Here is a 144,179-nt window from a genome sequence, read left to right as displayed (position 1 = left end):
CTTTTTCTTTTTTTCTTTTCTCTGAAGTATTAGAAGATGATAGCCCGGTATGAGATACCAAATACAACATAATATGAGATCATCACACTGATATGAATGGAAAGAAATTTAATTTGGCAGTTCCAAGTCACTTTCAAAATTATAAAACATTCTAAAGTAAAAGCAAATATGTATTTTCTGTAATCCCAATATTAATGCAGTTATCATATTTATAAACAAATGCACATATAGAGAATTATTACCTCTTTTTAACTTCCTTGGTTCTGGATACTGCTCACAGGTCAAGCATTTTGGATTTGGAGGTAAACCTCTCTTTGAATATTCATCTTTTCCTTCAGATTGCATTATTTTCAAATCTTTCTGCAAGATTTCTTATAATTTGTAATTTAATGATAATATAACAGTGTACTTAAGGAAATGCTAGTGTCCCTTGGGTATGGCTAGCTGGAGCCATCTCCTGTTCAGACAGTAAACAGGCTGTGCTAATCACCAGCGTTGTTAACTTAAACCTGCTATTTTATTTATTGCTCTGGAGTCGTTATCTTCTAAATTTGCTGTTGTAGATCCAAACCTTAGTGTGATCTTCTGCATAAGAAACCTAAAATTTAAGTGAGTGTATATGCTGATTAACAAACTTATTGCAAGGTTTGGTTTATACAGATCCTAAATAAATACGGTTTTAAAACACATTACCAATTTCCATTCTCTTCAAATTTAAAAAAAGGTGAGAGAGAATTTTAAAAATCTAATTTAGAAAAACCTTTCAAAATATCAGATTTCTCTACTAGTATTAAATTATCATGATTGAAATATTTAGTTTATTGGCGCAGTAAGATTTATAAGTCTTGTTTTCCTTGTGGGGGAAAGGTTATGGCCTGATGCAGACATTTAAGGTGAACACTGAATTCATTGTATCTGATAGCCAGTAGAAAATGTATCGTATTTAATTTACAGACAAGAGCTCTTGCTAAATTGTGCGATAAGACCTTTGTTACACATATGATCAGAGTGAAGAAATACATCGCAAATCTGAGGTAAGTAATTGTTTACTCAAAAAAGTGACAGAAAGAACAGGAATAGCTGTTGTCATGGAGTCCTGAAGCAGAATATGAACTTCAGGTTTTCACTTTGTAAATAAAAATAAGAAAATTCCTTCAGTCCAGAATTCTAGTCCTTTTGGGCTGCTTCACCAGCTAGCCTGGACAGCAAAGGTGTTTTCTTGTTTGCTTGTTGGTTTTTTCCTTGTAAGTGGTCATATTTCTTAGGTAGATAGGAAGTGCAAACTAGCAAGAAGTACAGAAAATATAGCAAATCACATATGTTCACAAAGGTGAGGGTAAAATAACTAGAGAGAAAGTAAGATGAGGTCATTCAGAAAGAAACCTCAGAACAGGTGACATATTTCCCATGATTACTCTCTAGAATTCAGACATAACAAAACAGAATCACAATTGTACTTTCTTTGGCTTACATACCAGTAAGTCCTGAAATAAGATTAAAGTTAACTTTATATAATGCTGTTTTAGGTGACTTAGGTGTATTTTAGGGATCCACTTTGTTATACACCAAATCAGTCTCTAAGCACAGGGAATGAAGATTTTTTTTTATGTTAGATTTGAATTTCTTATGTTTCCTAGATAACAAACAATACAGTGGGTATAATAGCTAGGCAAAATGTAAGCCTGATTGATCCAAAACTTTTTTAATCATAACATTTGTAGCAGAACTGTCACATCATCTGTACAAATACCATTCTGACTTGAGACTCACTAGAAAACAGCACTCTTAGACTGAATATAGCTGGGGACAACTAAAGTAATACATTACACAATAATCCTTCTCTTTATTTATTCATTTTCATGAATTGTAGTTATGAATGAATCTTGAAAGTGGATCAAGACAGCTGGAGTTCAGAATTTTAATTTGATAATTTTACATAGTTCTGGCTTACATCTCTTAATTCTAAAAGCTATTTCAAATTCACATTTCTATACCCTCCACTACCCCCACCCCCACCCTCACCCCCCTGCAACAGTGAGAGGTAAGCAATCATGACTTCACTAGCACTTACGGGCAGCACATGGTTGACATCTGAGGGGAAAAAAAGGCTGTTTAAGGACCAGCCAACAATGTACATCAGAAGTCTCCTATCACCAGTAACTGTTAGTTTTAATGCAGTCTTGTAGATTTGTTGCTAAACTTGACTGGTATTTGCAAAAGTTTGTCAAGATTGTTGGGTTCAAAGTGCTTTAGAAGTACAAAGAAAACCCTGCACATGCAAGATTTCTTGTCTTCTTGCTTGTGTAGCCAGATATATGTTGAAATAATCATTAAAATATATATATATATATATTTTATAATGAAGTCCATGCGAACCTAATGAGGTTCAACAAGTCAAAATGCGAGGTGCTGTACCTGCGCCGGGGCAGTCCCAGACATGAGCACAGACTGGGAGAAGAACTCACTGAGAGCAGCCCTGTGGAGAAGAATGTGGGGGTTCTGGCAGACAAAAGGCTTGACGTGAGCTGGCAGTGTGTGCTTGCAGCCCAGAAGGCCAACTGCATCCTAGGCTGCATCAACACAGAAGTGGTCAAGGGAGGCAAATGTTCCCCTCTACTCTGTCCTTGTGAGGCTCTACTTGGAGTGCTGCATCCAGTTCTGGGGTCCCCAGCACAAGAAGGGTATGAACCTGTTAGAATGGGTCCAGAGGATGGTCACAAAGATGATCCAGGGGCTGGAGTACTCTGGGGCTGTTCAGCCTAAAGAGAAGGCTCTGGGGTGACCTTTCAGTACTGAAAGCAGGCTTATAAAAAAGATGGAGAGCAACTTTTTGCTCAGTCAGATAATAACTGGACAAGGTGAATGGTTTTAAACTAAAAGAGGGGAGATTTATATTAGATGTTAGGTGGAAATTCTTCATACAGAGGATTGTGAGACACTGGAACAGGTTGCCCAGAGAGGTTGTGGACGGCCCATCCTTTGAGGTGTTCAAGACCAGGTTGGATGAGGCTCTGAACAACCTGATCTAGTGGGTGGCATCCCTGCCTATGGCAGAGAGGTCAGAACTAGATGACCTTTGACGTCCTTTCTAACCCAAGCCATTCTTTTGATTCTATGAAAATGAAGCTGTGATGGAAATCTGACATCTCCATAGAGCATCTACTGTTAGAAATAATATACTTATATGTTTAAAAACTTCACTGCTAGTAATAGACAAAAATAAATAAATAAGTTTGTGAGATCATGGGAAAAAATACTTTAAAGATTTCTCACTATAAATAATTTCAATTAAATTCTTGTGAAGTGTGCTACATCTGTTTCTCTCAATTGGGCATCAAAAGGAGATTTTGATATTAGGAGACCTGTAATTCAGAACAACCAACTGCATAAGTTGATGGCCTTACACATAAAAAGTGTATCTAAGTGTTTGATACAGTGTTCATTAGATGGACCTTCCTGAAATAGATGCCTTACTGCCTCCCTGGCATTGGCAAGAACAGGTGTCCCTGGAGGATCCTGTAGTAACTGTCCATACAACCACAGGAAACTAAATTTGCTACAGAGGATGTCTTTTGGGAAAATTTCTGTTCTGTGGAGTAGTTAAGGATTCTTCTGTTAATTTTTGGATGCCTGAAACATATTCCCATGACAGATACCCATCGAATTGTATCTCAACATATTGGTAGGATCTGTTGAGGTTATAACAAAACAGACAACCTTCATGGATCAGCCTTTGAGTACTTTCTTATTTACTTCTTGTTTTCCTGTCATCTCCATGCAGTGTATTTTTGCTCTGCTCTTTAGAGGTATTACTGATAATGATTTTCATTTCCTTCTTGAGGTGGCTGCAAAATACATGCATCTGTTTAAGGAAAGGACTACTTGGCTGAAATGAGACCTTTTCTGTTACTGTCCTTTTTGATGGACACCTGTGAATTTGTGAGAAATGACAAGTGGAGATGATGATAACTGAGGACTTTTGTAAACAAGATCCCATGTCTGAGTTAACTTTTATTTGGTGGCTATTCATGAAAGCATCCTAGGCTCCACCCTGCTAACCAGTCTGCCTGTGCTCAGTGAAGAGGGGAAGAAGAAAACAAATTAAAATAAATGATACTTAGTATTTGCACAGCATTTTTTCAAGAATATTACAAGGCATGCGTGGCAGCCATTTTGACTCTCTCACAAGGCCACCCCTTGCATCTGCTCATATATATATGTGCTAGAAAATAAAGTGCAGTTAAGAGATCACCAGTGCTTTACAGCTTTTCTGTTGTACTCATAGGTTTATGTGTTGTTAATCTGAAAACAAAGCTGTTATGCTTCAGATGCTATTATGGGGTTGATAAAGAAGCAATGTGATAGATAAAAATATACTCCAGGCATTGCAAATTGCCAAAGTAGTTGTATTTAGGCTCATTGGGTCATTTATCTTCAAACCACACAGCTGACTCGGCACTTGGGTGGGTTGAGAAGTAAGCAGTTTTGACATTTAGCAGCCCAAGGCTTCTTTTCTCCTTGAGAGACTTCCATGTCAGCTATGTTCGTTTTTTGTCTGCTGCGCTATTCTGAAGCAGATGGCAAAACCTCACCTCAGATGGGTGGTTGGGACCCTTGCTGCATTTAGCAAAGCTAACCAATTGAATTATAACTGATTGTGCCTGTGGGTATTGAGAAGCATATGATTTATGGTGTTTTAAATATAGTCTGTAGAAGGTACCAGAATGTAGCACTGAATATATTTTGAAAAATCTATGGAGAATAAATAATAATAATAAAAATACTCATGTAAAACCAAACAGAATAGTTTAGAATGAGATAAGTTCCCTTCTGTTCAAAACAGCTGCATCACAAGCATTTTGTCTACTGTAGATGTACTACTGCATATATTTAGTCTACTTGTTTAGTCTTCATTGTATCTTGAAATTATTACCATTTGTTATTTTAAATATAAGATTTGCACTGAATGTAGCTCTTTCCTGTAATACATGCAGTTTAGGAAATCCAGATTTCAAAGATGGGGTCTGGATAGATGCTGAAGTGATAAGCCTGAAATAGCAGAGAACATTCAGTGAGGTTATTGCATCAGCACCTCAGCAAGCACTTCTGTTCAGTTAGGCATAAAGCCTGAGGGTAAAGTAACGACCATTGTGGGATCAGCAGTTCTATTTTTAGACTGCTCTTTTCCAAACCTCTTCCTCTTGCAGCACAATATTTGGCAAATTGGAAATAATGCATCCTAAACAATCTGTGTAGTTAGAGCTCATGAGTATTCATACTGCAACATAACAGCAATATATATTCATCTTTTTAAAATGAACACCCCTTAAAATGAAGTTAAAGTGTGTTTATTCATAATGAATGTCTCCAGATAAATGCCTAGCAAAGGATATCTTATTTTCAGCTGTTTAGTAATACTGCTTAATTATGCCTCTGCTGAAACTGGAAAAGGTTTTAGAGAAAAGTGATTAGGAGAAGCTGAGTATTTGCTGCAAGCTACTATTGTGAATACAATACAAAAAGTTGCCAGCCCCTCAATAAACAGTGTTTAGTAACACACAAGTTCTAATCCAGAGTGTACCTTACAAAATGGCATTTTGAGTTGCATGTTCTATGTTTCCTTTGCTTCAATAGAAGGCAGACGAGGTCTACAACAATACAAGAATATAGTGAAAAATTTCCTGAAAATAGCGTAGAGGACAAGCGTAGCTATTTTTAGCTCACAGGCGATCAGTGAGTGTGTTGCAATACGTTTTCAGTTATTCTGAACACTTGGATGAAATATTCTTGTTAGGTATTGAGCCTCTCAGGAGGGGAGTGTGCTGTATGTGTTCATGTGGCATAGGGCAGGCATTACCAGAAGATAAAATCCAGTACTCACAATTTTTTATTCATGAGCATTCACTATGGTAAATTCACATGGTTTTAATCATGTATGTTATCTTCTTATTGTTTCTGCTTCCTGATGGGATAACAAAAGCTTCATAAATCTAAAACTTCAAAAAATGTTTTGGGAACACTCAGTTATTTAACAATATTTCGTGAAGTCTGTTATCAGTTCAGAATAATTTGTAAATATTTGCTCACATTAACATTTATTAGTAAACATGAAACCAAGTGTTAAGAAAACTGTATGATTTGCAGGTGTAAGCAGAGCAAACTGAATAAAATATTAACAGATTTTTGGCAATACTTTCCCTATTTCCTACATGTATTCTGCTTTGACAACCTGCTCAAATGTGTTCTGTTTCCCTTAGGGTAAAGAAAGCATGCTATTCACACTTTCTGAACACAAATGCATACCTTATGGGGGCACTTATATTTCTTTTCTTTTCTTGGAAAAGACAGAAAAATTCCCACTTTTTAAAATGAAGTCTCAAAAATGGCAATGTGCCACAAGTAGAGCAGAGGAGGAAGCATAAAGGAGGCTCTTCTTCTCCTGACAACCTCACCCAGAGTTCTCTGTCCTTCTCACTAGGCAAAAACTTCTTTCTGAACCCAGCCTAGCACTTAGATTGGCTCTGAACATGTGATGAATGTGCTACACCAAGTTATTTAATTTCTTTCTACCAGGAGGGGTATAGGTGTCTCCAATTAAAATTTCATCTGTAATTATGTCCCATCCTCAATGCTTTGCAACAGGAGCTAGCTTGAGCTGTATATACGGATCCAGAGTCCTCACAATAGTGATTGCAGTTCAATTTTTGATTTTAATCTTCCAGCAATATTAGAGAAAACTCAGACAGAAAGAATCCCAAAGAAAGTGCTGTACTATGGCATCTTACTAGCTGTGCTAAAGCCAAAATCATGGTATTTCTGCTGATGGAAACATTGTATAAACAGAAGTCAGATATTTACAGTGATCAAAGAAACACGTTTTGTGGTTGCATCTAACCAAACATTTTCTTTAAAAGGCAAACTGTTTGCCTGTTAGAGGATGTGAACAGAGACTGTTTAACTGAAACAGAACATGCTTGCCCGCATTTCTAGAGTTCTAAACAGCCCTTACTGTGAAGTGTGGAATGCCATTTTTGAGAACTGGAGTATTGAACTTTCTTTTTATTCCTCTAACTTGATGGTTTCAGAGGAACATAGCAAATGCCATTGTAAGGGATACTTTTACATTGAAAAAATAATGAGACAGCACCACATCAGTATTTTAGAGAAACACCACTGAAACCTGGAATATGTCTGAATTTTCACTGGGTAGGGACATACAAGAGTTCAAACGTCCTTGTGTAACATCCAACATTTTACAAGGAATCAGACAGAATTTAAGAAAGTGTCATAAGTGATAACTTGTGCAGGTGACAATTTAGGGGTGTTATGGGCCACTGGAGGACAGAAAACATGTTATGTTGTGCCAATTGTGTTTACTATATTGTGTATTATTCCTCAACAATGAAGTAACGCTATATTCATGGTATATAGTTTTTTTCATAAACACCAATACAATGAACTCTATGTGCACACACATTTATACAAAGCTAGTTGAACCACAGAATTTGCTTTACTCCTTCCATTTCATATGTTTTGTTGTTCCCAAGCCCTGATTAAAGTATAAACAACACTGTAGTCAAATAACTTTTTTTTTTATTTCCTCCAGAAAGTTAAATTTTCATTACTACTTGTTGACATTTCTGTATGGGGAGGTTTTTGTGTTTCACTCTATTCAGTAAAGCTGGATATAGTTCGAGCTTCCACAGACAGGAAAAAAAAAAGAAAAAAAAAAAAAAAAAAGAAGGCTCAGAGAACACAGGCTACATCTATGCCACCCTTGATAGGGTCTTTGTGGTGACAAATCCTCAATATTTTTGAGGTAGGTAGGTTTTCTCATCATTTTTCATGTTTTCTTCTGCAGGTGATGATATGTGGCCTCAGTATGGCATGGTCCCATAACCATCTGTACCTTGACCCACAATTATCTTACATCCTGCATACAACTTTGCTGTCTCTGGAGGAGAGTGCATATTACTGCCCTGCACCAAGACCATCTGTGTTACAGGTATCATGACTTATTCAAATCTGCTGTAATAAACATTTCTAGTTCTATGGAAGATTTTTCAAATAAGTGATTTTATTTCTACAGTCAGTTGGCTAAAGCCACACCATTTTAAGATGCCTCAGTGGGAACAAAGAACAATGCAATAAAACAGAGAAGACATTTGCTTTCAACAGTGCCTTTTCCAGTGATATAACAGGAGTTGTTCTAAAAGTGTAATGGACAATGACTGAAATCTCTCCTGTTGTTAGTTAAGGATCCACAGAGAAAAACAGCCAACCAAACCAAACCAAGCCAAAACAAAACAAACTAACACACTATTAATTTTATTAGGGAGATAAATATATCCAAACTAACAGGGCAATGGTCCTTATGAGCAGAATTTAACCACTGAAACTAAAACCGGCCTCATTTTACATTAATCAGACCAGAGCATTTAGGAAATCATTCCTGGTAACTGTTCTTTCCTATATATGTTATGCCAGAGTACAGTCCATGAGAAAGAAATAACACTTGCATTAATTGCTGGGGATTCTGCAGTCAGGTAGTGCATTATGCAATAGTTACAGTGCTAAGTGCTAAAGCATACCATTTCTTCTCACTTCTATAAATCATCTAGAGATTTTTATTTCTCCTTATGCTCCTAAAATACCTTTTCAGCTTTCAGTTAAACTATTTGTGTTCTGCACCTCTTTCTTTTGTGATACTTTCTTCTATGTTTTCTTTTTATGTATTTCACTTGTGTAGGTTCATGCTGTTTGCCACTCCTTTCTGTTCAGATATTTGGTTTGACAAAAAAAGATTTGCTGATTTCATTTAAAGGTCTTGACTGTCTTAAAGTCCTTTGGAGGATACTCTGACCAAGGTGTCAGAGTATCGCAACACTGAGTAATACAGATATTTGTATTATAATTGAAATACATGATTTTTTTTTTTGTTAATTTTAAAAATGTAAGGTACTGATGTTGTGATGACTATTTTCATAGCCCATTTTCATGATCTAGAGGGGTTTTTTTCTCTCTTTAAAGCTAGAAGCTAATGTTTCTGAAGTGTGTTTGACCATGCTCTCAATCCTGATGGTTAAAAACTATGCAAATATCCTTTCTATTTATTTTATTTTATTTTATTTTATTTTATTTTATTTTATTTTATTTTATTTTATTTTATTTTATTTTATTTTTAAACTACAGCTAAAATTGAATTTCATTGGTATTCTTCAACCAAACTTGTTCTGAGTCATAGGTAAGTCTGCCTTGTTTTCAAAATCCCTTTTTGAAAAACACCGTACCAGAAGACTCACAAATAGATGTGACCATTCTTAAGAACAGAAGTGTATTAGAATTATTCTTGTGAAGGCACAAATTCTGTCTTTTGAAAGCATTCCGGAGTTTGAGTCTGACTGGTATTTAAATAATGCAAAACATAAACTAAAAATCAAGATGCAGTGAAGAAACATCAGCATCATTTTGTGTTTGATATTTAAAAAGAAACCAGCTAGGTCATTCCAACACACAGCTTGTCTGGGACACAGCATTATTCACTGCAGGAGTCCAGAGATAGACTCCTCTTTGGTTTAGCTCACTCTTGTATTACTTAATTCTACCATATGGATAGAAATCATAGAAAACAAAGTTAAGAGGGGACATAAGACCTCCTCTTCCTGAGTGAGGCCATGTTTGTGTAATTCCTGCATAGAACCTTGACACTTTTTACCTCCCTCCTCCAATATAAGAAAGACAACAGCATCATCTCAGGAATCTGTTTCAGTAACTAGCTATTTATACAATGGAAAAGTATTCTTAGTGTCTAACTTAAATAGTCCTTGCTGCACTTTAATTCAGGGCTTGAGTGCTTTAGTAGCTCATTCCTCTTCTATTTACAGCTACCTTTTACTTTTGAAAATTGCTACCTTACTGAAAAAGCTGCAGCAGATAAGTAGAGGTATTGTAAGGGATTCTCCGCAAGTGTTCTCTACACACAGACATGATGACTAAGGAAGGCACAAAAAGGACAAGCAGAATACAAGGGGTGGTCCTGTGGTACACGTAACCAGTTTATATCTTTGAACCTTTTATTGATGGCAGTGGTATGTGCTAGTAGATGACACCTGCTCTCAGCTGGTGGTGGGTTTAGCTTAAGGGTTTGGACAAGTATTGCTAGGAGCTGGAAGATTTTACCTAGTATTCTGCTTGAAGGAATCGCTTGCTAAAATCAAGGTTCTTCTCTGTTCTTGAGTTATTGGTAGGGATTTGGGCAACACATTAAATAACTGCTAGAGTAAAAATTTAGGATTAGGGTTTGGCTTAGAATAGCAGGAAAGATGAACTGCATTTGCTGCTTGGTTTTCATAAGTTTGCACTCATACTAGTACTGCTGGTTATGCTAGGCAACAGGGAAACATTGTGCAACTTGTTTGGGCAAGAGAAAGAGTAAGATTTCTCTGTTAGGGATACAGTAGTGTTTGGCAAACAGGGAGGGCTGAACAATAGTGTAGATGATGGCTTTTTTGACTTGTCTTAAATGATCAATAATACTTGATCAATAATAATGTACTTGCATTTGCAGTATATTATTCTGGCAATGGAAGATCAGATGAAATCCTGTTATTGTGGGACTTTAACATGTATACAAGATTAGCATTCCAATGGTGGTGTGGCTGTTACTGAAATTACACTTAAGCAAAGGTGTAGAATTTGGTTAGGATTCTGAGATGTAGAAGTTCTGGGTTGTGGTCAATTCATTGCATTGGCCAGTACTATAAAGACTGATGTCTTCACTTCTGCTAGTAAATTTGTGCCTGAGCTCTTACCCTGAGTTGCATGGTGTTCCTGCATGCATAACAGGGGAGATACTAATAACCCTGCACTAGTAAATAGCTGTATTTGTAGGAATAGAGTCCTTTTGTGAATTCTTTCCCTCCCTATTCAGAACAGATCAAATTCCCTACCCAAAGGATAATAAAAGTTTAAAATGTACCGGTAAAAACACACTGTGATTCCTTATGTGGACCACAATTATCAAACCACTGGAGAAAGAAGACTTTTCCCAAAGAATTGCTCTGACTGTGATTCTTAATTGAAAAAAAAAAAAATAAAAATTTTTATTCGTACATGCCAAGAGTTAACTTTCTTAATAGCAGCCCATATGGTGCTGTATTTTGGATTTATGGTTAAAACGGTGTTGATAACACTACAGTGTTTGGGCAACTGCTGACCAGTGCTTGCAGAACATCAAGACCTGCTCTTTTTACCACCTGAAACTCTCTGCTCCCTCCCCACGCCCATCCAATAAGTAGGCTGGAGGTGGGCAAGAAGCTGGGAGGGGACACAGCTAGGACATCTGACCTGACTTGGCCAAAAAGATAATCTATAGCTCACATCACCATGAACAGCTATAAAACTGGAATAGAGGAAGCAAGGAGGGCATTGCATTCCAAGATAGACATTGCTCATGTCTAGGCATCAGTCTGCATGTGGGAGGTGGTGAGTGATTGACTGCATCACTTGTGTGTGTGTTTTTTTTTTTTTGTTGATGTTGTTTTTTGTTTGTTTGTTTGTTTGTTTGTTTTTAATTATATCCTTCACCTATAGAAGTGTCTCTTCATCAACCCACAAGTTTTCTCAATTTTGGTCTTCCTTTTCTCTCCCCAGTCCTGATGGGGAAAGGGGGAGTGAGAGCACAGCTGTGTGAGTGCTAGACTAACCCACCACACAATCATTAAGGGGAGTCTGATCAACTTAAGAGTAAATAATGACTCTTAATATTAAGCAACTGAAAATATTATCATTTCAGATTTACTTGGTAGACCTACAATGTGGCTTGCCTGTATTTCTTAAACCTCTTAATAAATGCACAGGTAACCTTTCTCTGGCATTAGCATCTTTTGCAAAATGTATATCCCAGCATGATCATTTCTATCAAAAAATATTTGGCAGTTGGATACTTCTTGCAGTCCAGGAAGCTAACCTATGAAGACAATAAAATGCAATTGGTTTTCATAGTAAAGTTTTGTTAGAGTATGGATTCCTATAAACTGTATATCAATTTTTCATATACATTTAATTTTATATGCATATTTTAGGCTGCATAAAAAGTTATATTAGATGAACTTTCAGTGGTCTGAAAACAAAAAGAAAGGAAGAAAGAAAGAAAAGTGTAGGTATTATATATGCATACAGCTCAGGGTCTCAGCTGGAAGTACTTTGAATTAGACTAATTAAAAAATGTTTCAATTACATTAGTAATGACAGTGAAACTGAAAAGGAGAAAGTGGGCAGCAACCTTAAGGATCAGAAATACTATTAATGCTTCATTCTTTTTCATTTCAGTATTGAGAGCTTTATCACTAAGCCTCCCTCTTTTCTCTTACCTCACCCCACTTAGGCTACATGATAAACAAAGAACAGGAATATTAGTGGCATCTACTTTATTTTTCCAGTGAAACCATTCTTTCTGTGACATCATTAATACAATATCTATATGCTTGTTTTCGTGTCTCCATATAAGGGAAAATCATAATAATGTGAGAATGATTTTTTAATAAACTCTATAAAATGAGTTATTAGTACATTAATGATTCCATCTTAACATTTAAGATTATTGCTCATTAAAGAATGAATGTTTCTGGATAGGTTTTACAATTGCTCAAGAATAGATAGATGGACTATATTATAAACTCACAATGAATCTTACAAAATTGTTCAGCAGTTGTATTCATACGATTGAAACTCTGAGCTCACTTTTTGAGTGGTAGTGAATACTCCATAAAATCTGCAAAATTGTCAATCTTGTAATTATGAACCTTTCATCATAGAAGCAAAACAAGGGGTAGCATTTAAAAATCTTTATTGCTGAAATGTGCAGGAAGAGTTCCAGTTCTAAAATCTTTTATTTTACCTTAAGCCTCCAGGAAAGGAAGTTTGCAAACTGTCCAAGACAGAATAACATCATCATGGATACAATAAGACATAATCAGGAAGTAAGAGGACATTACTGTTCCTGAAAGTACTATTATAGGCTAATGAAGAGCCTGTTGTATGATTTCAAGCTTGGAAGAAATAGTGTAAAATTGGCTTGCCCTGGTATTGAAATGACTATAATTATGAAAATATTATAGGTGTATTTTTCCCTCATCATTTGTCAAGCTGGTAACACATACCATTCCCTGAATTGTGTTTGAGTGGAAGATGTTCATATGCTATGACTCTGCTATCAGTGTCACAACTAAGCACCAGCTGCAGTTTTAAACATGTAGTCAGCATTGAGACATGTTTATGTGTCTCAGTCTTTTCACTTGCAAAGTTAGACTACTTAGATGAGCCTTTGTACTAATTATAAATTGATGTCCTGATGGCTATAAAAGACTTTCCTAATGCATAACAAGGTATCAACATGAATCACTGAGATACCAGTTATGGTAAGGTCAAGTCCATTCAAAACACAAATTAGCAGCAGATTAAATGTTGTCTTCTGTGTTAATGAACTGACATGTGACAACCACATACAATATCTTAGTTTCACCCTGAGTCACTGTTCCAGACACCTACCACACCTGATGTCAGTAAAATGGAGGCTAGGAACAATTCAGCTGAAAAGGAAGCTGAAGTGAGTTTTCTCTCTTTGAGGGTTGTAACTGCCATGACCCTCATCTTCTCAGCAGCTCAGTACACAGAAGTGTGGGTGGGTAACATGTATACAGAATGTATCAACACCCATTTGGCTACAGGTACAAAAATAGTTTTGGGAACACTGAAGGTAGCACCAAATGTCTGGCTTTCAATCTTCATGCATAACACCATCATCTCTGTTTAGAAAAGCTGCAGTGCTGTGAAAATCTCCTATGAATCTTTTTTCTCCGATGAAGAAAGACTGAAAGAGCTGGGGATGTTCAGCCTGAAGAAGAGAAGGCTCCAGGGAGAACACATTGAAGCCTTCCAGTACTTAAATGGGTCTTATAAAAATGATGGAGGAGGACTCCTTACTCAGGTAGATAACAATAGGACAAAGGGGAAAGGTCATAAACTAAAAGATAGATATAAATTACATATAGGAAGAAGTTCTTCACTGTAGAAGGGTAGTGAGGCACTGGAAGAGGTTGCCCAGAGAAACTGTGGATGCCCCATCCCTGGAGGTGTTCAAGGCCAGGCTGTATGGGGCCTTGGCCAACTTGATCTAGGGGGTGGCATCCCTATCTATGGCAGGGTTAGATGGTCTTTAAGGACCCTTCCAACCCAAGCCATTCTATGATTCTATGAAATACAACTACGTAGTATTTTTTTTCTATGTATCAAGAATCCCAGAAGTTGGCTTAGAGGCCAACTTGAGGAAATAATTTGAACCATTTAAGGAGAACATGCCAGCCCAGACAGAAAATGATCATCACAGACTTTACAAAATAAACCTTGAAATATTCAGTTGCTATGGTTTATGAATCTACATAAAAAATAAACTCATCAAATTATAACATATGCACTGTAGTCACCTACTGTGGAAAAGGAAAATGAAAGACAAGTTCATTACAACCTTCAAGTCAGCACTGATACAAAGGATTGTATAAGTAAAACGAAGCTCCTAAAAAAAAATAATAAAAAAAAAAAAATTAAAAAATCAAACAATATTATCAAACAATAAATTGGAAAAAAAAAAACAACAACAACAACAAACAACCAAACAAAAAAAGCCACAAACATTTGTTTGCTGTATTTCTCTTAATAGACATATTCTTTAATTTTCACATTTCTGTTATTACTTGGACATGTACTAAAGAATTAGGAAGAAACATAATATCCATAGTACTGCTGACTGTGCACTCCTCTAATTCACCCCTGCATGTAAAAAAGAGCAAAGCAACTCAAAAGCAAGTATTACCAAGACAATGAAACAGTACTCAAATGATAGCTATTCAAATGCTTGTGATGAGACCTATATGCATGATAATTTGATGACTATCCCTTCTAAAGAGCAAGTGAATTCTGTGTTTACAGAAGTGGAAGGCATTCTTTGAAAGTCTGACCCTGAATTTAAATACAGAGAAAGTAAGTAACCTGTGGGATTCTGTAGGCCTATTAGTCCTAAAACACCTGCTCTCTAATCTTATATTTCTAACCTTCTCCTGTGGAGAAATCACGATCCAGGCCAAGCTGTACTATTATGCATGCTGCATTCACAAGAAAGTCTGAAATAAGTTTAAAATGTGGATCACAGATTACAGAAGAGAGTGGAGAAGTGTAGCCAAAGTTGTGACATTTTCCTGGTTTCAGCTAGGATAGAGTTAATTTTCCTCCTACTAGCTGGTAGGGTGCTGCATTTGGGATTTAGAATGATAATAATGTTGATGCCACACTGATATTTAAATTGCTGCAGAACAGTGCTTACACTAAACCAAGGACTTTTTGGCTTCTCATGCTATCCTGCCAGTGGGCAGGCTGGGGGTGCAGCAGGAGCTGCAAGGGGAGAGACCCAGGACAGCTGACCCCAACTGGCCAAAGGGGTATTCCATACCATGTGGCATCATGCTGGAAAATTAATATGGGGTGGCTGGCCAGGATGGGGGGACTGGCTGCTCAGGGATAGCTGGCTGGGCAAAAGCAGTGGGTAGTGAACAATTGTATTGCACATCACTTGTTTTGTACACATTATTATTAGCAGTGCTGTTATTATTATTATAATTATTATTTTCCTTTCTTTTCTGTCCTAATAATCTGTCTTTATCTTAATCCACAGTCTTTCATTTTTTTCCTGATTCTCTTCCCCATCACACAGAGGGCAGGGAGAAGGTGAGTGAATGGCTATGTGGTGCTTAGCTACTGGCCAGCTTAAACCACAACAGACATGCTGATCATCACACAGGTTCAAAGTGATTGAATATAAAGTTTTCTGATATAAATGAGTGATTTTGAGCATTTTGCTGTGACTACATTTCTTGGAGTAGTTGTTTCAGAAATCCGTATCACCCATTTCCAGCCAACGTAGGTAATTTGGCCTTTTTTTCTGAGGCAGGTTCTTGGGTTCATGAATTACACGGAGAAGTTAACGTCTGCAATTATTCTTACAGAATTCTAGCAAAAAAAAAAAAAAAAGAAAAAAAATGCTGGGAAAGGTTTGTTTTGACATATGGAAAGTGCTTCATTATGTATCCATCATTAATCTTCTTGCAGTGTGTGAAATTTCTTGCTAAACTCAACGCAAGTATACATTCCAAACACATCTGTTACACTGACTAGACTTCTGTAGTAAAGGTCAAGTGCCCAAGATTTGTTGTTTGCTTTTAAATTTTAACAAATGTTTGTGTTTGGTTTTGTTTTTTAATTTTCTTCTTTTTCTTTTCTCCAGTTCCACAGACTTTTGTCACTTTTCTCATATAGGCAAATGGAAAAAATCAGGAAGTTCCCATATTTTTATTTCTCTATCTATCTATTTATTTATTTTAGAAATATGTCAAACCACTCAGGAAACCTGTGAGGCAAATAACACTCTAAAATTTAAATCTTGGCTTCATGAGTGTCAACTAGTGAAACTGATACAAAACCAAAAGAATGGGTATTGAAATATTTATTTGGAATAGCAGGTCTCTTGCTTTTATTTTATTATTATTATTATTATTATTATTATTTATAGATTTTTTTTCTGGATCACAGCATTGTAGATAAGTAATTCGTAGTTATAGTGTTCCTCTCAAAAATGCAATTGTTTTGCAAATGCTTATAACTATGCTGGATTCATTATGATAAAGTGTCAAACAAATCTCAGCAATAGTTCTCACAATTGAGATACATCTCTCACTCAAGTTTTTAGGGAAATATTCCTTTAGTCTTTCCTGAATCTTCATTGCTTAAAACCTTTGTCATTTTGAACCTTGCTCTTTAACCTGTCAGTTTGCTTTAAAGGGTTTATTCTTTGAGCTCTGCATTGGGTGAAAGTTTGCTTCTATCTAAGGAAATGTAAGACCAATTTTTTTAATAAATTTCACTTAACTTAATTGGAAAATGCTGTCATTTGGTTAACTTTAAATAATAATATAAAATTTACACAAGCAATCCAAAGGAATTAAGCACAAAATCAGTACATTAAAATGCTAGCTTATAGGCGTGTTCATAGCTGTCCTATTATTGTGGAAGTTAATGTAAATGTCCTGAATACAAAGACAGCCAACTTTCTATCTTTTGTATAATTTAGTATTAAAATAAATTCTGTTGGCCAAAATCAATTACCAAATAAACAATAAGCCATTTTAGATAAAAACAGAGGGAAAGTCTGAATTGCACAGCTCACATTTAGCAGGTCAACATTTAGTTTTCAGTCCCTAGTCAGCTTGTTCAAAATGTAGAGTATCATCATCTCCTCTCCTTTTCTCCTTTCATATCATCTCCATCATTCAGCACGGTGATACATATATTTACCTCTCCCTAAAACGAGCTTTTTTTTTTTTTCTTTTTTTAATCCCATGCTTCTCACATGACTGTCTTTCCATAATTCAGTTCATAGAGCTGCTTCACCAATCCTTAGAGTCCCCTCAATTTGGTCAAACAAAGTATTTATCAGAAAAATGAAATAGAAAATGGGAAAGGGCTTTCAAAATATTCTAGGACAGATGCCGTTTCGTGCTGCTTCAATAGAAGTGGTTATTCTCATTGACTAATTGTGATTCTGGTGAAACCAAAAATTAATTTCTGGTTCAAGATGCCATTTTTATATTTTATATATTTTTTTTTCTTTTTTTTTGCTATTTCTATTCATGATATTACATATCATTTTTTATTAAATAGTTGACAGAATTCCTTGATAGCTATTTCTTTTGCTACTTCTCTGAAATCATTCATCACAACATCAGAATAATATTAAACCCCATCCTCCATAGTTCATCTTGTTCTTGATACCAAAAAAAAAAAAAAAAAAATGGCAAAACTACAGGTGTTGATAGAAGGTTCTTGATTTCAATTTTTTTACTTATATATAGAAGGCCAAATTCCACTGAAGTTCATTAGTGAACCATTAATGGGAATGCTTAAGCAGATTAACAGAATGAAAAATTTTTCCTCATTGAATGTAAAGACTAATAACCTCTCGGATAGGAGAGATGTAATTATTTACCACCCTAATATGTACATTTGCAAAGAAAATCACATAAAATTGTTATTTTTGTGCTATGCTGAAGTCTTGGACTGCTCACAAATCCTGGCTTAGCAGAATGCCCTTTGCTATAGGCCCATAGCACCTGGCTGCAGATTGCAAGCTGGCAGCCTCCAAAATTCTGCTAGTCTCAATTAAAAACATTTGATGATACTGCATACTTCTGTATTAATTAAGTAGAGCCAGGCAGATATCTCAGGATAACTGTATTACATAAACCTAAAAAAAAAATGGACAAGTTTGCATGGCACTGTATACCAAAACCCAGATGTTTTTGGCAATTGACTAACAACAATGCTAGCCACACTCAAGAGCACAATATTAGCTGTAGACTGTAATTTAATGCAGAAGCTCAGTAATTTTCCAGAAACCTTCCACAAACCAGAAGATGAATTAGACATTTATTTACTTCTTTACAGGAGAGTTGTATTTATTTCAATAATACTTTTTTTTTTTTTTTTTCCCTGTAAGAAATAATGAAATCTGACCAAAGATGTAGACTTCTTTATGTGTGGAAAACACTGAGAAAGCAAAGAGAAAAATGAGAAGTCCAAAATAATTAATAAGAGCATAATGTAGTTAGACAATGAGGAATCTGGAGTAACAGAACCAGATTACTGCTATCCATATGTCTGATTCTCTTGCAGGTCTAGGTGATGCAGTGACATTTAATACGGAAGAAATATAACAAATTGTTCTACCTAAATATCTGGTTCCCTTCTCTGTAGCTTATTTGTCTCCATCAAGATGGATTTACAAATGGAAGCTGTGATGACAAAGGACAGTAGATTTTGATTTTAGAACATTTTATATTTGCTTTGTATAAGAAGCACCCAATTTGCTGGTAATTCAGTGAAGCTGTTCTTAAGATTTCTGTACCAAGATCAGGAAAGGATGTGGGCAATTATTCTTGATTTTCTCAAGATTTTCTTTATGACTTTCCTTAGTAAAGGCTGGGGAAATCCACTGGACTAGATTTTCTTTCTGCTTCAGGAGTGAACACGAAAGGATGACTCAACTTTTGCCTTAAAACCATTCCCAGCTCTGTTGAGAAAAAGCCAAAATGATCAGACTCTTTTGAATTGCTTGTCATATTGACTTAATTATTGCTTCCTGGGCCATGTTGTGGGCTGAATAATGGAGCTACACAGCTTTGATTTTCACCAGCTCAGCTGGTTCAATGTTTTCAGTGATTTTAGCACTATGATGAACAAGTTCCCTAGTAAATTGAAGTGTTGTTCTAGCTCTCCTAGGAATGTTCTTCTGCCCAGAATTATTACAGTATGTTGTGCAAAAGCTTTTTCCTTTCTTTTGCCATCTGGGAATTCCCAAATGCTGACTAAATTGTCAGCTGCTTATATACAGCAGGTGTAAAATCTTTCTATACCAATCTAACAGGAAAAAGAAGTTTAAGTAGAACCAAGAATTTCATGGTTTTCTATTTGTTTGTTTTTGTAAATATTGACTGGAAGGTTCAGCTCAGGCTCTGCTTTGGAAAAACAGAACAAATTTTGTGGGTTATATCCAGGCCACATATATGCTTCAGATATTTTGTATTGGTGTTTTTCTGTCCCTTTCGTGAGATGATTTGACCACTTTCCAACAAAACAGACAGTTTGGGCTGTACTTGCTAATATGATTTGCTCAGAAAGAGGTGTTTTTTCTTTGTCTCAGTACAACTGGTTAAACTATGTTTATATGTGATAAAGAGGGGAAGCAGAAAGGAGCTTTAATACCTTAAGTTACAAGTATGCATCCCCCTTCAAGGCCTGAAGAAATAATTTTAAATTAGAGGAGCTTTAGGGCTGCCCTAGGTTATGTTGCTGTGAGCAGCAAACTAAACTACAGCCACTGCAGCATAGCTTGCTTTCAGTGATCATGTACTTCTTCTGCAACAAGTGAATTTAGGCTGAATATAGACTCTGACTCAGTGTATTGTATGTTATAGGGCAGCTATGGGTAACTGCAGCACTTCAAGCCTTTTTCTGTTGAGTCTCTAATGTATAACTTTCATACTGAGTTACTGCAGTGTCTGTAGATTAGATTAGCTCACTCTGATGCATCTGATTCTATAGTCAAATACTTTGCCTTCATTTCATTGGTTTTAAAAATTAGAAACTCTATTGCTCTTAATTTCTGGACAATAATCAGCTTCAAAACAGACCCACCATGCTATAAAAATCTACTGAAGAATTGACTTCTGGGATGTGTTAATAAAGATGCAGAATTTAGCAGATGAAGACTCTGGCAGCGACCATGCTGACCTGTCCCTGACCAGCTTGTTCATCTGATCTTTACTTATGTTTTTTTATATATTTAGTAAATTCATTGTTTTCACTTTTGGCGTTATAATTCTCTCTTTGTCTCCTCCTCCCTCCTTTATTTTAAAGTTGAAACATCTGTTTTCATGTTTCCTGTCTTTTCAAATTGTCATCCGTGGCTTGAGTGTAATGGCAAACAGGTTACTGCCAAGAGGAAAACCCCCAAACCCTGGAATTTACACAGCTGTGCACTGCATTTATGAACAAATGACTTTGACGTTTGTAGTTTAGGCTAACTAAAGCTTTATAAATGGTATGTGAATCTTTTATAACTACAGCCTTACATTTCCACTTTGGAAATGAAATATTCATTGCAATGGATTACTTTCCTCCATATTAAATTCTCTAGAGTAGCCCTTCATGTTTTCAAGTTGTACTTAAATTATACTACTTTGAAATTAGTAATACTTTTATTTCCCGGTGGTAACTGTTTCTAGATATTCAATAACCTTAAGGGGAAATGATTATAGGAAAATTACATAAGCACATACCCCTGAGAGCTTAAAATGATTGGGATGATTAAAATGGGAAGAAAAGCTATATAAAAAACATGAAAAGAATAGCTAGTACTGATAAGGGTTTTCCACATAAATTACTTTAATTTAATCTTATCCAGAGATTTTTTAACACCTGTGATAATTAAGAGACTAAGCCTTTCATCATGAGTTTTGTGTTCATTTTTCTTCTGGTAAATTGTATGCAAGTGATGATAAGGCAAATAAAAGCTGACTACTACTATATTTGTCTCCATTGTTCCTCCCCCACTCCCCCCCCTTGCATGTATCACAATTTTCTAACTTAAATGAACAATGAGTTTTGATTCTCCTGCCACTTACATGTGTACATGTTAGCAGTAACTGAATAACAGTTAAAATTGTTGAAACTAGAAATTTTCACCTTTAAATTTTTTTTTTAAAAAAGCACTTCCATTTGTAGTGTTTACCTTATATTTCTGGTAATGTTCTGATAACTGAATCCAGTTTCCATTAAATTTACTGGAACAGTGACTTGTAAGGGATAATTACAAAGCATGTACTAAAAGGGAAGTTTATTCTTCTTAACTATTCTTCTTAACTACAAATATTCATTGCTGAACATGGTTAATAAACTCATCCAGGAATGGGGCAGAATCATACCATGTGATCTATGTGCTGAGTCATCTCAGATTTGATTATTCTGTGGATCTGAAGGGACCTTTGGTATACGAGCTTCTTGAATTTTATGTTGGCCTATTTTTCCAGCATGTCTAGGTCCCTTTGGATGACAACCTTTCCTTCCAGCATGTCAGCTGCTCTACCCAACTTGGTATCATCTTCATACTTGATCAGCAAGCAGCACTCTGTTACTTCCTTCACTTTATTGTTAGGGGTGCTGTTAAACAGGGCCATAGAATCACATAGAATCACAGAACCGAAGAACCATCTACAACTTCTCTGGGCAATCCTATGAATTTAAATTAGAAAAAATCTGTCAAAATATTGAAATGCAGGACCTCATTTGGTGCAAATTGATACATGCAAGCTGAAACATAAATTTAAAATATTTGTCAGACAATTGTCAGACAAATATTAGACATTAACAAGCCATTGGTTGCATTTTTCTCTCTTTATTAGTCTGTTTTGATTAGACACATACAGGTTTAACATATATGCACACTGAGCTCAAGCCCTCAGCAAATTAGACAATGGGTTATAATGGGTTATTAATCTCTGCTGTAACTGAATTGAGATACACATCACAGAGCAGTGTGACACTAATGGATTTATATTAACTGTAAATTTGATGCATGTGTTTTCCCTCACCTCATTTTACTATGATAGATATAATTTCTTGTAAGTGTTTTTATGGGTGCTACATATGAAAGACTTACTGTGCACAAAATACGTTTATGTACAAACACATGTATGTAATAATGTCACTTCAAATGTGAAAGGAACCCCCCTCTGGAGTCAAGGTATATTATAAAGCTCACTTCAGCTGTAGTTCAGTTTTATCTCAGATGAAGCTACTATGTATACAAGACTGAACAAAAATATATCTGATGGTTTTGGGTTGTGACCTTTGGAGAGATAATACTATCAATGCTTTCTGAAGTGCACTCTACTATAATTCAAGATTGATGGATTTAGATAGTATTTTATTAGATGGTATCTTATTCAGAGACTTGTTCCCCTGTTCAGGCTTTTGCATTCATCAATAAATCATTCTACTAGGAATTTTTCTTCTGGAGACTATAACTTCTTTCTTTTCTTCCCCCTTCTTAAAAAATCTTCCATCGTTTTATTTTCATTCCCCAAAGTGCAAAATCCTGTGTGTTTTAGCTTTGTTGACAGGTTTACTGAGTACAGGGATGTCTTTGCTGATCAAAGTAATACTGCAAGTTTTTGCACTATAACAATTATTTTGCAGTTATGGAAAGAATAGCACAACTTATGCTGTAGGTCCTGTATCAAATGTATAGGTTACCTATTGATAGTTTTGTGGTATCAAATAAAATAAAAATGAAGTCGAAGCTGACTTCTGTAGGCTGAATTTATTTATTTACTTATTGGTTTTCTCACCACTTGTGATTTTTTTTTCTTCTTAGTTATATTCCTGATTCTCTTTCAGAGACTATGGTGCCAACAAATGTTCCTTCCGACTTTTTAACCATGGGTAAGACTTCCCAAGAAAAGGACTCTGAAAACAGGCTGATGTGTTGCACAACCTGGTCAGTATGGCTTTGTTCACACCATGTAGAAAATCGTCCTAGCCAGGGTAGTGTTCAAAAAAGAGGATTTGAGGAAAGTACAGTCACCTTTTTTTCTCTCTTCCTCAGCAACAAAACATGTTGACTTTAAAGATCATTCAAAACCTATCCTTTTGCAAGTCTATTGTGGTGTGTGGAATTGCCCAGCTGGATTGATGTTGCAAGATATTTGGAAAGCAAGTTCAAACATTTACTTGAGAATTGGATTGCGGAAGGAATTTCTATTTTTTTTTTTCTTCTGTATTTCAGTAGTACTTGAACCAGTAATATATGACCATTATTTGGCCTCCAATTTATTTTGAACTCATTGAGGATTTGTGGTAACCCTCACAGTAATTTTTTATTGTGTTTTGCAAAAGCCTTACCTCTGCTTTACATAGTCATTATCAGGATAACAATAATTGCTCTGACAGTCCATAGAGTGAGAAGGAGCTAGTGAGGAAGTTCTAAAAAGTAGCTTTATTTCCCCGTCATTCAAGAGAGCTAACTGCTTCAGAATAAGCAAAGACTTACTGAATATATTTTATTAGCTTTCTGTGAACCATCACAGAGAACTGATTATTTCTCAGGCCAGTCTACAATAACCAATCCCCCTGGATGGTCTCCAGTATTATCTAGAAAAATTTCTTCCTCAGGCAAGATGTCCCAGTGTGATTTACAGCCCAATCTGGCTATCCAGACAGATATTCGGTCTCCTGAGTAATATGGAAAAAAACTTCTCTCCTTTATTCAGCTAAACTTCTTTTTGCAGAGGGAACTTTTTTAGGAGCACAATTAGACTCTGTCCAAAACTTTTTATGGTTTCCTCAACTGGAGATGCCAAAACACTCAGCATTGATCAAGCAGTCTTCCCACTAAGGCCAATGGGATCAAAGTGAGCCTCTGAAAGAGGAGTTCCTGAAAACACACATATCCTGTTAGACATCTAAGTGCTCTGGGCTATAAAAGCAGCTATTGTAGGCAGCTATAAATGTTTAGTATTTGCATTCTAATAGCATCCAAAATGTGTCCTGCTGTGTCCACACCTTCATGAAATCAGGGTTAAAGGAATTCATTTTGGCATTGTTTTAGTACTATCAGAATTTCCCATTGATTCCTTGATTCAAAACATTTACTTTTGCTACTACAGTAGAAAATTTACTTATGTATAAATAGGCTGTCTTGGGTTGACATTTTGTATTATGAATTTTAATTGTCTAATTTTTTGTTGTTGGTGGTGTTGTTTAATTATTTTATATTTCACAATGCAGTTAAAGCTCTATTGTTTGTGGATTGTAATGAATGAAGAACTGGAAATAAAATTCCTTCATTACTAGGATGAATAGAAACCATCTACCCCCACAATCATGTGGGACTAATATTGTGAATGTTTTTCTTCTTGCATTAAAGTAAACAGAGGAAAGGTCTACAAAAGTTTGTGGCCAGGCAAACAAAGAAGTGATTTACTATGTTAATTCATTCTGATTTCATTAATTTTTAATGTGCATTTTGTAGAACAATGGTCTATGCAAAATTCCAAACTAAAAACCTACTTTATGAGAAGGATGTTAATAAATGTACTTATTTAAGTAAGCCTGTTTTTAAATTAAAAATTGACCATGAGGAAATACTGTCTACTTCTCATTCTGTCACCTGGTAGAAAAATGAATTGTGCCATTGGTATTGAACTAGAAGAAATAGTATGGTATATCTAGAAAAAATAATCAAGTAATGGGAGGTAAGCGTTTGGAAATTTCACCAAAATAAACCGTGAAAAGATAGTTAAGATGATTTGAAGGCCAAGCAAATATCCAGAGAAGAATAGAGTATAAGCTTGAATGTAAAGGAGAACATGAAGGTGCTTTCACCTGAGCACAACACTATGCTATCACTTTACAATTTGACCACATCAAGACTGAGCATGTTGCACCCTATCAGAAGCAGCAGCAAATATCGCAGCTTCTCTTCCTGTGCACACTTCAGATGCTTTGATCTGAACTGTGTTTTGATCTGTATTAAGACACTGAGGAGAAAATTGCTGAGTACTCATTCTTGGTGTGCTTAACTTGTTTTCTGCTTTATGAAGTGTATATAGCTTGTAATTTACTTGGGTTTTATTTAAGGGTTTCCAAAAATAACATTGTGAAATACCAGTGCAGGATATTTCATTATATATATACGTATATTATTAAAGGCAAAACACCTTTTCATTATCATTATTAGGTGCCTGAAGCTCATGTATATTGAGACATTAAATTATAGAATGGAATAACTAGTTACTGACAAAAATAAACAAATGAACAAATAAATAAATAAATACAATTTTACTCTCTTTCTTCATATACTTTTCTCCTTTTAACAAAGCTAACCAGAATCTATTCTTACTGTCTCTGAACCTCTCCTTTTCTCATGCACTCTGCAGCTTTACTATTATTTCCAGGAGAGATTTTTATAGTGGGATGCATCTTTCCTCTTTCTCTAGATTTGTCACTCAACAGATCATCTGTATGGGTTCTTGTTCATGTGGAGCATTATCTGAAATATATATAGGGCTTTATATATAATATAAATAAATATAATATATAGAGAGCTTTTAAGTTAATTCTTTGTACTTCAGAAATAGGTATGCACAGCAACCTCTCCAGTTCGACAGTTGCTCATTAAAGACTCATATTCTAGAGCTCACTCCAAAGAAAAATCAAACCAAACCAAGCCAAGCCAAACCAAACTGAAACAAAACCAAACAATACAAAACAAAAACATTACACTGAAAATTGAAAACTGGAGTCTTCTCAAACAAATTGCACTGCACATGGAATTTACAAAGTCCAATAGTAAGTTCTGGTATTTTAACTCAACACTCCTCTGGTTTGTCTTTATTTTTAGTGAGGTCAGCAACTCATATTTGTAATCAGCAAAATGTTATATCCTCTATTGAATAGTAAAATGTTATCATCATTACCTTCAGATATCACAAAGAAGCAGTCTTCAGAATAAACAAGGTGCATTTAAAGTGTGAAATAACTAAGTGAAGATTAGTAGAGGTACACTAAAGAGAAGAGAAAAAGTATTTCTCATCATTTGAAATGAGTTGAAGAGTTAGATAAATATAAAAGGCTATTCTGGATGATCATAACAGATGAGCTGTGCCACTTTTGTCTGTGTTGAACTTTGTCTGAGTTAAAATGGAAGGAAGCTACCTGCATATAAACACAAGCAGTGTCCAAATAAAAAATAAAAATTAAAAATTAAAAAAAAAAAAAAAAAAAAGAGAGTAAGATCTTACAGCTGCTGGTTGGAGGGATTTAACTATTGTTTTTTGTATAAAGAAAAGGCTGGATGGATTCAAATATGAATTTTTGACCCTGACATTGATAGCTTTCTGAAAGTACATGTATAGTAATGCAGTTTTCTTCAAAGAATTAATTTCTGTGGACTTTGAAGAAACTAACCCCAACAGCTAATTTGATATTGAAATTGTATGTAACCTGTAAAATTGTAAAAAAAAAAAATATATATGCAAACAAAAAAGAAACATATGAACATTGCTAGTGGGGACTTGTACTTCTGTCAGTAAATCTTATCTAAATTGGTGCAGTTTTGAGTGATTCACAGACTCTACCAATGGGGTCAGCTATGTCCTGCTGGCTGGAACCAGCTGTGTCCTGCACAGGGCAGGCCCTGGCCCCTTCACGCAGAGAGCAGTCAGGAAGCTCTCCCTGCCACCACTACCAAAAACCTTTCAATTTATCCCCTAACACACATTAGCAACTTTATTACAGAGCATGAATTCAGTAGCTATGAAATCACACTTTTGGAAACCAATTTAATTGCTTGTAAAAAAAATGCATGACAATAGTTGCTTGCTTGACTTACATTTTCCTCATCAATAAAGCATAACTTAGGGGGCACGCCTTGCCAGAATATGAGTACTGCCTGGTTTGTTATCTAACAAGATATTATGCAGAGTACAAATCTTCAGCATTGGCCCTATAGTCTGCGAGGACCTCGACTAAAGTAGAAGAATTGGGTCTTAATGAAGCTGAAGACACAAGAAGCTCTGTGGAGCTAAAGGGCTGGCTCAGCTGGCACCTGCAGTGGGTGGCTTTTGTTCCCCTCTAGTATTAAGATGTCTAGCAATATTAAATCTGGTACTGATCCAAAGGTTGTAAAGTTCTATGCCTAAGCTATTGCTGAAACCTGAAGAGTGTTACTGACAGGAGAAACTGGTGCAACCAGTCTCATTAGAATGTTCATATACATATTTCTGAAAATTATCTGCATTTTTTGCAACAGTTATGCTGTCAAAACTGCACTGATACTGACTCATGAGCAGGCACTCATTAGTGCACTCCAGACACAAAGCATCTCCCATTGGCAAAACAAGTTACAGTGCAAAAGAGGTGGAGAGACAAAGTCTCTACAAGAATAATTAACAGCTGAAATGCTTAACAGGGTTAGATCTTTTAGACCACAATGATTCACTCCAAGCCTTGAGGATCCTCTGAGTCAAGGTAGCTAAGTCAAAGCAGACTGAGTAATGAGCACCACCACACAGGGAATTGGCTCAGTCACCTCTTACTCCTGAGCTCAAAAGCATGAAGTGGTGTAATGGTAAGCAGACTTTTGATATGGGTTCAGGCTAGTGTGTGCCACAGAGAGACACCTTTGCTGCTCTGTCCCACAGGTTAATGCAGAAAAGACTAAGACATAATTCTCTGGACAATTATCTTCAGAGTATCTAAATATAAAGAAGTTAATTAATTTCATAGAAATGATGAAAAGGAAACAGATTGTTTCTCCCTCTTTTTTTCTTTTCTTTTTTTTTTTTTTGTATTTTTTTTTATCTTTATTTTATTTTTTATTTTTTAACTTGAGTTTCATTCACAAGTCCCAAACACTCCATTCTCTGGAGGAGCTGAGGTATCATCATAGCAGCCAGTGCATGGAGCAGCAAAGTGATGCTGAAATGAGGTTTCCATGAGCTGAGGGAGAAGGGACCGACCTGTCTGCATGGCTGTGATGGAGAGCAGAGCAGATCTCTGCACGGTCTTCCCTTTTCCCAAAGATGCTTTATATTCTAACAGATAAAAAGAGACTGGAGCCAGCAAGAGACCTCCCTTTATCAAGCATTCCTGTGGTAGCACCAGAAAAACAATGTTGATGTGAAATTAAAGGATCAGTGCCTCTGAAAGATTCTTCCTTACAAACATTTATTAAAAATAAGGAGTAAAGAGATGAATTCCATCAAAATTAAGTAGCTGATATTGGATCTCTGTTTCAGAGTTTCATTGTTCTTCTGTGAAGCTTTAGATCAAGAAATTATCTACCTTAAAGAACAAAAGCAAAAACAAAAATTCTGACTCTATTTTGCAGAATCAATATATAATGCTAATCAATAGATAAAGATGTCCTGGTGATAAATGGGGAGAGGACGAGGAAGTGCTGATCTCTTCTGTCAGTGGACAGCGACAGGACCCAAGGGAACAGAACGGAATGGAGCTGTGACAAGGGATATTCAGGCTGGATGCTAGGAAAAGGTTCTTTACCCAGAGGGTGACCTGGCACTGGGACAGGGAAGTGGTCATATCACCAAGCCTTCCGGAATTCAAGAAGTTTTTGGACAATGCTCTCAGACATAGGGTCTGATTTTTGGGTGGTCCTATGTGGAGGCAGAAGGTGGACAGGATATTCTGGTCTGTTTTTTATGCAAGTCAAATTCTGCACAGACTTAATCAAAGCTTTTCATTGAAACCAATTATCAAAATAATGGAGAAAAAAATTGACAAAAATTAATCAGGAAGACCACAGAAGAAAAATTAAAGATATTGGTCTAAACCATTTGTTATAGTGAGGGAAAATCTGTCTTAATATTCAACTCTAGAAGGAACCTAGTTCCTGCTTTGGAACAGTGCTTTGGTGTCACAAGAATGTTGAAGGGCTCCTCTTACACAGGGTATGGCTGGTGAGGAGCTTTCATGACGTGGATGTTTCCATGCTTCAGCTACAAAAGAGTGCCCTCTTGTTGTACCTGGCAGTCTGGGATCTAGAGTAGAGAATTACTAGCACAACTGAAGGTATAAAAACATCTTAAATCAACCTTTGCAGTTTCTTTACCAGCTACTCAGTACTGAATTATACATAAGGAAAAAATATTTCACAATTTTACTGGAATAAATACTGAATTTATTCTGTGTGTTTACCCCCCATTTCAATGACTATTTCTAGTCATTCTATTAGTAAATGAATCTACAGATATAAACATAAGAATTGTTATAAAATCTGTATTTTAAGGAAATGTTTCAATAAGTTAAATTGAATAGAAGTGTATCACAAGGAACAAGATTTTAGGAGGCATTCTGAACCCATCTTGGATGGAAAATACAGCACTGGAGTTACGTGACTAGAATTGTAAGTACTGAATACTTACCATGAAGAGTTTGCAGCTGATTTACACGTGAAGAATTAGTTTCAGGAGCCACCCAGGCGATAAACTGAAGCAGCGAACAAATCAAAAAACAGTCTGGGCACACTGTGAACAATTTATGAAGAGAATATAGCATCCATTTTGTAAGTTGCTTGCTCTAAGGTATTTGCTATAATATGATGTTGAATCATTTAATATGCACATGGCAAAAGTAATGGCAGCTTTCAGGGACTGGAGAAACAGACATCAAAAAGACACTTGTGAAGACAGATTTTAACCTATACCTTTACTTTGCCACAGAAAAGAACAGATAGAAAATAAAAATAAGAATAACAATATCATGCAGTAGAAAACAGAATTTGGTACAGAGTTTCCCTTCCTGGTAGCTTGTTTTGCCTATGACATGTATTCTTGGGATGAGATAACTTTATCCCAATTTAGTGATGCTTTATAGTCACTTAATGCTTTTTCTGAGCATGAGCTTGATGGGTGCAAAGTAGTAAAGAATGAGATTCAAGACCTCTTCTCTGCTGTCAGGCATCAGACTTTACAAGAGGCACCAGACTCGGGAATGCCAGATGACTGTCTAAATAATTGACAACTACAAGGTGGTGAGGGCAAAAGTCATTCCCATCTAGACTATATTTAAAAATGCTACCTTGAGCAGACTTCATATTCTGGGAAACTTGTCTGAGATTCACTTTAAAAACCCTACTATTTATTTCCAAGTTCAGGCATCAGCTCCAGTACATTTCTAAGTGTGAAATTTACTGAGCCAGTTACTGCAAAAAAGCTATCTATAACAAGAGTTACATTGTACTGATGAAAACAAAATATTCTTTTTAATATTAAAGCAAAGTTAACTTAGAGACCATCCTCTGTCAGCTGGAAGTTTTAATTAGTTTCTTTTATTATCCAAGGTTGCACTTTGAGACATATCAAGACCTAGATGGTAGGCCTAATGTTAAATTCCAGTCAATGCATAGTCAGAAGGAAGAAGACTACTATCCAAAGGGTCTTATGGTTGTATGTCAAAACTCTAAGTGGGCACCAAGCTCAAGAGTGAAATTCCTCGCTGCATGAGTATGCCTTGTTTCTGCCAAAGTCAGTGCAAGTTGCATACCGACATTGCAAGGCAGAGAGTTTAACAAAGAAACAAAGATGTATCTCTGCAGTGAAATCTTTGTAGGACTGTGTTCTTTATGAGTATTTTTTGTTTTTATTATAAGCCTGCAAAGCTGCAGGATATTGAGAAAATGATGTGAAACTAGATATTGGATGAAGTCCTGGTTCCACTAAAGTCATCAGGAAAATTTCTATTGACTTCCCCAGGGTCAGCTTTCTTCTACAGAATGGTTCCTCATGTATCCTTTCTTGGTGACATCCAAATAAATTGTGCTTTGATAACAAATCAAAATATGTTGTGTTTTTGTTTGTTTGTTTGTTTTTCTTTAAGCTACCAGCTCTTTCAACTCAGTGTGGTGGCTGAAATACAAGCTGTGCTCTTCTCTGCATCTTCTATTATTACCTGTCATAAAGAATCCACAATTAGGGTTTAGCTGGCAATTTCATTGCTAATACACAAGGCAGATGAAAATCCAGATTGTTCTTCCTAAACTGTTTTAGCTGTATGTTGCCAATATAATACCTCTATTGTGTTGGAATAGTAAGCAAATAGGTAACTCCAATCCCACTGGCAGATTAGAAGACCAATGAAATCAGTGGGATGGGCTCCAACCTAGTAGAAAATGAATATACTCTATAATGTTGCTATCATTAATTTCTACAACCTTATAGAAGGTTTTACTGCAGCAGCTATTCTAGTGTACATGATCTCTGTGGGTTTTTTCAAGTGACTTCAGTTATAGTAGAACCAAACCTGTAATACTTGAGGCTAGCACCTGCAGACACATACAAGAAGTTGGTATTTTAAAATATTTGTTTCAAGCAAGTGGTACTTTGAAGAATCCAAAGTAGAAGAGAAATATTTATAGATATTAACATTTCTACAGTATCACAGTTATCTGTTGAGAGACTTCTCTTTCGTCAGCTGAAGAGTGACAAATAGTTAATGAGAGATGTAGAGTAGGGAACAACTAGGGAACAACTAGGGAACAACATTCTGAGTATAAAGAGAAACTATTTTTCTTTTGTAGATTGACTAGCACAGAAGGAAATGACCTGCACCTCACTTCTCAGGAGTTTAATCTAGGCAATTTCTTTATACATGGAAAACATTAGTCTTCAAGTAGTTTTCAATTAGTTTTCAATTAGAGGGTAGACACTATATGACCTACACCTTCACCCCTGTAGGTGGTGAAGAGTGGTATAACTCATGGAGGGTGTCAGAAATTTGAATGGTCTTCTTGTGAGAAATACTTCCAACTTGATTTTTATCCTGTTGGAACAAAGTCAAATTCAAATGTTTCCATTTGCTACATATTATCAACATCAAGTTAATAAGTATTGTTATACATAGAATAATTTAACATCAATCAAAAAAAAAAAAAAAAAAAAAGAGGGAATAATGCAAATATCACACTTTTAAAATTAAAAATGTTTTTGAAATCAAGTCATTTGCATGTGTTCTCTTAAAATTGTTTGACCCAATCTATTTATAGATATTGTTTGTTTGATATTGCTTTTTTTATATAATAATAATTGCAAATTATAATTCAAATAATTCTGAATTTCTCAAATAATTGCAAATTGTGATTCATGCTTATATGGCAACACAAAGGATTGAAGCCACAGACATCTATTAAAATACCCTGTGTCAGAGATTATTATGCTTTTACTTCATCCTGAGGCATTTTCCTGAGATTTTTTGAATCTGTTTAATTTGAAGAAATGTTGTTCTGAAGTTAAAATACACTGAATAGTGTTGTAGTTGGTTGTTTTGGAAACTGAAGAACAAGCAATAATGTAAACATTTTTTGTCAAGTTACTAATTGCTTTGTTTATTTACATTAAGAAAACTGTATGCCTACAGACGTTATAAATTCTAAAGATTATACAGCATTTGCTTTACCCAACAGCAAAGATTAAAAAAAAATAAAATTAAAATTTAAAAATAATACAATTTAAAAATGTAGTTAATGTGAGTATATTTTCACTTACTTTTGTAACTGAAAAGCAAAAGTAAAAAAGCTGAAACCAAAAAGTATTCAATTATTTCCATACAAGAACAGGCTCTTTTAGTAAATTGGAGCCCTTTATTCTGCTTGAAATGAGAGCGGAGGTCGGGGACATAGCCTGTTCTCAAGAGCCAGGATGGTCACCATGATCCATCTCACAAGGAAACCTTGCTTGGATTCAATAAACAGTTGGGAACCTTCATTTTAATGATGGTATTCTCTTGATGACAGGCTCTGGGCCGAAGCATCATCATATCTGTTTCATAAACACAGAATATTATGTTGTGAACTGGCACTACAGATAATCCTAATGATTCAGACCTGTAGGTATATTTACTGCCTTCTATGTGAACAAACTGCAGTAGAGTAGGCACAGCAATGACAGTTAACAAGAACTAGCCTCTGAGAAGGGCATGCTCTAAATTGGCAGGGGGGGGAGGGGGGGAAGGAGGGAGAATAAAAAGTGGGGCAGGGGAAGGAGGAAAACACAAGGATTATTTCTACTTTATAAACAGGAAATTGAATACAGAAATAATCATCTTGTGAGTGGGCTCACTTGGTTTCAATGTATATATACACACTTGAAGGGAGGGTGCAACGAAGATGAAGCCAGGCTCTTTGGAGCCAGGCTCTTTTCAGTGGTGCCATGTCAGTACAAGAAGCAATGGGCACAAACTGGAGTAAAAGAGGTTCCATCTAAACATCAGAAAGTACTTCTTTGCTGTGCAGGTAATGGAGCACTGAAACAGGTTGTCTAGAGGAGTCTGGAGATGTTATAAACTTAGTCCTGGGTAACCTGCTCTATGTGTCCATGCTTAAGCAGGGACATTGGACGAGGTGACCTCTAGAGGTTGGAAACTTGAACCATTCTGTGATTCTCTCTCATAAGCAAACCTGGAAACTTAACCTGCCACTTCTTGACCTCAATCCAATGGCACAGGAAGCCTCTTGCTCTGTGCCTCTGAACTTAAATTATTTGTGGAATAGTTTATTCGCTCATTTTAATGTTGTTTTCAGGGAAAAAATATCTTTTTCTTAATAGACTGAGTAACCTAATGAGATGCAAAAGTTCCATTTCATTTATATACTTAGATGTTTCTATGTTGCTCTGGAAATACAGGGTTTATACATGAGCTGTAGGTGTAGAATCAAAAGTTTTTCCACAAAAAATGGTCCTTTTCCTTTCTCTTATATCTGCTGATGTCAGTCTAATTTGAGATGTATATTCGTCATAAATAGTAATATACGGGAGTACAAAGTACATCTAGATGGGGCTTCATTTAGCTTTAAGTGTGATTATGAATTTGGCTTTGTAAATTCATGATGTATTTCACTAGACTTACAGATTTTACTCCAGTGAATGTTTGGTTTTTTTCCAAGTTCTGTTGCCTTGTTTTCTTCTTTATCAATTTTACATAGAAAGAACCATATACAAATAGCTTATCTGACTTTACATTCTAGGAAGATTTTAGAAAAGGCTTTGTTTCAATTCTAAGCAATTAAGAATATCTTTTGTTTGACATATATGTGGCTAAATGGGGCAATAACCTTCTTCCCTGTAAGTGGAAATATTCTTCTAAATTAGTAACTAGAATGATGAACATTAAATAGTTTAAAGCAATGCTAAAACAGATATAATATAAGAGACAGTCTCCTGTAAACAACAATGTGTTTTTTCTATATTCTTCAAATTCTGTATATTGTTTTGTAATCTATATCTACAGTGAAGATAAAAGTACTGAGAAACAGCTGAGGAATAAAAATGTGTATGTGATGTGGTAGGCAAAGTTAAAAGTCATAATTATTCTGTAGATAAAATAAGGATTTGGAAAGCTTTTATTCATATATATTCCCACAGATTAGCTTCTTGGGTGATATTCATTGGTTCAGCTCCACCAGATTTAAAGTAGATTAATATACTTAGTAACTAATTTTAAGTCTAAGTTGGTACATGACAGCAATATATTTGTTTGATCTACATTGAATTAGATTAGAACACACTATCTAGGAACTAATTAAAATACCCTCATTTCAGTGATGTGTTTTCTGTCCTTTACAATTTCCAAATAGCATAGAAGAATAAACAGAAATCTGTGTGTTTATCTCAAGAGTGTCATTGAAGGGAGATGAGGTACTATGACCAGTGTTAAATACTTTTAAGTGGCCTCTCTTTTATTCACTTTTTTTTTTTAAGTATCTTTTTTTAAAGTATCTATTTCTAAAATAGAATTTTTATAGTATTACATGAAAAATAGTATTTTTCATGTAAGCATCTGTGAAACCATTTGTATTGTATTTTAATTTAATTTAACATAAATTTAAAGTACCTTATTTAAAAAAAAAAAAAAAAAAAAAAAAAATGTACATTTAGCATTTTATTTTTAATAGGAAAATACTGATTTGTGGGTATTTACTTTAGATTAGCAATTCAATTTTCATACAATATACATTAGCAGTTATTTCTAATACACTTGTGTCTATTACAAAAAGCTCATATTGAATGTCCTGAAAGGGAAACAATCTGAAATGAGTGGCATGTCATAAAAAGAGTTTCCACATTTTTTTTTTTTTAATGGTAGAGTTGAAATAGTCAAAAAATTAAAAGCGCCGTCAATTACTTCTGGGGGTATTGTTTAAACTGAGAAAGTTTGGAATAACAGTGAGGGAAATTATGTTTCCCTTCCATGAAGGGAACCCATAAGAGTTTCCATCAGAAGCCGCAGCACTCACAGAAACACTTTAAAGAAGGCAAGGAACATTCTACGAAGTTTCTTAAATATCTTAACAATATTATTGTTTTAAGATACTTTTTTTTTCTCTCTACACAAAAAGTTCTGTAATCCCCAGCACAAGAGAAACATGCACCTGTTGGAGTGAGTTCAGAGGAGGGCCTAGAAGATCATCAGAAGGCTGGAGCACCTCTCCTATGAAGAGTGGTTGAGAGAGTTAGAGTTGTTCAACCTGGAGAAGAGAAGACTCTGGAGAGACCTTATAGTGGCCTTCTAGTACCCAAAGGGGGCCTACAAGAAAGCTGAGGAGAGACTTTTTCAGGGACTGTAGGGATAGGACAAAGTGTAATGGTTTTAAAATAGAAGAGGATAGATTTAGATTAGATATTAGGAAGAAATTCTTTACTCAGAGCATGGTAAGGCACTGGAACAAGTTGCCCACAGAAGCTGTGGATGCCCCATCCCTGGAAGTGTTTAAGGCCAAGCTGGATGCGGTTTTGAGAAACCAAGTCAACTGGGAGGTTTCCCTGCCCATGTCAGGGGGGTTGGAACTAGATGGTCTTTATACTCCTTTCCAACCTAAGCCATTCCATGATTCTGTGAAAAATTAAATATCTCAAAAATACCCATGCATTAACATATGTTTTTTAAAGTAGTTTGGTGTAATTATCACACTGAGATACAGCATACAACGTCAAAAAATTTTTTCAGGAACACATGGTGGGGAATGAACTCTGAATCAGAAACAAAAACACAATTCTGTGATTGCCTTTTCAAGACAGAAAGCACTAAATGAAAGTGAAAATAATATTGCAGTGTGACTGGTATTACAATGTTAATGTATTACAAAATCAGTCTTTACTATTAGAAAGTACTCAAGAAAGAAAATACTGCTACTTGGGAAAGTATGTGATTATTATTTTTTTTAATTTTATTTCTCAACTACAGTAATTGGTGCCAGATGGATGCAATTCTAAGATCATTATTTGTAATCCTTCCCGTGCCCTCAGTATTTTATCTTGAAACAATTGCAATTAAGATGTTTTTCAGCACTTCTTTTCTTGCTCATCCAGGTTAAAATGCTACTAAATTAATCTTTGTACAATTTTGCTAAGCAATATACCTCTTCCTTTGTTGGTGTGTAGCTATTTTTAACATTAATTAGAAAGAATCAGAAAGCTGATTAAGAATACAGTATGATTACACAGATCATTCACACTCACATGGAAACCGTGGTGCATCTTGTTGCATTCTTTGTGAGATGTGTGTGAACTGATTTGATTGAAACACTTGGGAGACAAATGCATGAAGGACCATCCAGCAGTCCAGAGGACTCAAGTTGTGTCTCTAATGATGAGTGTCTCAGATATCACAGAATCATAGAATCATGGAAGATACTGACCAGGAAGGGATATGCACACGACCACACAAAACCAAAACACATGTCTGAGAGTGTTGTCCAAATGCTTTTTGGATTCCAGTACTTGAGGTGAGGACACACCACTGCAGAGCAGAGCAGGACAATCTCTTCCCTTGACCGGTTAGCCATACCATGCCTAATGCAGCCCAGGGTATGGTTGGCCCTCCTGGCTGCCAGGGCATGCAGTTGACTCATATTCAACATGCCATGAACCAAAACCCACAGATCCCTTTCTGTGGGGATGCTTTACAGCTTCTTTCCCCAGTCTGTACATGTATCTAGGGTTGTCCTGTCCCAGGTACAGAATACAGAGCTTGCTCTTGTTAAATTTCATGAGGTTGGTCATTGCCTAGCCCTTTAACTTGTCAAAAACTCTCTGCAAGGCCTCTCTACCCTCAAGGGAGTCAACAGCACCTCCTAATTAAGTATCATCCTGTCGCGTTAAGGGGTGTAGCTGATTAACCGTTACGGGCCCGGTCAGATTCAGGGTACTGAACCAGTCGGACATTCACCAAAAACACATTAACCGTCTGGGGGTCCAGTCAGACATTCACCATCAACGCATTAACGGCCTGGGGGTCCGTTCAGACATTCACCAAAAACGCATTAACCATCTGGGGGTCCGTTCGGACATTCACCAAAAATGCATTAACCACCTGGGGGTCTGGTTAGATTCAGAACACTGAACTATCACGGATAACCACCCTCACCCTCGTTGCACTCAATGAGAGTTATCACAATGCAATCAAGTATGGTTTATTACAGCAACAGATAATCAGGTTCTTTTGGATTGCCGGTGATAGTGACTGTCTGCAAAAGCAAGCTAGTATGCATAAAATACACAGGTGTTATAGGTGTTATAGATGTTATAGATGTTACAGGTGTTTATAGGTGTTACAGATGTTACAGGTGTTACAGATGTTATAGATGTTACAGGTGTTACAGGTGCGCAGCCTAGAAATAAACGCGTTAAAAAGGATCAGAGACTCTATAGAGATTTATAAGCAAGTATTTAGATCTCACCGAAAGGCGTCCCAATGGGGGGGAAGAGAGGCTCAGCCCGTCGACTGATCCCAGGAGTCAGGAGGTCCTAAGGATGTTGTCCTCGGGATGGTATCTCCCCTGACGGTGGTATCTTCCCTAACATCCCCTTTCTCTTGGGCCAATTTATATTATTTTCTATCTTTTAGGTGGAGCTTGAGTGGCTCTAGTCAAGCATATCTTAGTTATGATTGGTGTAAAGTTTTCCCGTCTCCGTTTAAAGTAATAGGCTCCGAGGAATTCAGAGCGCATGCTCAGTGAGGGGTGGTCGCACCTTGGAGGCGGGTAGCTTTTGGGATGGAGTTGTGTTTTGGTATTATAATGATATTATAATGAGCAAAAAGTACACTAGGGTACAGCATTTGTCAAAACATGACAGGTCTTTGGCTTAGGGTGGCAAAAAGTGCAGCTTTGTGCACAAGAACAATCGAGGTCCCATCTGATTACAGAGCCTAGCTGTGGTGTCTCCACTCCACTCTATGCTCCGTGCTGTTCCTTAGAGCTAGCACACCAAGTTTCCCCAGCGCGATAGCATCAAAGGTTGGGAGCCTAGGGAACGCTCAGATAACGAAGTTATGCCCTACCCTGAAAGCCTCTTCAATGCTGTACCTTTTCCTAAAAATGTGAATGTTAGTTTTATTTTCCTAGTTACTTCAGGCATTTACACCACACATCCACCTTATTATATGCTTATTTTTTATGATCTGAAAGGCCAAAATTCTAATTCACAATATTACATTTATCACATTTATTTTTATAAAGCCCAGATGTGATCTTACTAGAAAAAAAAAAAAAAAAAAGTGTCTTTGGACTCCTTCCACTGCTAACATCAGACATGTTTGCATAAGCTTCCTAATCCAACAGTGATATAACTGGAAAACATTCCCAGCCAGACAGCAAATCTAGCTGTTGCTGGTAAAAAATCATCATTATAGAGAAATTATTGATGAAAAATGGTTTCAGTTTTATAGATGGAGGTAGAAAGAGTTCAGTTTAACAAGATACTCTTTGTTGTTTCAGCTGTAAAAGTTATTTGCGTATGCTGAACCATTAAGAACCATTATACAGTTATGCCCAATTCAACTTATATGTTGTTCAGTAGAAAGATTTCTTTCAACTAGACAAGGAATTGGATCAGATCTATAGCTCTTAAATAAAAACAGATGTTACAGAAACTAGCAATATGCTGGGTGTAGTCCAAAAAAAACTATGATTTCCAGGCATGCTTACAAATCACTCTTTCAACTCAGTGACCTCTGAGGTTACCGTTTTTTGACTCCTCTTTCACTTTCTCTGTACAGTGTTTCCTATAAAAATGATTATTACAGTTTGGCAGAAAAACTGGGTTGATGTAGGCACATAAGATTGAAGGAAAACTTCTTTGTTAACTGGTTATTCCTATTTTTGCCTAACATGGAAAGAATGGGAATTAGTTTAGTTCCTAAATACTTTCATTTTTAATTTGGACTTTATTTTATTTTTTCCTATACTCTACCTTGGACACAAAAATTTAATAACTGTTTTGCAAAAGCATAATGCAACAAAAGAAAATCCAGTTCCAAATCTCCTCAAGTAACAGCCCAGATCCCACATGCTGAATGACTTTATTTGACACAATGCATCTCATCAGTAGAAAAAATTTCTCAGTGGGAAATAGATTCTGATATAATTTAAAAAGTAGGCAAACGGGAAATAACCACTCTCCTAATTCATCTACAAAACCATCCTAACAGGCTTCAGGTTAAGGTTGTTAACAGGGCTCTTCCCAGCTGTTATCTCCTTCATGACTCATCCAAAGAATATGAGTAGGCAAAGGCTGGAGCCTGGACTTGGACTTTTTCTACAGCATATCAGATGTCAAAAATGGGAGCAGATATCAGGCCTGAGGTCTTCAAGTGCTACTTTCTGTGTTGGCAATAATCCTCATTACTGCAGCAGCATAAGTCCCTGTTGTGCATTTATTGTAGAGTCTTTCAGGGCACTTAACATGTGCAGGTTTGTTCTAGCCCTCATACTCCCATTTAGGCAAATATGAGCTTTGTGAATCTACATTATGGAGGCTGTTATTCTGATTTTGCAAAGCTTTTGAGTGCATATTTAGTTGTACATGTATTAGGCTTATCCTCATTCAGGAAAGTGTTATTCATAAGGTGAATTTTGAACACACAGTGCTGAATTGTATTAGGGCTGATATTAGTAAGACACGTTCTAACCTTTATTACTTGAATGCACTACAGGATTCTAAAAAATGATGGCAAATGTGTAGTGTACTGATATTCTAGTTAGACACTCCATGGCACTTTATCTTTGAGAATGCTTTGTTACTGTAAGAAAATATCTTCACGGCATTCAGATTGAAAGAGTTTAATTAAATCTCATTTTAATGGACTTCCGTGGGACATGAAACTTACCCCACAAAGTGAAGGCTAGAGACTGAAAAATGGCAGAATGTCAGATGGGTTATGTAAGTCATGCAATTCAAAGAGCACTTTAATTTACTATCCTGCAGAGACTGTTTATACATTCTGTTTATACAGCAAGACAGTAATGATGTTATCTCACTTCTGCTTTGTTTTGTACATCCAAGGTTAATGTATTAAAACAAAAAGGTGACTAAGTCAGGATTTTTCCCGGACATTACATGGAATTAATTATTTGGGATAAAGATTTGCGTTCCTTTTTTGTTGTTGTTCCTTTTTTTTTTTTTTTTTTTTTTTTCCTTTTCTTTTTCAGGACAGCATGCTTGCTGTTCATCCCAACCAGAAGAACAAATTGGTGGAGACTTTTAGCAAGCAGAGACAACATAAATGTCATTTGGAAGCTGCTCGTTCACAGAGGTCAAGATGAAAATGAGATGCATTCAGAAAATGTCAGTGAGATTCTTGTGGCATAGCTGGTGCTATGTTACCAGATAGTTACCCTATCTGGTAACTTTTGTATGCTCACAGTTAGTATGGTAGTGTGTTACATAAGGTGCAATAACTTCAAGACTAGGCAGATTTCAGAAATGATCTGAACAAAATGCTCATTCCATCTGCAGGTTTAATGAAAAATGGTTCAAGTATGAGGCACTGCATGTCAATGGCTTTTTCTTTGTGGCATTGCTATATGCACACTATATACTTCTATAACACCTGTCCATAGTTTCACAGCTCCAACAGTGAAGCAATGAGATGTACTATAGCATTATGGAATAAATTCTCTGATGATTCAAAATGAGATGGAGAAATTCAAAGTTCCTAAGTTAGTGTCAGTTCAGATCATTTTCTGGGTGACCAGCTAGGCAAGGGATGATGGGACCTACATATAAGTTTCTTTCAGGTGTAGATCCAGAGATAGTGTATTCTTCTGTCCTGATTTTTTCAAAGCATTAACCTTAAGAGATGTTAAAATGCAGATTGTAATACCCACATGAGATAGAGAGCATAGGAAGAGTTAAACAAGGACTCACTCCTTCAGTATAAGACCCTGTTCCTGCCTCATCTTAAACATAATAGTTTAAGCCATCAGGTTGCTGGGTGGAACAGGTTATTTGGTCAGACATATGTCAGATGAAACAGATGAATGGATCAACATAGATTTCTGTTCCTGGTGATACACAGAATAGATTGTGCAAGGCATCCTTTGCCCAAAAACTTTTTAACTCACAAGCCCCTTACATCAAAATGAAAAGTCATCAGCAAGGTTTTTCTCAGTTCTCTGTTCCTTACTATTTGTTCTTTTCCCTTCATATGGCATTATGTGCACCTTTTCCTCTCACCTATTAGAAACATTCATGCATAAGGGTTTATAGCAAGTCTGTACGTGCTTTCAGGGATAAGCAAGAGACAAGAAGAACCTGCAGTACTTCCAAACACTCTCACTTCTCCTTCATGCCCTACGGAATTGTCCCATCCTAAACTGCCTCACTCCTATAAGCACTGCTGACACTTCACATCCCTGTCAGTCCCCAGCAATCCCTCTCTGGCCTTCTTCTCACCCTTTTTCAACAAGATTTGCTGTCACCATCAGCAAATTGCATTTGCTATCACAAAAATAAGGACAAAAGTGGGTGGAAAAATTAACACTTTCCTACACTGTTAAGAAGAATAGTATTGGCTTTGTTTTCCTTCGTTCCTCACAGAACCAAACACAAGAGGTTCCTTTAATGTTCTGGTTATTAGCATAAAACAACAGTTCAGTTCAGAATTAAAAGTTGCTGGCCTCCAACCTTGTCAGTCTCCAGGCCTTTCTACTTCTGTACCCCAGAAGAAGATAGGTTCAAACTTTTGTTCTCTCCATGATAGAAAGATTTTTTTCTCCATTCTTCTTTAATATGGACTCCCATGATAATCCCATGGCAATATCATTTTTCCTTACATCTAGATCTTATTCAGCAGGGTACTACCCTAGATGGTACTGTCTGCAGAAAACATTCCCTTAACATCTTAAATGACTTCCTCTTACTAAGAAGAGACAGCTCCTTTTCAAAGGAAACTGTGCTGACAGGCCACCACAGGAAAGTGGGTACAGTTGAACTCTCCTAGTAAAAAAACTATCCAACCTCTGACAGGAGGTAAATATATTAATAATAATCTGATAAATACTTGATTACTTCATATACACAGTGTTGGACTATAAAGTTCAAAACAGTTCCTAGAGCACCCAGTTTTCCATTCTGTCCCAGATTCCCAAGTGGGTCACATATCCTTTAAGTGAATCAGAAGTGAAGGGTCTATAAAGCTCAGCTTCTGTGTTACCTAATATCATTAAATCTACTTTATGTTCCCCAGATCTCTATGAAAGCCTGTTCAGGATGGTGCTACTACACCAAGAAATGGGTAGTATTTGTTTTACAAGTATTAAATTAATGTTAATAACAGAGGAGTACTTGTTTAATCAGGCATTTCAGTGCTGTATATTATGCTCATGAACAGAGCTGCTGGGAAAACATGGCTCTACTAGTCATAGATGCATCCAGGGGTCTTCTTTGGAAGGGTATTATCTGCTGGGGAGCCACAAAATCACAGTTCCTGGGAAAACTTTAGTATTTTTTGATTATCTTACTTCCTTGCTCTTTCCACAGAAACTATATTAATGTAGCATCTATTTAACAGGACATTGATGTTGGATGAAAGACACCTTCTCAGTTCAGCTACAGACTGAACAATATTATACAAATTTTCAGATTCTGTGACTCATAGCCTGGTATGTTACACAGGGGTAAATAATTTCACATTCACTCAATTACTCGTTTGAGCAGTAGCAGGAGAGTGAATTTGTGCAAAGTTTTGATCTCTCCTACTGAAAGAAGATCCTTCTGCCATCTAATTAAACTGAAAGAAAACAGGCTTTCTCATAGCTGTAAACCACAAGGGGTAGTTAAGACTAAATCCAGGAAAAAGTAACTTATACAAAATTTTAACTTGCGTTATATAGAGGCCACGCAATTTTCACTACCAAATCCAGCCATGAAAAGCTGTTTTTTTTTTTTTGTTTTTTTTTTTTATTATTTGCCAAATCAATGACTGACAACTCCTCTAACTTATCTTGAATGAAAACATGTTGTGCTGTGACAAGTAGTTTTAGAATACGCAATCAGACTTTTTTTTTTTTTTTTTTTTTTGGTCTGTGTGTTATAAGACAATACCTTAATGACTTGATCCAAGGAAAAAAAATTGTGACCTAACAACTTTAACAGCCACATAAGTGCCACAGAGACTAGCTTGCCAGGGCTGAGCTACCCATTCAGCAGAAAGATTGTCTGGGTATTGAATTTTAAACAGACAAAATCAATGATGGTCCCTTCTTATCTTCTGATGGGTTTTGTTTCCCATTTTAGACCAACAGTACTTGCTAATTTAAAGTATGAACAAGCTAAGGAGTAAAATGTACTAAGAGTTGATTTTGTACAAAAACAAGAGGAAATGTTCTAAAGGCTGTTTTGTACACATTTCTATAGATAGGGCAGAATTGATAGAGCAGGTTTTATAATGAAATCAATGGCCATCTCTTTGTAGAATCCAAGGAAGTGTATCACCCGAGACAACTGAAAGCCATTAGAGTGCTACTCTCCACTGCTTTCACTTCAGTTAAACTTACTTGAAGGGATGAAGGTGACAAATCAGTGTAAAGAGATGGAATATGCAAAGTCAGGGGAAAGAAGAAGGTGCCTATGAAAAGAAGAGGATTTGCAAGCTGTCCTCGAGGTTAAGTATTTCCTAAAGGATGACTTGGTAACAGTCATTTAGTCAATGTCATTTATTCCAAGATAGATTAATCAATATTCCTTAGGACTAACTAGAAATGAAAATTCATGAGGTAAAAGAGTAATCCAGTTTCAAAAGACACTTGCATGTCTGTTTATTTGCTAAAGACTGGTACCTTATACCTGCGTGTTAGTAAAACCAATGTCTAGGGGGTGAGTACCTCTCCTCTTGGAACTGTACCAACTAAGCAGCCATAGGATGGCTACAGAGTTTCAATTTTATTCACAATTCACCTAAGCTGAACTGGAATTAATAGCCTGAATTTTTACGTAATGTTATAGGCCCAGGTGATAATAAAGATCTTTATAGTATTGGTTCAGAAAAACAAGAAATAACAGAATAAATAAGGTAATTTATTAAATGCACTTTAATAAGGTGTATTCAGCTATGCAAATTATAGCGCCATGTCATGCTCAAAAGTCATGCATAAAGCTGGTTGTTTGCAGTGTATGGAGAGCCTACAACCTTATTAGTGTTTTTCCTTTTGACCATCAGAGCCATATAAAATTAAAAAATAATAATAATAAAATATTATTTTTATTATTATTATTATATTAAAAAAAAAGAATCTTTGTACTCTTATTTCTATTTCTTCATTACTTACACACTGTCATCCAATTGTCCTTCATCCCACAGTGTGACTAGAATTTTTTGTCATGAACCATTTTTAAAGCCTCCTATGATAAAAAGAAGCAGAAAAAATATCCTTCAAAGAAGTGAAGAAGAATAAGATTGATGACATTGTTCATGAATCCAACAGTTTAAATTAAAAGATCCAAAGTCCTTATGATTATAGTTAATTATACTTTGGAGATGGCATTTCAGTATTTAACTTTCTGCAGTTGTAATGAAAACTTGCCTTCACATTGAATGATTTACTTTATTTTAGTTTGTTATTTCATCATTATCTTCTTGTTATGAGAAACAAAAATATAGGAAACCTTTCAAAATGAGCCAGTTGAGACAGTAAGCCATTAAATAATCCTAGGAAAGAATGCCTTAATGTTGCAAAGATGTAAGCATGTGCTAAAACATATGCATGAATAGTCCCATGTGTAAAGTTAATTGCCTATATCAGCACATAATGATGATGCAGCACCATTGTACAAATAAACTAAAGGGATTACATGGACAAAGACTGTATCTTTTAATTTAAAAAATATAATGATTAGAATATTACATTTCCTTCCTGCCTTTATTTGAAAGGGTGCAAAACGGAGATAACTCACGCAGCTCCTCCTGGGCAGTCTTATTAACTCTGACTGAGGTCTTGCTTAGCTCTTCACCTCTCTGCAGTCTGCAGATTAGAAAGCAAGCACCTAGAGCACTTCCTCTCCTGTCATTGGGCTCCAGTTTTACACCCCAGTTGTAATAACTGTCACATGAAGTGATCCCCATCTAGGACACACTTTTCACAAGGTCTCTATCCCCCCATCTTTCTGACAGCTTATTACGACTGAAGTGGAAATGTTACATAAACCAAGCTGTTTATGGAAATCTTATTTCTGTCACATGAGTCCTATCCTGATATGACAGATGCTCTATCTGACTGCAAGTATTAAATATATTCATTATATCTGTCATTATGCAATTCCCTTCTTATCACCACTGGTTTTTATAGTCCTGATAAAATACACTGCGAGCAGTATAACCATTGCACCTTAGCACACTTTAACGTTTATAACAATCTGACATAATAAGGATACTGTCATTGCAGAAACACCTTCCTACACCCATGTGGGTACTTGAAAATCTGTGCTTTCTCCACCCTCCCACATAAATATAGTAGCTTAGGATCTTTTATGCTGTGCCTTGATTTTTAATGATAAGAGATGTCAGGTACCATTTAAAACAGAAGAAATGAAAAGGGGACAATAGAGCTTTAACTATAAAGCTGGATTACTTGATAAGCATGGGCTACGCGTACAGATGTGGTCACCTGTTCTGCTTCTGTGAACTGGGAAAAGTGTGAGAAAATATGAAACAGTTAAAGTGTTAAACTAGAAAAAAAATGAAAATCTTATCTTAGGACCCCTTTCTTTCCCTCTTAGATACCAATAGAACATAGCTGAGGGTGACAGACTTTGATCACAACCTAACTGCACTCAGAACAATTAAGTATGCAAGATTTATATAAATCAGGTCTAAACTCTGGCCTGTATTGGTGAATCTGACCTTCTCAAGCGTGTGTAGTATACAAGTATTGCATATTCTCCTGCACATTAGTGTTCTGTCTCATGACAGTGATTCAATGAATGTCTTTTCAAAACATAAGACACAGGTTTTGGAGTCCAAAGAACAAAGTCCAGTCAGAACCCTGATATTTTATGCTCCAGCCTCCAGACTGCACCATCAGAGTAGTGGTTATGCCCAGACTACCCTTCTGGATTCTGATGCCTGGATGTAGGATTTTCCAAGTTAAGAATTACAGATTTTTGCAAAAAGGAATAACTCCCTAGAGAATAAAGAAAAATTTGGAATGTGTATAGAGAAAATTAGCTAAATCCTGCATGATGTTGATGTTTTGGGGATAGAATTGCTTAAGCAGCACTTTTGCCCTGTTAAGGCTAATAGTTCACAGGTTGGTTATCAATATTTAGGAGAGCCAAGGTTCCAGAATCACTATGTGTTCCCATGTTGTGCAGCACATCTGCGTTTTAAAACAGCAGTGGCAAAGCATTCCCTGGACCTGAGCAGCAGAAATAAAGATTGATACCAAGGAATCCAGGATGGCTCAAGAAGTGGCTCTGGATCTCTTGCTGTATTTTGCTTTGCTGGTCATTTGCATTAGGACCAACACAGTTCTAGCCGTTGTCAGAGTGACAGGACTGGCTACAGACGTTGCCTATTTTGGCAGCAGTGCTTTGGAAGAGAACCGAGAGTTTTGCAGGGCTGAGACCTGCCAGCCTCCAGCTCTTTTGCTAATACAAAGGGAAGATAGACTTCCTCCTGTATCCTAACAGCAGAGCCTGGGAGGAGGGAAGCCTGTGCACATGCCATGGAGGGGGCTCGCCTTTTAGGGACTCGCTGCCTGGGGGCTCCCACGTCCCACCGCAGCCCGGTGGGCTCGGGCCGGAGGAGGTGTGCGGGATACCGGGGGCAGGACGGGAGGCAGGTGCTGTGCCTTGTGGCCCTGGGGCGGGGCTGCCGTAGCGCCTCGCCCGTGCATTGGGTCCAGATTCATACATAAATATCGCCGGGGTGGGCCCCCACGCTCCCCAACCCGGGAAAAGAGAAGAGGGGGAGGAGGGGAGGGGGGAGGTTAAGAAAAAAAAAAAAAAAAAAAAAAAAGGAATAATAAAAAAAAAAAAATCCCAGTGAGGTCATTTCAATGAGAGCGCAGGAGGCGATGAGCCAAGGTCGACTCTTCTGGAGGAGGCGCAGCCCCTGAGCGGCGCGGTGCTGCATACCGCCGCGCTGCCCAGCCGGCCGCCGGCGGCGCCCTGTCCCCGTGCCCGCCGCCGGCCCGGCACCTTGGAGAGCTCCGCGTCGCCGCCGGGCTCGTTCCCGGGCTCGTTGCCGGGCTCGTTGCGCGTTTGCTGCGCGGGGCCGGGGCCGCCCCGCCGCCCCTCGGCATCCCCGGCGGCCGCGGATGCGCCGCTCCGCCCAGGCTGCCGGCGAAGGAAGAAAAGTTTGGGGGGCCACTTTAGGGCCGCCGGAGCGGCGGAGGAGAAGGAGGATGCGCGGTTTCGCCGGCTGATCGCGAAGGAAGGATGACCGAGGGAGGATGTGCACCAGCAGCCAGATCATCGGGAGCCTCCTGGTGCTCTCCGTGCTGGAGATAGGGTTAGGGGTGTCCAGCGTGGCCGTGGGGGCGGTCAGTTTCAGCCTGGTCCTCACAGAGCATAAACCTCAGCTGGGAGACTCTTCTCCGGTATGGAGCGGGGTGTGTGTACGTTAGCCATTTCACTCTCTCTTTAACTCTTTATGGTGATGATCAGACCGTGAGAAGGCACCCTCCCCTCCCTCCCTTCCCCTGCCTTCCCCTCCGCGTGTGCATGCTGCGCCGGGAGCCGCGCTGGGTCCATTGCCGATGTGCATGGGGAAGAGTCTGCATGCTCGTGGGACTGGGGAGAGAGCCGCGTGTGGGTGTCGGGATAGGGGGGACCCCTTCTTGCTCGCTTTTTACCTTGTTTTGATTTTGATGTAAATGATTGAACTTTCCGTGAACCCCTTCTCACACTTGGGGAAGCCCGATGCCTCGAATGCTTCCAGCATTAAGGAGCCTGGGCCATAGCTTGTAATCTTTCAATCGACTAGGAGCTCTGCTTTTAAAAAAGAACAGCCCTGTACCTTATGACTAGACTGTTAAAGGGTGTTTTAAAATAATGAATGTCAAGGCTTTGTCAGCTGAGCTTTGAGCCTTTGGAGGAAAAAAAGAAAAAAAAAAAAAAAAAAAAGGAAAAGGGCAAGAAAATGAAAGAAATGTTCTCATGATCTGGGCATCCTGAGCTTCTAGTAAAATGAATTAAAAATAAATAAATAAATAAATAACACCAATAATGGGTTAATAGAAGGAACAGGTTCATAACACAGCAGAAACATGTTCATATCATTGAGCATTTCTCACTTCTCAAAAACCTTTATTTTTTTCAGTTTGAGATAAACATGTTTCTAGGAAGCATTTTCCTACAGAGGGTTATTTATATTTATGAAACAAAGAGAAGGAAAAATCGAATATTCAACCTAAACATGAGTGGGCATTTTTGAACTCCAAAGCTGTTTTGGCCAGCTTGGATCAAACAGCAATATTTCTAAAAGCATTATTTGTATTGCTTGAGATAAGATGTTAAATGCAACAAACTCTTGGTTATTCATCAGCTTAACTCCTATAATTTACAGATTCATTCTGACAAAGTGCTTCGTGTAATATTCTCACTGTCAATAATTATTAATTATTGACAACAGTCATAAATATCTGTAGCAGTACATAAACACATGATTCTGCACTGCAGAACAGGTAGGCGAGATAGGAGAATGAAGACATGGTAATATAGGACACTGGCCAGCAGATAATGCTATTATCAAAATCAGTTCAAAGGAGGAGGTTTCTGATCTTTGCTGATGAAGAAAAAAGATTACTTTAAAACATGTGTCTATCCGAGGATTTAATGACAGAGGGTAATATCCTGGGCTTCAGTGAAATCAGAGAATCCTGACCAGTCAGTGCGATCTGATTTCTATGCAGTGATTGCATTTTGTGACAATGCAATCACAGCTGATCCCATTTCATGACAATGCACATTTCCTGAACAACTGCTTCATTCTTTTTTATGTTTTTTGTTACTCCACATAGTTTATACTAGTCACAGATTAAGATCCTGTTACATCAGATGTTGGTTCCAAGGACTTTACAAGCAAAGCAAGAGACAGATGCAGGATTAAAGGAGATAAAGAAACAGCAAAGCAAAATTGATTGGTATAACAGGTGGTTGGATTAACACACCAGCAGTCTGGCTGATTTTGAGTTGTCTGTAGGTAGAGTTTTAGAGGGGAGTAAGACAGAGAACAATTAAGTGATTTTGCAGATGTTTATAGGAAATTCTCCCCATATGTGTGTGCAGAGCCATGGAAAGGAAACTGAAGGGACTTGTTTGAATGTGTAACAGGTGGGTGGAGGATGCCCACAACCAGAGTCAGCATCAACTGTTAGAAACTGAGCAAACAACAACACACTGGGTAGGCAGAGAGAGGACACACAAAAACTGTACTGTGAAAGCAGGTATCTTATTTTTCATGTAGTTGAGGAAATGAGAAATCACAGCACTGCACAGACTGGGGTGACACCGTTATAAAGGTTTACTTACTTTGTGTTGAACTTTGATCAAATTCATCACCTTTGTGTCTTCCTTTTTGTACCACTCCAGCAGTTCAAACTGTCTGTAAGGTTGTGTTCTTCTGTCTAGAGAATTGGCGGTTAAGACAGGATAAGAAAAGGGCCACGGACCTACCTGTCTCCAGGGATGTTTAGGGCCATGAATAAATGTGTCCAAAGTAAAATGATTGGAGAAAGATTTGTTTGCACAATCCTCAGAATATGATGCTGTGGAAATGGCATAACCCACCTTTCTGCCCACTGGATCCTACACTGAGTTTATGTTGGCTGTATTAAACAATATGTATGCACTATATATATATTATATATATGATATATATCATATATCATATCATATATATGGATATATATATCATATATCATATTATATATATGATATATATATATACTATGTATATATATCATATATATATCTGATTCACATTCTTGAATCAAAGTTTCACCTTGAGAAATAAACAATGAGGAAAAGAAAAATAGAATTAAAGGAAAAAACTGATTCTTTGACATGTTGGGATGCAAAACACTGTAGTTAAGTTGAACAGTGTCGTGACTCCTCTAGTAATTTATTTGGAAATATTCTAAAAACTTTTGACCCTATTTTACTCTTTACTTAAGTGGGTGGAACTCAGCAAAGGCCCAAGTTCATAAGGAAATAGATGAAGATAGCATCACCATGGAAACCCTAACCTGGATTCTTAACATTTGGGAATCAAAATCATGCACATTCTATCTGCTATACTTGCCTCCCTATGATGGCTTCTATTTGATATATTAGCTTTCTTTTTAAAAGTTTACTTTTTTTTTTTTTTTTTCATTGTCATCTTTCAGCCAGATAATTTACTAGCATAACTGACTTTAAGGATGTGAATCCCACCCATGGGATTAGAGATACAAGTGAAGTTAAGCATGGGCTGAAATGCTCTGATCATTGAATGCTCTGCATTATACACGAGCAAGCCACAGAAAGTGGAGTAGACAACAGTGAAGAAATGGAAAGCCTAGAGAATGTCTATATCAAAAATGCATGGAAATGGGAAAACATTTGTTGTTCTCATTGGATTTGAGCTAGATTACGATGCTACGAGTTGTTTAAAAAGTAGCCAGAAGAAAACAACTGAAGGTGAGAATGACTTCTTAAATTATCTAGAACATGTGGAGACAACTGACTGATTTCTTTCATATCATATGCAGTCTTTTAAAAAATTTCCATGGCTACTAGGTTAAAAAATAATATATAGTTCAAAAATATCTTAAGATGGATATGTTGTTGCTTTCTGGATTTTCTTTATGTTTTGTTATGATTGCATTATGATCTACTCCACAGGCTATTATCAGTGTCTCCCAGATTTCTGTAACCAGAAACTGAGATATAGTTTTGAAGTCTATTGTTCCAATTCAATTATGTGATGTACCACAGAAATGATCTAGCTCATGAGCATGTTGAACCACTACCACAACACAGCAAGAATGACAGCCATCCATTGGAAAGGATTTTATACAAAGAAAAAATCAGAACATAATCTTTCAAAACATATTCACTGATATTTTTTCAATGGCCACATACTTTCCCATTTATATTTGGAACATATTAGTCACTATGATTAGTGTCTATGTATTTACACACACATATGTATATGGCTCTAGTTCTCATTTATTCTGCAGTGGTGAATAAATTATTGCTATAAACAAGACTCTCACAGCAAGAAAGAAAGAGAATGAGACAAAAGCCACATCTTAGTCAAGCATGTCATCTATTTTTACTTAGAAGAGAAATACCTGATGATTCACTTCTGGCTATGCCCCTCAAGAATGATAGTCTCTTCCCTTATAAAGACAAATATCTAAATGTGTTTAACTGATGTGCATTCTCTGGATGTTTATCTGTCTGTCTGTCTGTCTGTAGGAGCAGAGTTACTATTCCCTTTATTTGTGATTATAGCAGTATGGAATTCTTCCTGCCTATGAAAAATCAGCATTTATAGTTTGGTATCAGAAATATGCTCCAAGATGTCGCTTGTAACAGTCAATTTCAACTATTTTTTTTTTTTTAATACAGTACTTGAAGGGAAGTCTTAAGGTTCAGTCAGTAGGGAACTCTCCCAGAGCAAGACTATTATTTTGGACTGTTAAATCAATGTTGGTGGCCTAAAATTTTAAAACATTCATTTTTTTACATCTAGTTTTTACTGCTGCCAAGTTTCTTTTGGAAAAGAACGGTCAAATTATTTTTTTCAAAGGAACACGCACAAAAAAACCCACATTATTGTTCAGCATGCAGACAAAATGCAGATGTGATCCTACTTTATTTTAACATGTGCATTGAATTTTCATCAAACTGGCCATATTTCTGGCTGGCTCCTGCTCCTAATGAAATTAATTTCAGCACTGTCAGTGAGCTCGGTAGAAACTGGAGAGCGTTCTGTTCTGTACACGAAGGAGGATGTACCAAGTGTGGCAGCTGCTTGCCTTATGTGGAACCAGGACAATTCACCAGAGCTCGGGAGTCTTTCAGCAGGTTTTCTTTATCATTCAGACCTTCCAGAAGCACATGCCGTTCTTCAAGCTGGCCTGTTCAAGCAGACTTCTAGTGCCTGATTTGTATTTAAGAGAATCTGCTGAATATAGATTGACTTAAGCATACGTTAAAATGTTTTTTTAAGACTCTAGTTCATCTACTGCAAATTATTCTTAATTTGTTAGTTTTCAAGAAACAAGCAATCATGCTCTAAGTATTTAATACAAAATAGGATAATTAAACATTATTTACTGCTTGTTATTCTAAAGTAGATCCTAAACAAGTAATACTCTTCTTTTGCACTGAGAAGTTGAGTGTTTTTCCAGATAGCCAGGGGTTTTGTGAACCACCTATGACAGGTCCAGAGACCCAGTTCTAAATTTCCACAAGTTCTTCTGAAAAGCTCTTTCCATTTTTAAAGTATCTTTGAAGGCCTAGAAACATATGAAAGGAAACACTAATCCAACTCAGATTTGGAATAATCTCCCTTCCTCTATTTCATCAAATACATATGGTTGACCTGGAATGCTGGAGGGCTCTCTATACAATGGGTGTATTCTGAGTTTCTTTGTCATGAATAATAACTGGCAATCAAATTGTCCTTATATTTAATGGTTTTCTCTAACATTTTCTTCAGTCTCTCCAGAAAGAGTTCCCACAGACAGTCTTCATTTTCTCACACTACTACTTTTGCCTTTTTGCCTCCTTAAAAAAAAATAAAAAATAAAATAAAATAAAAAATAAAAATAAAGAATTCCTAGGTTTAATATACAGCATAAAAACAGTTTGTTTTCTTCTGCATGATGGAAACCAACAAATTTGGCTCCCTGCAAATACAACTGAAACTGTTTTTGTTTTTGTTTTTGTTTTCTGATTTTTTTTTTCATAATACAATTAAGAAAGTCCTCTTTTTTTTTCCAGGAGAAAGTGAATGAAGCCAGGTTTTCAGTTTCAGCAAATATGAAATAGGGATGGATCCAAACCACAAAACTTGACTCTAAATTGAGATTTCAGCCTCCTTACCAAAATTTCTGGGTGTTTGGATCTGAGGTTTTGTTTCAAGACCGTATTTAATATAAAAAATTAAAGCAGGCTCAAAATAAACATTCTCTTTTTCTGGGAGGTCTTTGATTCTTTATTCCAAAGTTCAACAGGCCAAATGTGCATATATTGAACAAAGGCAGGCACAGACACAGTGTGAATGGCAAAGGGTCCACAGGCAAATAGACACTAATGCATCACTTTGCAATCACACTCACACTAACAGGAGGACTTTGACTCTGCTAGGTTCCTGGAAAATCTTCCTGGAAGGGGGACAGAGACACTCACAGTCCACTGAGTTTCAAAAGCAGTCTAAGAGGCTTTTGTGCTTTGTAACATTTTTTTAAAATTATTATTATTTTTTAACCCATCATCCAAGAGAGGTTCTGTTCCTATTATCAGGTGATATATTCAGTTCCTGCCTCTCTGTGATAGTCTTGACATGAAATAGCATGTATCATAGGAGGTATGACTACATCTGCAACCAAAAGTTACCCCAGAAAAAAAATAGGAATTGCTTGCAAATAGTGATATATGTAGTTGTTTTTTTTTGTTGTTGTCGTTTTAGTTTTGTTTTGTTTTTAAGTGAGATGTTGATCTTTTAGCTTCTTACGCATTTTCTGATGAATCATAATCACAAAAGAAAAGAAAAAAAAAATCTAACAGTGAAACATAGCTTCAACAAGTCCCTCTCTAACTCCTAGTGCATTTTGGAGGGCTTATTCATTTAGCTTATCCTTCATGAAATGTTCTAGCCTTATTCCCAGCATAAGTTTTGAACACTTGAACATTTGATCTTCAGTCTTCAATGGTATATTTCTTTTCCACTCTTGATTTACTGTATTTAATGTAAGAGTGTTTGCCTTAATTTACTTCAAGTTTGACATAGAAAATTTTACTGTATTTAAAGAGTCCAAGAGATTAGTAAAAATCAGTGGAGTATAACCAATGGTTATCCAAAAAACAGTGATACCTCAGCATGGCAGTATTAGTCATGGGTATAATGCAGCCAAAAGTATCTCAACTGTTAAAAGTCAAGTTTAAATAGTAATGGTATATTGACATGACAAAGTCTTTCAAAATAGCCAAAAATAGAAAGGGAGTGGCAAGACAGCAGAGCCCCTGATGGCCGTATTCCAGTTGGCAGTATTATAAAAGAGAAGAACTCAAAATTAAAAAATAAACCAGAACACAGGAAATTCCTTTTCAGTCTGATGCATACTCACAACCTTTTGTTGGTACAAAAAGTGAGTGTAGCTTCTTCCATCTACTTTTCACTACTGTTGACCATAACTTCAGAAGCCCAGAAGCGTTATAGAAAATTACTATAGCACTACCAATAAATAAATAAATATTTGTTAATTTTTAATATTCATTAATTAAAAGTCATTAATATCCTGAGCCACTGGCTGATCTATCAAAAAGCAATGATCTGAGTCATATGATCAGAGTCAATGATCAGAGACATAATGTCCCATGACTTCCCAGCCTTTCTAGAGCTCTGTATATTGAGAAGCCTGGGTAAGGCAACTCTGCATGAGCAGTGTCCTCATGCCCCATGTAATGCGAATATTCTCTTTGTAAAGCAGATTTCCATTGTTTCCAGTGGATCAGGATCTTCTACAACCTTAGAAGAGAGAGATAAGCATTTTCAAAGCATGGCATGAGGTTTAATTTCCTGACACTGGTTCAAATTCATCCATTGGTTTTAATAGCAAAATGCCTGCTGTCATAAATAAATAACCATACAGTTTTTTGGGCAAGCCTTTACTGTGTGAGTGTGACACACTGTTATCTCAAAAAAAAAAAAATAATAATAATAATAATACTGACCCTTTGCTACTGCTCAAATGTTTTTATTCCAAGATTTTTAGTACCTTCATGAACAGTAGTGCATCCAGTTTTATAACTTTCTTGTCTTGTAGTCATATGAATTATAAAAATTTGGCATAACCTTTGGAAGCTCACAAAGAAGAATGTGTAAGAACTAGGAAAATTCAATTTGTCTGGTGTCTCTGTTGAGTTCTTTAACTACAGGGCACCTTATTTCCTGTGTATGGAGAGAGAGAGAGAGAGAGAGAGTAGATATGCAGAGATGTATAGAAAATACAGACCCTGACGCAATAAAATATTACTCCAGGTAATCCCTTCTGATACTTTAATGTCTATGGAATAACAGGGTCACTCCTTACTTTATGGAAGCCAGTATCTTAGGTCTTGCAGATCAGCTTATTCACTATTCTTTGGATTTCAGCAGGAAAGTATCCTTGGTAATATAAGCATCTGGCACTGTATAATGGTGATTTGGAAGACTGTATGTCCCATCCTTGAAAAACAATAAAGAATGGTAAAACTGCCCAAATGGGTGGGTTCTAATACTAAGGGAACCTGTAATTTCCTTGTTGCTCCTTTGGTCATGTGCAAGACTAATGTAACATGTTCATCACAGACTGTCCTATTTTTACCTTCTGGATAGAATACAATGGAAACAGAAAGTCTTCTCCAGTTGAAATTAATGATAAAAAATCAATTTATTTTAACAGGCAATTCTTTTTAAAAATAAAAAAATGAGTGACGTATTCTTTTAGTTTGGAAAGGAAATTATCAGAAACACATCTTTGGAAATGTACAACATTTTATTTTTTAATCTAGTTAAGGTACATTTGTTATAAGTTGAAACTGCTTTTGATGGAATCTTCCAGATCCTTTACATAAACTTCCTATAACTCATAAGATTTTCTTTACACATTTTTTTTCCTTTTAATCCTATTCAATCACTATAGAGAGAAATGATATTATTAGTCTGCTTTATCAAGACTGACTGAATCAAACTTAATTACAGTGATGTTCCAAATAAATAATTTTTTGAGCTTTCTGCATGAATGTTGAAAAATGGAAAGCACTACGTATCAAAACCTGAAGCATGGCTTGAGTTGAAGCAAGGACAGAATTGGGAGTGAAACATTAAAACTTCACAGAAAGCTTGAGTAATAACATACAAAGCAGGTGTGATAGTTATTAGTTGAAATCTTCCCTACCTATGGGAAAGGGGCAGAGGGAGCCCTTCATGTTCATTTGATTTTATTATTATTCCAACTGATGAGCTCTAGTAGCAATTACCAGCTGTGCAGTAGATGTCCTGAGCTATTCAGTGCCATGACCCAGCCCTTTACATGATTAGATTGGTATTAAATTCACATCCCATGCTTAGTATAGAGGTAAATAATGTATAAAATGAAAATATATTAACTGTGGGGAACTGATTCAATGGCCTAACTCAGAGTAAAAATACATCTCAAGGCTTATGCCTAGCTACATGAACAAACAACTTTGGCTAAAGGGAGATAAACTGTGTAGTAAAGCAGCTCCTCAACTGGGATACTGAAGTTGCAACATTCTGGTAAGCAAATTATGTACATATGTAATATATCATAGGGACCCTGAACAATACCGAGAAACTGCTTAATTTTTTTTTCTCTTATGTAATAGCCAAGCCTGTTCTGTGACTTACTCCTAAATCAAGGACAGCTAAAGCTTTTTACTAGAAACACCACCTCAGTGCAAAAAGGATGTGGAAAAATCCAGTCTTAAAACTACAAAATTACTTTCCAGTAGGGGTGTTTGGTTTTCAGCTTTACTGAAATTAAGTAGCATAGTTTTCTTAACAATGGGGTTTATGAGGTATTGAAGGAACCTTTTGACAGTATTGCAGACACCTGGAGAAGGCCTTATTGCTTTCATACAATTAGTTCCTACCACGACTGCTCTTTCAGGGCTGTTCCCTGATTCCCTCATTGAACTTGTATGAGGAAACAGAGACATCAGAGAACATCTTTGTCTTAGACACAGATCACTACAACACATTAAGTTTTATTCATAAGAGCTGGTATGGGGTTGTATGTTTTCTTTTGTTTTGTGTTTTAATCACTTCTTGCCTAATACTTGATGTCACGACTGACAGATCAGTTTGTGAAAGGGAACTACATGAAAAAGGACAGATCCCTTCACACAATCTCTTGCAGAGTGTACTATCCAGACTCTGCAACAGTTTTTTCCTGCATGTTCACTGTAACCACATCAACAGATGTACTTGGTATTTACATTTGCACCCACAGACCTGACTGACCTGTATTCTTGCCTTGAGGTCCACTGTTTTGAGGACAACGGTCCATACACAATACCTCAGTGGTTCACACTGAAGGATTAGGGCATTAGGTAGGATTGAAAGTAGATGAAGTAGGATTTGGATCACTGATTACTACCTTACTAAACTTATTTTCTAATAAAATAAATTATATAAAGAAAAAAAAAAAGTATAAAGACATCTTTATCTGGCACAATTGTGGTTTGTGTTTTGTTTTTTTTTTTTCCCCATATTTTGTTTATTCAAGCAGCTTAAAAGTAGGCCTGCTTTCTTTCTCTACTTTTTTCTATTTTTATGACTAATCATCCTCAGTCTGCCTTCCCAATCTAGCTTCTTCTTGTATAAGTTTATGGCTGAGGTATAACTTCCTGAGTCATATGGTTTGTAATAAAAATGCTGACAACTATAACCATTGCCTAGCTTACTGTTGTGGCCACCACTAAAGCAACACAGCAGGATTTAAACTTGAGACCTTAATGATGAAATAATTGTTTGTTTGTTTTTCCTTTTCAGTTTCTGCTTTGTGGCATATGTGGAATATTGTGTGCCAAAAAAAAATCTGGACTTGTTGTAAGTTTTTCCAATACACTTATAACACACAAGTATTTGAAAGGCATACTTATCTAAGTTGAACACTTTACTTAGCACATACTGTGTCCAAGTGTTTCTGCTAAAAAACCACTAAATATTGCAAGCCAGCAGTCCAAAGAAAACAATCAGCACTTTGGGTTCATCAGGCAACACAAAGCATTTCTGAAATGCCCTATTTAGGTCATGCCAATTTAAGCCATATATCCAATTTATCCCTGTCTGGATAGAAAACCTCTTCACATAAATCAATGACAAGTCAAGAAAGAGATCCTCAGCAGTGGATTATATCTCCTTTCCTTCAAGAAACCATTTCTGTAAAGTGTGGCATGACTGGGCTACCAACTCAATGAGGCTGCTGAACAAGTTTGATTTTAGATATTGTTCACTGTTCATGGTTCTTTTTACAATCAGAATAATGAAAAAAAAAAAACAGTTTTAAAATGATGATGGATATCTTCTGTTTCTTCTAAGAGTAAGAAGTATAGTCATTTTTCTGACTGCAGCAAAATGGTGTGATTGCAACACAAATCACTGCAGAATTTTGTCTTTATGTTAAAGACTTGATCTTATTGTAAGTTATAATGTCTGGCTTTAATCCTCAGTCAGCTTGGTTATCGTGCCATGCACAAATGTAAGCCATGTAAAATAAGTGTAAGTGTGAAGGGAATCAACATCTCTCTCTTATTACTATTTTCAAATATCAATGAATTACCCTAAACCCTGTTACAATTACGGCCTCATTTCTTAAAGGATATAGACCATACTCAGTTTCTAAAAGCTGTCTGTTCTGCTGGTCTCATGTAATAGTGACTTGCTAGTGGACTGCAGAGTGAATGCCGCTTCACTGACAAAATTCTCTTCTCAGCTGTGTACAGAAGCAGTCTGTGAGGCTCCATAAATTGTTTCCACAACAGAAGCATATATACAAAACCATACTGAGTCACATCAAAGGTCCATCTAGACAAATGTCTGTCAGACCAGCAGCATCTAGGGAAGTGAATAAGGCAATCATTTAGCAATAAGGTCTTTCAGCCTCATGTGATTTGTGGCTCAAGGACATCCTGAACCAGAGATGGCATCTTTGTGATTAAAGCGATGAGTTCTTTAAACATGTCTCATTAATTGCAGCCTGTTTCACTTCCTTCTAAAGTTTCCAGAAACATTTTAACCACATTATTATTATTAATAATAATAATAATAAAGCAAAAAAATTTAGTCCACACTGACCTTCTCTAAAGCTGCATAGATTTCTGGTTGATTCTGTTGTTTCTTTGTCCAGCACACTCACCTTCAGCATGTTTGAAGACCCACAAAAGCTGTAGGAAGTCTCCAATTTGCTATCAGACTGAACAAACTAGAACTGAACAAGAGGCACAGTTGGTTGTTACATAAAGCAAGAGAAACTCACTGCAAATACATGAGGCATTCACTCCTGAGAATTAGTGAGAAACCGCCCAATAGAAAATTATGACACATTGTCATGTTGTTGTTTTGAATTAAATGTTGGAAATCAGAAGATTTGTGTCCTAATAGTCCTTACATTGTCTAGTTTTTAACACAGGCAACTAATTCTACGTAACTTTATCTTACATGCAACATCAATCTTAACTCTTGGACACCAGAGGGTATTGTATTCCCTCAGAGTCCTGTGGGACCTGTGGGAGTTAAAAAATGAATGTCAGTGAAGTTCTTTGCAATCTGTGATGCTATCAAAGTACTGAGTTATGGTTAGACAAATTTTTTATATGAATGAATCTGTCTCTGAGAAATGTTACTGTGACATAACCTCTCTTGTCTTTCCTGACAGATGATCCTTTTTTCTGCCTGTTGCATCTGTGGACTTATCGGAGGAATTTTAAATTTTCAATTTCTTCGTGCTCTGACAAAGAAGTCATCTGCTCTCTATTCTTTGCATCTTGCCTCCATGTCTCTTGCATGCATTGGAATTGGTGGTTGCACCCTTTCTTCATGGCTCACTTGTCGGCTAGCCAGCTATGAACAAAGGCGTATGTTCTCAGAAAGAGAACATTCATTGCATCACTCCCATGAAATGGCAGAAAAAGTGAGTTGTGTGTCTTTCTTATTTGTTCTGCTTCCCTTAAAAAAAGCTACTGTATGTCTTAATGTATACAACTGGCAATGGGTGTATTCAATTTTTAGTTATATATGAGAAAGAGTTTCTGGGAAATGAAACTGCCATTCTGTGTGAGCTTTATTGTATTGCATTATATGGGGCTATTTTTAGGTACTGTATATTTGCAGTACATCCATTTCAATGAAGTACATCCATTTTCAACATAATTCCATTGTATAGCTATCAAGGGGTTTAGTTGCTAAATATAGCACTTCATAAATAATTGGAAGCCTTATTAATATGGATTATCATGTATTGTACTGTGAAAAAGCACAGAATGCTTTCTGTAACATCATTGCATGCTTCCAGGATTTAATCAGTTTCTTCCTCTCACAAGTACTCAGCTTATAAAGTAGGTTATTTAAACACAAAATCCGCAGCTCAAAAACCTAGAAGACTAAACCTAAGCACCTAAGGCATATTTAGACATGTAAATGAAACCGGTCTGATCTGCAGCAGCACTGAGCATTTATTTGCTTTCTCTGTTAAAACGAAGTTTACCATGGTGTCTCAGTCCATGCTTAGGTGCTGAAATTTAAGATCTCAAAGTTAAGCACACAGGGACAATAAAAATAAATAAATAAATAAAATTAATGAAATCAGCTTCTTGAGAGTTAGGGATGTGATTAATTTTCAAGGAGTAAGATATTTACTGACACCCCGTTCTTTACGTCTTGGTTTAGTATTCAGTGTTTTTCATTTGAGCAATGACTAGAGAAATGAACAAAAGTCATGCAGACTGCCCATCTAAACTGCCATGTGCCAGTTTACATTACAGTTAAGTTTAATTACTGAGACCTCTGAAAAGCAAAGGATAAATTTATTCAGAGTGTAGCATGTTTTAAGATTCTCCAATAAAACACAATAGAGCAACTAATTGTCCATTATGTAAAAATTACTTGTCACTATTCTGTTTTATTTTTTTTTAATGAAATGAGACAATTAGAAATATATAATGAATTCACTTTAGAAAATGTTTTAAACACATTTAAAAAACTTATTTAGTATAGGTTACAACAGCAACCTAAAATCTAGTGAAAAAATAAATTTCTCCCTCTCATTTTAAAATGAAGTATAATTCTGATGAGCTACATAGGTCTTGCAAACAGTAGGCTAGATCCTGCCTTTCAAAGAGGCTCTTGCCTCAACAAGATGAAGCCCATCTGAGAGAAAAAGGTACAGACAAAAGAAATGGCTTGGCAAGAAAAATGCTTCAAAATGTAAGCCCTGCCCTGTCACTTTGGGCAGGAGATGACCATACACAGCAGTAGATCACTGCTCCATTTCTTTGCCTGTTGAGGTTTTGCACACTTAGCTGTGAGGACTGCCAGATGCCTATCTATCTTGGGTGAATGCAGGATGAGCACCACTGGTGGACTCACTGCATGTGTCTTGTAGGATTAAGTATAGGATTGTATGTAGGATTGTATGTAGGATGTAGGATTAAGCATGCACAGATGACCTGATCTGGGACTTCTCAGACCTACAGCCTGTGTGGGACCGCCTGCTGCTGGCGGGTCTGAGTGCATGCTCAAGGCATGCCCTTAAAAAATAACGAAGGCAACTTAACAACGTAAAAAGTTATGTCAAATTAGGCCCTAATTTATAAAAATAGTTGTAAAGTGTTTTATATATAAGAATATTTCGTATATTTATACTGATATACAGTAATATAGACATGTACTGCATGTGCATTTATTTGTGCTATATTTATCGTATAATTGTTATATTTATATTAGAGATTGAGGGGTATTGAAATAACCGACCTGCCCAGCTGCCCGGTGGTTCCCCCGACACCAGAGTTACCTCCAAGGTACGCTGAACACTAGGGAGCTACCATGTTGTTATGTCACTTCAGGAAGTGCCACCTCTAAGAGGAAGTCATAGCTTCAGCTAATCAAAGTTGGCTGATGCTGTGACATCTCTCTGAGTCAGGAACAGTGCTTCCAGGTGGTGACATAATTCTACGTGGTGAATGCTGCAATTTGGAAGTAAGTTGAGTATTTAAAATATTCACCCTAGTTACAGACATCCAAATTCTCCGGTTTGGATGTTGCCACCATTAACTCACTCTGCTTCTAACCCGTGTGCTCCTTCATTTCTTGAATTCAGAAACATTTTTTTTTTTTAATTTATTAATACTTTTATTTTTGAGGATATAAGTATTGGGGAAAATAAATTATTTTCAATATTTTCTGATATTAAGGTGGTATTCTAACAGTTAATGTCTGCGGAGGATTCAAGTGATAAAAGTGACAAAAGGAATCATACACTTTGTCACTCATTCGTGGCTTGCCTTCCAACAGAGCAGTACCTTTTACTTGTGGCTAACTGAGAGTTAATATTACATGGTTTGGTATTCTTGTTCCCTTTCCCAGCTGACCAATACCTTCAGCTTAGAACCCACAAAGCATTTAGGCACTTACAAACTGGCAGCTGCAGTGCCTTGTTTCAGAGCAGGCAGTCTCCAGACAGGAATCCCAAGTTCAATGTTAGGCATGCATCAGTTTCCTCTTCAGTTCATAAGGAGAATAAAACACCATGTGAAAGCATCCAGCACCATCACCTGCCAAATGAAGAGGTGGGTGATAGAAAATACTCAGAAAGTTTACATGCCTTCTTTTCTTTGAAGCTTGTGCTTGATTACAGATTATTGATTGGCAAGCCTATTTGGTTTGATGGCCCTAAGCTTACTTTGTAGAGAAGAATAGCACGTCCCTTCTTTCAGAAAAAAGTGCAGGGAACAATTAAGTCCTGTGATCTATTTTAAAATGTAGGTGGTAAAACCTGAGAGAGGAGGCACCAGCGCTTCCACTTAATATGAAACTGAGTTTTGGTCTCTGTATCCCTAGTTATTTATAAATGAAATATTGTGGAGGAAATAAGGGGAGAAGTGAGAAAGGGGAAAACTGGAAATAAAGGCCAGGCCCTATAATTTCCTTCTCTTTACCAAGTATCTCAGTCTTGATGCTATAGAGTTAGAGTTTTTCTTTCTGTCCTTTCCTGTCTTTTTAACCCAGTGAATCTTGCTTTACTTTCTTCATAGAAACCTCCACAAAAATGGTGAAAACCACATCCCTTTTCTTCAACATTTCCTCCAACTGTACCTATGAGGTAGAAGAGGTTAATTTTAATCTTCCCATGCAGAAAAGAGCTATTGGTTCTCAAGCAAAAATTTTAGAATTAGCATAACAGTGGCAACTCTACCTCATCTACGCGAATTCTAAAAAGAATAGCCAAAACTGCATTTTTATTCATGCCTATTCCTCTTGGCATAGTTGGATGTTCTCTGGGATCTGTCATTGGACATAAGCAGCAGATCACTTTATGTTTGCATCCTGATTCAATTTGGTGAGGGGAAAAAAAAAAAAAAAAAAAAAAAAAAGCTTAGGACTGCTTAAAATTAGGCAGTTCTGAGCATAAACTCCACATGGCTTTGCAGTCTTGAAGGTCAGAGAAGTGCTTAATGAATGTAGTCATCTGCAGGCTTACACAGCTGCTAAGTAGGCATTGTTTGGACTGCAATCTGAGATTTAGAAAATCTAACTCCAAACAAATCTTGTTTTAGGTGCCTTAGGATTCTGACTCATGAGCAGGTCAGCTTACTTTGGGATGACTCATCTGCCACTTGAGCAGCAACTGCTGAACTGCTAAAATTGTAGTCTGGCATATTAAGGGAAAACCAAAATCAGTCCCATCCCAAGGCAAGCAGCCTTTACTCAGGCGTCAAAACCCTTAGATCCTATTTGGATCTAGACCTTCATGCCAAAATGTCTGTCCCAGCCAGCATCAAATGGCATCTGTTTGTAGTATGTCAGCATGGGAAAAAGGTTTGAACAGAAATGAAGACTTAATTACCATCTTTTTCCTTTGTAGATTACTACACAAGTTTAAGTTGAGGCATTTTAAAGGACAGCATCACAAAACTTGCACGGATGCCATCAATGCTGTGTATGTGGTCTGAGAGTAATGTCCGACTCAATCAGTGTCAATGAGTCTAGCAGCTTTCAAATGTACTTAATTTATGTAGGAAAAAATATGATTACTTTCTTTTACAGTGACATTTATGAAGCCAAATAAAAAATGTAAAGTTTTTCTGAATGCAAAACATTCAGAGTTTGTTAGGTATTACAACCTTAGCTAACTAAATTTCAAACATCATAAATTAATTTTAGTTTTAATCAATGTTTTCTATTCTTGTTGCAGGAAATGACAGACAACCTAAGCAATGGCGGCCCACATCTGATTTATAATGGAAGCGTATACTAAAGGGTTTTTTAAAGTTCATTTGAATGAAGTGGTTTTAGAATTTTCTTCAGGAAAAAGAAAATTTACTCCAAGAAGTTGAGAAAATGGAAGTATCTTAGCTTTTATGACTCCAGTCACAACTGTAGAACAGCACAGTTGCATTTCCCTTTCAGAAACATTCAAAATTTGTCTTCTAAACATTTTGCGGATATACAATATTTATTCACTTCCTGGCTACTCTTGTTTTTTTCTTTTTTGTTTGTTTGTTTGTTTGTTTGTTTGTTTGATGGACTTCTCAAGACTTTTCTCATGAAGACTCAAAAAACAGAAAAAAATAATGAAATAATTCAACTGGACAACTGGACCACATTTAGCCCAGTCACAGGATTCCTGAAGAGAATGGAAGAGGGCAGAGGAAGGATGGCTCAGGGCAATCTTCTTGTCCTCCCCAGTTAGCAGCATCTGATGTAACATGATGGTTTCAGATCACGTGGCATGGTACCAGCAATGCATATGCACAGCCCTCCTCCCCACATTGCAAATGCATCCAGCCTCATTTTGCCCAGTAGATTGTATTAAAAAAAAACAGTGCAAATTATTTCTCCAAAATGCTTCCATTTCACATGCAGAGTGTAAATGAACAGTGTGCTGAAAACAACACCAATGTCTTTGTTTTGAAAGACAGAATGCTCTAAGAACGCCATAAATCAAAACCTCAACAATGCCTTGTTGTAAAGAAATTGTAAATATTTCCAATTTGTGAATGAAGTATATTTCGTAATTTGTTCATAAAAGATGACAAATAAAATGAAGTCCAAAACAGTAATTTTAAATATTTTTTTTCTCTTTAGAAACACCTGTAAGGCTGAACCACCATGCTTGCAGTTTTGCATAACACATTAACAGGTTCCTAAAGGGATGAAACAACCTCAGAAAGGAAGTAAGGTAGTTTGAACAGAAGTATTACCAAGGTCAGGACATTCTGGCTGTTCTCAACACCCACAACAAAGTTTGGGGTCTGATAAATGTTCAGACAGAAACTTTTACCAACTCCAAACTCTATTGTGGGATCTACTGGCTCATATAGTCACAAAAAATGGAAGATGCTTTCTGTAACAGAACAAACAGAGCATAATGTACATATAAGATATTCCTATAAAAACACTTAAATGTTATGCAGTGAGTTTATGACAGCACTGTAAAGCCCACAACTTCAGAGTCAGTTTGAGATGCAGGCATTGTTGATGACTGGCAACATCTGGTGATGTATACCCACATGCCCAGACAGGTGTCAATAGAATCTTTCCTACTACTGGTGCACGTGTTGAATGGACAGCATGTTTTAAAGACACTGTCAATAAGGAATATTCAAAGTTGTATTTTTAGTTGTAAAATAAGTTCCTTTATTATTCTACCCAGGCTGTCTAGAGTAGAGTTCAAGTCTTGCCATAAAAACCTGTAGGAATTATGTTAAATTGTTTTGTGAATTTACAAAGTATAAATATTTAGAAAAGTAGAAATATTTAATTCAGTTATCTTATGATTTTCTAAGTCTTTAAGGGAGTTTTGCATTCCATTACAACATAAGAAACCACTGTTTTAAGAAACCATTTAAGGCTTTCAGTTATACTTCATGCAAATTATTTGAATAGCTAAGTTTAGGAGCCAAAAACTTGTCTGCCTCATGAGTCTTTCCCTTACGTATCTATCATCTCATCGGGCTTTTGAATCTTCTCTATGCCCCTGACATACTAATATGTATTTTAGCTATTGCTAATGAGATTGTTCATCAAGAACAGGAATACTGTCATAGCAAGCAAATTTGATGCTAAAGCATCTTTGCTCAAGGAAAGTGCTTCCTTTCCAAGGGCCCACCTTGGAAAGACTGCTTCTCTTCCTACATTCCACACTGTTTGGTCTCATTATAACTGCTACCTCCTCTTCAGCTTAATTCTTTTCTTTCTCAGTAACAGGAAACATGGGATATATTTGTCCCCAGCATCTGCCCCTTATGGAGGCACTTCTGCTGCTGTTATGGGCACAGCCTGTCAAGGTATGACTAGTGCCTAAGTGGGTTGTAGAGTTTCATACAGGTTGAAGAAATTCATAACAGACATAGAACCAGACAAGATGGTTCCATAAGAGTCCCTTCCTCATTGCATCAGTCTAAAGAGTGTAAAAGGCCCTTATCAAAGAAAAGCAAGAACAAAATAAAAATGACTCAGAAATCCACCTCAGAACTCTCTGGTTAAGGTTCCTCTTTATCTCTGTAAGACAACTGTAGTTCATACAGAGGCATTGTATGACACCTCAAGTCTAGGAATGGTAGCTTCAGATCCTAGAGTGGTTTGGAATTACAGTTTGGAATCTGCTCAGGAATGACATGAAAGACCATAACATCAACCATTTACTTACCACAAACACTTAATTTCCCAGCATGGTAGTAAGAGTATGTGATGGAGCAGGGAAATAGGTGACTCTTCTATATCCAGCATAGTGTAGTTCAGGGCAGGAGCCACTATCTCATGCATTGGAAAGGAAACGATAACACATTTCCCAGGCTCACAATGTTTGAAGCCTCACTGTAACTTAAGAAATACAACCTGCACCACTTCTGCTATTTTTCAGGGGGTGCAGAGTGAGAAAGAATAAATCTGGACCACAGAGAACAAAATAGTAGTAGTAGTAGTAGTAGTAGTAGTAGTAGTAGTAGTATATTTTTTATTTCTTTTGGTTCCAAGTTGGTAGAATGCAGAAAAACTGGCTGGTACCTGTATTAATAAAAGCCTTGAAAATGCAAAGCTGGAATTCAAGAGACCTATGAAAAAATGTCACAAAAAAGACTACTCCTATCTTAGTCATACAAAGAGAATCAAAATTCTTAAAATCAAAATAAATTACTATAATATACAAATATGTTAGGTAATTCTAGGAAATGTTTCAGTTCATTTAATGAAGTTTTGTTCTATTAATTGCATATTGAGTTCAAATGTAATAGAAGCATTTTCTGAAGGTTTTCTTTTCTGGTGCAGTTGAAAGGATACTCATTCAACTTATCCAACTGCATGAACAACAGAAATTTTCATTTTCATTTAATTTCATTTAAATAAATTTTTCATTTACACCAATAGTTTGAAAGTTGGGCATGCAAATCCATTTTAATCTAAAAAAGATGAAGCATGTATTGGCTTTGATACAGTTATTTCTGATTCCTGTGGCTGTGAAAGCATATACTGGCTCAGATTCCGTCAGAGATATTAATCTGTTATTTAATAGGCCAAACAATCTAACACTCTTCCTGAAGAGGGTTGCTTATTGAACTCTGTGTACAGGACTTAGCTGGTATGTCCTTAACGTGCATCTTTGCTTATATGCTTATGCATCTTTGCCAGGCTATGCTTGGCATTTCATCGAACTTCAGCCTATGAGAGCATACACATGTTTTGAATTTACAACAGTCAGCAGTTCTTATTCCAAACTGTAGAGAAAATAAGCAGATTAGCACATATGTTAAAAATAATTTTCTTGCACAATATTTAATATATATTAATTGCGGTAGGACATATGAACTTCCCTTCAGATGGCCTGGGAATGTATGAAGAAGAGTGGGGAAAGACAAATTCAGTGTAAAATTTATATGCAGTAAGCCATAATCACTAGTAGTCACATTAATATTGAAATTTTCCTTGAGATTGTGATTTTGAAGATAGATTTAAAAAAGGAAAAAAAAAAAAAAAAAAAAAAAAAGATTAAAATGGCTTAAGCGATCTTTCGATCTTTACTCATTTCAGGCCCCACAGAGACTAAGGGTTTAAAAGAGGATTTATATAATTTAAAAGCTCAAAGATACCTAAAAGCATATTGGTATCAGACTACTGCATTGTTGTAGACTTAACTTTTCTTCCTAAAATTGTTCTAGCTAGCTTTTACTTCCTGTATCAGAGGCATATCTTCAGCTCTACTATAAACTTCCAAGTTCCATGAGGTTGTTGTACTTGCATCCAGAGACATGTTTTAAATAATATTTTTAGAACTTGTACAAGGGTTAATCAAGTGGACTCACAATCTCCAGAAATTAAATAAATAATTACGTAAATAAATAATAATAATATAAAATTATTATTAATATTACTACTAATAACAATAAAATTAGTATTACTACTAATAATAATAATAAATTTGGAATGTTTTTTTGTAAAATAAAATTTGATTGGATTGGAGATGTGAAATTGACCTAATTTAATATTATCAGCCTGAGGAACTCTGAGTGAACTCCAAGTGATGCACAGGAAGACCCTTTTTCCTCCTAATTATAACATTGTGGAAATACAATTCAATGTTCTGACAGAAAAGAGTGAACTGGGTGGGATGAATCAGTAGCTGGAATTTCAGCAGAAAGTTATGTGTCTGGAGAGACTTGTTTGGCTATAGAAATGTGGTTCTGCTTCAGAAAGGAGCAGCTTTGATTTGGAGCAAAAACTCCAGTGAACTGCACCAAGGTCTCTCTTGTCATAGCTCATAGTCAAAGTCATAGCTCATAGCTCACAGTCAAAGAAATAACTAAGGCACAGGATAGACATACCTACTTCTGCCAAGGAACTAATGATAAACTGTGCAGAGCAGCCACCCAGTTGCTCTGTGATGCACATAGTTCCACTGATAAGAAACGGGCATATGATTCAACACAACTTCTCTTTGCATGCCTAAGAAAGCAGGCATGGATCTAAAATGAGCTAAGAGGCATTAGGATTTCCTGCTCACATCCGACTACTAATAGGTAGTGTGAGACACATCAAGTGATGTAACTGAGACCAAAAACTTGTGCAGCTCCTCCCACACATCATTAGGCAACCCCTTTATTCTCTCCCTCCCACTTAATTCCAGTACAAGGTAAGAGGTCATGTTTTGTATCTTCCTTTATCTCTCCCCTTCTGTTAAAATACAACTATATCTTTTAAAGTGTTTAGTATCGAATAAATTCTTACCTCCCCCATCCCAAAAAGGCAAACATAGATCACTGTCTTCATTTAACAGACTACAAACTAGTCAAATCTAAACCTAAACCATGAAGTCCAACCAAACAGATTAAGAACATTTAATTCCTGTAGTTTACACACTTACTGATACCATAGATGTCTTCCTCTGCCAAATCCAGGCATAAACTCCAGGAATGCTAAGAGATAATATTTTTCTTAGGACTGTTTATTAGCTGTGTACCCTGGCACAGTGTGTGTGTCAGAGCTCCTTTGGTAAGCCCTACACATGAAGGATGGCAAGCTAAGATTGGTACCAATACTGTGATAGCAGCAACAGAGATCTTGATGTGGCCCAGGTGTTCTGGATCTAAAACCCACAAAGAGCAGGGAATTCTTTATGATATTCATGCAAGGGATTGTTTGTTTTTATTTTATAACTGCTAAAAATAGGTTATGAAAAGATGAACAACAATGTTAAGGTTGCAATATAAAACATTAAAACATGAAATACCAGAACAGATTCTAAGCATAGAAGGCACCTGTTGACCAACCATGTTTTCCTTTTGTATAGGTCAAGACACAATACTTCATCTCATAATTCTTCTATCAATCACATAACATCTGTGTGACCAACATTTAGAATGAAATCTGCTCTTTATTTAAAGACTTCAGAAGATGGAATCTATCACCTCCTTTATTCCAATGAGTTGAAACTTTCCCACTTTAAAGTGATCTGTTTCTATGCAGAATTATTTGGCTTTATTTCCCAGGCACTGGCTCTCATTATACTATTGTCTGCTAAATTAAGAAGCTTTGCAGAAATTGAGGTCAAGTCATGTCTTAACCTTCTCTTGGGTGAGCTTCTTAAATTCCCTCACTGTGGGGCAGATTTCCAGATATCACTTTTTTTTTTTTTTAATTTTATTTCTTTCCTAAACCCTTTCCAGTTTTTCCATGTAAACTTATTCTTCCCTTCCTGTGCATATGAATTATGACAGTATGTTTAACTAGTTGCCCCATTTATCCCTGTCTTACCAAAGTTACATTAAAACAACAACCAGCAGGCTAGGAACTTTCAACTCATGTCTTTTCCTGCTTAGTTTTAACTAACCTTTGTGCTACAAGGACTTTAAAATTGAGAAGAAATTCATACTCTCTCACTTCTCTTCTCAGTTTCTTCTCAGACAATTGGCTTATTTTACCCCTAGGAGTAGTGAGGAAACTACAAAATTTCTTTATGGTTTAGAATCTGTCTCCTTCCCTGACTTCTGTCTATGGATAGGCAGATTTTTTATCTGAGTTTGTTTCAGGCTGGTAAGTTTACTTTAATACCAATGCCTACAGACCAAGGATCTCAAAAGGTTTACACCACCCAGTAAATATATACTAATGTGTAGCAACTCAATTCAAGTCAGTGTTGCAACACTCAACTCTGGTGATTCTATTGCTGTGATGACGAGATTGTGTAGGCACAAATGAACCAATGATACCCCTGTTGCAATGCTGGAATATTTTTTTTTTTTTAATAAAAATAATAATTCTGAGAGAAATGGTATAGCTAAGTATTGGAGGTCATACTTTAATGGCAAGAAAAGAACAAAATAATAATTTAAAAAAAAAAAGAAAAAAAATGGAGGTCTGTTCAACATTTAAATTTACATTTAAATTCTTTAATTATAACAACATCTTATGTGTTCTTTTTTTTTGTTTGTTTAATGTGTGACTCCCCTATGCTGTACATAATTATATTCAATATTTTATTTGAAAATCCCACATAATAATTAAAATGATATAAAATTTGTTTGTGCTTTATGAACAGAGGACAGTATATAAACATATCTTGGGGCCCAACTTTTAAAACCCTAAATTAATGTCCATTTGGAGCATTAAATATAAGAAGTGCTTAAGGAAATGCCTACTTAGCCACTGAAAGCAATGGGGCTAAGACTTATGTTTAAAGTTAAACCTAGACAGATATCTCAAGAAAGGACTTTCCTGACTAGTGGCCTAACATTGATATGAGTCCAATGACTTTAATGTTTACTTTTGTTTTGCAGTGACATAAATGTGAGAATCAGGCCTTTAATCTGCATCATCCTGAACACTGCAAAAATAACAACTAGAAGTACAGTCCCCTGAGGTAGATTGCACCTTGCTTCACCCATCATGGCACCTACATTTATAGTTTGTAATATGTATAATTCCCTCAGATGACTCCTTTTAATGGTTCCCCCAAATGCACTGCTCTTAACCCCAAAGCAGAGGTTCATGATTGAACTATGAAGGTTTGTTTGGAAGAATTTACTTTTGATTTCAAATAAATGTACATTCTGGGGACTTCCAGACTATTATTGGGCCTGTCAAGGAATGGAAGAATAACAGATGCCTACCAGCCTACTTGCAAAGAGAAGATAGTCTGTCAAAACAGCATATTTATTTGTAATTAAGAGTCTAATTTTAAATCTCCTTCTTTGGTGACACTCATATCTTTGGCATTTACATTCCCAATGTTTATACTAGCATCTTAAGTACACTTAAGTAGAAACTTTATTTCCAAATAAAGTTTCATAATTTGGCAGTCTCATCTCACTTTATAAATATAAGAACTTCAAATCCTTTTCCATATAAACATGTGTAATATTTCCTACCAAAACTGTGTGACAGCCAAGAAGTTCAATTCTTCTCAATCTATAAATCAGTGCTAGACAGCTCATCCAAAATAAAGGTTCAGCCCAGGCATTATTACAAATATACATGTCTAGTAAAAGTAAATAAATAAATATCTTCTAAGTATGAAATGACAGTGACTATCCAGCAAAATAATACTGTCTGTTAGAATGTTATGAGGGTTCATTGGAATGCAGTTGCAGTGAGAAATGACAGGAGGCCTTTACCTCCTAAGAGTGTGCGCTGTTCTCCACTGAGTTTGAAATTAGCAAAACAAGAAAGAGATACCCCAAGCTGTACTTTGACGGTATGGGAGAAGGGCTGGCAGGGAGAGCTGTTCAGTTCCTCCTGCCAGAAATTATTTGTGGAGATTGCCCAAAGATGCACAAAACTGACGCAGGCACCTTTCCTTCTGCTCCAAGATGCTGTCTGAAAATGCCTGTATTTTTCAGGCTGACACACTCAGTGCTTGGTGAGCAGCACTCTGTCACATGAACAGCCCCACTGATTGCACAGGGGGGATTGCAGAAAACAGCCACTACTCACCCAGAGTGACAGGGCTCTATGTTTTGAATTACATCCCGACAGCCAGAGCCTGTTTTCCTCAACCCAAATGCATTCAAGCTCCTAGTCCCATTTCTCAGGAGCCAACTGTCTTGTTAAAGGTTAAGCTGGGAGGCCCTCTTCTGTCGGAATGAAGCATGCATGATTTACTGGACAGGAGAGCACAGAAATTCAGCACAGCTCTGCAAACTGCTGCTGAGAACCGCCAGCTACAAGCCCTGGCTTCTGACGTCAGCATGCCGCAGTATTTCTTTCAGGGTTGGGTGCTGGGGGTGGTGGTTGAATCGGTTCTTTTCTCGATGATTGCTTAAGCAAACCTGAAAGCAGAAGGAGATTACTGACAAAACTAGCATGAGCCCAGAACCACCTCCTCCTCCTGCAGCTGCAGGACAGCTCAGTTTCACCCCTGCTCTTTTTTTCCTGTCCACTCCCAGGCAAACAGCTGGGTTCTTACAGCACTCCCTGGTGCTGCAGGTTTGCATCTTGTGCTGGGAAGGAGTCAAACTAGTGGTCCCCAACTTGTGGCTCACTCTTCTGGCCACTGCACCACTACATAAAATAAGGACTTGTCATCCACCTGCATTTGCAAAATACTATAGATGTATTGGGGTGGCAGTAAGGCAGACAGCTGGTGTTGTCCATGCATTTAACAGGTATTCTCACCAATTGTCACAGAGATCTCAAGACCTGTTCTGCTTAAAGCTTGGATCCCAGCAAGTTTTAGGATGGAGCTGGATGAGGAGCCTTTTGAAATGGGGCAGCTCAGCTCAGTGCACAATATTAAGCTTAAGGTAGCAGAGAAGAACTCATATGCACTTTTGTCCCAGGATTAAAATGGAGTTTCTGAATTGATACTTGAAGTCCATCTCAGTCCTGTTTTAGCTGTTGGAGTCTTTCATAGGGTATGATCCTTTCTGTACAAAACAGTTCAGATCTTTGTTTAATCAATGCAATGCAGCCTATCAACTGTTCCTGCGGAAGTATGTCCAGGCATGAACCTGTAGATCCTTTCTCCTTGCCACAGGCAATCCAGTGGGGGAAAAAAAAAAAAAAAAAAAAAAAAAAAAGAAAAGAAAAAGGGGGGGAGGGAACTAACATTAGTTGAAAAATCCATTTCAGATTTAACTAGCAAACTTTATTTATTTATTTATTTAGTCTCAGAAGATTTAAACTAAAATACGTAGATTTGTTATCTCCTCTTTCTTACCCTGGTTAAAAATCAGTATTATTATTTCCTGTCTCCATGTAAGCCAGGAAAGGTAAAACCAGACATGGCAGAAGAATCAGTTCTGACTGTCCAATAGTGAGACCCTTTCAAAACCATTCAAATCTCTGGTACTTGCATGAAATTAACTAGTGAGGTTTACAAGATGCAACTGAAAGAAGCACAAATAACTTGTGCAAGTCAGGCTCCTTCTTTCTACTATTTTCTAGGATGATGATAGGAATGACAATAGGGAATAAACGATGATTACCCATTACAGTGATTGGATAAACTGAGGGATTCTATTATTATGGAAAACATATTTCATTGGAATTATTTTAAAGATTACAAGTATATGCTTCTTCTACATGTGATAAAAAATAAAACAACTAAAACCACTTTGCATGAAAGAACAGACTTTGAGTTATGATAGTTTATTGCAGTAAACCTGATGGGAAAGCACCATTACTGAGCTGAAGCTTTTCCACAAGACCTACTGTTCCCAGAAAGCAACTCAATGTTCAAAGAGTTCATTTATTATTTATGTCTTTATTTATTTATTTTATTTTTTAAACTTTTCCTAGCTGGATAGGGGCTAGATAGATTTTTTTTTTCCCCCATGGTTGTAGTGACAAGCTAGTTTTCCCCAAGACTTTGTTCTGCTGCTTGTTGCTGTGACACTATCTGATCCTTTGCATACTGACAACAACCTGAATCCTCCCATTGACTTCAGTTAGCAATTTTTTTTTCAAGTCTCAGGTTCTTCTTACCCTCATGTAATTGAATCCCAGTATTTGGACTACTGCAAAGAAAAGACCTCATTGTGTAGCCTTACAAGCAGTACAGCTACTGTGACATGGAAAAGTATGACCATTTTGATTACTGAGATTCATAGTGAGATAAAGTAGGTTTCTGTAATAATAATGCAGCTGTAGTTCATTCTCCATTACCAACAAGTACATATATAATCCCCTGCTCCAAAGGGAACCATGACTACACAAAATCATTGCTTTTATGCAAGGAACACTGAAAGATGGGGTGTCTATTCTATTTAAAGAATCAAATATACCTGTTATAGTTCTGGCTCAGTGGCTGAAATAATACTATGTAAAAATAGTACTTCCAAATAAGTAAAATAGAGCATATTCCATCTAGCAATCTCAAAGTACTTAATGAGCATTAAGCCTTATGCTACCTGTGTGAGGTTGTTTGCACTGTTCCAAAATATACAAGTAATCTCAAATAAAGAAAGATACAGTCGAGTAAATGGGCCCAAAATATCAAATCCCATCACTGCTAGGGCCCTGAGTGCAGTCTGCCCATGCTGCACCCTGGCAGTAATCAGCAGGGCCAAGAACCAAATGTCTAATTTTAACTTTAACAGTTAGGTCACATGCCTTACAGATACATGTACATGCATGTCAACATAAACACAAAGTTAGGTTTACAGAAGTGGTATTCTAAATCACCAGTTACATATTCATAATTTTTAAATAAAAAATTGTTGTATTTCCAGACTGCTAGATGTTGGAGAAAATCTTTTTTGGTATGAGCAGAAAGAACGTGTTTTAATAGCAGTAATATACAGCTTCTTATCACTACCAGTAAGAACCTGCAGTGTGCTTTGCCACACCAGTTCAACAGGGCTATTATAACTTTTAGCTATTTATTAAGCTAAGCAGTAGCGATAAAAAAAAAAAAAATATATATATATATATATATATCACACACCATGAGCCTCTTACTGATCTCAGATAATGCCATAGTAGTAGCCAGCCACAAGAGGAATGCTTTTTACTTGATTTTACAGATAGAACACCCAGAAAATCAGATCATTTGTTTCAACGTATTTGAGCTCCTTTATTGAGGGGAAGACTTGCAATTATCACAAATGGCTGAAGATGTTTACAAGAAATTCATTTGATTAAACAAAACAAAATGAAATATTTTAAAAGCCATGCAAAACATGCTAATATAAATATTTAAAATTCATAATTAATTAATAATGTTGATGTACAAATTATTCTAATTGCACAATTCTATCAAGCCATCTGTAGATTCAAATTTCTTCTCAAAACATATGTATTCTTTAAATTCTTTCAGTATCAGCTCAAGCTTCAAATATAAACTTTATAAACAAATATAAACAAAAAGAAATACATTTAGCATTTAAGCTTCCCACTCATGTCTCTCAGTTTTCACATATATCTGATATGCACAGTCCTTATCCTTGAAAAAATGCATGCAATGAAGAAGCACTCCGCAGGAAGTTATAATGCTTTCAGTAAAAGTTTTCATTGATATGTCTTACAGGACTTACAAGAATTTATAAGGGGAATTTAGGCCTGTATATGCATATATATACACATATACGTATATTCAAGAGCAACAAGTCATTAAAATGATTGCTTTGTGCTCTGCTGTTCTGGTCTACGGTCCTCTCCTCATGCTCCCCACCATCAGTGCTGTGGGGAGGCTGCAGGGTGTTGGAGGAGCACCATGAACACTGCATGTGGAAACAAGTAAGGCCCCTGAGTAAAACTGTGGGTGTGCCTATGTGTTAAAGAGCTGGGATTTAAAATGTTTTGCAATCAGGCAGTGTGACATTTCTAAATTTCCTTCAGCAACATCATATCTTGATCGTTAGCAAGTATCAGCAATGCCACAAAAGCACTGCAATTAGGGAGTCAGTGCTATTTTTGGAGCACAAAGTGGTTTGAAAAAGTCTATTTCAAAGTATGGTGACACAATACACTGCTGCTGTGCTGAGTAAACATGTTAGTTATGTTTTGCCTCATCCACCACGTGCTATGCAATCTGAAATACCAGCTGAACAGCAGTTACAACAAACATTAAAATATCAATGAAACAACGGAAACTACACAATTGCTTCTAGAACATTTTTTTTTTCTGATTCAGATTGAGATGAACACTTCAGAACTCAGCAACTGCAGTGTTGTAACTTTTGGTGAAAGGAAGTTGATATTTTGAGAACAACTGAATGATGTCATTACCGTGATTCTAAAAATCGCCTTTGCATGGATTACAGAACCACGGAAAGGCCGAAGTGGGAAGGGACTTCTGAAGATCGTCTAGATCAATCCCCTTGCCAAGCAGGATCACCTAGAGCATATTAAATTGAAGACTGTAAATGATTACACTTCAGCCCATCTTATGGGTAAGTGAGGTATATAGAAAAGGTTGGAGGTACAAGAAGTTAACAGCTGTGCAGAAGGCCTAGGTATGAAGAGTGCACCTAGTGCATATCTCTACTTGTAGTGCACAGAAAATGGGGACACCTAACAAACATGGGATCTCTGGACCATTTGTCCATGACAAATTGACACAATAGAGCCACAGCCTATATTTGTCCCTGTATTTGCAGGAGGAGTATAGTGATGTGCACCTTATACTATCTTGTCTTGCAACTAATGAGAACTTTCTGAGCACACCTCGAGGCGTCTAGAATGCTTCTGTGGATGGCTGCTATGTAGATAGAGAAATAGTTGCTCAAACCAAAAGATGGATTGAGGGCTTCTCTGGGTCACAGTCACATCAGCTTTGCTTCCTCCAGCTTCTACTGGTATGAACATGGATTTAAAAGACCATGGCCCTGTTTGCATAACTGCCAAATATTTATTTTTGTGTAACAAAACTGTCACTTAATCTAGAAGCATTGAACATAGATGGGACCTTTGGAGGCCATCTGGTCCAACGCATTTTTTAGTATTTCCAAGATCAGGGATCCCACAGCCACTCTGGGCAACCTGTTCTAGCATTTGATAACCTTAACTGTAAAGAATTCTGTCCTTATACCTAGTAAGAATTTCTCTTGCTGCAACTTGTGTCTGTTGCCTCTCACCCTTTCACTGTGCCAAGACTATGGATCCATCCTCTCCATAGCTAATGACTGGTTGTCAAAGACAGCCAGTTGGCCTTCTCTTTCCAGCTCTCTCAGCCTCTGCATTATATAGCCATCATACATGTATGTTTATTTCCCTATTTCAAATATGGCACAGCAGTGTATTTCCAAATGAGTGGACATGCAGAGCACTGCATTGTCTGTGTGGCAACCAAACCCCACACTTACATCAAGCAGTTTTGCCTTGAAAAGTGGGTGTCATGTTGAGGGCCACACTGATGTACCTCTCTGATGAAGCAAGCATGCCATGGTGGTCTTTACTGAGACAAATTCAGTCAGCTTCAGTTGAACTTTGCTTAAGTGAAAGCTAGCAAATATCTTGGGATTTCACTATTACATCTTATTTGCTTCCAAGGGCTGGTGATGGTAAAAATAAGAACAATAAGAACCTTGTGATTAATATCACATTTAAGTTTACATAAAGAGCAATGCTGCACTTCAGAAATTTCTCATGCTCTTAGGGGATTTGGGTAAGTGAAAAGAGAATCTGAAATGAAAGCAGGATTTTGCCCACACTGAATTTATTTTTTTAATACTTTCACCAGTCCAGGGAAAATGAAAACTATACTTTTGTCATGATTCTCACACAATAGTCCCTGATTCTCGTGTGTTGCTTTGTTTGGTCTGCTGGCTTGCTGTTGTTGTTGCAGGTTTTTGTTTTGTGGTGTTGAGTTTTTTTGTTTTGTTTTGTTTGTTGTTGGTAGTCGTGTCGTTTCGTTGGTTTTTGTTTTTACTATAACTATGACTTTTCTTGTCTTGTGATTTTTTCACGTGGGTGGATGGATGTGATGGCAAACAGTGAGAGCCCTGTGTGCTGCCAAACTAAACCATGAGCTCTGCAGGAAGATAAGGGAAAACAGAATCTTTTGTCTTCAAACTAGGACAACCTGGCAATTGCCTTAAAATTACGGCTTTGTTTGTTTGTCATTCAGAGATATCATTAAGGCTTCAATTGATACCTAGCACTGAACCATTCAGAGGTGAGTGACACTCAAATACTTTACAAGATAAGAGCTACTACAGGCACAGTACTTCAGAGTTTACCTAACTACAAAAGGTATACTTGCTTCAGAGCCTAGAGATGCTGGACTAAAATGCAAATGGCTATGTGAAGCTCCACAGTATTCTTACATATGGAGTGGTAATTCGTATCAAGAAAATGTTTGATATTAATAAAGAACGGGGAGATTTGGGAGTGTGGCCTTGGGGAAAAAGCCCCGTGGTTGAGATAACATTAGACTCTTAATGATGAGGCCACCAGGAATATAAAAGAGTTTAGAGGGAACAAAGAAGGGTGATTCAGGAGACTCCATGCAGTCTCGGGTTGCTTGTTCTCCAGCCGTTAAGGCATGGAAGTTTCTGGGCATTTGCCGTTGCTGTTATATTCAAAGTTGTTTGACCAATGAAAAGTTGTTTTGAAAAGAACTGCTGTGGAGAGAAGGGTATAAGAGGGGAGCCTGCCCTCAAGATAAAAAAAGGCAACCCAATGAAGTTATGTCATCAATAAAGAAGTAGAAAGAAGGAATGAAAAGGAACAGGCTAACAGAATGGAGACCAGGACGGGAACAGGCACATTGATCACCTCATGAAGATGGGTTCGGCCAAACTCAGCATACCGCTCAAAGAAGCTTGTACAGAAAGTCACTGGAAATGGCACACTGGAGCTGGAGAGAAGCTCGAGCTGAGAGAAGCAGACCCGTGCACACAACTGCCCCTCGCTGGTAAGCAGCTGCGCATTATGGAGAATCATACGTCCTTAGGAATAAAGACTGTCCTGGTAACCTTACAGCTTATTCTCCTCATTAACAATCGGACAGTTTATGAGCCTGAAATATGGGACCAAATTGAGGTCAAGGTGTGGGACTCTGCAACTAAAAACAACAAGGTTGCAGTGGGATTGCTCGGCACCTGGCGAGCAATCTCTGAGGCCTTAAAGAGCCCTGTGGGACCACAGTCAGAAACGTGTGGTTTGCCAGATAGTGAGGGAGCTGCGGGCTCCTTTACTGATCCGACTGCTACGGCACGGGCCCGTCTGCTGCTACAGCCGTCGAAGGCTTTTGCTCTTACGCCCTCTGCTGACCTGGACGTGCCTTTTGACCCAGGCCCTATTGCCCTTGAAAAGGAGATGGATATGCTTTTCTTCAATGTGGGAAGAACGGGATACATAAGGCCTGAAGGCCGAGTTGCTTGACAACTTGGAGCGAGACATATTGTTCAAAAGGAATGGAAAATGGAGACTTCTAAGTCATGGAACTTAAAGGATTGTTACCTTTTCTGATTGTACATATGTATCGGCATACTCGGCTTTAGTATGAAGTATAGACACCCTGCACAACCAGCGCTGTTTACTTGCCTTTTATACCTTTTCTACCTTTTATAGCAAGTATAAATATTACTAGATTCAGATTGAGTTGAGACTTCATTTATAGCAGTATCAAGTCATAATAATGACTTTTTTATCTGAAGATAAATAATGCTGTTATTAATAGTCAAATATGGAATAAGGCTCAGTAAATCTAGGGACATTAAAAGGTTTCTGAAGTAGTATATGCCGCATAAGAAAGGCAGACGAAAAATAGTAAATCTGGAATTGTTCTATGCTGATGTCATTACTTTATGCTTGTTTTCAAACAGAGATTGAGGAAAAATTTATCCATCATTTAGGCAGATTCTTATTTTAAATAATTAAAAGCATATCTTCTAGTTAACAAAGGATATTCCTGGAAAAGGAATGCCAGTATTTTTGGAGATTTTGTTCAGAATAAACAGCTACATGGAATGATGCTTACTCAGCCTGCTTGGTTTAAAAATGAGAATAGAAAGCCATCAGATCTGGGGTATTTTTTTCATTCACATAAGTTGTAAATATAAAATGAACAACTTTTTTAATGACACCCAAACAAGTCTGTATCTGATCCTAAGCAAAATCACATAGTCATGATATGAAGACTAATAAAGCTTTTGAACATTAGGAAAGAACTGGCTGTCACTTCCATTACATTTTAGGTAAAGGCTTCATTTTTTTCAGTCTTTCAATAGGAAAAAAAGATACATACCTTTGACTGCAGAAGAAAATATAGATTAAAAACAAAAAAAAAAAAAAAAAAAAAAAACAAAAAAAAAAAAAAACATAATAATATCTTACCATACATACAGGTGACAATCTACCTGTTAAAGTCTGTAGATAATAAGAAAAAAATATCCACATAAGTGAATTCCACATCCTCCTTTTTCATACTTCTCAAGTATAACCCATGGTTACTTTGGATAGCTCCTAAATAGCAAAATCCTCAGACTAGGGATCTGGTATCAAGGCCAGAAACATTAACATTTTCCATATATATAGAAAAATAGAGATGCAAAATTGTGAACAGTACTGTAGAGTTAAAAAAAATCTGAAAGTTGTTTATTTCCTTATATTTTCACAATTGATAGTGCAATTCTTTATGCAATTTAACAAGACATTAACACTAAAAAGATGAAGAACTAGCAGATGCAGAAAACTATTTAGTCTTCTTCAGTATCTTGAAGTACTGGAGTCATAAAGCAGGCTAGCAGAAAGACATTTTCTGCTCTTAAAATTAACATTTGGATTTTCTGGAGGTAATCCCCTGTGGACCCTTAATTCCTATCTTTCCTGACAATTTTTAAAAAGCTGGAGTAAACGTTTACTTGAAGTTTCTCAGAGTACAAACCACAAAATAACAGACAGGTTGTTCCGTCACTTCATTTACCTCATTTACAACCTGTGCATCCATCCGCTTTGTTAGCAGAATTTGTCAGAAGCATTTCCAATGTGGAAAAGCCTTGCTGTTCTTTATGTTGGCATAGGCTGCTTCCCTCCCATGTTTCTGTGTCCACACAGCACATGTATACACGGAAAAGATATGTCTTCACTTTATTTGCTGTACCTTCAGCCAGTGTCTGAACACACCTCACACACTGGATGGAAACATGGAAGGGAGAGTCATCATTATATCAATACCTCCACAGGTCACAGTGTCTCTATACCATTGAAAATGTGACTTGAAAAGCATTCAAACTTCAAAACAAAGCTGGAGACAGGCACCACAGCCACCAGTCCTCCCGATGCAGATTTTCTCATTTCCACAGATAAAAGGACAGGCAGGTACTTGGATACAGCTCCTTCAGCAAGATATTTATAGACAAGATGTTTTTTCTCCAGAATACTGATAACCAGCCGCATCAGCCATTTCCTGGCATACAACAACCTGCTTGGACAATCAAGAACCAAAGGCAAATCTAGCCAGTCCCCAGCTGTTAGGAAATGTTCATCCCAGACATCATAAATGTCACTACAAATCAAGATAAATTATTAACTGAAATAAATTAACATAATTGCTGTCTTATCCCATTTCTTTCCCTTAATGTTTCTCTAAGTCATTTCCTACCTATTAAAGATTGACCTAGTAATCACTGACAAAACAAAGCACAGTCTGCAATTGTATTACAGATTAAATTTCTAGCCTGCCATGCAGCTTCTATCGTTCTCTTGGATGGCTGCATTTTTCAGTATCGAGGCTTTAGTGTGCCATCTGGTGGATTTTTAGCATTTGATACATTTTTTACAAAAACAGTGATACAGGGATGACTGATATACTGACAGGAATATCTACCTTTTTGAAGGGAAATGTTATTAAAGAAAAAAAGAGTGTTTCTCCTCTCATCATCTCATATTTACTTTAATTATGTTTTTGCATGAGAATAATAACTTAATTCTTTCCGTATTTCCAGACAAGTGAGTTTTTAGTACTGCAACTAACGGATGTTTAGATAATCCTTACATAAATTAATTGTGTCTCTCTTGAAAAGGATTCCAGGAAATAAGCCTAAGAAAACTCCTGTTTATGGCCACAAGTTGACCCACTCAATGACGTCTATATGCCTAATTCTCACAGGCCACACAGAAAATCATAGAATAGAATCATAGAATCATCTAGGTCGGAAAAGCCATTCAAGCTCATCAAGCGCAACCACTAATCTGACCTACTGAGTCCCATCACTAAACTTTGTCCCTTAGTACCAAACTTACTCAACTAGTCTCTTTTAGGGATGACAATTAAAGACATTGAAACAAATCTATTGCCACACAACTTCAAACAAAGTAGAGAGTTTGAGTACAGATTCTTCAGCCTATTATGTACCCCAACAACAGCTCACATTAAAGATGGTGTAGGTTTTTTATGATACCACACAAAAATGTAAAACAGCTAAAATATTTGAAAATAAATAATGAGCATGAGTTTTCTACTGTATCTTTCATGCCCTTTCTTTGTAACTGTGAGGCATTTCTTCATTTCTCTTTTTATAGAGCACGAGTTGTGTGTTGAGGAGCCTGGGATGGATTCAGTTTCAAAACATAAAGAGACCTTTGAGTGCATGGTACTAAGAGGGAATATATCTGCTACTCCAGCGTAGTGCCACAGGCACCCTTCCACAAAATGTGGCATATTCAATTACAACTAGGATTTACAGAATTTTAATGCTGGATGGAGTCTGCCCTCAGAATGAATGTACTGTAGTTGCCACAAATGAGCGTGAATGGGCAGTAGTATGAGGCTCCTCCCCAATATGATGCTAATCAATAAACCTGGACTAAAGATGGCAAGGACTGTTTTGGAATATAAGAAAAGTCCTAGCTGAGAGGTGCTCAATATATGGCTGTTAATGAATGTCCTTGCTGGAGTCTGGCCTTGTTTCCATAAAAACAAGACTAACACAGATAAAATAGAAAGGAAAAGAACAGCAGTGATTGAAAACACAGCTTTTGGTTTTGGTCCTGGTTGTTACTGGCAACCTCACTGCTAGAAAAAAACAAGTTCATCAGAGTTTTATCAGCCGCTGTGAGACTTGGCAAATGTACCAATGCTGTGCTGTTTAAGACATTGATTTTAGCTGCATTTTTGCACATAGGCTCACTGCAATGTTGCAAAAAGTTCAGCTAAGACAGACCGTTTTTAAACTGAAAGCTAACATCAAGGACTGAACAGAAGATAAACAACTATGGAAAATAAATAAAATAATAAATAAATAAATAAGGGCAATAAGAATTGTCCTTATTTATTGGTCCTGATGGTTTCCAGAACTGAACTGTGACTGGAGTAAGTGGCAGTAGCAGTAACACTGAAATTCCTCTCTTTGGTCAGGACATCTTTTACAATCAGGTAGTGAAAGCCCAAGTCATATGATGTGTCTAAAGTCCCTAGAAAACAACACAACAACCCTGTTTTTGGTCTAGATAGGCTATGTTGCATCAGCAAGCAGTGTGACTGGACAGGTATGGATTCACTGAGTAAAATAGCTGTGCTGAGACCAGGTATCAACACTATAAGAGTTTAAAGGAGGTTATACTGAATTACCTGTATTCCAATCCTGTAGATTTAATTACCATTAGGATTTAGAACTCATGCTCCAGATTACTTTAGTCTGAAGGAACTTCTGAAAGTCCTAAAGGCACTTGGCATAAAAAGCACAGCACAGTTGCAGGGATAAATGGAGATTCATTTAGCAAATGCAGATAAGATCTGAACTAAAATACCTCTATATGGCCACACCACCACTGCTACATGCATCTGCTTTGGGGAGCAGGCCAAGTGGCCTGCTAAAACTGAACTCCCTTTAAAGGCTACTGGCCACGTCCATCATGTTTAAGTTAAGCCCACGCCTCTGCAGGCCCCCAAAAAACTATCCATAGGCCTGAAGACATTATTATTTTGTTGTAGGATTTAAGTTTAGAGAGTCTGAAAGAGCAAAGGAAATTTTGTAGCGTGACAGAAGGAGTGTGTGGTCTGGGGCACAGCACCTGAGAGTAAGGATTTTTCTGAGGACAGGCAGCCTGCGAGGATAGTACTGGATTCCTGCAGAAGGTGGACAAGGAGGGAGACCTCCTGGCACCATCTTGTCTGACCAGTGTACAGGGAGTTACAAGTCCACATTTTTGATTATATTGTCTTTCTATCATATTCGGAGCTTTTATTTAATGAACAGAGCTAGGTTTTTATTATCCTAGATAAAGCTGAGTATAGACCATAGCGGGTTATATGTTCTCATTGCAAACTAGATCTACTCATAAATAAGAGTTATAAAATGTATATTTCATTTAGGAATAAAAGCGCATGCAGTTATTGAACATGGTCTTTAACTGAGATTGAAAACACATTGCAAGGATTAAATATGACCTGAATACAGGAAACCAAAAATATAGCTATTTCTCCAGAAAGCTCAGAGAGTATAGCATACAATTGATTTCAATAGGCTTTAAACACTCTGGAGGATTAAAGCCACAAGAGAATACAGATTACAGTAGTTCAAGATACTTTCAAATCTGCAAGTTCAGTTATCTGAAAGCCATTTTTTTATGTCAGTTCTTTCATACTAATCCAACTTTACTTGCAGTAAAGTACCACTTGTTTCAGCTATGAAAACTAACAATGTCTTATCTGCGCTGTACATACAGTTGAAGAAAATCTGATATTTTAGTTTTGAATAGTTTCAAAAGGCTTTTGCATCACTTAACATTTTATAGGGAGTTCAAGGATTTCTGATATATGAAGTAAGGTTTGTCTTTATAGAACAACAGTGTTTCTGAGGTCTCTGTAATATAAAGAAAATTTAACACCTTTAATAAAATTGGTATATCAAAATCCCCATGTGGAGTTAATCAGTATAAAAGTGTACTTTTACTAATACAAGTTAAATTGACATAAATTAGATTTAAATCAAAGGAAGAATAGGTTTTCAAGGTTTTGCAGCAGTTCAGTTAAATCAGTTTAAAACCAAATCTTAAGCCAATACTGTGCAACATTTTTATTTTATTTTATTTTTTTTCATGAAGTCTTGCTGACTTTTCTGGACAAAACTTGTTTTTACCAACTAGCCATAAGTTCCATTGGTTACAATAGGACAGTAAGCTTTTTCTGATATTACTGCAGCTTACTTTGTAGGTCATTTTCAGTGTACAGTGCACCTGCACCCCTTTTTATGACTTTTATAACCTTTATCTTTCTTCTCCTTCCACCTTTTAATATGTGTTTAATAAAGTCTTACAAAATTTCTCATTATATTCACAAATTAGACTCAGGCCCTGGCAATAGAAAACAAACTCTGTTTTTCTTAACCGTGCACGTGTGAAGAAAACCACTCACGATAATGTAAATATGACAATAGTTAATCCCTGTGCAATCTTAACAGCAGTCTTTTGATTGAACGTGTTAAATTTAGGACTGTGGAATAATTTCATGCATGGTAAGGGGCACTACAGGTAAAACCTTTCAGTTGAATGGAGAAAATATGCTATGCTGATCACTGAGGCATAATCTAAAGTGGAACTAAACAGTATAACTAACTAAGACTGTAGATACGGTTTATGGATATAAATCTCTGCTTCTAGCTGTTGGCACAAATAACTGTGTTTGGGCTACGAAGCTGGTGAAGGGCCCGGAACACAAGTCCTGTGAGGAGCAGCTGAGGGAACTGGGGTTGTTCAGTCTCCAGACTAAAACAGCGCCCTCAGCGCCCTCCCACATCCTCCCCCAGCCCCCAGGGCCGTCCCGCATCGCGCCCTCGGAATGCGTCACTGCCCCTGACGCCATCTCGCCGCGCCGCGGCCGGGCCCCGCAGCATGGCCGTGCCCGGGGAGCCGCCGCCGCCGCCGCCGCCCGCCGCCGAGCTGCCGTCCTTCGCCGCGGCCCGCGGGCTGGTGGGGCGGCGCTACTCGTGCCTGGTGGTGGCGCCGCACCGCCGGCACATCGCGCTGCCGCCGCGCTACCTCGGCCACAAGCGCACGGGCATCCGCGCCCAGCTGGACGCCGAGCTGCTGCGCTACTCGGAGAGGTGCGGCCGGGCACCGGGCGGCCCCCGCGGGGTCTCTCTGCCGGGGGGGAAGCCCTCGGCCCGCCGCCTGTGGGGAGCACGGGGTGGGCGCCCCGCTCACGGCTCACTCTGCTTCCTCCCCAGCCTCCAGGGCGTGCCGGTGGCCTATGACAACGTGCGGGTGGTGGGGGAGCTCGGCGACATCCGCGACGACCAGGGCTTCGTGCACCTGAACATCGAGGCGGACTTCGTCATCTTCAGCCCCAAGAAGGGGAAAAAAATGGTGGTATGTATGTTATATATGGAGTGGTAATTCGAGTCGAGAAAATGGTTGATATTAATAAAGAAGGGGGAGATTTGGGAGTGTGGCCTTGGGGGTCAGAAAGCCCCGCGGTTGATGGTAACTTCAGACTCTTAACGATGAGGCTATCAGGAATATAAAAGAGTTTAGAGGGAACAAAGAAGGGTGATTCAGGAGACTCCATGCAGTCTCGGGTTGCTTGTTCTCCAGCCGTTAAGGCATGGAAGTTTCTGGGCGTTTGCCGTTGCTGTTATATTCAAAGTTGTTTGACCAATGAAAAGTTGTTTTGAAAAGAACTGCTGTGGAGAGAAGGGTATAAGAGGGGAGCCTGCCCTCAAGATAAAAAAAGGCAACCCAATGAAGTTATGTCATCAATAAAGAAGTAGAAAGAAGGAATGAAAAAGAACAGGCTAACAGAATGGAGACGGGAAGGCAACAGGCACTTTGATTGCCTCATGAAGATGGGTTCGGCCAGATTCAGCAAACTGCTCAGAGAAGCTCATAGAGATAGTCGCTGGGAATAGGCGCAGTGGAGCTGGAGAGAAGCTCGAGCTGAGAGAAGCAGACCCGTGCACACAACTGCCCCTCGCTGGTAAGCAGCTGCACGTTATGGGGAATCATACGTCCTTAGGAACAAAGACTGTCCTGGTAACCTTACAGCTTATTCTCTTCATTAACAATCAGACAGTTTATGAGCCTGAAATACGGGACCAAATTGAGGTCAAGGTGTGGGACTCTGCAGCTAAAAATGACAAGGTTGCAGTGGGATTGCTCGGCACCTGGCGAGCAATCTCTGAGGCCTTAAAGAGCCCTGTGGGACCACAGTCAGAAACGTGTGGTTTGCCAGATAGTGAGGGAGCTGCGGGCTCCTTTACTGATCCGACTGCTGTGCCATCAGCCCCCCCAACGCTACAGCCATCGAAGGCCTTTGCTGTTCCGCCCCCTGCTGACCTGGACGTGCCTTTTGACCCAGGCCCTATTAGCCTTGAAAAGGAGGTGGATATGCTTTTCTTCGATGTGGGAAGAACGGGATACATAAGGCCCAAATACCAAGTTGCTTGACAAATTAAAGCAAGACGTATTGTTCAAAAGGAATGGAAAATGAAGACTTACTTATAATGAAGAAAAGGAATGGAAAACAGAGTGTTGTTTGTAATGAAGAATAGGAATGGAAAATGGAGACTGTTAAGTCATGGAACTTAAAGGATTTTTTGTTACCTTTTCTGATTGTATAGGCATACTTGGGTTTAGTATGTAAAGCAATGTTCTGTATATTTAGAATGTTTGATGTTCGTGTGTGCATGTTGGTAGAGCATAGACTCCCCACACACCCAGTGCTGTTTACTTGCGTTTTATACCTTTTGTAGCTTTTATAACTTCATTTACATGTATAACATGTAGATACACCGGCATCTCTCAGGGAATTTTTTGCTTCAGTTATCAAGGCTTGGCTTATCTCCATCCAAAGCAGTGGGCTGGGACTTATGTAGAGTTGTATTTTGGTTTAGTCTAGTAATTTCTGCGGGTAGTTTCTTACCATGCCAGTAGTTTATAATAGTTCACTGGTAGTTTATAGTAGTAATCAATATTGTCACACTTCTGTGCTTCCTGCCCCTAAATGTGTGAGGCTGGTGTGGACTCACCTCGACCATGCAGTTTTGGGCACCACAGTGCAAGGACATAAAGCTATTACAGAGCCTCCGAAGAATGGTGACAAAGATGGTGAAGGGTCTAGAGGGGAAGACACAATGGGAAGTAGCTGAAGTCTCTTGGTTAGTCCAGCCCAGAGCAGAGCAGGCTGAGAGGAGGCCTCATGGTGGCCTGCAGCTCCTTCACGAGGGGAGTGGAGGGGCAGGCGCTGAGCTCTGCTCTCTGGGGACAACGACAGGCGACAGGACCTGAGGGAACAGCATGGATCTGGGACAGGGGAGGGTCAGGCTGGGGGTTAGGGAAAGGTTCTGCACCCAGAGGGTGGTTGGGCACTGTTGACAGGCTCCCCTGGGAACTGGTCATGAAGCATTTGGACAGTGCTCTCAGACACATGATCTGTTTGTTTGTTTATTATTTATTTATTTATTTATTTATGATGGTCCTCTGGGGACCCAGGAGGTGGATTCAATGGTCCTTGTGGATCCCTTCCAACTTGGATATTCTGTGATTCTATGATTCTGTGAAATTTATTAAATAGAAGTTTAAAGAGCAAATAATTCTTAAATGGATGAGTTTACTCTTATTTAATAGTGGCAGTAAGGTTTAGGGTGTAATGATGAATTTATTTATTTTAAGTACTAGAGCAGCACTTACACCTGCTTTTCAGTAAAAGGAAATACAAATCTGTGATTCTGTGAAATACATGGCTCAGGGAGCAGCTTTAAGCAGAACATGTATTCAAACTCTAAACTTGGTTTTGCCATATCTGTTGTTATGCCATGTTTCTTGTGGAATAGCATATGCCTTTCTGTAAATGTCATTAAGAAGTAAATAGGTCCTTTTGATAGAAAGTGGATGAACACACCATCTCAAATTCATTTTTGAGGAGACATCCTCTCGGTGTCTTTCATTCTTCTCTGAGGAGAGCAAAGGTGGATAAGGTTAGATGTGCAAATGTGTCAGAAACCCACTGGATAGAGTACTTAAAGGCTTCTTATGTGTCATCTGTATCTTTAGCTGCTAAGTAGCTCTGTAGCAACATGAAAGTAATTTCAGACAAGTAGATAGGACTTAAAATGGCTTTAAAATAAAGCTGATGGCTGTACGGTCAGGAAAGAGGTAACTGTTCGATGCATGCACTCACTATAGCTAGATTCCATGCTTGGACTTTCATTTTTACAGATACAGGTTCACTGAACAGGACTGTATGAAAAGAATCATAGAATCACTAAGGTTGGAAGAGACCTCCAAGATTATCTGGTCCAACTATCACCCTACTACCAATGACACCCGCTAAACCATGTCCCTAAGTACCAGGTCCAACCTTTCCTTAAACACCCCCAGGAACGGTGACACCACCACTTCCTTGGGCAACCCGTTCCAATGCCTGACTACTCTTTCTGAGAAGAAATTTCTCAAAAATGGTTTTGATTTTAGTGTAGAAAATTTTGCTTATTTGCTAGATAAACAGACTTCTAACTTGAGTGTAGAAAGTGTCCAAAGTGTCTATATAGGAAACTGAACATGCATCACCTATGCATTCAAAGGGATAATCTTTAATAGAGCTTTATATGACATTGTTTTTCTTTTTTAGGGTGTAATTAATAAAGTGGCCCCAAGTCATATTGGCTGTCTGATACATGGATGCTTCAATGCTTCTATCCCTAAACCTGAACAAATGTCAGCTGTAGAGTGGCAAGAGTTAGGGTTAAAAGTAGGGGATGAACTGAAATTTCGAGTATCACACTTAGATTCTGATGCAGCTGGAGTGTTCTTCGTTCGAGGAGGACTGACTAAAACAAGGTATTGTGCCATAAAAGAGAATATTTTTGACCTGTTTTAATGGATTTGTTATGAGCTAAATGATTTGATGTAACGTCTTAGGCTTTAAGCTTCCCTGTTTTTATACAAACTCTCATCTATAATTAGGTTGTATTAGTAAAATTAAACATCTTGCTGTTAAGAACTTGCATGGAAATTTTCTCTGGAAAAATAAATAGATTTTTCTGAGCTTTAAAAAAAATAACTGCTGTCCTGTGAACTGTTGACTGTGTATACATATCATACGTGTTCAAAGTAACACCTGAAAACTAGAGTGGCTTTCTTTATGAACATTTCTAGACTTTTCAAGTAAAAATGTTCCAATTTCTGAACACAGTGTGTATGTTGGTATTTCTACACACATACACATACTGACAGTTACATAATCACAAGTAGTTACATGCAGGTGACTTAATGCTTGCAGAAACATCTTTGATCTCAAAGATGATATGAGAAAATGCATGACCTTCATCTGTTCACTTATGCCTCTAGGTTTTCAGAGCAACTAGCTAAAAATCTTAATAGTGATATCTTTGAAAGAGTTTATTTAGATTTTTAAAATGTTTGTTTGCTGACCATTTTTTTTTTACCAATGGGATTAATTTTTTTTTTTTTAATGTACAGTATAAATATTACTGATGAAATCATAACATTTTTGGAGATCCATAGAGTTGTGTTTAATCTGAAAGGATGTTCTGGATTGTCTTCATGAATTCAGAATGAAGTTTAACCATTTTGTCCCCAGTGACTCTGGGGGCATCTGTTCCTCTGTAGTTTTATCTGCATTCTTTCCTTATGAGTCTTCTTAGACGTCTTCTCCAGTGCTATTGCAGGATGCCTACTAAGGTTTTGTTTTTAGTGTTTTTTTTTGTTGTTATTTTTATTGTTTGGTTTTGTATTTTTGTTTTTCTGGCATCTTCTTTGTTTTATCTGTACAGACTTCAGCAGGGCAATTGCTTGGTAAAACCAGCAGCATGTCTCAGGTATGATTGAACAGGTTGTAGTGTGTTTTTGAATAACTGATGAACCAACAAAAAGGGGTGCTGCACAGTGTGTAATTATAAATTACTGGAATGAAAGAAAAGAGTAAATAACAAAATAGTGTGTACAGGATGTTAGAGAAGAAATTTAGGCTAAGGTTTGGGAGAGAATATTGATTCATTGGTAAAATAAAAGGTGGTCAGGTAGTAGAAATTAAGTTGAAAGTGTTAACAGGCTTTATATTTTTTGCTAACTAGAGTATCATATTTTCCATTTGTGTATTTTATCTACTTGGTGTAAATACTGTGCTTCAGAAAATTGTGACATTTCACTGTGTGACATGCCTTAAGATTTTCTATTTTATCTTATTTTGTATGTTTCCTTACAGTATGCAGCCCAAAATATCTGAGAGCATCACTGACTGTGCAAATGGAGAGGAAACTCAAAACCTTGAACATGAGAAAAATAGCTTTAATGACTCTGGGGGAGATAATGTCATGGAAGAGCCTCCAGATGAGACAGGTAACACTGGAAGGGACAATGCAGAAGAGCAAAGTGTTGTTCCTGTGAATGGAATATGTGATGATAAAAACAAGAAGAAGAAAAAGAAAAAACATAAGCAAGAAGAACAGCAACAGATAATGCCTGCCAGTGACTCTAGTGGTTACCAAAGTGACCACAAAAAGTCAAAGAAAAAGAAAAGAAAGCATTGTGAAGTTGAAGAAAGTGAATTAACTCAACTGCCACAAGAACCCAAAGCTAAAAAAAAAAAGGACTGAAGTCTGAAGTGCCTGTCTTAAAAAAGATATCAGATATTTTTGATAAACTTCCAATAAAACCCTATTTTCAAAATACATGTGTATTTCTTTACTAAACAATATGTTTTTCTGTGTGGGATTGTTTGTGTGCATATGTGCATCAACAGCTTTACAGGCAGCAGCTTTTAAAGAAGTGTTGCAAGAAAAAGGGTGGAGGCAGTATGTGCATGTCTTGTTGACTGGAAAATAATGGATAGAATATGAGTATAGTATAATTGTAGGATCACACATATCACCTCTGCTTTCCAGCTCCATGCATTAACTAGTAGCTAGTTATGAGTTAAGATAATCGAATTTCATCATTGCTGCTGAGTGTCTTGATTTTTGTAAGAGGAGTCTTAATGTTCTAGGACACACTCCTGAATTTTCAAGTGCTGAGAAAAGAATTTTTTGTTGTTTTGTTTTGTTTTTTAATTATTGGAGGGGAGGGAGAAGTAATGGGCAGTGAATGCCTGTGAATGAATCTGTGCAGCCTGACTTAAAGGTTAATCTAACAGTGAGTGTAGCGGTTCATTCAAAACAAAGTTTTGTAGGTACTCTCTAAAAAACGAATAAACAAAAAGAGATGGTCAACATGACTCAGCATTGAAGCAGGGAAGAGAGAAGATTAATGTAATCCGATGTGATGGAATACCATTTGCACACTGGTTAGAATAACACTGGTTAAGCTGCTAGTCATGTGACATAATTTGAGAAAGTTCTTATTTTTTATGTATCAAACTCAGACGTAGCAGTTTTCATTTAAAAAAAAAAAAAAAAAAAAAAAAAAAAGGTGCAACTCTAACCATTTAAACCTGCTATAACTTTAAAATGTTGGTCTCTAGAATAACAGGTGAGTGCAGTCAGTATTTTCCAGGCTGTTGGAATTAATGTTACTGGAAAATTAAGATAATGAAAAAATTATGGTCAAATGTTAACTAATGTATCTTTACTAAGACCTAATTTTCCTGGTGTAAATGCAATACAGTTTTTTGAATATCAGTATTTTGGTTCCAGCTCTTTTCTGTTGTGAAGAGTTTTGGAGAGCTGCAGTGTGACTTGGTCTATGCTAATTCTTTAACTGAGGTAGGAAGGCAATGCTTGCCTTGGTGCTATTGACTTGTGTAAGACATCACCAGCTCTTCTGAAACCTTGTAAGTAATCAGCATGTATGTGGGAACTTGCTGTTAACCCATCTGCTCTCTAGGTATTCTCAGACTAAACACTGCTGTAACAGTTATGCTGATGCTATTAGCTGACTGTAATAGACTTATATGCAGTGTCTAATCAAATAACCACAGAACATGTTCTGGATTTGAAGTATGGTAGTACTTGTTTTAGGGCTTAATTCATGCTGTATTAAAGATACTTAAAAAGACATTAAAGATCCAGGCTTGGCAGATCTAAGTTTCTGTCTTGTATGATTGATGTCATGTACACCATGGGAGTTTTAAAGTTAATATTGTAGTCCCAAAATTGGGGGAAAAAAAAACACACACACACACAAAAAAAAAAAAAAAAAAAAAAACAAACTTACAGAAAATAGGGAGGCATGTATCTTTTGTAATCTTTCTGTAGCTTGTGTAACTACAGACAACAGTATAACACTACAAAGAACCAAGTTGAGTTTTTGCAAACTATAAGGGCAGCTTAAATCCATTTTTAAGGGCAGCAGAATCTTCTATATATTCTCTACAATTTGTCCCTATTCTGTTTTTATATGTGACGACGTTTATATTTGAACTAGATGCATTTTCATTGATGCTATATCCTTGGACTGTCCATTCTTCCTATACTGTGATAAAATTGAAAAATCATATGATCATATGATCATATGATGCATCTGTAATGTGTCAGTGTGCTGCAAGGTCAACTGAGGGCAATATTCTGGTGTGTTGAGTGAGGCAGAAAGTAGCAGAAAAAAAAAAAAATCCCACCTGAAAGTTTAACTATACAGGAAAGTCTGCAGATTGGGGCATACTTCACAGTCAGAAATGTTCTGTCAGCTCCCCTTTTATAATGGATTGATGTAGAAGGAAAAATTAGATGGATAGGTATGGAGGCTATATCAGGGAGGAGGATGGTAAGCGAAGAATCTTTTTATTGCTGTTGGAAGGGAAGGTTGGAGACAGTTACTTTTGTAGATGCACCAAAACCAGAATTACATGAGGTCATCTATTAGTCCTTAATAATCATTATAGCTTACTTTCTCTTTTAGAGAAGGGAAACAGATCTTCCAGTAGACCCACAGCTGGTGACTGAGGCATGAGTAGCACCAAAAGTTTGTTTTGCTTTGTTCCATCTTTTCATCAGCATGGACAGATGGGGATATTCTGGGGAAGAACTAAAGTTACAATTAGTGAAACAAGTAATAGATAATATAACTGCTTTCAGCACTTTGAGTTGTCCACTTTTGCTACTTTACTGATCTCTTACTGTATGAGAATTGTCTACTGTTGTTTTATGAACTATTAAAACTGACTTTTTGAGTGTATTAAGCAAGTTTTCTGAAAGTCTAATAATCTGTCTCAATTTTAAGTTTATTTAAAGCCAATATTTTTTGGCATGCAAGTGTGGCCAGCACCCTCTTCTGTCATTTTTTGCTTTTCTTTCTTGGCTTACAACAGAGAAAGGCAATTACAAATAAATCAAGTGCAGGAGTTGGCAATTCACAGTTTCTGAACAAGTTTTTGCTCCAGTGTTCCAAATAGTGCAACACATGACATTAAATTGTTGCTAGGTTAGTATGCAAATAGCAACTGTGCAGCAAAATGAATTTGTAGATTCATCCTCCTGACAACTGTGCAAAGTAGTTGACTGTTTTCTGTCTTTGGAAGGAAAAAGGTTAAGAAAAAAACTTTTAAAAGGGAAAAAAAAATCACAGTTGGAACCAGTATTGGCAGCCTCACAGCTGCACTGTTGATGTTGCTGTACACACTGTTTCAAATTAGCTAAATATGGCAAAGAAAAAAAAAAAAAAAGGATTTTCAAAAGTGAATTGTCACTCTACTCATGCCTTTTTTTTTATTCTCCATTAAAAGGGTAAAATTTTCTAATAGTTTACTTTAGTTTACTTTAACAAAGAAGCCTAACTTAAGACACTTTCCATAAAAGTTTCTCTGAAGTTTCATCATTATGACATGAAGTCTGATCTGAAGTCTAGCTTTCCCAGAGAGCATTTTCATAAAATTCACGCATGTCACATAGAAAGAGAAAGTCAGAAGGCAAAAATTGTAGTTTTTTTTATAACTATATTGACAGTTAAACCAATATTTCAAGTGATCTTAAGAAAATGTTTGTTTTTCCCCCCTTCTTTTAGTATTAATTTGGTAAAGAAACCAATATTCACTTCTATCTGTGGCTGATAATCTTTTGTTTGTACTATGCAAAACATAGTCTCAACCAACTATAAAAGTTTCTAAAGCTGGGAGTGCTTCTTCGTAGTATTATACGTATTTTGAGTCAGAGGGCTTATATTCCTTGGTGTATCATGTGCAGAAGAGGAAGCGTTCATAGAAGAAAAAAAAAAAAAAAAAGTATTTTTAGTTGTCTTTAAAACAATTGTTTTGTATTCTCTGAAACCTGAAATGAGCTGTGTTGTTAACTTCTGTTCTTCATCTTCTCCTTGCTCCTCTTAGAGACAAATTTTGTGCTTTCAGCTTGGCAGTTTTCTGCTTCTTAAAATATGCAGCCTGAACAGCACAGTGGATGAGCTTTACGAAAAGGATTTTCAAAATGTCCGAAGTAAGCTAGCTGCCTTTTGGAAAACATGAGCCTTGATCAAATCTGCTTCTAACTGTCTTTGGAAGCATCCCAGCCTTTGAAAGCCCTCAGACATACAGACCTTTGCTGTAAAATGCATGGGGTTGCTACATGCCCAAACTGTTGGGATTATGTGCTTTCCATGTATCGATGGAGAGGTTATATGATCTGTTGCTCTCGGGATGATTAGACTTGGCTATGGAAGGACTGAAATAGTTTCATTCTAATAACTCCTGAAGACATATTTCTCTTTCCATAATGTTGATTCAATTCTGCTGTTTAGCTTTCAGAAATTCCATAATTTTGATAATGCCTGAAGGACTTCAGTATCCAGTAGACTTAGTCTGTTTACAGAAAGAAGGTATTTTGTCTTCTGGAACAAAAGTAAGACTGAAAATTATGCTCTGTGCTTTTTAAATGTCATCAGGAGTAAGTTATTTATAGACATGACTAATATTTTTTTGTGACCATTGTCATGACTTTATGCATAGCTAGGGTTATAGCCAAGTTTAATTCAGCTGTAAGCCTACTTCTACAATCTACTACTACAATCTACTGAATTGACCTAATGTTAAGCAATTAGGAATGATTGCAGCTTGGCAATGGCTTTAAGTTACCCTGGAACCAACTGTCCCAGGTAAGGAGTGTAAAGATCACTTAGAAAGAATGAATTTCAGTTTTCCCACTTTACCTGTCCTCACGAACTTCAAAAGGACCTCTGCTCCAAGACATACAACGAATAGATGATCCCCTCCCATCCCCCAAACTGATATGTTTGTTGTGTATTATTGCTGGGGGAACACTTCTCTTGTCCAAAGACACAACTCAGCCCCACAAACACTTTTTTGAGAAATCTATCTACAGAAACAGCAAAAATGATCTTTTGGTACAGTTAGTGAGCTGAACTGTAGCAATTCTTAGTACATAGCAAAGAAACCTTATGAATGGAGATAACAGTTTTGGTAAAAGTTTCATTAACAATGCATCCCTTTTCTATGGGTAATTTTACTGCATTTTGTGTGACTAGAAGGTTAAGCTGTGACCCTTCCTCCCTAAAGCTATATGGATCGGGCCATTAAAGGCGTAGGCACAAAGATATGACTGACCTGGAAAATTTTCTTGTTCCTTATCCCTGCACTCCTTCCTCCTTTGTGCTTTCTTTCACTGGTGCCTTTGGTGGAAGGGGGAATTATAATTAATATATATAAATAGTCTATAAATAGTGTTGCTACACCTTAAACCTGGTGCCATACAAGACTAGGATTTCATTGTGCTGCACAAATTGGTTGAGAGCTGTGTGTTAAGTAATCGTGTTGTTTAAAAGCTCATATTAGGCATGGTTGATTCACTAGAGTTTTGGTCACAAAAAGAAGTAGATCTTTGTCAAATACTTTGGGTAGCAAATAAGGTTAAAGAATTCAGAAATACTATTGCCATTCTATCTGCAGAGCCATGATCGGCGGACATGACTTCATTGTGATACATATTTGTACAACATACACAAATTTGGCTAAAGATTCAGGAACACAGCCATTAAGTGGAATGTAGGCTGTGAAAGTATGGTCCTGGATCTCACCAAAGGTATTTTGTCACAACTATCATGAAAGGACTCCTACCCATTCATGGAACTGGCCAGAGTCTCATGGCAAGGCCCAAGTTGTCTTGCTTTCAAAGTGAGTTGAACAGGGCTACAACTGGCCTTGGGAAAGTCAGCCATTTTGGCTTCTTTGGTACTGTATAAGACACATTCTGTGCTTTTTTTTTTTAAATTAAAAAGTGTTAATATATGGATAAAAGAAAAAGTCTGTAAAAATCACTCAAAAATTTAAAGCTAGATTAAAAAGACAGACAATTTATGTCGCATCAGCAATCATTAATATAACCCTCAAGATAAATCTGGAGTCTTGGAGCACTATTAAATTTTTGCCTCGGCTCCTTTTTTATTTCAGATTCAAAGCTAGGTCAGTAGTGGCTTTGTGAGGTGGGGATGCACCTTTTCTTCTAGTGTTCTCTGTGCAAAAAGTAGGTTAAGAGTAGATTAACCTCTGCCTTTCTAAGAAGTTCCATGTATTGTAGCTGAAAGTAAACACACAGACCAACATCAGTGTTGATAAATAGTATACGCTGATGCTTTGGTATGATTTTCTCTATGTGAAAGTGAATATAGAATGTGACTTACTTTTAGGTGTGTCATTACCAAAACCAATGTTTTGCTAGTTTTCTTAGAAAGAGTTTAATTCCTGTTTCATATGTATAATTTCACAATTGATCTTTTCATTTGGGACAGGCATTATTTAAACCTCAACTCCTAGTTTTATTGGGCCAAATGAATGATATTATGAACACTTGGAAGCTTTCTGAAGTAGTGAAAAGAGTGTGCATGCATTATAGATTCAATTACCCAGGAAATCTTTATAATGTACTTACAAAAATATACAGATGCATGTAGATGAGTTCTGTAGTTTTTTGTACTGCAGTTATTTCGATCTCTTATCAATGCCTGGTTTGTAAAAAGCATTGTCAGAAATGTTCCCAAGATTGAGCATCATCTTATTCATTCATGAATTGTATTCAGTAAATCTGTGGTCGTACAATAATAGAATGACAAATGTGAGGACAATCTGCTGCAAATTATTTTTTTTTAATCTTCCTATTAATTAAATACATTAAATGTCTCTTCTTAGGCAAAACAAATTCCCCAAAAGCTGTTTTCTCATTTTATGAACAAGACTTAGAAATAGGGACATAATTACTGTATTTGTGGCACAGTCATTCAGATTTCTGAATTACACTTGAAAGAAAAGATAGTTGAAAGATGTGGACCAACTGGATTAAATTCAAATGCAAATAACAGCAGTAAAAGAGAGAGGATTCTTTCATGAAGAAAGAAGAAAAAGATTAATAATTTTAGTTAAATAATAATTGTGGATGCAATGCGTCTTGCCTTCCTCTGAGAGTTCTCACAGGGCTTGCAGTTTTAAGCACCCTCATATTGCATTGAAGCAAGGCACTTAAATGTCACTAGTGAGGGACTGACTGTAGATACAAGCAGTGCTTCTTCATATCATAAATATGTAAAAAAATGGCAAAGGATTGTTTCACTGTTCAATTTTTCTATTGAACACTTCCAATTCTGTAATGAGAAAGGTAACCGTATATCTTCTGTAGCACTTTTAGTTTGGTAATGACCTAAGTGATGCTGTTTTTTCTTGTCTCTGGTCAAAATTGTTCTTTAAATAATAGTTCTAGTGGTTAGGAAAATGTGAGACTGAAACTTCAGACTTTTTATATTTAGAGTTACTTAATGTGTCTTTAGAGTACTATGCTTATTCAGTTAATTTAATGGAAAACTGAGTAGGAACGAAGGGTAAAATAAAAAAAAAAAAGGGGGGGGGGGGATTCTTCATAAACCTGAAGTACAAAGGATAAAATTTCAGTTTAAAGAAATGTTTTTTAATTTTCAAAATCTTTCATAAGAACAGAAGGAAATTTGAAGGCTTATCTTTAAGAAAATTTCTATCTTCTCTCCACCAAATATTTTTAGTCCATTCAAAATGCTTGCAATTTTTTGAAAGTGTGATATACTTAAAATGTACAACTAGACATTTCAAATTCAAAGCTAACTATTCTATTCTAAGCATCTGATTGTTAGAAAAGGAACCAAAAGTGTTTTTTCCTCTCAAATTCAGATACTGGTGACATCAACTGAAATTCCTTTTTAGTCAGGCTACAATTCCATAAAAATGGCACTGATACACTATAAGTTTGCACTTTCTATTTCAAAACAGTGCAAGACTTTGGAAAGTCTGTCTTGCAGAAGACTTCTGTCTGTTCTCATGCAGTGCCACATGGTGGAGTATTGCTTTTTCTGTATGGGTTTTTCACTATGTCTGTCAGCTAAAGAGCTCAAAACTTCTGTGAACTAGTGTTTAGTTAGCGCAAGTTTTTGGGAAGTATTTGATGTTTCAGATTCAGAACATAACTTTATGGTAGTGCTGTACTACTGGAGAAATTATGAAGTTGCTTGTCAAAATGAAAGGTTCTAACTGACAAAAGTTTCAGCTGCACTTCTGTACTTCTTGATTGCTGCTGTTCCTCTCTTGGGCTACTTGCATAATGACTCTTAAAGTCAGTGAGAGATTGTAGAATTTTTTCATTCTTTCCTTTGTCAGGAAACTTCTGTATTACAAACCACTGTAAAGAAAACTTGTTTGTTCAGGTGCAAAATGAACCAGTACATAAAGCTGCATTTTTAAATCTAAATATTTTAGCAGGGTGACATATAGTACAACTACAACAGAGAGAGCTAGTGAGTTTACTGAAATAGATCTGGAAAAGGCAAACAAAATTTGTATGTGCTTGAATGTGTTCTCAGTATCAAAACCTTTTTATCTACCCTAGTTCCTGTGACCATGTTAGTTTAATTTATTTTTTAGTTTTCATGTACTTGAAAATACAGTTAATACATGTATACATCCAGTTTTTCACTGTTTGTTTTTCAGATTCTTTCCTGATTCCTTCATGCTGTGAATACAACCTGAAGCAAATATGATGATCAGCAGGTGGATTTGTTTGTCCTACCATAGTGAATGTTTAGCTATTGGCCAGTTCACAGAATTCTGTCAACTTAACTGAAATATTGAATTACTTTAAGTTTTATGGAAATGGATCATGAACAGAGGAGAGAAACTACATTGGTTTTCCTTTTTGAATAAAGGTTAAAAGGTGTCTTAATCCAGTTTAGAATGATGAGTTATATTACCACTGTACCTGAACACAACTCTATTTTACATGTAAGCAATGTAACCATTAGAATCTAGGAGAAAAAAAAAAAAAAAAAAAAAGTAGATAATGTCTTTACCTCTAGTAATGAGTTGCATTTGGAGAGCAAACTGAGCTCTGCTTTATGGAATGGTTTTGGGGATTTGTCTTCAGGAGGGATTTCAGGGTTCGGTCCTTTCTGTGAAAGCCCCTGGAGAGGCTCTGTATTGGATCTGTATTGCCAGATGTGGCTCAAATTGCTTTAGGCTTAGTCATGAAAATTATCCATTGATTTAGTCTGAGAATTGCATGATTTTTAAGACTAACTTGAGAGTAGAATTAAGGGGATTCTCCAAAATCTCAGTTATAAAAAAGATTAACTCATAACTTTAGAGGCAGCATTGAATAAATCTGATATGAAAGACAGCTAAGGGGAAATAATAGACCTGTGTACTAAACTATGGAAGACATCCACACTGCTTTCTAATAGGATGCAATGTTAAAATAAATGCAGGACTCTATCAAGAAAACTGATATGTGGGACCAGTGTTCACACAACTGTGCTTATTAATATTCTAGAGCAGATTCTCTTTCACAGATACCACCCATGCTTAATGACTTTCATCCTATTAGTCTTACCTGAATGTGCCTTTCACCACTGAGTGATTTCATGTTCTTTTAGTCTTGAAACACCCACAATATACTTTGGGGAAAAAAAAATAATTTAATGTGTATCTGTAAATAATCTTTAGTACTACTAAATTGTCAGTGTTTATTAGTTTTCAGGTATAAAATTTCATCCAAAATGTTCATTTTTTTTTTCTCTTAGTTGGCATATTTTGTAGTTGGAAAATCTTTGCACATAAAATTAAAAGGAGAGTAGTTTACTCACTAGTTCAATATAAAATTAACAGACCATTTGTGAGATCAGTACTAAAATATGGTTTAAGTGACAAATAACATAAACTCTTATTTTTGCTTGTCTGTTCAATTTATGTAGTGTGATTCATAGCACTGTGCAGAAAGGCCAGGATAGGGAATAGCAGAAGCTCCACTGGAAGGCCTGAAGGTAAGACAGGAGGTTATGGTTCAGAGGTTTGAACAGGACAGTAAAATGTTGATCTTGGTGTGCTCTGTATAACATATTAATCTTATCAGTATTGGAAGAAAAAGAAATTGCATCATCTTAATATTTTCTGCTAATTTAGACTGAGTGTCCTACAATATTATTTTGGCACTCTGCTAGTGGTGTGTCAGCTGTCTCCAGAGGCCCTTGTCAAAAGAAGAGGAAAGTCTCCTGCTGTGCCAATACTGTAAAATAAATAACATTCTCAGAAGATTAATATGGAGCTGGAGCACAGAGTGTTACTAGTTGTCATAAAACAGACAGAAAATGGTTTGTGTTCTGAAAGGGAAGACTTAGGAAATGACTGATCCCAGAGAAGGATAAATTTGTTGATCTGGAAACATCATTTAAGAAAAAAACGATGACCAAGTGTCCAGTAGTTTGGAAGTTATGAAGGGACATGTGTCCAAATCAGAGATCTGTAGCTGAACTTCTTCCAAATACATTTAACCTTGTTTTGTCTGGAAACCTCATGAATCCAAGTCGTGTTTTGAACTTACTCTTATCAGTCTTGGTTTTGCTTAGGCTGTATAGTAAATAAGTTCTGTCTGGAAAGCCTTTTCAACCTATATTGATATTCTTAGTTCTAGCTGAATCTAATGAAATAAATAGTACATTAATAACTCAAAAAAAAAAAAAAAAAAGTCTTAAATGACAATGTATGTATTGTGGGGACAACTAAAGCCCTATGAAGTCCTCTTTGTGAGTTAAGCTTTATGTATACAAACTGCAGTGAGAGTAACAAAATTTACATCTGCCTTCATCCCTCTCATAACCTTGTATATCAGAGTGTGATTAGTAATTCCAGACTGCTTTCACATAAGCCCCATCTCAATCCAGGGAAGGCTTGTAGCTGGAGGAATGTATGTATTCCAATTTCATTAAAATTTTGGCATGATTAAAAAAATAAATAAAAACAACAAATACTCCCACCCCTAAACAAACAAGTAAACAAATAAAAACTTTAGAACTGTCATAAATTTGGAGGGGAGGTGGCCAATTGATGTCCTTGTTCATATTGCACTAAACATGCATGGCATCTATGTCTCAGTAACATAAGTGGAATTTCATCATGTTCCAGTCATTAGTAGCTATTCTTGAGAAAGGAGTGGACTGTTGGGTGAGGCAAAATTAATTTTTGAGACTTTCAAGGAAGGTTCTTACCTAGGTCAGGCCAAGGGCAGACTTTCAGGGTAAGTCAGGGTAAGTCATATGTACAAGCATTCTGCATGCAAGAAGGAGACCACAGCTTGGACCCTGCCCAGACCTTCATGAATCTCATCTAGCTTCAGTCAGCAAGTATTAGCTTTAGGAGATTTTGGCAATAAAATGTGTTAGACTGCCTTCAGATGATGACTTTTTGGCAAGTCCTCTGACTTTTCGTAAGTTTGTCCAGTATCATACAGCTTTTTTATGTCCACTTACCTCAAAGGTAAAATTTCAGTAACCATATTCACATTCCCATTGTTTTCTAGTCCCCTGGTTTTATGACCCATGCTCATCCTTGTTTCAGCTGAGGTATAGTTGAGTAGAGGTTTATGGTGCTTATGTCTGAAATAACAAAACGCCTGCCTCTCCTTATCTTGGTTTAAATCTCATCAGGTTCTCTCCTTTTATGCAATTTATCTCTTTTCTCCCTCAAGATTTTTCATCCTCTTTTTGCAATGTGTTTTTACTTATAATTTTTCCCTTCTTATCTGATGTTATAGTTGCTGTTTAGAGCACAGTATGTTAAAATGTGTATTACATTTGTATACTGGATGTCTTCTCAGCTTTCTGCTTACCGGTTCCTCTGTGCATCAGAAGTCAACACTATCGCCAACTCACATTTTTGGTCCTGTTCACTAGGTGCTCTTTCTGTCACTCTATTCTTCTCAACATGATCCCCCCCCAAAATAATCTTATTTTCTTCAGAGAATCAAATATTTTCTTTTATGTTTCTAATCATGAATGCTTGGTTTCTGTAGCTAAAGCAAAAATTAAATGGGAATCTCTGTCTGCAGTTAATGTGCACTTGGCATAATGCCTCTATTTTTTCTTTAAAAGTATTTCTCCCTTTTTAAAGGCAAGGTTGAAAGTCCACCCTTGATCAAGTTGATAGAAATTTTTATTTTATTTTATTTTTTTGCCATAGAGTTGAGGGACTACTGAAATCAACCCCAGAATCAGCAGAAATGTTTTTATCTTGCCTTTTTTTTTTTTTTTTTTTTTTTAATAAGTTAGCATCATATTGTCTCTTTTCCTTGATTCTCTCATTAATGTCTCCTTATTGTACAGGATCCTGATCTTATCAAACTGATTTAAAGCATTCATTTAGATTCCAGAGGCTTCCAAATAAAGGTAATAGAAACTAGCTTATTTCAATTGCTTCTGTTCATGCGGAAAGAGTTTTTAATCTTTATGCATAACCAAGAAAATGTCTCTTCTGAGTCTTCCAATGTTTTATCTTGTTTTAAGTAGCAACATTTTAGTAAGGGAAACCTTGCAGATATTCTATATTTACAATGTAAATCTACCAATGTCTCAGTTTGCATACTTTTTCATCTTGCTTTTCATAATTATCAAATGCGTTTACAGAAGAACTGTTTCCTACATTCTGCAGTCCTTCAAACTGATCATGCATGAAAAACAATGCTGCTATCAGAGATCACAAGAACCTAAATAGTGAATGTGGAGGTCAAAACCAAGGCTGTGTGTCTGAGGATCCAACAAATAGGGAAAGAAGGCCACAATCTTCATTAGAAAGTACCAACAGATCCAACAGTACGAACAGTGCTAACAGGGAGTGTAATTCCACTTGGGGGCAGATGGAGACAGTAAAAGGTCAGTCTGTTAGTGGTTCCCTATTTCAAGACGTTAGCTGGGTAGCAGAATAAAATCAGCTTTTTTGTTCCTTTTGAGCAGTAGAAAATACCTCCATCCCCCTTGCAATCAGGAGCATCAAGCCATTAAAAAGCTCAGAGAAAACAAACAAATAAACAAACAGAACCTCTGCTGTCCCCATTCTGGTGTAACATGATGTCTTTTATTCCTGAACAGGAACACATAGGATATTACTTTTATTTTGCTGGAATAATAGCTCTTGGAGAAAGATGAACATCGGTAAAGTTTGTTGTTGTTGTTGTTTGGTTGGTTTTGTTTGTTTGTGTTTGTTTGTTTGTTGTCAAAAATATGTAATTTTATTTAAAATGACTTCAAGTGCATGTCAGAAAAAAAAAATAAATTGCCACCACTACTTGCCACCAAGTAGTGCTCTTTGACAGACATTTCTGATGATAGCTTTCTTTCAAAATAACTTTCTGATTATTTCCATGTACCAAGTGCAATGGAAGGTATGGTTTAATGTCTGGCTGACTTCTCAAAGTCATTTCTTGTACAGCTTTCCCATCCCCATGGATCTGTCCTGAAACAGAACACTGTACTTAAAACAGAGCTTCCTCTCTCTCTCTCTCTTTGTTTTGATCTTGATTTTTCATTCATATTTAAGTTGGACATTATTTTGACTCTCCAGGAGCAGAGTTTGTGCATCAGGCAATAAAATCCACTGAGCTCTGCATCTCTATGTAACAGTGTCTGATACAAAGGAAGGACTAAACAATGGAAATAATCGATATTTGATGTCAGCATTGTTCAAATAAGGTAGGTGCCAGCAAAAGTGAATGTGAACCTGAGAGCCCAGAACAGGCTTCTGTGCAGCTCATAGCTTTGTCTCTTTGGCAATTTGAGTGTCTTAGCAACCTTGCTGACAAACCTGTCAGTTGTGTTGTGAAGCTGGCCAGTACATCACTCATTCAGTTGCATGAATTTTCTCATTTGAGCATGGGATAAGAAAAGAAAACAACAGATGAATACAAAGAACTTGACAAACCTAGAAAAATAACTAATACTAAACTTTTTCACTCTCCGTTTTTTTTTTTTTTTTCTTAAAGCTTGCTTTGTTGTATCTTCTGTCAGCTTTCTCTTTTAGTTCCATTTGTCCCTACACAATCTGAGAATTGTTCCTTATTTTATCTTATTTTTTCTTTTTCCTTCTTTCCTCTCTCTCTCTCTCCCCCCCCCCCCCATTTCTTCTCTTCTTCCTCTCCTCTTTCTCTCTTGCATTCTGGAGAAATAAAAATTGTAAGTACATGCATAGATCCTAGGCATGGCAGGGACTTTCATTAGTGTTTATTACATTAAGGAGGAAACTTAAAAACAGTTCTGGGATGTTGGCTGCTGTAGCAGAGAGGATCATGTAGGGTACTAACATCTCTCTTTGCCCATACTTTTAGGAGACCGCTGCAATCTCAAAAGTTATTTTTAATGTTACTTTGGGTCTCTGTTATAAACAAAAGGACTTCTGGGAGCAAAAGTATAAGAAGTAGGAGTAAAAGGATTTCATTGTAGACATCCTCACTTGTAACATTTCTATTTCGTGATCCTAAAGAATACATAAACAATAACACCTAAAAACTTCATTTATGTAACAAACAAATAAACAAAAAATAAAGAACAAAAAAAAATAAACAAAAAATAAAATAGAAAGCTTAGATCATCTCTTAAATTTGCTCCGCAGCAGATATTTGGTACCTATACGCTGGTAAAATTCTAGTGTAGTGCTCCAGGTTACCTCTTGTGCCTCCATAGACTTTGTAATTGAATTTGACCTAGAAAACCAGCATCTTCTTGTCACTGAGATCTCCAAAATGTAAAGCAAGGCTTTATACAAAGGAATTCCCAAGTGAATATAATGAAAATATTATATATGTATATTGCTAAATTTCAGCATGGTCTCCTATAAAACCATAATTTCATATGTTTTTCTATGCTTGCAGGCTTCAGCCATTTGGTGTAGTAATAAACATCCCCAAATCTTACGTCATTGATTATTTGGCTTCAGTGATGATGAAAAATGGAAAACAAAATGAAAGAACGTAAGCCTTGTCTGAGATTTATTTGGAGACTGTTTGTGAAGCATACCTAGCTTTTCAAACTTATCATGGCACCTGACAAAAGTGACACATTCAGCCTTAGCCATGTCTAGTTTATCTTGTCAGTGTCTGAAACAGACAGGGGAAACCTTTCAATGTTGTACTTCATAAAATTGTAACCAGACTGATAAATCTGTTTATTTTTCCTTTAAATATGCCCTGGTTTCCATAACAGAGACAGCCTGCATGTATGCTGATGAATGGTTATTCTCCCATCACAGACCTTTATGGACACATTGCCAAGAAGCTCGTTTTGTAAATTCCTCAACTTTTTTTTTTTTTTTTTTTACTTTTTTTTTTTCCCTTCTTTTCCAGCACCTGAAAACTTGCAACTGGCCTGGCTTGAAAGCTGCCTTGGCAATTTTACTAAAGCACTTACTTTGATAGCTAAAAATGACATTGAAGAATGATTAATACTGTGTGGGGGTTGATGACATAAATCTGTTAAAGTGTGCCTGATGTACAGCTTCACATGCAAGAATGTTATAGCCATATTCCTGTACTAACACAGTGACATTGAACAGACTGTAGCAGATATAAAATCAACCAAAAAAAGGAGCCCCCCGCACCTCCAAAGGGTTTGAATTATTTTTATGAATTTGTTACCAACAAAATGCTTCTGGTTAAAGAATATAAACTTAATGAAAAATAACAAGCAATGGTATTAAGGCACATTGGGACATACTGTCTAAATCACAGAATTCCAGGGGTTGTTACTGAGAATGCAGGTACTTGACTCAAGAGTGAAAAAGCTTACTCTTTCTGAACTGTGCTGTTTTTAATGCAGAACAAGATACTGTTAACAAAGGAATAAAAGACCAGTTCATCCTCTGTCTTAAATGTATCTGTGCAAATTTGTCACTTACTAGCCATTTTGGATGTACATATTGAGAAGACATAGGTTGATTCCTTCTTAACCTAATACATAAATAAATATAGTATAAAATCATAAAAGAGAGAAGGAAGGATATGCTAGACTGTTAAGAAATTATATAATGTTGCTATCCCTAATCAGAGAACAGGTTTGCTTTATTATTTTACTTTTACAACTGTGGGAAATTACCAGAGTAATTTGATTTGCAGAGAAGCAATTGTGGACATTTTCTAGTGGCGAGGTCTCAGTGGTAGCTCTTGTTGTGCTTCATCCCAGGAAATTACATTAATGGTCTTTTTCCTGTGTATTGGTAATGAGTTTCTATTGAACACTGCTTTATCAGAGTGATTTCTTTTGCCTTCAGAAAAATTTTGAATGGGCTGGTAAGGGGGAGACAAGTCTCCTAGAAGTACTTAAAATGCAACACTTTATGCCAAGTCATTTTTCCATTGCACAGATAGCCAACACACTTCCATTTACAGACTCATCCCTTTCACCAGCTCCTGCATCTGCCAGCGTTACAGGTTTTCATGGCTGCACAATGCAGTTGAGCTGGAGAAGCCTCCAACTGCAGTTTTAACAATAAAATAAAGTAAACATTCTCAGCACAAATAGACTATTTTAGTTTCCATGGCTGACAGTTTGGCACCTTTCACAGCACTAAATTAACTTAAAACATTCATCACTACACATGCTTTGAGAGAAACAAAACAAGTACTAAGTAGGATTTGAGACTTGGTAAACTTTCTACTTAAGATGAAACAATCATTTAAACTGACAAGAAAAGGCTGTGAAAACAACTCGGAAAAATACCTTATTTCTATTTAAGACTCGGCAAATATTAAGAGAACAAGTAGTGGTACTAAAACCAGTGTTGTGGTCTTCTGTAAAAATAATTAAAAAAAAAAAAAAGACAAGACTGATTTAAGTGAAACTTTGTAAAACCATTCTGCATCCCAGCCTTTCCCAAACCAGACCTTTTTATGCCAAGTTTCAGCTTGATTTTTTTTTATTTTTTTTTAAGGATATTGTTCCTTAAAGTATGAGGATTATATAATGAAGTAGTCATATCTTAATCATAAGCACAGTGACATGTGTCATTTTTTAATAGAACAAAGTATAATATAAAAAAACATTTGAGTGCAGAAAGAATGTACACATTCTATTAAAATTGCAGCGTATGCAGAAACTTAAAGAACCTTAATACAGTAAAGTTTTAAATCATGCTACTATATCTATATCCCAGGAGATAGATTCCTACAATACAAAACTAACATTAAACATTTTTGTTAATGCTTACTAGCCCGGCAAAAAGCTGCAGATGGTTTTATGGGAGGAGAAGGTAAAAAGCCATTTGTTGTATGTTTTTGTGAGAAGTAATAGTTCATAAATTAAATGTAAACATAACAATACCTTTTAGAAGATGAATTTGTGTGGCTCATGACAATCCACACACATTTTGGCTGTGTTTAAGATTTTCCAAGTGATTCAGGCTAGGTGGAAGTGCTCCAATAATTTTGTCTTTAGTACACTGATATCAATTTCTAGAGACCTTGTCATGCTTTCCATGGCCAGAGAGTCTCAGCTCAGCTTGCTGAAACTGCATTCCTCTATAGTACAGATGAATAGTATGACTTGTCAGACTCTAAAGAAAAAGAAATAAAGAAAAAAAAAATCAAAAACAAAACTACAGTTTATTTGTATTAAAACATAGGTGGGTTTCCAATGTAGAAACTACTAATCAGCCCATGTACTTATCACAGAAGTTAGTTTCACTGAAGTTTGAAAGCAATTTATCATACTCATGTTCATGTGGCTTGTTGCAAGGATTTTTAATTTTTGCTATTATCTACTTGATCTCTATGTTTATATTAGAAAATGAAATGAAGGTGACTAGCACTACTTTTATTTAGCCTAGAATTCTTCAGGGGTGCATTACAAGGAACCATGGATTTGGATCTTATCCTAAATTCTGGAACGTGACAAACACACTTGGAACAGAGAGCCGAAAATCTGTTTTAAAATGTGTTATGATTTTCCAAGTTCAGATATGAAAAAAGCAGGCAAACAGGATGAACAGTGAAAAATGTAGCTAACAAAATTGTTTTCTCAGTATTACTAAAGTGCTAGGGCTATTTCATGTATTTCTGTGCCACTGATAATAAAAAATGTTTATATTGTTAAAGAGAAGGATACTTTGTCTGAACTGTTCATAACACCTTTTGTGACAAGACCTTTCCTTCTGGCCTCTTTTGGCCTAACTTGCCTTTCCTGTGATTCTTGTCTTAGCCAAAATAAAATATCCAAATATGTGGAGGTTCTACTTCCTCTATACCATCTCCAAACCCTGAAACATAAAAAACAATTTGAGAGCCAGACAGAAAATCCTCTCCAATTTTTTTCCATAGCCTAAAGATCATTACGCTGACAGCCTTATTCATATAAAGCACCAGATTCACACAGTAGCTTTAATTCCATCTCACAGTAGTGTTTGATATCTATCAAACACTGTTTGTGATTTGCGTGGATTTATATTCTATCTGACACTTCTGTCCAACCTTGCTATAATCCACTTCTTTCCTAATCATTACAAAAAAGAGATAATTTATTATAATCATCGGGAGGAGAGTGAAATAATAATAAACAGTGACATCTGTTCCTAAATTTTTCTTTTCTTTAAGTTTCTCTATTGCTGCACTTTCCAGTATGTTTCTCTTTCAGCTTAAAACAAATAAAGACTCTGGATTTTTGTTTTGTTTTGTTTTGTTTGTTTGTTTTCCTCATTCTATATAATTTTATATTTTTGGAGCCAAGAAACAGAAATATATGTTGCTGCTGTTTTTGTTTGTTTGTTTTGTTTTCCTTTGCTTTCTAAAGAAAACAACGTAATACAACTGTGTGGTGCCATGCAAGATAGACTAAATATCACTTGGCAATTTTTGACTGCATTATTGAAACCATTGTTAGGCTAGTATTTCCACTTTGCTGATGTACATCTAATATTTACCTAAAATGTTTTAAAATCTCAATTTTGTGTTACTTATTAAATATTATCTCTCTTTGGTCTCCCTCAGCAGAAAGAATTTGAATTATTTTGTCAAATTCGTGCCTAATTCAGTCCTCAGATAATGAAAGGTCACTAGGATTACCCAGATCAAAATAGAATATGCAAGTCATATAGGAATCTAGTCTATCTTTTAAACCAGTCTTATTTTATGTCAAGGTTTTAGTTTTGATCCTTTCTGTTTTTTATCCCCATGATGTTACACTTAATGATGAAGTCCACAAACAAAATATCCTCTTTCTTCAGATTTTTCAGCATTAGGTTTTGGAAGGACTTCCTTTTGCACAAAACCTGTACTATGTAGAAATATTCCTGTCTCCTATCTGTCAGGACGCTGTGCCACTTCAATCTAGGCCACTGAAACCATCAAAAAATATTTTTTGTTCAATGTAGATGGGTGAGAAAAAGCAGTAGCTGGTAGAAGTTGGCCAACGATTAAAAAATATTCTATCTGGGAGTGGATCCACTCTCAGTAGAGGGCAGCACTGGTACCAGTAAAATATAAACTGACCATAAATTGCTTGCCATATCATCCTGCCAAATGAGTTAACCAGTCCCTTATAAATCCAAAGCAATAAAAGAAAAGTAAACCTAGAGAGGGGCTTCTGAGTGCATTTGTACAGGGCACCTCACACATGTTCTAGCTGAGAGCAATGTCAGTTTCTAAAGGCTTAGTTTGTGAGCACCCAGAGAGATGAAGTAGCATAGCTGGGAAGAAGTCTCCAGCAGCAGAGATTTCTAAATAGTAGATGTGTTAAATAAATAAAGTGGTGGGTCTCTAACACACCACACACTATTCAATCAACATTAATCCTATCAAATGGGACATTAACTTATAACCAACCCACTTAGGAACAGCAGGAGTCTTTCAGTATTGTCCTTTCTTTACATCAGTAATCATCTTGTCAAAGTTTGGTTTGCTCCAGAGGCCCCATATTTTCTAATACTTACTGAACTGCACTGCACCCCAGTGTACACTTCAACACCAGATCTGTGAAATTAGAGGGTTTCCAGCTTCAGATGTAAATAGCTAGGAAGAAAAAATGAACTAAGTCAATTACAACTGTCCCACCAGGGAGGCCTACTGCTATTATCCACACCAGTAGCATTCAGCAAACTATCCACTTAACTGGCTATAATTTTAAAACCTCCTTCCCCATGAGACTGGCTGTAAAATCAATATGTAACAAAGCACCAACCTTTAGCTCCACAAACACACCAGAAACTCAGTGAGAATACTACATCTAAGCTAGATTTTGAATATGAATATCAAATGTCCCTGCTTCACCATTATCACAATGCCTTGGTAACAACTGATTTTGAGCTATACAGGTGAACAGGAAGCATGGATCTAGCCATATACCCAGCCAAGGGGCTGCAGACAAGAGTGCAAGAAGTGGACTCCACCACTTGTCCCTGCAGAACACAATACAGCCAGCTTTCAGTACTCCTCCATGCCATTTGTCTGTAGCTGGGGCAAGCTGACTTTTCTCATTGCTCTCACTTTTCCATTCCCATTTAGAGTCTTGTCTTTAAAGAAAAAACGTTGCTTGAAGAAAGAAGTCATTTTTTTCTTTTTCTTTTTCTTTTCCCTGGACAATACCAGGATCCAAATTGCTTAAACACATGCAGAACTGCAGGTCTCTGACCAATATAACTGACAAGCAACCTTACTCATATATGTAACAAACTCACCAGGTTTTAAGTTAAAGTGAGAAAAGCTAATTGGCTGAAGGGTAAGCATAATAAATCCTGGGGAAAAAGTGTAGCTGATCCCATCATAAAACAACCAGAATGAGAATGTGCTACATAATAAACTAAGTGTTACTGTTTTCTACAATCACTCATGCCCTGCATTTTGATTAATTGCAGATTCCGAATTACTGAGAAAATGGCAGTTAATTACCCCTAACACCTTTGCAGGAACAGCTTGGAGGGGACTATGAAATTAGCACTCTGAAGTCTGAGTTAAATATATCATTTTAGCTTAATGGAATTTAATAATTGTAATTCAAATGCATGTTGCACAAAATTAATAGCTTTTAATACCAAAATACCTTTATTTGATCTGTCCCATATTTTACACACACTGACATTTATTGATTTCTTCTGAAATAACCATCACTTCCAGAAGCTGGAGGAGAACCTTAGGAGCGTGCGTGTCAGTCTGGGTATTACTCAGAAATCAGTGGCTATGATCGAAGGCTGATGTGCTTGTCCTGACGGCTTGGCTGGCTCTTTTTGCCTTGTCTTTAACAATCTCCCAAGGTGGTTGTCTCCAGTTGTGGAGGAGGGTCAGGCTGCAATTTTGCACCAGAGCCACTGTGGAGTGGAGCCAGGCAGGCTACATGGGACACACCAGTGCCCTTGGCTGTGACAGAGGAGCAGCCGGTGCCATGCTGTCACCTCAGCGTGCCACCAGGAACCCTCGCAAGGCTTTGCGACTTAAAACAGTGATGTGATAGGAATAGTAGGATAGTAGGAATCCTCTGGGGAGTAAGAGAAGGAGGCTGCGGTAAATCCCACTCATTCCACAGCTGCATCAGTGATGGGCTTGGAGTTACAGCTGGCCGTGGAAAGTCTTACGGAGATTTTTGTTTTAACATATCCCACTGGGTGGCGCTAGGCTGTGCTTCCCGCAGCTGTAAAACCTGATCCTCAGTTCTGCTCCGGTCCAGTTAAAAACTGCACGTTATTCATTAAATGATAATTTGTTTGGACGTGAGGGAATAGAAAAATAATATCTGATGTCTATTTAAAGTTTGATAGAAATTAGAAATGAATAACTAGGCTAATAAAAAACATATGCACAAGAATTATCAAATATGTCAGTTTAAATAACAAAAACCCTCAAGATAGTTGGGTTGTCTGAAAAATATTTTACTAGATTTTACACTTAGGAAAATCCATTTACAAACTCAGGAAAAAAAAATAGAAAAGTGTGTTATGGTACATCCCCATGTCCAAATCAGGATCACGTTCACACAGTACTGAATGCTTTTCAAATTCAGGATTCCATCTTGGCTGCAGAAGTTTTGCAGAGTCATCGCAAAACCAGACACACATTATTTTTGATACCTATGTTATCCTTTCAGTTCTCAGTTAAAGAAAACATTATAAGTCTTTAAAATAAAATTGCTTCCATGTCTGAAATATGTAAAATGTTGGATGAGGCCTGGATTTAGGTCTCTTAGTTCGGAAATAGTATCTGTGGTATGTGATACATTTGAGCAAAGAAAAGAATAATAATTTAGAAATAAATGAAACACGGTATTCACCCCACAAAATCTGTGTACAGCTTCCAGCAGGGAAAGCAATGTACAAGCAAGCATGCAAGCCCCCAAAATCCCCTACATGATTTGCTTCCACACATCTATCTTTGAAATCAATGGAGTAAAAAATCACTGAGGGCTAAAAGAGGACCAAAGTTTAGGAATATATTATATATGTAAACAAATACATACACAGAAAAGTGACAAAGTTTAAGATTACTTACCAGGAGTAAGAGTCTCTCAGAAATGTATTTAAAAAGGCATTGGCACAAAGGGTATCAGATACCCAGGCTGTATTTTATATGTTTTGAAATTTGCAAAACATACTGACAGAAACATAGGGATAGTGAAATATATTCAGTTTTATTCCCGGACTTATTTCTGAGTCTTACACAGAATTGTGTTAGTGGAAGAAGATTTATAATTTGTGTGTCCAAACTCTAAAGACTGCATCAGAGTCCCTTTACTTCATAAGCTTCTCAGGTTTTGTCAACAGTAACTCTCCTGTCTACAAATAAGTATAAACTTTTTAGGCAAAAACCAACAATATCTTTTACCCCATTCTCTACCTCCCCCGCCCCCCATCATTTTGTAGATAGGACTGGTAAGTTTTAGGACCTTAATTCTTAGTTAAGTTTGATTAGTTCCTGTTCCTATCCCTTGTTTCTTGCTTGTTGCTATTATTTTTATTTTATACCTGTTTCAAAGACTATTTGTCCAGGTGTTATAAACTCAATGGTGGAAAGAACTCCTAAAGTACTGTGCTCCTAAAGTTAAAATAAATATTTTCTTTTTCAAATATGCAAGGTTTTTTTTTTGTTTGTTTGTTTGTTTTTCCCTTCAGAACCCGGAGATGAAAAGTATTCACAGATTTGCTGAATAGAAGATATATATAAATTATTCTAAACTAATTTACCTTTCATCGACCCTTGATTATGCTATTTTTTTTTCCTTCAAACTGAATAGAGCAGTTTACATTGTATTATATGAAACACAGAACAAAATTAAGACAGATAAAACCAATTTAACTTATAAATTAACTTAACCCTAAGAGAATTGCTTCACCCAAGCACTGAGCAGAGGAAGAGTCCATCCACCTCAGCAACTCTGACATGGACAGACATTGGTCCCAGAGACTGTTCCTGCCCTGGGCCTGGCAGCGCATGAAGATATGCTTGCTCCTGATGCTCTTCCACTGACAGCTATCAGTTCAAGCCAATAACATTTTCATCCATTGTTAATCCACTGCTTTTTTATGCTGGGCCACTCTCTCAACAGAAACTCTCCTTGAAAATTTGGCCCATGTTTTTACTTTCCTCTCAGAATATACATCCATAATGCACTCTGTAAGAATGCTCATCTTTAGTTAAAGCCTTAAAAGCAGAACACTGTAGAAATATATACATATATTTTTCTTCTGATAATGTTAAATCTTTGCTGTATACCTCATCAAGTACTAATCTTGAAGTGTTGCATTTAATTTTTTTTTCCATATTTTATTCAAGCTAGAGGCTACCTCTCATGTCAGGTGAAGATACAAATGAAAATCTTGTACCAAGAAATGAAGTATTCCTTAGCAAGTTGTAAAAACAACATCAAGAACAGTTGGTAAAGCAATCAGGGTTCCAAGCTGAAGTGTACAGCAAACACAATGACCTTAGCCTTTCTCTTTTGATTTACAGCAATGTTGGAAAGTAACTTAACAAGGTGCCATGGGGCTTACAGAACAGTTGAGTTAATGTATCATCTAAATTTTTATGGATGTTAATTAGATTAGCAATTTGATGTTGAGACTTGCAGAGGGCAGTGGGTGTGCTCTTTTAAACTCATTCCTTCAGACTGAAAATGCAGGAAAGATAAAGATTCAGACTGCAGAAACCTGTAAGATCCTACTGAATCCCAGAGTCCTTACTGCAGCAGCTATGAAACAACAAAGGAATGATCAGATATGGTTTTAGAAGTGGCATGCCCCAGCATCTTGAACAGTTCAATACTGGCACAGTGATTGGGACACAAAAGACATGCACACTGGTAACTTCCAGTATCAGGTCTCTTATCAGGCGCTAATCATCTATTTACTAATGGAGTGATGTGAAATCAGACATTTATTAGATGGAGTTGCCACCCATCTTACCCACTGCACTTCACCAAGTAGCTGAGCTTACTTGGTCCCAATTTATCTTCCTTATAAATTGGGACCATTAGCAAAGTCTTTAGAAGATTTCAAGGCGTCCCTGTCACTCTGATTTTCTATGCTGAAAAGCAAGAAAATAAGCACAAAAATTCCCATAATAAATACATAATACTTTCATATAATAAATTCATAATAAATTCATTTTTTAATCCCATGGAATTACAGTCCTCTTGCATTTTTGGCAAATACTATATCTGACTGCTTTAATAATATAATGGCAAGGCATTAGGCTTTGTACTTGTAATCCAATTTATGCTTTTTCCAAATTCAAAGTAATTATACTCCCTCTAAAATCTTCAATCGAATATATAATCTTTGTCACTCAGTATCCACAAACTACCTTTTGAAGTGCTCATATGTATACTTATTTTGCTGATCTTGGGCTACAGAGAGGAGAGAGAGATCTAAATTGCAAGCTCTTATTGCCACGTGGGTTCCTGCAGAGATCTGGCAGGCCTGATCTGATTCATTCCCTCAGAGGCCAGAATAGGTTTCCTACATGTCGCTGGTGCAACTATAATGAAGGCTGTCAGACAAGGCTGGATCTTTAAACCAGCCCAGCATCTGGAACTTCAAACTGGCTACTTTCTGTGAAAGAAATTACATTGGACTCTGAACTACACAGGACCTTACAGAAATCACTCAGCTCGTCCTAAGTTCTCAGCAGATAAAAGCAGTGCAAATCCACCGATGTCAGTGCTCTGGAGTCCTTTTCGTTCCAGCCGAGTGTGTGGTGGAAAATTCCCTTATGTCAAAACACCCAAATTTTGCAGAAAGGGACATGATATGATAAATTCTCTCAGCTCCTGGAGGGAAATTCTGCTTCCAGAGATTAATTTATTAAAGACAAGCCATATAAGCAAACTATTGATTTTCTTATTTTTCCTGGGAGAAAACAAAACAAAAACAAACAAAACTGTTTAAAAAAAAAATAGAGTAGGAAATAGCAAATTTCTGCACAGGACAGGAAAGCTGCTTTCCCCATTCTTGTGCTCCTAGGTGCTCACAATTCCCCGTGGATCCACCATGTTCACATATGAATTATGAAAGTTTACCCTTGTGACTACCATCAAAGAGATAAAAATGATACAATACATTTCAGTCCTGCTTCTCATCCACAGGCTCTTCCATACACATCTCTCATAACCATCCAGAAGATCCTGAGCCATCTTTATCTGTAGAAGGCATGTAAAAACGACTGGTTTAGGAAACTCTGATGAAAAATAAATAAATGCCTTAGGCTACCTTCTGCGATTATTCTAAGACTAGCAAGTGTGAAATACTGAAATGAGAAACATTCGCATCAGCACCATATGGGATTGGTCTCAACTGCAAGAAAGAAATTTACAACACCTGTGCTAGGTTTAATCAACATGAAGACTGTGGATAGCTTTTCTTTGGCATTTTCTCATCAAAACATATTAGAGTAAGCTAAATCCACACTATCTCAGTTTGCCTTTGTATCAATGGAAAAATGTTTCTGCAATAAAAAATATGAACACATTTGAGGGAACACTGTTTAATGCACCGAAACTATGAAGGTCAGTTACAGTTAGTGCTGCCAAGAAGTGTGATGGCCCATTATAATCACTATTTCTGCACAGCCTTGAGTGTTGTGGACACACAGGATTTGTCCAAATGTACATGTACAGGGGAAAGGCTATGTATGTCTTTTGTAACTGCAGTAACTGCTTTGGGACAAACTGCACTTTCTGCAGTACCATTGAATGTGTTCATTCAATCAGTGGATGTTTTGGCTATGTCTGAGGCAAAGATGTATCTTTATATATTGTTCACACAAAATTTGTTGTTTAGAAGATCCTCCATTCTGAAATATAATCCAGAACATGAAGGATGAATTGTCAGCCACCCAGGCACTGAGTAAGTGAAAATGAAGCATACATCACTGTTTAATTTTATTTCCTTTGAAACAACTCCTGGCTGTTCCCACTCCTTCCAAACAGGCTGCTAACTAGCTAATGATTGCATTCCAAAATGCAATTATTCCAAAATGCATGCCTTATATATGTACAGATGTATAATATCATCAGTCTATCTGAGAGCTACTACACCCGATAGAGTTAGGAATCTTTACTCTCTTTGACTGTTTTCATCTGCCTTATTCATACTTTTACTGCTTCTACCTCCTTCTCCTCCACTATTGTACATGTGTGCCCTTTGAAAATAATTATAGAGTAAATAATGTTGGAGTAATTCCAATAAAATAAGCTTTTCCTGTGTGCCTCACATCTCACAACTAGTGTTTCAGGTACGTATGGATAATATTGCTGAATGACCAGTAAAAGGTATAAGAATTTGTGTGTGCATATCCATGCACAGCCAGCACTAAATCCTTGCTAGGAATCTCTTTCCTCAGTGGAATTAACTGTAGTTTACAACAGCCAAAGAGCTCTCTTTTATGTACTTGTTTTGACACTTCTCAAGGCAGCTGGACTAACATTCATGTTTTAATGCACCTTTTCTGTCCAAGCAGCATTCAAAAACAATACAAAAACATGTCCTGGTTTGGAAAAAAAAGAAAAAAAAAAAAAAAAAGAAAAAAAAAAAAAAAAAAGAAAAAAAAGAAAAAAAAAAGAATTAAGAACACTGTAAAATAATAATAAAAAAGTTCCGTTATTAGATTCTCTATTTTTATGTATTTATAAGCTCCTGAGAAGGTGGTACCTATTAATGGAAAACCACAGTTTAAATGCTAAACAACAGAGGTTGTAGATCATGTATATTGAGTGTTTGGTGTCTGTGTTATTGCCTGCTGAGACCTGCGGTGAGACAAAAAGATGCTCAAGGATTACTTAACAATAGTAAAAAATAGTTTTTACTTTGAATTTTTATGTTGTATGAAAGGGCGTATTAAACAGAGCTTTTATTTAATGAAAGATTTACTTGGTAGCAATGACAAGATTTATCCAGCTACTCCTACATATAATTCCTTTTTAATTGCAAAAATTGAATCTCTTGTCATCAGGAAACTGAATCATTTTGATGAGCAGTACATCAAAACTGGGAACCTATGGGAGTACCAGGATGTGAGCTCTCAGGAGCAGCAGAGTATGAGGGACACACGAGGAGGAATGAGCCTCAGTGCCGGCTCATTGGCAGAGAAGTGTATGAGGCTGAATAATAGTTCTCTGCTTGAACTATGAATAAACTTTGGAAATGTCTCACATAATATTGCAGCACTTGAGAAAAGAGAAAAATCATGGTTTACATCATTACCTAAGGCACACCCAGAACCTAGCAGGTACTTAACAAGTAGAGAAGTCAACCTGGCAGGGGCTAAGAAGCACAAACCCCTCTGGGTTCTTGGGGTTTGGCAAAGAACTGATCACAGACAAAATAAAAGTGCATCAAGTGTGCAGTGCATGCTTACTGCCCTGTAAATTAGAAATTAGGTGGTTGCAATGGCATAAACCAGCTGAGGACTTTTCTCTTTTTTCCTGACTTTAGATTTTTACATAGCCCTTGGCAGAGCTTTTATCCTCCCTTTCTGTGACTGCCCAGTGAAAGCAAAAGTGATTTAGTGAGAGGGGAAAAGCACTTATTTCCTACCAGTGTTTATACCTGCTGCACATTAAGCCACATATATGGGGCAGACAAACAGCTTTAATACTGAAAGAGTGTGCCAAGCATATTCTGAAGGCTGTTTGCCACAGCTGAGGTTGAAGCTTTACCCACATGGCTGAAGAGGGTAAGAGGCGTGGGCAGGGAGTTAAGTTTCACAGTGTTGTTTAACATTTCAGGATACACTACTGGATTTGCAATCAGTTTGGCAGTGGAGTCTTATAACCATACAGACTTTGCTTTTAAGAAAAGCTTTGTATGTCTGAACAGAAAAGGGTTTGTCCTCAAGCAGGAAGCCTAACAGAGAGCTTATACAGTGATATATTTTCAGTCATGTGGCCAAGACAATAAACATGCATCTTTTGATCTGCGTGGCTACGGTGTGTGAGTTGTAGTTTTTGCCGGGGCAGAACGAGATGCAAATCTGCCAGGAGTGAGTCAGTGCTCTGGCGTGTTTCTGCACATCCTAAATTTCACCAGGCTGAGATGAGGGGACTTAAATATCTAAAGAACCCATAAAAGTATTCCAGCAAGTCCAATGGTTTAAGTCCTGATGTCAAAACACAGGAACATGCAGTCTACTTTGTATAAAATATGTTTTGGTGTTCTAACTATAAATTAAACCTCTTTAAAAAGCGTGCTTCTGTAAGCATACATTTACCAGCAGTCTTTTCCTCTTTGTATGATGCAAAGAGGGGCCGTAATACCTCTCCTGGGACTACAGAGGGCATGGGTAGAATTTTAAAGTACCATTAAAAATTATCTCTTATTAATCGTTGTCACGTTCAAATATAAGCAATATTCTCTGGCCACTTAATAGCAGCGCTACTATTATGCCTTGTTGTCTTACAACATTACATGGCTAACCGCACCAGCACATTATTTCCTAGACCGCCTCTGTTTACAAATCAAAGTGCTTCGCTCCAGCACAGCCTGCTGAAACACAGTGCTGTTATTAGGAAATGTGAGTGGGCTGAAGTGGGGATCCCCGCAGAGTTAACTTGGCAGTGTTTGAGAGCCTGGCTCAACCCGATATTAAAAGTGAGTCATCAGATTGCCCCCACAGCAGGCCCTCGCTTTGTACTTTCCCCTGCGAGCAGTTCCACAGAGGGCCAAGAGATTCAACATTTGCTTCTCTAATTAATAACCAGCTGAAAGGAACTCCTTGTTAAAGGAGACTTTTTGTTGTTGTTGTTGTTGTTTGTCAGTGTTAAATGCTGATAAATGGCAAAAGCCCAAGTCAGGTCTACCACCTGGAAGGCCAGTTTACCGTGTGCATTAGTCATCCGACTCAGACAGCTTCGTTTCCACTCCAGGACCAGAGCTCTGCAGCTGGCTCAGCTCCTCACAGCTATTTTTGTATCTGCCAGGGCCAATTTCATTTCAGGTCTTTCATTTACATTGATTTGGAACCAGCCTGTTTTACCAAGAGTATCCATGGCCTGTCTTTAGCTCCTTGAGGGCTTCAAGCAGAATTCAGCTTCTCTACTACTTTTGCCTCATTACATCAATCACACCTATATGCTTCTCTGTAACTGAGGTAATGATCCTGTTTCCTTTCTGTCTCCTAAAACAAAAGTTCATGATTTATGTGTCCACTTCTCTGATTTATAGACATACTTTATAGAAAGGTATCTCCTGCAGCCTGTACATTTTCTTCCCCTTCGTGTCCCCAGCTTAAGGAAACATCTATATGAATTAAAGTTAAAACAGGTGAAATTCTGTGAGCATCTAAATATAGATGCTCCTTCAAGTAGAGACTGTGTTTTTCACACAGATTTGTCAATGTTTCCTGTTTCCAAGGAGAAAGAAATCAGTATAATATTTCACTAATGGTCCTACAATAACTGCATAGCCTTATGGGGAAAAAATAATGTTGGAAATGTACAAAATAAGTCAATGCCACAGTTATTTTGACAGAAGAAATTGCATTTACGAAATTCTATGTTGCTTGAATAGATATTTTTCTGGTGTCTCTTTACTATTTCTTTATTTATTTCCAGATCCACTATTCTCAGTTTGGCGTCATCCTATTTAGACCTGCAACAAAATCATTGCTCTTTATGTCATGACAATTCTGTAGTCTTGTTTCATGCTACTGCAGATTCACTGAATGAAAAAGGATCCTGATACTCAATTTTGTTGATACTCAGGACAAAAGACTTTTTTACTTTATTTTTTTTTTCTGTTTGTGTAGATCTTCCGGAAGGCAAGGTAGTGGAACAGCAGGTAAATTAGGCCTACGTTATGTATGGAACCAGTAGAAAAAGGGAGGGAAAGAGGCTGAAGACAAAGTAAAACTTCCTGAACAGCAAGATGATTTGGATTATGAAAGCAAAAGTGTCTTATGTCAAGTGCCTCTTCACCCACTAAGTGTGTTATGAAATATGATCACTTGTCTTGAATATACTCAGTCCTAACAGCAACATTGTTAAAATTATAAACACTATTAATTGTGTCAGACTTGGAATATGAATCCTGCAAATCCTTCCTACGTTCAACTGAATGGACCTCATTCATAGCTGGGGGAGGTACGAATGGACTCAGCATGGTTATGTAAGGCAGAACTTTTTTTTTTTTTTTTATGAATAATGATGCATTCTTTTCTCAATATCTTCTGAGTTAAATATTTTGAAGTAGTCTTGCTGGCAACAGGAATCTGTTTCTGCATGCCACAGTTTGGCTGAGAAAGTCATGTATCATAAGAGACCACCAATGATACTGAATATTCCAAAAGGGACAACAGTATGTAGTATTGCTCTCTTGCTTTAAACAGCTGTGAAAAGTTGTCAGAAGTCTTTCCAGGCACTGTTCTCTGTTTCTCCATTTGTGCTGCAGGTAGAGCATCTGCTGTGGGGTGGAATACAGCTTTTGTACCTGGAAACAAGATCAGTATTTTTTACATCTTGATTCAAGCATATTTAAATCCCCACCCACCAGATAGTGCCTCTCTGGATGGAAGTGGGGTGAGGAAAGCAGCATATATCTGTGCCTACACCATAACCACAGTGGAATCACAGTGGAAATATTCCCTCTGCACCTGGAGCAGACAGCAACAACTGATCTGGGGCAGCATCCTCCCCATCTATGCTGGAGAAGGGAGCCACTCACCCTGTGATGGCCTCACGATGTCACAGCTGTCATGCAGGGCAATGGGGACAGTCTCTTGCAGTGGTGCAGGGTACAGGGTCTGATCCTGGCCCAGGCAAGGCACCTTGCCCTGCATCAGTCCTATGCGTCTGCTCTCCAGCAATTGAACTCTCTTGTGTCTGAAAATCTTTGAAAATCTACCTGCTTTTTTTTTTTTCTTTTTTTTTTTTTTTAACTCCTTTAAAGACACAGATGGCCATTGACCACCCAGACTGAGTCACACAGTATGTAATGCCAAGAAATCCAGCTGTAATTTTGAGGTGAGCCTATATGTGATGTATGTTTAAGGGCAGTAAGGCTTGTATGGAGGAGACACCAAGCCTGCTTTGCCGTTGCACTCAGAAGAAGAGGGAGCATGATGTATGAAGCATTTGTTTAGCTCCTGGAGGGCTAAGTGTAATGTGGGCTGGGGGTGCTCTGGGGCTCTCCCAAGGCTTGTGGGGAGTGCAAAAGGCTGTCCTCCACAATAACACTGCTTCTTGCATCTTCTGAGCACCAAGGACCCCAAGGGCTGCTGAACTCTCTTGTCCAGGTGGCAAAAGGTTTGTGCCATCATTACTCAGCACTGTTCTGCTTCCTTTGGGTTACAAAGCCCCTGCCCATGGCCTTACCAAGAACACAGTGCTGTCAGTGCAGTTTCCAGAAGGCCACGCAACAAGCCTCAACAAGATCAGAGAATCACAGAATCCAATATTGAATCACAGAATCATAGATCAATAACAAGACATTTCAGAAAACCAATAAATCAACACTTACGTTACACTTTACATTTGCAAAATGTTTCTTAGGCCTAAATGAATGAATATACAAAACACTCATGTCAGAGTAACTGGTAGTTCACAGGCTGGAAGGATGATGAACAAGCACCTTTAAACCAAAACCATATTGTTTAAAACAAAGACCTGGTGCAAGATTACTTACAAAACTCAAGGGTAAATCAGTGATCAGCCAAAAGCAGATAGATAGGGCTAAATGGTGAGTTTGCAGGGATTTCCTGGACTTTCCTGGGTGGCAAGCAGATGTCTGCCACTATTGCAGAACTCATGGGCACCTTCCTTTTAGTAAAATCACTGACACAACAAGATGTATCTCGGTCTTTGTAAATGTAGCACAATTTCTTCCGTTTGCTTTTAGTACGTAGTATATAAGGTCTCATACATATGTAATAACAAGGGCCAAAAGTTCATTACAGAAAGAAAAGTAAAGCAAGGTGGAGTAAAACTCTTGGAAAATGAAGAGAATGTGACTATGTGGGACTAAACAGGAAAGGGATCTTCCAGGCAATTGTCTAGCACAAGAGATGAAAAGAGGAAAATATGAGACTGTAAATGAAGTTCTGCCAGAACTACAGAGCGGACAGAGGGAAAGTGGTCCCTGGATTCTTTGGCCAGTTTTGGTCCTGGCCATGTCCAAATCCAGTAAGTACACTTTCTGCAGGACAAGATCATTAAAGCTCATTTCTGAAGTCTAATGTTAAAGTGCTAAGTGGATTGCTCCACTACGGCCACCTGAGAGCATTGCAAGGAGTGCAAATTAGGACTGCTGTAACAAAAGCCTGGCTAAAGAACAGCAGAGTTGGAGTAGGTGAAATAAAGTGCTGAAGTAGTTTAATAGACTAACCTGAACACCAGGCTGTGACAGAACAAAAACCAGATCACTTTGATATTTCTGAATTAGCAATTCTGTTTCACATAAGAAGGAATATTCAATCATCATTTTTCTTTAAAAGTATAACCAGATGGGCAGCCACCCTAACAGCCAAAAAACATGTCTTTTGAGAGTCATTCTGGGGCATTCCATAGAATAAAACACCCTTTTCTGTTTGTTTCTAGCAGCTTTAGTTTCAGGTTCTGACAAAGGCATACAGGACTAACTGTTACACATGGAAAATGGTGTAATGGGAATACTAGCATATTGAACTAGCTCCTGTGAGCAGCTGAGTTACTCCATTTTTACTCAAGCGAAGATCTTGTTAACCAGGTTTTGATCTGAGCAGGGATTTTAGAATTGGGGAATAAATATCAATAAGGGGAACGTTTTTCCCCATTCTTTTCTTCACTGTGTATTATAGGGCAAGGAGCAGATTTATTTCAGATGCAAAGTGAGAATCTCTGGGGAAGAAGAAAAAAAAAAGGGGGGGATCTAGTTCACCCTCCCTCTATTTCTCCTTTCATCTAGCTGCCCTATACATACATGTATTATTCAGGTCTCTCTGGTGTTTAAATATACAACGTCTGTGTCATGGAGGAGGAACAGGTCATTGTTCTACCCCTGCCCCATCTCTAGTCCTTGCATTTAGTTTAGACCATGAATTTCATAAGCCTCAGAAGTCCCCAGCCCTGCTTTGGACACATTTATACAAATTTTGTACAGAGAAGTGGAAACTGTTCTGCTTCACCACCACTGAATCTCTCCCATTTCAAATTCCGCAGGATTAGAGGAATGGCATGAAAATGTGGTTGTGATATTGTGAAGAGCCAAAGTGATCTTCTTTTATAATGCATGGTTTTATCAAGGCTGGTCCAAGCCTAAAGTTTTATCTGAATATTAAGTCAATATTTTGAAATACGAAGCTACTGGAGGTATAAATCACTTCTAGGGAGAGAGTTTACAGATAGAACATATGCACACACACAAAGAAAATACAGAAAAGCTTATAAAATTAAAGCTAACTCTCACTTAAAAATTACAAAAATTCTCACATAAAAATTACAAAAAGGTACAGTGGAAGAAGTGTTTTCTGGAAGGTTGTCAGTCTCTTTTTGTTAAACAGCAAAAGATACTTCTATTTCTAAAAAGAAATTATTATATTCCTGTAATGATTAGAATAATGAGATTTATTCCTGTTATTGTAGCAATTACTTTGGGAAACCTCTGACAAAGGGAATTAATCAATAGTAGAAGTATTTATCAATAAAATGCACAATGGATAAACTGTTCTAATTATGGTAAAACTCAGGAGATCTGCAAGTGTAAATGTGCAAAAACTAGCAGCCTTGTATTTGCTGACAGAGAATTAAATGTTGTGTCTCCTTAATATACATTTATGCACAAATACATACAATAAATATTGCATGCATGTGTGTGCATGACAGTTAATAACTTTGCTGGTATCACAAATTCTTGTCTTGGTATGCTTATGACCAAGAAAGTAGTTGAAGGAACACCAAACCGCTGTGTGGATCTCTTCTGGTATCTCCCCTGCTGCAAGTTAAGAGGGACTAAGGACAATGTTTATATATGAAAGTCTTTTAACTGTCACTTCACTTATTCTGGAAGAGCTCCACTAACTTTAGTTAGCAGATAAAAGTCTGTAGTCTAAAATTAGGGATTGATTTAAATGGACAGAAATGCAAAAAGAAAAAGAAAAAAAATCTCATGAATGTGTGTATTAAGGGAGGGATAGAGGTAGGCAGCTACACAAGGTAATGAATCTTTCCTTTTTGTACAGTGCAGTTCTTTACAAGCAATTCTGTGATTGATAAGCCACCACCTATCCCAGCTTTAGTGAGAATCTGGAGCTCATGAATGTATTTCCTACTCTGTTGGATGATTTCTCCCTGTAGTTCTGTGAGACAAGGACAATGCTACATTATTTTCCTTTCATTTTCCAGGTTCAGCACATAGTAAAATCCTTGTCTGCAGATTTCAGATTTTTTTTTTTGCATGGTTAAGTTATCAGCTTTCTGTCAGGGTTGCACTATGTTTTTTGAAGGAGGTGGAAGAGATGGGGGAGAAGGTTTATTTTACAACCTGCCAGTTAAGATGTGTCCTAATGAATCGAATTTGGCTAACTCTCCATCCTCTATCAAGCTTTCCAGACTTGCAAAGCTTTGAACCTTGCACATGAAAGAAGGAGGTATTTATTGGAATCTGCTATGACTGAAAACTTTGCTGCTCATCGGAAGGTATCGTTTGTATTCCACTTCATAAAATAATGAACACTGGAGCTGTCTCTTGTGAACCAGACCAGCAGTCATGTCCAATTTTAGTGGCAGAGGTCATAAGAGTTAAGTGTTCCAGCAGAGAGACCTGCGCTACGGTAGTCTTCAAGGGACATGCACGTATGAAGGCCTAATTTTAACTGCATTTCCTTGTTATAAATGTCAACTGAATCTCTATTAAGCATTTAGGAGGCCTGAGTGACATTACTGTGAGATGAATAATAGGTATGAAACATTTTCCAAACAGATTTAGATAGGTTTAAAGCCATGAGTTTTACTGCTTTATTTTCATTTTGTGTATTTTTCTTCCATCTTATGATGAAACATTAATCTATTTGCAATCTATATAATCTGTTTAAAATGCATTTTATGAAAACAAGTAAAAAATGAAATAGAATTTGCAGACTGATTACTGGTTCAAATAGATAAGGCAGATATTTTCTCCCATGAACTACACTTCATTTAACTAGTTTGCTGATATTCTTTCATCTTTTTGCCCCAATCTTGTCAACTCTCTCAAAGTAAATGATCTGATATTTATTTCAGACAAGGAAAGTCCTTCAAAAAAAAAAAAAAAAAAAAAAATCCATGTCATGGAAGAAGGTCATTCATTTAGTAGCAAGTTTGTGCCACAAAAAGATATAGTGAAAATTTAGTTCATTTATACCAAGAGTATTTTTCTTAAGAAGACAGACCTGGTATACATTTTACTAACACTTGATGCATAAATAAATTGCATGAAATGAGTTACTTATTTGCATGAAACTTTTTTCATTTTTTTTTTTTTTTTTTTTCCTCACACTGTGCACATATTTATCAGAAATTATTCTGATTTTTATAAGTAGTTGAAAATTCATCATCTGCTTATACACCATTTCTAGCAAATATGTATTCAAGTAAAGTCAGTTAGCTGTGATTGGTTATCTTGTTTCTGAAGGATACTCATATATTAACATGATTGATAAAAATCCCTTTTTAAGGCAAATTTAATACTCAGTGGAAAATACTTGTGCCAGTTGCAGAAATATGTCCAAAAAGACTAAGAGTATAAAATCTGCCTTATAGGGCCAGACTGAAGATTGAGATAGCTCCATATGTTGAGAGAAACTAAGTACAATGTGATACTGCAGTGGGTGTATCATCCTAGCATCCAGCAATTATCAATTTTCTTCAGCAAGAAAACAGATTTTGTGAGCAGTGTAATGATACTTTTACAAAGAATGCAGCCAATACTTGCTGCATTTGGCATTCTTGATCTGTTTGCCAGTAGATACATGAATGTGCAGTGGCTGTGCAGACCTCTTATGCTCTGTTAAAAACCCACTGTGTCCCACCACAACCCTGGCTGCATCTCTCCAGAGAAGGGATTTCTCCTCCAAGAGCCCTGGAGCATCAGGCACAGGAGCAACCCAGTGGCAATGGTGTGGCACTGCTCGGCACTCTGCATAAATTCTCACTTTGACTAAGAAAATCACTGTCAAATAAAACCTAAAACTCGAACAAAATATTAATGAAACCCCTTTGATAACACAGTCTCTGTTAAAATTGACAGAGCCTCACGATCTGATGATCTGGGCATCTGAAAGCATACCTGAGGGAGGAGAGCATTGGACCCAAGCAGGAGTGCAGATAGAGAGCTTGGATGCGACTCTGAGCAGCATGGGGTTTCTAGCAGAGATTAAGAACTGATGTGGAATTTTTGTTATTCTTTAATGAAAATCTAGTTCCTGTGGAAAATGAGTATTAGACCAATAGGATGACAAATACTGATGCACATTTTCCACTGTCCTGAGAGTTAATTCTCCTTTCTCACATTCACCTCTCTGGTTTAATCATATGATATAATAAAATAGTATTTAACTTTCAAAAACATCAGGCAAATATTAAAAGCAGTATGCAACCCACAGCACAGTATATCTTTCCATAGTTACAAAAAGTCCTATGCAATCCTACAATTAATGTCAGATTTGATTTCTCTTGTGCTTTTCTGTCCTTATTGCAGCAATCATTTCTGTTTTTCCTCTCTCTAGTCTTTTCTCAGGCTCTCACAGAGATATTTTTCATGATCGCTTACTTCATTTTTGTATATTATTCTAGTTTTCACTTCACTTTAGTGTTATTGTTTCAATATTACATCAAATTCATTTTTTTCCTCTGTTCTACCTCCCACACTCCCATATTGATATCACTTGTTCCACCCTCATTTCCTCAATATTCTCGGATAGTGGTTTATGGATAGAGTCTTCAGCTGAGTGGTGTTTGAACATGGTCACTGGTTTGTTTGTGAGGTGTCTACACCATGTCTGCTTCAACCACTTGATAGAGATTTTTTATAGCCATGTTGGCTTGGCAGAGCTCATACATATTTCAGCATCATTTTTACATGGAATGTTGATCTGCTTTTTCTAGTCTGTTCTAATACTCCAAATGGACTAAAGAGTGCATTGATCACTGAACAAGCCTGAGAAGGGTGATTTTAAGCAAGAAGTAACACCAAAAGTTAGTACCTTGGGATACATATAAAACAAATAGAAATGAAATAAAAATATTTTCAAATCCTGAGTCTATTTGGGGAACAAAAATGAGGATTCTTTGAATTCTGTTACTAGCTAATTATTTCTTGCTCTGATCTCAGGCTATTTTTTCTCAGACCTATTGGCTATATTGGCTTTTCCCCAAAACCTGCAAAATATTTTTGAATGAGCATTTTATCTTAAATTATTCCAAAAATTTCCAGTTTATTATTATGGCTGATATATATATTATTATTTTGTTGTCTTAGGATGGCATTCTCTTTGCCCCCAGATACATTTGTTTTTACTTCCCACTAAAAAATAAATAAATATATATATATATAAATAAATAAAATATATATATATAATAATTTAGAAGCTGAATAACTGTTCAGTAGACTTGTCACTGATGTTCAGATTCCAGTTTTACTGCTGCATAAACATAAACCCACATTGAAAAGAAAGTGTTGCGTGGATGCAGCATGGGTGCTGTTACAAAAGCTGGTGGCTAGAGGGAACTCTTTTTCCTTGCTGGAGAGAGCGGCTCTAACAAGGCAATGACTATTTTCCTACAGCAAAGCAAAAGAAAATTTAAAAGAAAAAGAGGATGGGAAAAACCCTTCAAACAAAAACATTAGCATTAATCGAGACATGCTTACAGTGGAGGGTAGGAACCAGGAGATGTTTTCAGCGACATCTATCATTTCTACAGCAATAAAGAGAGCCTTTGGATGTCCCCATTCAGGGACATTCACCAGTCACACATGGTTGAACACCTCCCTAGGTGCCATCCCACTGGCAGCTGTTAGACTGGTTATGGCAGTATGGGTCACCTGGCTGCAGCAGAGCATGTTTTGGTTTTGTGCACGGGCAGAAAAAGGGGACACAGACCACAAAGAAAATAAAAAATAAAATAAAATAAAATAAAATAAAATAAAATAAAATAAAATAAAATAAAATAAAATAAAATAAAATAAAATAAAATAAAATAAAATAAAAATAATAATAAAAAAAAGAGCAGGCAGTTCAGACAGCAGAAATAGGTAAGATGTTCAGGTAACAGCTACTGTGCTTTTAGGCCCCTAGCCAGCAAATTAATTAAGTGCATGCTTAACAGTAAATATGAGCAAGTCATAGCTTTAGCTGAACTATCGGTATGCTGAACATTAAGCAGATTTAAAATGTACAGGCATCAGGTTGCTTAAGCTTGGGCGTTTTGGCTCCCACCATGCCCCTGGGCACGGCCTGGGAGGGGGTGCTGGCTGGGTGGGGAGAGCTTTTGTTTGGAGAGCATGTTGGGTTGGTTCTTGGCGAACGCTGAGGCGTGGGGAAGGCTGACATGTGCACAGTCTCACTCCAGTAAGAAACTGGACTGCAGCCAGCTTGTGTACCTTACCTAGGAATTTGGAAGCACTCCTGGTACAGTAGTGTGGTCTCAAAGGTGTATTTTGCTCTTGCCTGTTACTTGCAGGCGAATATAATACCCTGAATAACCATGTAGTAAAGCAAATTGTGTGAGGGGGAGCAAAGCAATGATGGAAGATTTGGAGAGGAGATAACATTGATTAGTGCTGAAAATTAACATAACTTTAATGTCTGACTTAATGCGGTGTTACTCTAGTTATGTGTCTGTGTAACTACACTGGGATCCATGAGGATAGTAAGAAAGCAAAATAAATCTTAGCATACTCCTCACTGTTAATTGGTTAAATCTGAAGTCATGGATACTCCATGGACCTCAACTGTCCTTATATGGACTAGCTTCTAGAAGCCAAAGCCTGTAGCCTTTTTACGGGGTCACCATTGCAAACACAGTAGGACCCAGGTGTAAGCATTTTAGCAAATGTTCTTGCAGATGCTCTCCAAATGTTCTCAGCTGTGCTCCAACAGCACAATTTGCCAAGAGCTGTTGAATGTATCTTGCATTCAGCAGCTGTGGCTATACAGTTCAAAAAAAAACACCGTATTTGACAGCTCCTGCCTGCCCTTTGTCTACGCGGCCAGTTGGCTTGGGCACACTTGGCCCTGAGATAATGTGCATGCAGACAGGAGTGGCCCTAGGTCTCCATCCTGTGTGTTTGTGCCAGGACACAGGGCTGACCCTGAATGTGGTGTCTGGTTGGTCCCTGGCACACTGTATATGCATAGAACTGGTCAGCACTGGTCAGTCATGTTAAATCACACCAAAAGTCCATCTAACAAAAAAAAGTCCATCTTCACAGAGGCAAATAGAAGATGGTAGTGGAGAATAAAATGATTCTTCCCTGAAATAGTCACATCCTGCAGCAGTTCATGCTTCAGCAACTTAGCCATATGTGATACCTTTTCAGTTAAAAGATTTCTCCTGACACATATCTTAGCAATATGGTTTAGTGGAGGACTTGTTAGTGTTAGGTCAGAGGTTGGACTCGATGATCTTGAGGTCTCTTCCAACCTAGACAATTCTGTGATTCTGTGATTCTGTGACATCCACATCACCCTGCAGTAGGGAGCTCCACTTCTGCTTTGTGATTTTCAAACCTGCTGCCCACTGGTCCCTTTTGTTGTCCTCTGATTCCACACACAAGGCAATGAATAGAGGTTCCCTGTGCTAGCACGCTGCCCTGTGCATGATTTTGTGTACCTCTATAATGTACCTCTCCTCAGGTGTCTCTCTAGAAGCTAAAGGGACATTGTTTTGTACGTTTGATCAGCCCCATTTCTACCCTCTGCTTTTTTTTTTTTCCTTTTTTTTTTTTTTTTCTTTCTTTTTTTTTTTAGTTCTACTATGTCCTTTTTTTTTTTTTTTTTTTTTCTTTTTAAGATGTGTGTGCTGGGGGAGGGAACCATAACTGCTGAACTAGGTCACATAAAACCTTGGATGGATTCCTGGGTTTCTATTTTAATGTCTCTGAAGCTTTGGCAATGGTTCAGAACTGTTCAGTTTTCTTCCTTTCTCTCCCTTCAGTAGATCTACTCCTATGATTAAGGCAAACCTCCCAACCTCCCAGCTCACTAGGCTGAAGCTGGAAAACAGCAGAGCAGCTAGACACACACTGATGAAAGGATCACTACACTTGGGTCCTCTTCTAACTCAGGCATCCTTACCATATGTCATTCATAAACTGATAAAATTCCATTTTAAAATAAGTTAGTGTTTTTGCCCTCACTTCTTCCACCAGAAGGATATCCCAATCTACCTTTCTCCTTAGACATGTTATACACATTTTTTTTTCTGCTCTTTCTTTCATTAATGATTATTTCCCTAGTACATTTATGGACTGCAAACCTGTTCAGAATCATCACATTTAGTTATTCAAACCAGTTCCTTCCAGTCTCTTCTTGCATAACAGAATTTCTATTTCTCCATTAGAGCTCTTACTTGCTTATGCCTCAGTTTGATATCAGCATTTATGAACACCAAAGTTGTATACAATATTTTATGAGGACTCATAAAATATTGTTTTATGAGTTTAAAATATCAGTGTTTAAAATGTTTAAAATATCAGTGCCTTGGCTAATGGCATCCTTCTGGAAATACTGCACTTTATTAATCCTAACATCACAGCTGCATTTTTCATTCTGGTGACTTCCATTACCCTGATGTGATCATCTAATGAAACCAAATGAATCTTCTTGTCTGTACAGACCCTTCAGTTTGTGGCAGAGATTTCTGTTAACAGTTCTCACCTACATAGACTTTCATTTATGCTGTTGAAATTTATCCTACTTCTATTGTTCCAGCTCTCAGTTCTGCTTGGTGATACTCTGAACTTCCTCTGTGCTGATGGAAACATTGACGACTGGTCTTGAGACAAATCCTTGGGAGATTCAACTTGAAGTCTCTCTCCAGCCCAACACCTCCTTTTTGAGAGGTATCTGACCTCATTTCTGTTTCTACCAGTCCCTTATGCATACCATACCTCTTCATTATTAATCCTGCCTATACCAAATGAATAACTTCAGCAGTACAGTAAATGTGCCTGACTGAGGCTGAATTCTTTGTGTCTGCAAATTGTGGTAATTTTACCAAAGAATGTTATCAGATTAGACAGATGTGATCATATTGCACATCTCCACATATTTTTGGGTATTCCCATGCGTTTAATAATTTTGTCCTCTAAGCTTTGTTCTAGAGTTCTGGACATCAGCCTCTGGATGTACAGCTAATAGACCTAGCTGGGTTTTCCTCTCTCTTCAGTCCTTGCACAAGAGAAGAATGTAGGTATCTAACTTTGCCACTGCCAAATGTCATATATTGCTAAAAATCCTTCCATGGGATTTTTAGTTCTATGTATTAATTCTTTCTCTGTTCTGAAGATGATGTTAGTATCGATTCATGCTCACTACATTTTAACTTAGATGTAATAATTTCTATTTGTAGTCCCCAATTTTCTTCAGGTTTTCTGTCTTAGATCTTGTATCCCAAATAATTAATCTGAGGACACCTATAGAACCTTTTTAATATTGGGCTCTTTTCAATGTTGTCCTACCTCTTTTTTGTTGTTGTTCTTTCTTATATAGTCAAAATAGTATTTATAGTTTACATTCTTCTTCAGGTCCTACTCAAGCTATCTTTCAGCATAATGTGAGTCAAACAACGGAAACATGGAAAATCAGTGTTTTGTGGTACTTCTTGCCATAATGGGTACATTGTTTAGGGATTTTGATTACTTTTTGACCACTCCATTAAGCATATTCTCTTTTTTGCTTTGTTTTGTTTTCTCTCATGGTTTGAACTTGGTCTCCTTTGATTCGCAGTGCAGATAACAGTCATAGAGTGAAAAGAAACCCCTACAATTCCTACAGTGATTTTATTTTGTTGTAGCTGCAAGATGGAGAAAAGTGACACATGCATTTCCACTGATGTCTTAAACATGTCTCACAGCAGTGAGATGCTGAGAGTTGTTAATACCTTTGTCTTCTGCACACTGGAGAAAGGGATAGAAGAACCCTTGCAGCAAAGGAGAGATTTATGCCATAGCGGCACAAATATTCTGAGGAACAAGGCAGTGCCAGTAAAGGCATCTTACTTCTGTTTAATAACAGCCTTGCCTTCATTGTTAGATTTTCAGAGTCTCTTAGCTAAAACGTTTTTAAATTATGGGTTTGCAGAAGTGCATCCTGGCTGCAGAACAGAGGCTGTGTTCTCTGAAGGCTGTGAAGCACCCAGAATTATAAATAGGAGAGAGAGAGTTGAAGACATTTAACAGTAACCCAAATCCCACCCTAGAACACTGAGGAAGGACTCCTCTTTCTGTTTCACCCATACACAGTTAGTTTGGAGCATTCAGTGTAACAGTGGTCATCACACAGTGAAAGCACTGTCTATACAATCTGGCACACGACACCTCTGGTTTATGAGGCTTTAGGTTAAACACACATGTCAGTATTTTCATGCTTTGCATCTAAATCTGTAGCTGCTATTAGAGCTCATGGATTACAAAAGATGTGTTATCAAAGTGCTAAGTCGCTGGGACAAGTCTCACCATCAGCTTTTTTTTTTTCCCCCACAGCATGTAGCTCCACCACTCTAGTTTATTCCTGAATGTCCTAATACAACCAAACCCTGCTTAAGAAAAAGATAGACAGCAAAGTAGGTCTTTATTTATTGACAACAATATACCTTTTTTTATTTTTTTTTTTAAATATGTGTCATTCTCTTTTATTCTCCATTGTAGCCACTCCACTTTTCAGACAATAAGAAAGCAGTCAAACCTAGCTGTGTTCATGGAGTGGTCTCTGTCCCCTGGAACTAAACGGCATTTACAACTTTCTGTCTTCCAAGGAGTGATCTTTGGGTATTTTCATACTCCAGAAAATTATTTTAAATATTTTTAGTCTCAGGATTGTGGGAGGTGATTAAAATATTTTGTGCCAAGTTTTTTGGAAGGTGAATTGCCAAAAATGTCTGTGTAGGAAGAGGAGAAAGTACTTAAATATAAAGATATTTGGTTCTTTTAACCGAAATTTCAACTGTTACATGCATGCTCTTTTTCAGTCAGAAATGTCATACACCAACATGCACACACGTTTTAATTTTCCCAATCCAGATGCTTTTGCAAACATGTGGCCAATGATAGTAAAAATTTAGAGGGAACTCTTATGGAATCTGCTTTTTCTCTATTTGCTTTTCCTTTATATTCACTCTTTTTCTGTTCCAAACTATGTCAGGCATTTACAGAAATGTATCTCAGAAAACAGGAATTTCCAAATATTTCTCACCTCTTTGCATTCTCATCACCTGCAATTATTGAAAACAATAAAACTCTGGCTTCCTTTCCTCAGGGAAAATAATAATAATAATAAAAAAACCCACTACATTAAGTAAAAGATTTGTGACTGTGATTGATTACAGAGTAGAAAAGAACAAGATTATTCTGAAGGAAAAGTCTTACAGATAAATGGATTATAGTTACTTACACTTGCTGACATGGGATTTAAATATTCAATTTCTGTTTTTGTGACCACTGGGTTCAGTCATGACAGTTAGAAAGTGAAACTGAGTAGAAACTGATTAGAAACACAAAGTCTGTTTTCCTCTGTCCAGAGAGCACATAAGCAGCATAAAAGGAAAAAATAAATGAGATATTAAAATTTCTTTCTGTTTTCGAGCTTGACCTTGCATTCCTTCTGCCGTTACACTGGAGTTAATGGCACTGCTATACCTCCCAAAGGACAATTTGAGCTATTATTAGTAAGAACCAGATCTCTTCACAGAATCACAGAATCACAGAATTTTCTAGGTTGGAAGAGACCTCAAGGTCATCGAGTCCAACCTCCAACCTAACGCTAACAGCCCTCCACTAAACCATATCCCTAAGCTCTACATCTAAGCGTCTTTTGAAGACTTCCAGGGATGGTGACTCCACCACTTCCCTGGGCAGCCTGTTCCAATGAATTTGTTCCTCTTCCTTAAATGCGATTCATCCGAGGAACACTGAGAAAGACACACAGGGGGGAGAATGCCTGAAGAGCATGTGGCAGGGCTCAGTGCGTCCTGGGTCCCCCAGCAGAGCTTGGACATCACACAGTGGTCCTGGCCATTCCACACACCTCACCCCAGGGCCACGAAGCAGCCATGCACTGCTGGGTGGGCAGAGGGATGCAAGACTCTTAGTCCTGGCAAAATCAAGGCTCCAGTTCATGCACTTAGAGGCACCCCAAGAAAGATTCCAAGATGACCTATGGAAGTCTGTAGCCTGAAAAATAGCCACTCTTCACTTTTCAGGGTGGGAGCAATACGTCTGCTAGAAATCAGCAGCTCCAAGCTTTTTATTTTCATCTCAGAGCTTTTCTTACTTTTCCGAGCTTTTCCCTCTGCAATAAAGTGGCCATCATATTTACTCATGCTGCCCTGGAATGTTTTTTATTTACAGCAGAATAAATAATGCTAAGCCTTTCAATGTTAGTTTATTACCTTCGTTTTCCACCACTTTCTGTTTGTTTGCTTTTGTGTCTGTAGTTTTTGTTTGCATTCTGTTCTAATTTGTTTGTAGCCATTTTGCAGACAATCTTCTGATGTAGTTTGGACAACAAATTCCTCACAGATCATAGTCTAAGTAACAAACGTTCATTGATGTTCATACTCTTTTGGTAGATTTTTACTTCCTCTGTATCTTTCTTAGGAGTTATGCTGTACAGCTGCACATCTCAAAAACAAACAAACAAACAAAAAAAACACAAACACAAACAAACAAACAAACAAAAACCACCACAGTTTACAGAGCCTCTGTTTTGACTTTTATTAGGATTTTATTTTTCTCACACTGAAAAAAATAGTCCTATTTCATTAACATAGATTTTTTTTTGAAAAGCTGAAAAAATTAAATTGTGGTTAATATCCTCATACTCAGGTAGGTGGACAGTCAATGTGCTGTTAACATGGTTAATGTGTCAGATGACATATGTGTGAACTCATCTTGAATGTAGCCAAACAGCCGAAAAACAGTTTCCAATTCCTAAAGGTGTTAGGACTCAACTAGCAAACAATCATAGTCTATTTCTAATGATTAGAGGAGTAAAAAATATTATTTAGAAAATACACCTCATTGGAGATAGAGATATTTATTGCACGAGATTGCATGAGTGACTACTTTTTAAATTAAATAGCAGCCATCCTTAAGCTGTAATTTACTGGCACGGTTGAATTCCCCAAGGTAACAAAACAAACTCCAGGGCTGCACAGAGGAACGCTCAGCAAGCCACTGCCACCAGACAGCAACAGGTCTGCAGTGTCTCGGACATGGGGCAGAGACACGCAGCAAACTATGTGCTGGAGCTGCCGATCGAGAGAGACTACAACTCCTTTTTCACCTTTGTTAACTGATATTTGCCTGGGAGGTCACTCCTTACATGCACTGGCTTTGCTTAACATAATGATTTTTTTGTCCTGATGATGCTGATAAGGCAAGAAGAGTAGCACCATTATTTGAAGCCCTGGGAGAGCATTGTGACATTCCTGGCTTTTGCTTCACCTCTGCAATAAATTTGGATGCAGCAAAGGGCAGGTGTTACCATGCATTTTCCTTCCATTTCTGATGCTGCTGGGGTCTTTGCAGTAACTTTTCACCTTTCTGCAGAAACGTTTGCTTTTATCAAGCCCTGTTTCTGCAAGGTACTTGGGCACATATTTAATCTCAGACCCTTGATCCAAAGTTTGGTACCTGCTCTACTTAGTCAAAACTCCATTCACTTAAACAATATGAAGAAAATATATCCACTTTTATTCTACCTTGAACAAGGATTTTCCTCCTTATTTTTAAATATATGCACCTCCTATATCACCCACATACTATAAATCTCCCTTTCAGTACATCTGAAATATTCATACCACATTAATTAAAACCTCTGATCTTTTTATATAATCTCATTTTTGCTTTAAAATTTAATTAACTGGCTCCTTCTCATCCTGAACTCAAATCAGTCTTTTTTGCTTTCAAGACTCCTGGCTTCTCCTGACCTTGCTCTCAGTTTTTCATCATTACTATTACTATATTACTGTATGTGAACAATATTGTGATTTTTTTTTTTTTTTGTCGTTATGGCAGACTCACATACTGGCTGAAAGTATCTGATTTGTCTGCTTTTAGACATACGATGTTTGGTGAGGTGAATCCCCACCCTTCCCGTCCTTCCATCCTTGAATACTCTTATTATTTCTCTAGGAATCTCATTAATATAATTTGATGAGGCTGCTTCCTAAGCCATGTGCTGTTGTTGCATCTCCTTTGGCTGACCTGGGATTCTTACACTCCATGAAATAGCTTATGTGAAACTGCATTTCTTTTGATATTTTAGTGACTCTCCACCATAAGCGCCTGGGTTTGCATGTACTTGTGAGAAAAATGAATAAAAGAAAAGCATATGCACTAATTAGAAGTCACTAAAATATTTTACCTCACTATTCATTCTGTCCTAGAAAATGATTAGATGTCACTAAGACAGTGAGAAAATATGAGGACCAAGTTAAACTTTTTCATAAGAGACTGCATAAGAGTTTGTGTGTGAAGAGTGATAAAAAAAGTAAAGGAGGGATATCTATACCATGGGCAAGAGGTGATTCTCATTTTCACGCTTAAAAATTTCATTATACCCACTCAAAGACTGATAAAGGATTATTAAGAGACTGAAGAGCAAATAAGTGGCCCCAAACTAAGGCAAGATAGACCAGCAAGAAGCTTTACAGTTTTGTGCTATAATGTATTACAAGCACCTCTAGGTACAAAGTTCAAGGAGAGGAGACTGGCTCAAAGCATGGACTGACATGTTCTCAATGCAAACCCCAGAACCACAAATAACTTATTATTTCATAATTTCATTTTTTCAAGTGTTGTTGGCCCCAAAAGACCGACTCTTAACTGCACGATTTTCTCCATTGACTCTGATTAAGGTTTTCCTTGGCTCGTGATTCTGGTGGACTTGGAGAGCTTTCATTTTATTTTATTTTATTTTATTTTGAAATCTGCTTTTCTCACCAGGTGGAGTGTTCCCTGAAAACCTTGAAACATATGAACTTTCCAGTACATTTTATAAGATACTTTTGTCTACATGTTTGACTGAAGATGGAGGCATTCCACAAATCCCCAAGCAGAAATCATTTTATTAGCCAGTTTGTGCACTGTATACAAGAGAATATGGGATTATTTGTTAAGAAATTTACTGCCAAAAAATTTATGGCAGTAATATAAACTCACAAGTGTCCCTTTCTGTTGAGGGGGAGTTGACTGCAGTAGCTATGTGACTGATGATGTGACAAAGTGTGATAGGGAATGCAGCTGCTGGACCAGAAAAAAAAAAAAAAAAGTTCCTAAAAAACAGAGATAGAACAGAGAAATACATTTAAAAGGAAATTATTCATTACTGTTATTATTATTATAGTAATTAACAATCCCTTCAAAAAGTCTGAAGAATTATTTTTTTTCTGTATTTGTTTAGAAGAGGTAAAAACATGTTTTTTATTATTGTTTTTGTAGCTCTACATCTTTGAAAATTATTTTTCCAAAATCTGAGATTTTTTTTTTTTTTAACTTCAGCTATACTTATTTCACTGAATTTGTCTTTAATTAAAACACATTTCCATTGTGCAGTTTTTAAGGTACTGTATGATGCTTTTGTTATTATGTCTTTAACACTGTAAGTTTTATCAGTAATTTGTACTATTCACATAAGTAACTCTTGGGAAATTCAGTGCTGACAAGTTTCTCTTTTAAATCAGAATGGTTACTTTTGGCTTTTACTCTCTGTCATTTTTAGCTTTTTCCAGCACCTTCTCCCCCCTTGCTTCCTTCTGTCTTCTCTCCTTCTACTCCCCAAAGCATGGAGAATTTCCAATTTGGATTTGAACTCTGCAGCTGGCTACTCTGTTGAAAACTGGCTGAACCAAAACTCCAGATTAGAGTTGAGTGAATGGTTAATGAATGTTTCTATTCTTTTTTGATCTGAAAAAAACACCCCCCCATAATTTTATCTGAAGTCAAATGAACCGTTCTATTCAACCTCCAAAAAATGCTTTAGCTTGGAGTCTTGTAATTTTATTTTTGTTTTTATTGTATTTTTATTCAATTTAAGTATCTTTGATCTTGAATCACTGTTTTGAAACAAAACATTTTGTTTTGAAATAAGTTGAAATGAATTATTGTAACATTAAAAGAAAAAAGCCCCACCTCTTTTGGCCAAAACTATTCACAGCACTTGGAAAAAATTTGTGAATAGTTTTGATCAACCTAGAACCAATTTTCTTTGTAAAATAAACAAGTTGCTTGGACTAAAAATATCCATGTGTACAGACAATATTATATACAAACACAAAATCTTGTTGTATGAATAATGGTTATCCATAAATGTAAGACAGCCTCAGTATAGTTCCCTTTGAATTCAATTATCCTAGTTCAACTGTCATGCATAAGATATAAATGCTCTTGCTTCCCTAATCAACAAAGACAAAACTCAAGGATTGGGTAAGCAGAGCTGGATGTAGACATGTGCATCTTCGATCCTCCTTGCCACCAGGAGGATAGGCACGGGATGCTTGCTGATGGTATGGTAGGTTTGTCCTTCCCAAGCATCTCTCCTGAGCCAGCCTGGCTTTCAGCAGCTTACACAAAGCAGATAGCCATGACATTTTGCTGCATTTTGTTGCCTCCAGCATTTTTCTGAGACTAATGACCCACCTGCACTTCCCAAAGCCCAGCTACGGGCTGTGTGTTGGAAGAGGCAATGGTGCCAGTGGCATTCAGCTCAGCCAGCCTAGTGCTGGCCTCCAGCCTCACTAGCCTCAATGCTCCTCAAAGCCACCGAGCAAAAGCAGGCCTCCTTGCAGCATGAGTCCTAGGACCAGTTTCAAAAGCTGTTTTAGATGAGATGACCCCCATTAAAGGGGGTCATAAAGGATGAGCTTGGCTTGGAGTGGTAGAAACTGACCAACTTTTGGTCTCTAAAAATGAGAGCCAAGAAACTACTAGTTCCCTTTCCTTTTTAAATAACTGTGTTCAAATAAACTCTCCCTCGTTGTGGCTGATAGCACAGAAACACTTCAGTTTAAACTGGGCAATGATTTCAAGAGCCTGTGTGATGGCTGGGTTTCTGATATAGCAACAGCCAGCTTGTCACCCAACACGCTCTAATGCGGCTCTTCTAACATCTTTACAAAGAAAAACACTGCTTATCGTACCCTTCATCATTTATATTTCTTCTCAAAGGTAAATTAAGATGTTGCTTTTAGAGTTAATACTGTTAAATGGTATTCAGATTTCAATTTCAGCTATTTCGCACCTTTCAAATTCATAAATATGAATGTTTAGAAAGATGTTATTTGGATTCCTTTTGGCTTTGTGGTATCTGGCTCTGCTTTTATTTATGGATTAGTTTCCCTACTTTGGATTTTGATTCCTGATTTCTTTTATAATCTTTGCCTATTTGCCTTTTTTATTTATTTCTCTCTAGTTGAAAGCCTGGTTCATTATAAACTCTGTAAATGACATGTACTATTCTGGCTATTATGTAGCTATTATATGTATTATTATGGCTAGGTGTTATGTGGGCTAGAATTAAATATATATATATAATTAAAAAAGCATGCAAATAAGATAGCAGAAAATCATTAGAGAAGTAAAAGACTTTTTTTTTCACACTTCCATGGAGAAAATCACTTCACAATAATAATAGTTTGAGACACCAGTCACTGAAGTTTGAATCAAATAAAGCAGAGACATGGGTTCTGTGTTTCCTCATCCAAGTTGTCTTCTCTCAGGGCACTGGCAGGACAGGAGCCACATTATTTCTCTTTGTGAGAAGTTTCATCAAATAATTTGACATCAGATCTCTTTGGGGATCAAATACAGATTGCTGCTGTTCTTGCTGCTGTGGCTCTGGTGTAACTGGTTGGAATGGGAAAACTTTTTTTGGACAACAGCAAGCTAAATCAACAATCTTTATGGCAGTTTTGCTCAACACTTACCAAGTTAACTACCACACTAAACAGTTAACATTTGGAATTCACAGATGGAGAAGATGAAAGTACAGAAAAGTTAAATGGCTTGCTAGATGATGAAGAGTGAGCCAATGGCAGAGCCAAGAAAGGCAGCTTAGACTCTCATTTTAGGGTATAGCTCTGGCCAAAAAAATTCAGCCTTCGAAAGGGAATACTGTATTTTGTAAAACTGATTGTTATGTTGAAGATTGTGGGTAAAGTTTGATGCTCTTTTTGTCAAATTTTGTAATAACCTGTAGCTCCTTACCAAGACAGCCCTGTTTGAATCACCTCTGGGGACTGACAAATTTCAACCCAAGAGATAAAAATGTTACAGACGTTGGAAGTACGTGCCAGACATCAGATCACAAAAATGTGAAAGCTGGGTCCTGTTTCCAGTCAGAAAGGCTAGATATGGTAAGTCTTTGCTTCTCTGCTCTTGAAAAAGAAAAGTATGTTTTTATTGGAATCCGGTGGCCCCTTTACATTTGGTTTAAACTCTTTCCACTATCTACATGTCAGCTGTAAAATATAGTACTTAGATTTCAGGGATTCAACATGGTAAATACTCATGAAGGCAGAGAGGACTGACTCCCTGCCTTTCTCAACACAGGACTCTACTTAGAAATATTCCACTAGAGGTGCAGATACTAGCAGAGAGACTTTTAGCTTACTGACAAAGGGCTTTCTTTTCACAGTTACTTCTCTTCACCTCCTCAGATGTATCTCTGTGATCACAGATGAGATATCTGCATATCACAGGTTGAAGGCAGAAGACCAGGGTAGGTCATGTTTACACCCTTGCAGTAATATTTCCAGAATGGGATTTATTTTCTTACAATAAAGAAATTAGGTCCAGGAGAAGTTGGACAGAGATGCAGATTTTTAGTAAGACTGTAGCTAATTAACCACTGGCTAATTAATCCATTACTACCTGGTGCCCATCTATTGCATGGGGCATTCTCTTCCTAAAAAAAATTTTAGAAATTTTTTCATTAAAATCTGACAGGCTGTTAAACCAAACAACCTTCACTGATACAGAAGAGAAAAATCTTTCTTCCAAGAGAAGGAAGAGCAGGTGGGCCTAGGCCAGTGGCCAGAGAGCCTCGTTCTGGTCTGGCAGATGTGACATCTCTGCATAAGTCTGTGCTGAGGAAAATCCTCCCACAGCCTAAATTGAAATGCCATCTTCCAGTTTCCACTTCAATCTCCATGGATATCCCACTTTTTAAACTGAAAGACACCGGGAGACTTCTTCCACATTTGTCATTCCAATAAGCAACAACAGAAATAATTGTCCATGGCTTTTGTCTTTTTTTTTTATTATTTATAACTTTTTTTCTTTTTTTTCTCTTTATACTTTTTTTTTTTTTTTAATTTCTTTGCCTTTTTTTTTTTTTTTTCTTTAATTAGGTGTTTACTGATAAGATACTGGAGCTTTCCTGGAAAGCATACTGTCTTGGAGGTGCCGGGTGACTTCAGACCCAGTGCAAATGGACACTGATAGCAACCTCTGTCACAGGAACAACACTACACTGGGATGGCTGCCAAAGAAGAAGGGAATAAGAGGGTAGAGAGAAATTTAATGAATAGCAGCAGCAGAAATAGGTACA

General features: G+C 37.1%; 2 protein-coding genes and 1 long non-coding RNA gene across 9 annotated transcripts; 2 read left to right on the top strand and 1 right to left on the bottom strand.

Moving 5' to 3' along the window:
* The first annotated feature begins 47,199 nt into the window (after positions 1–47,199).
* TMEM196 (transmembrane protein 196) lies at positions 47,200–65,516 on the top strand. Of its 7 annotated transcripts, none has more exons than XM_084512098.1 (5): positions 47,200–47,262; positions 58,231–58,287; positions 60,116–60,370; positions 62,182–62,255; positions 64,649–65,516. In XM_084512098.1, the coding sequence occupies exons 3-5, from the start codon at positions 60,116–60,118 to the stop codon at positions 64,653–64,655; spliced, it is 336 nt and encodes a 111-aa protein (XP_084368224.1). In that variant the 5' UTR covers positions 47,200–47,262; positions 58,231–58,287; the 3' UTR covers positions 64,656–65,516. The 7 variants fall into 7 exon arrangements, with proteins under 7 accessions (XP_084368224.1, XP_084368219.1, XP_084368218.1 ...); XM_084512093.1 differs by lacking the exon at positions 47,200–47,262 and adding an exon at positions 47,670–48,067; XM_084512092.1 differs by lacking the exon at positions 47,200–47,262 and adding an exon at positions 47,672–48,073.
* On the bottom strand, positions 52,284–62,262 carry LOC311433194. The gene is made up of 3 exons (XR_014690606.1): positions 62,209–62,262; positions 59,536–59,668; positions 52,284–53,237 (listed from the first exon to the last, which is right to left on the bottom strand). It is a non-coding gene; the product is annotated as an uncharacterized lncRNA (long non-coding RNA).
* Positions 65,517–86,636: 21,120 nt separating the features above from the next.
* On the top strand, positions 86,637–92,460 carry POLR1F (RNA polymerase I subunit F). The gene is made up of 4 exons (XM_084507897.1): positions 86,637–86,876; positions 87,000–87,141; positions 90,401–90,609; positions 91,997–92,460. The coding sequence occupies exons 1-4, from the start codon at positions 86,665–86,667 to the stop codon at positions 92,385–92,387; spliced, it is 954 nt and encodes a 317-aa protein (XP_084364023.1). The 5' UTR covers positions 86,637–86,664; the 3' UTR covers positions 92,388–92,460.
* Positions 92,461–144,179: the final 51,719 nt, after the last annotated feature.

This window comes from Aythya ferina (assembly GCF_964211825.1).
Source record: "Aythya ferina genome assembly, chromosome: 2".
Lineage (NCBI taxonomy): Eukaryota > Metazoa > Chordata > Aves > Anseriformes > Anatidae > Aythya > Aythya ferina.
This window is presented reverse-complemented; position numbering and strand designations above follow the sequence as displayed.

What these genes read in the sequence shown, in the direction of transcription:
- TMEM196 (XM_084512092.1), top strand. Translation starts at nt 47,909, where the DNA reads ATGTGCACCAGCAGCCAGATCATCGGGAGCCTCCTGGTGCTCTCCGTG. An exon ending in CGGTATGGAGCGGGGTGTGT is followed by an intron (nt 48,074 to 58,230) that starts GTACGTTAGCCA and finishes TTTCCTTTTCAG; the next exon opens with TTTCTGCTTTGTGGCATATG. An exon ending in AAAAAAAATCTGGACTTGTT is followed by an intron (nt 58,288 to 60,115) that starts GTAAGTTTTTCC and finishes CTTTCCTGACAG; the next exon opens with ATGATCCTTTTTTCTGCCTG.
- POLR1F (XM_084507897.1), top strand. Translation starts at nt 86,665, where the DNA reads ATGGCCGTGCCCGGGGAGCCGCCGCCGCCGCCGCCGCCCGCCGCCGAG. An exon ending in AGAAGGGGAAAAAAATGGTG is followed by an intron (nt 87,142 to 90,400) that starts GTATGTATGTTA and finishes TTTCTTTTTTAG; the next exon opens with GGTGTAATTAATAAAGTGGC. An exon ending in GGAGGACTGACTAAAACAAG is followed by an intron (nt 90,610 to 91,996) that starts GTATTGTGCCAT and finishes GTTTCCTTACAG; the next exon opens with TATGCAGCCCAAAATATCTG.